Raw genomic sequence first — 140,197 nt, 5'->3', positions numbered from 1 at the left:
TATGAGATTGATCTTAGGATAAGGATGGGTGTTTCATGTCAGGAGAGGCTACCATGATGAGAATGAACCTAGCAGACATCAGGGAAGAAAACAGTGGACCAAGGGGTTGAGGTCATCAGTGCTGTTTCCCCCGCAATCTGACTTGATGCCCAGTTCTCTTATTCTCGCCACTGGGCTGTGAATCAGGAGCTGGAAGGAGGCAATGCAGAGATGAAGGGGAAGGGGGAGCAGGACACAGGCTCTGCCTGGGAGAAGTCCTACTCCAGGTGGGACAGAGTTGGGACTATCACCGGTTTCATTCAGAGTTCTAAATTTCTAATTGTCTCCAGATCATATTTAGAATTAAATTTATTTCAGGAAGACAAAGCACTTTTCATACTAAATCATTTTGTCACAATCAATGAAATACTTGGTTTTGCTAAGAGTTAACAAGGGCTGTTGTATTGACATCTTCATTAACAGGCTGATTGTTGGAAAGATCTGCTTTTCAAGGCAGTAATAATTTCTATACAAGTTTTCTACCTCCAGAGTGCTGGCTCCGCTAGTTGTCATCTTATCTCCACATGCCCTCTATGGCACTATACACACACACACATACACAGACACACACACACACACGGAAAGAGAGAGAGAGAGACTAACTAAAATGTAATAAAATTTTTAAAAAATTAAATAGTAAAGTAAAATAAGGTAGAAAAGACCAATGATTAAGTGCTGATTTATTGATTTATTTAGTGATTTACCTAAAGCACCGTTTGTACCATTTGCCAATAATGACTTCACTTGTTATCACAGCAGAATGATCTGGAGGAACAGCTGAAGCAATGGGTCATTGGCCTTGACAACCTGCTGACTGTCACCTGTGTTTCTGTAAACTCTTGCTTGCTTGTCTGCCCAGTTTGTATTATTTTATAATTACTGTGTAAATGTCTGGTTGCTTTCTACCCCAGAGGGAAAAAAAATGTGTGGATTTGGACAGGAGGGGAGATCGAGAGTATCAAAGGGGAGCTGGGGGATGAAAAACGCTAATAAGAATGCATTGTATAGAAAAAAATTATTTTTAATAAAACACAGTGAAAAACACACTTCACAAATAAGAAGCTGTACATTTCAAGCTACTTGGAGGTTGTTTCATTGTTTAACATTAATTACTTCATAATGCATTTATTTTTTTAAAATATTTATTTATTTACTTATTATGTATACAATATTCTGTCTGTGTGTGTTTGCAAACCAGAAGAGGGCAGCAGACCTCGTTACAGATGGTTGTGAGCCACCATGTGGTTGCCAGGAATTGAACTCATGACCTCCGGAAGAGCAGGCAATGCTCTTAACCACTGAGCCATCTCTCCAGCCCCTTCATAATGCATTTATATGTAAGAAGCTAAACAGGAAAGCAGTGGAGCCAGCTGAGATGTGTGTGGAATCGTGATTCCCTTTTACTACTCTTCCTTCCCCACGCTCCCCCTCCTAGAGCCCCCAAATCAAAGCCTTTCTACACACTTTGCTGTTCCTATTAAATACCTTTTCTGCATGCATGGATCCGCACCTTGATTTTCTCCATAGCACTGAGGCTGAGTGTATTCCACACTGGGCGGATTCATAGCTTATAGCATGGATACAATATATTTACTTGCCTAACTTCCCACTGGTAGACATTTAGCATGCTGCCAAACATGTGTTTTCTTTTTTATAAACAATGTCATTGTGACTATCCTTGTTTCTCTCCCATGCCACTTGTGAAATATTGATAATAACTGTTTTATAAACTTCTTCATACAACTCCTCAGTCAAAAATAAGAGTTAGTGGGATAAGGAAAAAGACTGCAATATGTTTGTCCTATGATAGATTTATATATCAGGGTTTTTTTTTTTTCATATAGAATGGTAGTAGGCCAGTCAAGCAGGGTCTCATGTGTCTGGACTGACCATGAACGGAAATTCAGTGTTAAGATGACTCTGACCTTCTGATTTTCCTACCACCAACTCCCATTGCTGTGGTCAAAGGTGTGCACCTTCCAGCAGGGCTCAAAAAATTCCTTTGTGCCAAAGTTGACCACTAGATCCTGGCCAAACTCTTCTGACCTACTGCTGACTGAGCTGCAGTGGAAGGTAGGCTCAGTGCTGAGGGTGAGGTGCTTCAAGGCCCGTGTGCTCCAGGCCTCAGGGAAGTTCTTTGCAGTTTTCACTGTTCTTCCAGCAGTAGTATCAAACGTCCTCCTCAGGCTAAAAATTCCAAGTACACACACAGCAGCCTCACCCTACAGGAAGCTCAGGTAAAGACTCTGAAGTCTGACATCCACACCCTTCTAACTGCTCTTTTCCAGTCAGACTGTCACAAGACTCTCTGGGCAGGGCAGCCTGCTGGAAGCGATTGGCTTGGATTATTTATTTCCTTGTTGCTGTTCAAATCTTTATCTGAAAGAACTTGGATCTGCAGCAAAATCACAAGGGTCCCTGTAATCATTCAGTTTCCTCTAATGCCAGCATGATACACACCATGGAGCCTTGATCAAAATAAAGAAACTGGTGTGATACTGTTAACTGAGCCTGTTCCTTAGTGCGGGATCCTGGGATTGATTCTTTAAGTTTGCATGCTTCGGTTGGGTGTGTGGTTGCACCTGAGTATAGTTCCAGCACAAGACAGGGGAATTGCTGATATGAGATCAGCCTGATTTAGAATGTAAGACGCTGTCTCCAAATAAACCAACCAACCAACCAAGGGTAGGAACATAGTCAATTATATATACAATGAAAAAGACAAACATGGTGACACATACTTGAATTCTAGCTTCAGAGCGGGAAGATCAAGAATCTAAGAACAGTCTCAGACACAAAGAAACTTGAAGTTCTGGAAGAACTAGAGACCTCATCTCAAAACACATAAGCACAAAATGAACCAAGCAAACATCAAAAAAAAAAAAAAAAAAAAAGAGAGAGAGAGCAGAGTTTAAGTTTAACACAGGGATTCCCCCATTCCCTCTTTCCCATTGAGCATTCCTTACACTACAGCAGAAAGCAGCGCAACTGCTTTGAACTTCTTGACCAGCACTGTGCAGTACTAATACAGCAAGAACTACATAAGCAGATTCAATTTTTCTACTCTCTGTATTTAAAGGAAACAAGTCATAGGGCTTGGGAGATGGCTCGGCAGTTAGACATACTTGCTGCACAAGGATGAAGGCCAGACTGAGCCTCCCAGCATCCACATAAGAAGACCCAACCCCAAGAGCATCCAAAACCCACACTCAAAGTGAGGAGAGAAACACAGAAATTCCTGGGGTTTTTCTGGCTTCCAGTCTGACAGAAGAATCATGAGGCCCCAGTTCACAGAGAGATTCTGCCTCAGAGGAATAGGTAGAGTGATTGAGGAGGAGGACACCGTCTGTCCTCATCTGTCCCGCATCTGCATGTATCCCCACCCACATGCACACACATGTGCATTTATACACACAAATAAACATTTAAAAATAGAAATAAGTGACATTAAGTTTAAGAACTTATTTTCTTTAATTCAATTCATTGTAGGTCTTCCTATCTCAACAATGAATGGATAGAAAGAACAGTGGGCTTTCGGACTCACTCATTTTAAGGCTTATGAAATCAGTTTGCATTTCATGGGTATTACATGTCAACCCACCTGAGTAGGCATTGTGTAGGCTCCTAAGTGACTACTTTTGAGACAAGGATTATTTTGTAATAAGCTATGCAAGATAGGAACTAGACTAGGAATGAACAGCTAGGAATTGGGACTATTGACTACTAATTTCGGCTGGAGACAGAAGGATATGGAGCAGCTTTCTAAACCACCAGAGAGAGGTATGCTATTGAAATAACATGTGGTGGCGAACGCCGGTAGGATTTGCTGAAAGGGGCTAGAGAGAGGGCTCAAAGCTCCAGAGGTCCTGAGTTCAATTCCCAGCAACCACATGGTGGCTCACAACCATCTATACTGAGATTATCCTAAGAAAGGGGCACATTTATGCAATAGGTACCTTGACCAAGAGAACTCAGAATAGCCTAAAAGTGGACAGGAAGCCAGTGTGCCTGAAACAGTGATAGCAAGAACAAAATACATGGATTTAAACACACACACACACACACACACACACACAATATGATCCTGGTTGTGAATGTAGCTCAGTTTTAGAAGATTTTCCAGGCACGCATGAGGCCCTGTATTAAATCCTCAGCACTGTAGAAACCCTAGGAGGCAGTGCACACCTGGAATCCAGCTGCAGTGGAGGAAGGAAGATTAGAAATTCACTATTGTCTTTGACTATAAGGGACTTTCAAGCCATCCTGCATTACATAATTAGACCCGGCCTCAAAACAAAAGTAGAAATACAAACAACACCCAAATCAAAACTGAAATGATCATCCTAACTTCATTTAGAAAAGCCTAATGTTATTAAATTCCTGTGACCCATCTGTCTTCCCCAAAAAGGGTGTGGGGTCAGCATCTTACCCCCCCCACAGATGGTGATGGACCAGAAGTTTTAGCCCCAAACAGATCTGTGATGTTGCCCTCAGTATCTTAAAGATGGTTGATGGTTGGTTGGTTGGTTGTTAGTTTATTTACTTATTCAGTTTGTAGGAGTAGGGACACCCTCAGAATGTACCTTCGCTTCTAGAAACCTGCTTGAACAACATATTACCCTCTAATTCCCAGACAAGAAAGCAGTTACACCAAGGTTCCTGTTTTATACAACTCCCACACTCTGGGAGCCTCTGTGGGAATTTTAGTGACAAATGAAAAGTGCACCTGCGTATGGAGAAGCATGGCTTTGGCTTCTTTAAACAGCTCATCTCACCACACAGGTGGCCTGGAATGCTCTCTGAAACCCTTCTGCCATACAATACCTGCCTCTGCCTCCCCAGTGCAAGGTCAAAGGTGTGTACCACCATACCCTGCATTCCCAAAACTTTTGGAAACAGTGTGAATTAGGCTTATGTCTTTCAGTTCCCCCACCCTAATATGGGCTTCTAGAAAACATTTATTAGAAAGATGTAAGCTGAATGACATCCAGGGGATATTATAAGAGCTAGATGTTCCTTCTGTTCTTGCCCCAGGGACTCTTGTTCCTACAGTTCATTCTTCTTTCTGGAGTGTGGTTTAGTCACTGTAAATTGAGAGGGTTGGTCCAGGTGTTAAAGTCTTTTTTCTCTCCAGGTATGTCAGAGGCAACAGGGTCCCCAGGCCTAGAGTCACACCTCAGGTGAAGATCTTTGCAGCTTTGGAAACCCAGGAGGCACAGTAGCCATGCTCCCACACACTTAAGTTCTCGTATAGTCTATGTCAGAGAGTAGATGCTATCTAGTAGGTGGATTGGAGAACTGGAGAGACTCAATCCTCACACAGAACAGGTGAAAGTGTGTCTGGGAGATAAGGATGGACTTATAAGAGAAGTTACTTTTTATCCGCAAATAGTTCTGGAAGCATCCATCAGCAGCAGAGGACTAGAAGGAGAAACTGTAACATGAAGTTTCCACTCTCTTAAGTACCAGGTAAGCAGGGGCTTCTACAGACTCACATTAGAGAGACACAATCAGAATAGTGCTCTGTGCAGTTTCAGGACCATATGGGATGCTGTGGGATTGTGTGCAGGGCATTAGGACAATGGGGAGTGAATCTCTAGACATTAGGGCAACTTAGCATCCTATAGAGTTCTGGTTTCTTGGAAGGTGTATCTTCATTTAAATGGAATGATAGATTTACATAGGTGAGCTATTGAAGTCTTTTAAAGCAAAGTTAACATGAGAAATAAGACAAAAACTGTAGAAAATAGTTTGGTACTCCTGGTATCTATAAATAATATATCGTATTATGTAACATAGAAATGGGACCAAGGAGGTGAGGGCATAGTTATATTGGCAGTGTCCATCACTGACTTTTTTTTTGTAGATTAGGAGATTTTCGAAGGAAATAGCTGTATGTGGTGTGAAGAAGACCCTCAGCTGGCTACAGACATTTGAGGTTTTGTGTCAGAGGTAAAGTAGCCAAGGGCAGGAGTAACTAAAATTTGCTTCGGCTGGAGTGTTGGAGTTGGGAAGGGAGTGGTCAGTCCAGGAAGATGAGCGGCTTTTAGACTTGGACTTATTCTTCGATGAGTGGGAAGTCACTGAACTCTTTAACTCAGGGGGAAATGTTTAGGGAAAAGCTTTAAGATGAGTTTTAAGATGCTAAAGTCTGTTAAAGGGTTCTTCCACTCCTCCCGAAAGCTGGAGCTTCTGGAGGCTGTGGTCCTTCTTCTTGGGCTATCCGTCTGTTCTGATCAGGAGATTCACACTACCCAGGTGTTGCTGACTGTTCTTTCACTGTTCTGAACCCCTCCCACCACCACACCCCACCCCTACGCGTACAGGGACCTTAAAGCAATAGTCAGATAATATAGCAAATAGACCTCAGTGGATACTGTTAGATCCTCAAAATTGAGAAGTCTTCCTCTGAACTTTCTTTTTAAATTACAAGTGTGTGCGTGTAGTGTATGTGTATGAGTGTGTGAGTGCATGTGTGTATGTGTGTGCATGTATGTAGGTCAAATGACAACTTTCAGGAGTCTATCCTATTCTTTTTCCAATTAGTACTGGGGCGGTGTCTAACTCAGGTTAGGAAGCTTAGCAGGAAGTGACGGTACCCACTAAGCCATCTCTCTGGCTCTTTGTTTCTCCCTTCAGTGTGGACACCATCAACCCACAGTTTCTACAGACATCTTTGGGCCCAATTCATGTCTCAGCTGCCACCGTTTACTGTAGTGCGAGACACCACCCTTTCATCACTCAGAAAAACTCTTCTTCCACTTTGTCAGGAAGGCAACCCAAGAGCTGAGGCAGGAGAGTAGTGAATTCAATACCTAGCTTGGACAGTCTTCAGATGATACAAGCATACACACGGTGTTATGGGATTTCTGTTTATTTCTGAGCTGGAGACTTACTCTGTAGCTGAGACTGGCCTGGATCTCACTGCAGTCTTCTTTTCTTAGCCTACTGATTGCTAATATGATGGGCATAAAATCATTATGTCTCATACTTTTATCTTAAGACACGTATCTAGGGCTGGCCTCCAGTTTGACAGGCACCTAAAGATGGCCTTGAAGTCCTCTAATCCTCTACTTCCTAAGTTCTTGAATTACAGCCACACACCACAATTCCTGGTTTGTCTGATGTGGGTGATTGAACGAGAGGTTCACACCCACTAGGCAGCTCTCCACCAGCTCATATACCCAGCTCCCACACTGGTACTTTTATCATTTAAACAAACAAAGAAAGAAACCTTAGCATGTTGGCAATACTTTCAGTCCCAGCCCTCAGGAGATGGAGGCACAGGGTCAGGAGTTAAAGCCCAGCTTTGAGTTCCAAAGATACTGCACACTAGCAAGACCAAGGCCCAGGAGATCTCCTCCAAGAGGTGGGAGCAGCTCCTCCCTCATCTGCTGCCAGCCCCTCCTGTCATGCAGAACTCAGGCTTGAGTAACAAATTCTATTTAGACTCCCAGCCTACAGGAAGCCCAGTTTGCTTTGCCTTCTGGGCCCACAGATCTGAGTGTCTTGGCTTCATTGATCATTTCATCTTCTGTTGTTTCGTTCACACTGAATTCCTGTCATAGACCCTAAGAGTCCTTGCTTCTCAGCCTAGCAGTCACTGCAGTCCCCAGAGGGCACCACGTCCTGTCACCCCACTCCAGCAATGATTCCATGTGCCCTAGTGAGAAGGAGAGTCCTCAAGAGTTGCCTCCTAGGTGATGGTGCTGGCCTCCCTCCTGCTCTTCTGTATTGCTGTCCCCCACTATCCCAGTTTCCCTGCCCTCTCCCATGCCACAGGCACTCTCCTGTGTCTAAAACTTTGCCTTCCCTCAGTTTCTTCTCCTGTGACTCCTCTTTCTGGTTCACTAAGTCTTCTTCAGTGTCGCTCAGATTTCATCTTCTCTGTGAAATTATTAGAAAGTCCAGTTAGGTCTGGCAAACCAAGCAAAGCCTGTGTCCCTACCCTTCCGGCCCTGTCACCAACGCTCCCTCTGCTTCCTCTACACTTTTCTTGCTGTTTCCCTGCTCTGTTCATATGTTCATTCATGCAGGGTAAGGGTGAATTTTCTGTAGTTCCTGTGGTTTATAAACAAACTGTTATTTTCTAGATAGCTGCAAGCTACATGAAACTAGAGGTCTTTCACTCATTGTTAGAGTCTAGGTTCATAGAATCATACGTGCTCTGTTGAGGACAGCAAACAAATGTATGGAATGAGTAAAACTTTAGTACTATATTAACATTTTCTATAGTAAACTATAAATCTGGTATTTTTTAAATATATGATGTCAAAGTTATTGTAAGCGTATTACCAGTTTTAAGATTGATAGTTATTCTTTTTAATCGTGTGTGTCTGTGTGTGGTGATATGTGTATGAGAACACAGGTGTTCGAGGAACATATGGATCTGCTACATCTCCAGGGGTAGTGGCTGGGAGCACCCCAACGTGGGTTCTGTACCCTTTCTCAGGCTTTCTGTTAGAGCAGAGGGCACTCTTAACCAGGAGCCATTGCAGCAGCTTGATATTAATGTTTTAATATTAACATGAGAGTAATATTCATTCATTTCCCCTCAGCCCAGTCTGGTAGCGGTTACAGTGAAACTAAAGTGAAAAACTCCAAAGCCTTGTCTTTGGCCTGTGTGGGACAATGTGCTTAGACACAACACTTCCATTCTTCTCAGTCCATGCTGCTAATAATGAACTTGATTGAGGCTTAGGGACCAACCTCTCTGGGTGTTAAGCAGAAACAGCCCTGAGTCCACCAGAGGGCAAGTGCATGGCCCTTGGAAGGCTGGTCCTTGCTTAGGGATCTCCCAAAGGCACACAATCTTATGTCCGCCTTCAAGTTTTCTCTGTTTGTCATCTTATTTGTGCCAAAACCAGAAGTGAGACTGATGGTTGTGTGGAGGAAGGATCAGGAAACCGTGGCTGCTTGGGAGGACAGGGGAGCCTAGCAGAGAGGCCTATGTGATTCGTACATTCAGGATGAAAGGCATTCTCAGAGACAGTGTGGTGAGGGACAGCCAATCAGGGTGTCTTCTCCTTGTCCTTAGGTCAATCAGGATGCATCCTCAAGCCCTCATTTCAGGCCTCTTACTCCTTCTCCCAGGTAAGTGAGAGGTGAGCTGGGGATGGCTAGGAGGATGGAGCTTTGGGTGAATCATTCCCTGGGCTCTGTATTACAAATTACGTAGTGAACAAAGAACCGGAATGAAGTCGTAGCTCCAAGAAATTTAAGCTACATAAATTTCAAAATTTATGACTAAAAAATAAGATTCATGAGACTATCAAGTAAGGGATGAATACATGCACATTCATGTTATATTCAAGTAAGGCTAAGCACATGCACACTTATGTCATATTCAAAGCCTGAGGGCTGAAGAAAGAGCATGAGAGGGCACCCAAACCCTTAAAAAAAACCACTCATTTTCCAATTATTTATTAAAAAATTCCAATGGAAAAAAATCTATCATATAGGGGTAAATAGTGAATTGAATATTAATTCTTTTGAAGAAAAATCTAAGGTAGCCTAAAAGGATACACACATGATAGACAACTGAGAGTGACCACAATGCTCCCCAAGAGCTAGGATTATAGGCGTGAGCCCCTGCACCTGCTATATATTGCAAATTTCACAGTCTAACATCTAAGAAGTGGGAATGTGGCTGGGCAGTGGTGGTGCATGCCTTTAATCCCAGCACTTGGAAGGCAGAGGCAGACAGGCGAGTTCGAGGCCAGCCTGGTATACAAGAGGTAGTTCCAGGACAGGCTTCAAAACTACAGAGAAATCGTGTCTCAAAAAGAAGAAGAAGAAGAAGAAGAAGAAGAAGAAGAAGAAGAAGAAGAAGAAGAAGAGGAAGAGGAAGAGGAAGAGGAAGAGGAAGAGGAAGAGGAAGAGGAAGAAAGAAGAAGAAGAAGAAGAAGAAGAAGAAGAAGAAGAAGAAGAAGAAGAAGAAGAAGAAGAAGAAGAAGAAGAAGAAGAAGAAGAAGAAGAAGAAATGGGATATGGGATATTGTGGAAGGCCATTAATTCTTATCAGACATTTTTATACTTTTTATTATGATAATATGTATTATTCTTGCGATCCTAAAAAAGTATTAGGCAAAATGAAGTAATGAGTGTCCCAGTAGAAATACACATATTACACACTCATTTTATAGAACAAGGAACATGCTTTCTCAGACCGTGTCCCAAATGCATGACCTAGGACTGAATATGGGTGACTACTTAATGAATCTCACAGTCCACTGTTATCCTGTGCTGGGATCAAACCCAGGGGCTGGCATGAGTGAGGTGAGCATGGTCCCCTGAGCTGCATCTTCAGCCCTCAGAGCTCCCTGACTTGGAAACAATTGGTAATAGGGATTTTAACCCATGATCTCATTGGATTCATATTAAAATTATTAAGAGTTTAAAAGTTGCATGGTTTAGTTCTTGATTTAATATTCTGATTTTGTGGTCTCACTTTGTAACTGAATGTTGTTCAGTTTCTGGAATGTCACCAACATATAAACAGGAACTCTTGTTCAGTTTTTTTTTTTTTATTTTTTTTATTTTTAAAGGACTGGTCATAAAACCTCAGTCCTCCAGATGGTATTACAAGGCCCATTCTGAGTTTGCCCTGGTGGTGCACATCTTTAATCCCAGCACTGGGGAGGTAGAGGCAGGTAGATCTCCATGACAGCCAGTGCTATTACAAAGTTCTAAATACTGAGACTAGCCAAGGTTACAAAGAGACTGTGTCCCAAAAAAGCAGTGAAAACCATATGAGCAAACAAAAGCCATTCTGAAAACTGATGTTGAAGTTTGTAAAATTCTGCCTTTGAACCAGCGATGCTGTAAACAAAACCTGGGCTTTGATCTTTGTAAAGGAGAGGTGCATAAAGAGTTAGTGATTTCATTTTCAATAGCATTCAGGGAACTTACTGTGGTTTGAGACCGAGTCTCATAAGCCCAGGTTGGTCTTGAATTCACTAGTTTACTGATTTCATCTTTGAAATCTAACTTGTCAGGCATAGCCTCAGGGAGAACAGCTTTAAAAATTTAAGAATTAACGTTTTTGTCAGTAAAACACACGTGTAGTCTCATTTCTCAGGAGTCTGAGACAGGAAAATAGAGACTATGAGGTAGCCTGGGCTGCAGAGCAACACCCTGTCTAAAACCAAGCTAACAGGTCAGGCATGGTGGTGCATGCTTTTAATCCTGGCAGTCAGAAGGCAGAGTTAGCTGGATCTGTATGGGTTTCAGGCTAGCCCAGTCTACATAGAGAGTTCTAGGCCTGTGAGAACTACCTAGTGAGCTATATATCAAAAAGAAAAAAGAATAAAAGATAGAATAAAAGGAAGGAAGGAGAGAAAGAAAGGGAAATAAATAAATAAATACAAAAAATAAAAAGATACAGTGTGAATATAATACAGTGCAGTAAGTTGCTTTTCCCACACACATGCTGAAGAATAAGCTAACAGAGAATTGTTTATAGTGAAAATGTTAAACTATTAAAACTCTACAAGCAAAAATGCAAAGAAAGGCTGGGGCTGGAACACAAAGATAGAGCACTTACCTCCCATGCCCCATGCCCCAGGTTTAGCCACAGTTGAGCCAAAAGGAAAACTGGGAATGAGATGAAGAAGTAGAATCCATTGTAGGAAACTGTTGAGCTCATTCTCCAATTTCACCTTCTCATCACAGTGGCTGTGGATTCTTTCCCAGAAGTCCCTGGAGTGGTGGGTCACCCCGTGACACTGCCATGTTCTTATCCAGTGTCTGATGGGATCTCCTCCATGTGTTGGGGCCGAGGGGAATGTGGGGATACATGTGGACAAACACTCATCTGGACCGATGGACACAGAGTCTACTATCGGACAGACCATCGCTACCAGCTGAAGGGGCAGCTTCTTCAAGGAGATGTGTCCTTGACCATAGAGAACGCCACTGAGAGGGACAGTGGGCTCTACTGCTGTCGAGTGGAGAAGGGATGGAATGGCGCACAGAGACTGACGGCCTCACTGCAAGTTCAGCCGGGTGAGTGTGCCTTGCTGCTTTGCTTATGTCCTATAGGTGAACCTGCCAGGGAACCGAGTCTTCTGTTTACTTGAGATCTGTTCTTTTCCTAGAACAAGGAAATGAAGGTTTTTATACACATGCTTGTGATTAAACACTTGCTTTTTATTATTTTTTGATGACATAATCTCATGTATCTCAGGCTGTTCTTTGATGGCCCTGCCCTCCTGTATTTCCAGCCTATAGCACTTTAGTCCTGATAATTCGGTTGTATACCACCTACTTGTTTATTTATTTGTAAGTGCTAACATCAGCCTAATGTAAGACCATGGCCTAAGTCAGGATCCAGGTCATAACTGTATGTGGCACCATCTTGTCGGTCCAGGAAACCGCATCTGCTCTCCATCCTGAAACTCAGCACGGAACTTTATCTAAGCTGAGTGACCTGAACAAAAGGCTGGCCTCTGTCTCAGAGTCAATGTCTTGTGACATTAAGTCATCTGTCCTCTACACTGTGAAAGCCCAGCTGTGAAAGCTCTAACCTGAAAAGCAGGCCACACAGGGAGTTGCTGCACTGATGAGCTGGCTTCCACAAGGGTCTGCTGACCTTGCTGAGCACGGGCTACATGCAGGAGGACGAGAGTTCCACTCCAGGTATGCCCTGCCTTGGGCTTTAAAAGAGTCCTCACATCTTGTCACAAAACTATCCTTTTGTACAAGGATGTGGTCATGAGGAAAAGTGTTTCTCTTCCAGCGCCTGTTCAGTGGGGACCAGTGGGAAGTTCATGAAAGCCCCAGTTCTTAAATCATCATAGTTTCCTCTGCGATGTGCCATCATTTTCATAGTAAGAGCAGAGCCACGGGGATGCAGCTTCTTCTGCTGATATCCCCTGATCTCCCTTGCTAAGGGCTCACATTGACAATCGACTGCAATTCTAGTAGGTCTCTATTTTTAAAATCCAGCTCATCATTCAGTTTGTCCCTTGCTTCTTATTGATCTGCTTGTTTTTGACACGGAATCTCACTGCATGGTGTTGACAGTCAAAATCTCTCAAGTAGACCAGATTATTCTTGAACTCACAGATCCAACTGCCTCTGTCTTTTGACGGATAGACTCAAAAGCCTGTTTCACAGTGCCCAGCTGCTTGAAATCATTGACAGTATGCTGGTATCGAGTGTAGAAACCATTTCACAGGTCAGTGTTGACAAGTCCTCTGTCTGGCTAGTTAAGGGGTTCAAAAGCGACTCTGTTTCATTCTTAACCACAACTTCTTATGATTTCCTGTGTATTTTAACATACTGAGCTTTTTCTTCAGATGTCTTAGGATCCTCATCAGCTCCTTCAGACTTTCCCATCTACCTGGGAGAAAAAATGCCCCAGAACAAGAAAAGCAAAGCTCCCAAACTGGTGGCTTCTTTCCTGGTTGTTCTCATAGGGGTCTTATGGCTAGAATGTTCCCATGCTTAATTTTCTCTGTGAGAGATTCATTCCGTCTAGGGAAGGTTTGCATTGTGCTTAACCCTCTGCCCACACAGTAGACTCAATCACCAATCTAATAGTTTGAATCGAATAGTGTGAACAGTTTGAATCGGAAAGTGTGAACAGTTTGGTCGAGTAGTGTGAACAGTTTTAATCGAATAGTGTGAACAGTTTGAATAGGGTAGTGTGAACAGATTGAATAGAATAGTGTGAACAGTTTGGATTGAATAGTGCGAACAGTTTGAATCGAATAGTGTGAACAGTTTGAATCAAATAGCATGAATAGTTTGAATCGAATAGTGTGAACAGTTTTGTTCTAACACAATCACACCCACTCCTTGCTATGCTATCAGCAGTGATTTTCAAAGTGATTGACATGAATGCGTGCTCCTGAACACCTATGTTTTGGTTTCTTTGTCCCAATATGAGGTCTGCAGTGCTTCATTATCTGAAACCTCTTGGGCATGGCCTTGGTAATATACCTGGAAAATTCAATGCCATAAAGTATTCATACATAGAATTATCGATAGTTTATAAACCTACCTATAAGCTATGTATATAAAGTGTATGCAATAAAGGCTACATCTATCCATATTTAGACTTGAGCCCCATATGTGAGCTATACATAAATTGTTACAAAATTTTCAGAATTACTCAAATTCTGAAACTCTTGATACCAAAATTTTTTTGATAAGAAATATTCACCCTGTTTCTCTCAGTTTGGAAGAAACCATAGACAACTGTGTCTCTTCCCTATAAAAATATGTCCATAATTTAGTGTTGGGCCTTGCATGGGACCTCTTGTGGGCCAACTAGCCTAGTTAGCCTTGTGATGCAGCACTGTGTGTATGTCCTCTCTAGACTAGAACATGCTCAGAGTGCAGTCAGTGGGTGAAGTCAGTTGCCCTTGAGAGGAACACACTCAGCTCCAGTTCCCAACACCCTCTCAGTGTCACAGAGATGCTGGGAGAAATGTGAGCATCTGACCTATCACTTAGAACATGTTTCAGTAGGGATGTGGGCCCCGTTCTCATCTCCAGGTTGTCAGTGAAGCTGCCTCCTATTGATGAGCTGTCTCTACTGCCCCACCCTGCCACATCCTAGGTGGTCAATGACAAAGAACAGAAGTTCAGGAGAGGAGCCTCTGCCTGGAGACAGCCTCTACCTGATATGCAAGGGACGGGGTGTATCTAAGGCTCTTCTTTCTCTTGCTTGGCTGACCTTTGCTTTTATATTGATTTCTAGATCCAGGAGTTCCAACAAGTTCTTCAAGAAGAGTTACAATTACAAGTAGATTAAAATCTATCAACAGACCCAGAACTACTCCAAGGCAAACCAGAACTACACCCAGGAAACTCATCACTACTCCAAGGAAACCAGCAACAACTAAAAAACCCACAACTATCACAAGGAGACCCTCAACCACTCCAAAACTCACAACAACTCCAAGGAGACCCTCACCTACCACAAAATACACAACTGCTACAAAGAGACCCTCAACTACCACAAAACCCACAACTACTACAAGGAGACCCTCAACTACCACAAAACCCACAACTACTACAAGGAGACCCTCAACTACCACAAAACCCACAACTACTACAAGGAGACCCTCAACTACCACAAAACCCACAACTACTACAAGGAGACCCTCAACTACCACAAAACCCACAACTACTACAAGGAAACCCTCAACTACCACAAAATCCACAACTACTACAAGGAAACCCTCAACTACCACAAAACCCACAACTACTACAAGGAGACCCTCAACTACCACAAAACCTACAACTACTACAAGGAGACCCTCAACTACCACAAAACCCACAACTATTACAAGGAGACTCTCAGCTACGACAAAACCCACAACTGCTACAAGGAGACCCTCAACTACTTCAAAACCCACAACTACTACAAGGAGACCCTCAACTCCCACAAAACCCACAACTTCTACAAGGAGACCCTCAACTACCACAAATCCCATAACTACTACAAGGAGACCCTCGGCTACCACAAATCCCATAACTACTACAAGGAGACCCACAAATGCTTCAAAATCAACCAGAATCTCTACTTCTACTCCTCCACGACCAACAAACATGCAGACTTCAAAACCAGGTAAAAAAAAAAATCACGTGTTTCAGCAATCAGAAGTCTTCTCATGGGGTTCTGTAGGACACACAGACAACAAGGCAGTCATAAGTATGATCTAGGTGAAGGAGTCTTAGCTGGGTTCTAAACAATGACTTCACTATGTCCATGATTCTCCAATCTTTTTATGTGTACCTTCTGTTCTGTAGGAATTTGAACATAGACGACACCCATCTCTCTATATGAGATTTCCTAGGGATTCAATACTAGCCAGATTTAGGTGAATCATTGATCTAGAATAGCTGATGAGGATATTAGGAATCTGGGATAGTGGGGCATGACTTTCTGATGAAAAATTAAAGAATTACTGAGAACTAGTGTCTGGGTAGGCAGACTCGAACCCTTTTCAGATATTCTGAAGTTGGGTCATCCAGCTAAGGCCATAGGGCAGTGAAGCTGACATTCAATGTTTCCTGAGCACCAGGCAGCATGCTACATGCTTCATGATGCAGTGTTTAATTCTCAGACGCTTGTGTCCTATATAGCTGTGATCTGTCCCTCTTTCATAGTGACAGGGATAGACAGTTCATGGTGAAAGTTATGGAGACAGAAAGTGGCTCAGTCTCTCTCCCTGTTCACTTGAGTTGGAAGTTGGTTCTTCTGACTCAGGGGTCATAACTCCAGCTATAGGCTCTGAGATTTATGTTTGGAAGGTCTGTCCTGTATTCAGATGAATTCACTGAAGAAGACTCCATTAGTCTCCCTTTTTAGGGACAGTTGATGCTTTCTAAAGTTTTCCTTCAAGGATCTTTCAATTTATTTGTGAAGTAGGAAAATGCAAAAAGATGTTTTTTATACTAATGATTTACACATTGAATTAAAAGTCCTTAGGGATTTGACATGTTCAAGCTTGGGCTGGAGAGATGGCTTCATAGCTAAAAGCAAACATTGCTGTTGAGGAGATCCTGAGTTGGTTCCAGGCATCTACGTTGAGCAGCTCTCAAATGTCTGTAGTTCCACTTCCAAAGGATCTGTGGCCTCTGGTCTCCATAAGCATTTGCAATTAAATCCAAAAATGTATACACAGATTACATATGCATATATAGCCGGGCAGTGGTGGCACATGCCTTTAATCCCAGCACTCGGGAGACAGAGGCCAGCCTGGTCTACAAGAGCTAGTTCTGGGACAGGCACCAAAGCTACAGAGAAACCCTGTCTCGAAAAAAAATACATATGCATATACAAAGAATTTAGTATAAAATGTTATGTATATGCTTTGTGTGACTCCCTAAAATTTAACTTCAAATATGCACATTATGAATTTAGACTTAATTTTAACAGTTTGTTAGAGAAGGGGAAAACTTCATATCCAAAGACAAGATTAGGTCCAAATCATCTACATCCAGCACTGAGAAGAGAATAGCTCTTTGAGATACTTAAAGCTTTCTACATCTGTCCTCTGGTGTGGGGCTGAATTCTGATGAGCAGCAGAAGGGTCACAGATTTTTGTTTGTTTTGTTTTGCTAGATCATTCTGATGGGAAGTATTGATTTCCTTGCATCCCATGAGCCTGCGGGTACACTTAAATAAGAGGACTCTGAAGTACTGGGCTACAAGCCGAGTTTGCAGAGGGCCCTAGGATTTAGATTGGGATTTTAGAACATAAGGATTTGTGAGAGAACCCATTTTGCTCCAGGCAACTGTGAGGATCTCTCGAGACTGGCAAAACTTTTCAAGACTTAGTTTTTGCCTGCATCAGGGATGGGCTCATGGGCTGAGTTTGGAGAACAAGTATAAGTTCCTGACTTTATGGAAAAAAGAGATTTAGAAAAGCAGTGACAGTTGACATGATCATGTGACCAGCTGGAGGGATATTGGTTGAATTTTATTTTGTTGAGCTAGGATCTCAAGTTGGCTGGCATGGAACTCATGATGTAGACCAAGGTTGCCTTGAAGTCACAGAGGTCTTCCTGCCTCTACTTCTAGTGAGGAAAGGTGTTTGCCACCATGCCTGTCGGTGTTGAATATAATTTATCTTGTTCCATATTTGAGTCACTTTCTCTTATGTTTGGAAGGTTGTGCTTAAGATCCAAGGACACAAACAGATTCTAGACTGTAGATGGTGCCTAAACTTAGTCATTGCCGCACCCAATGAGTAAAAATGGAAGGTGAGAATCAGGAGGCCATGGCCAACCACGTGTACTCATGCTTGGCAGTGCCAGCTTTGGCAGGAACTGGGAGCCCCATAGACCTGTAGCTGTACCACTCACTGTTTGGGCATTGTGTGTGTGTGTGTGTGTGTGTGAGAGAGAGAGAGAGAGAGAGAGAGAGAGAGAGAGAGAGAGAGCAAATATTTCTGTCATTTGCTAAAATTACAAATGTATAAACACCTGGCATGTGCTTTTTCAAGAATAAAACGAAACTGAGTACTCACTGTTAGGATGAAAAGCATTTGCTTATTGGTGTGTTCTGCACATGCAGATTTTAGAAAGTGTAAAAGTTACAGTCTGTCCCCCCCCCAAAAAAAGGTATCTCAGAAACACCCCAAAATCAGATTGAAATTCAGTAACATTTCTGCCACATGAAATTCCAACCCTCATGTCATGTGTGACATGTTGACTTGTGGGTGATATTATAGGTGATTTCTGAAGCAATTCTGATCCAGGCCAAGGCAAACTGACACATTAGATAAGAACACACAAGTTGTTCGGACATCATGGTAGTTCCTCTCATTCTGAGTAAAGTCATCCTGACTTTTCTGTGTGTATACGGCCTTTGTGCACTTACAATCCTCAGCTAATATGGAAGTAGAGAGAAGGTGGGACCTCAGGCTGTTCCAAATCTAAGTACTCTGCTTCATCTAATTTATAGAAAAAACATGAGCATGTACATGTATGAGAGAGAGATAGAGATAGAGAGAGAGAGAGAGAGAGAGAGAGAGAGAGAGGAAGAATATTCATTTTTAAAATTTTATCAATTTTTATTGAGCTCTACATTTTTCTTGGCTTTCCTCCCTGCCTTTCCCCTTCCCTTCAACCCTCCCCCAAGGTCCCCATGCTCCCAATTTACTCAGGAGATCTTGTCTTTTTCTACTTCCCATGTAGATAAGATATAGGTATGTCTCACTTAGGGTCCTCATTGTTGTCTAGGTTCTTTGGGATTGTGATTTGTAGGCTGGTTTTCTTTGCTTTATGTTTTAAAACCACCTATGAGTGAGTACATGTGATAATTGTCTTTCTGGGTCTGGGTTACCTCACTTTAAATGATGTTTTTTAGCTCCATCCATTTGCCTGCAAAAATCAAGATGTTATTTTTTTCTGCTGTGTAGTACTCCGTTGTGTAAATGTACCACATTTTCCTTAACCATTCTTCAGTCGCGGGGCATTTAGGTTGTTTCCAGGTTCTGGATATGACAAACAATGCTGCTATGAACATAGTTGAGCATATATTCTTGTGGCATGATTAGGCATCCTTTGGATATATACCCCAAAGTGGTATTACTGGGTATTGAGGAAGGTTTTTTTCTAATTTTCTGAGAAATCACCACACTAACATTCAGAGGGGCTCTACCAGCTTGCATTCCCACCAGCAATGCAGGGGAGTTCCTGGAGAGAATATTCTACAAAGCCAGAACAGAAAGGTTAAGATATATAACTTCCTAGATAAATTTAACAAAATACTGGTATTTAGCATAATGCTCTGCCTGCCTATAGTTTTTGATAATGTTATTTAACTTTTAATCCACCATAGAAGTTGGTATGAATATGTGTAGTGTCTATAATGAAAGTATAACATTTTTCTAATAATAATTTTCATTCTTTTTGAACAGTTTATACTGAAACTGTGACATCTTCACATCATCCTTGGAATAAACACACTGTAAGCAAATCCCTCCCTGTGTTAATAATGAGATTCTCATCTATCTTCTTGGAATCATGTTGAATTTAAAGAATTTGTAAATCAATTTAGTTCACAGTCTTTTGTCTCAAAAGAAGAAGAAGAAGAAATAGAAGAAGAGAAAAAGAGCCAAGCATAGTTGACTATTTCTTTATCATAGGATTCAGGAAGCTGACACAAGAGGTACCAAGTTTGGGGATAGCCTAGACTACCAGATCGTCTTGAGTTCTATAGTGAGATTGTGTCTTAAAATCCCCACAAACACAAAGATAGTACTAAATGTAGGTTGATAATTCCACTGTGAAGTGATTAATTTGACTTTAAGAGGGTGTTAAATTTATTTTGATGTTCAAGTTTGTTAAAAATGTCCAACAAATGATATTTTACAGGGCAAGGACACACAATTCAAGGACAAGAGATTGAATGATTTCCTATGGGTAAATGCTAGGTAGGAATAAAAAGAATGAGCTAACTAGACAAGAATAAATTAACATATCATATTTGTGTACCCTAGTGCAATATCAGAAGCCATCACACCATGTCAAAAGGATTGCTAATTGCACAGACTTGTGCTATGTTTAGCACAACCTTGCATGGTGTACTTGTACCTGAGCTCAGTTAACTGCAGAATAGTCAACTTTACCAGCAAGAAGGAATACTTTAGAATTAAACTCAAAGCAAGAAATAGCAAATCTGGACTCTGAAGCTGTCAATCTGGCTCAAGGTGCATTGAGAACGGTGCAAAGAGACACACCTTTGTGTGCATGTGTTTAGGTTTTTAGTTGTTTATGAAACAGGGTCTCCTGGAGACCTATGATTATAAATCCCAGGACCTCCTGTCGCTAATTCTAACGTTCTGGGATTACAGGTGTGGTCCCTAATGCTTAACAGCAGTAGCATGCATCCTGAACCTCTAGATCAACTTTCTGAACTCTACCCCACGAAGAGATTGAAAATAACATATTGGAGGATGTATGAGAAAGGATAGCCATTGCTGCCATTCACTATAAGGAAAATGTTATGAAGTAAATGTTCACATGGGCGTGGTGGACCCACTTGTGAACCAAACACTTGAAATATGTAGGCAGGAGGATCAGAAATTCATCATATTGGCTACATAGAGAGCTCCGGGCCAGCCTAGGGCACATGAGACACTGTCTCAAAACCAACAGACATTACTTTATATCCACACAGTGTTTGTCAAGTACCTGAGAATTCCTTGCCTGAGAACCCACTGGATGCTTGAGGACATAGAGACTGCCTGACAGAGCTTAGTTAACTTGTCCTGGTCCATGGTCTCTCTGACTAAGCAGGAGAACCTAGATTTTGACTCCAGAGGCAAGGCTCATATCTGGGCAAAGACCTGGCCTCTTTTCTTACAGTTAAATCATCCATGGGCTCTGTTTAAGGTTAGTAGATTAGTGCTAAGCTTTTAGAGGGGCCTCACCTGCTACTTAGCTGCCTCCTGCTTATTCCAGTGTGTGCTGATCCCTGATCCCTTGCACCAGGGCAGTAGGGAGATTCTGCGTTTCTGTCTGATCACAGTGGTAAACAGTCTGCATCCAGAAGCAGCTTCTTCTGAATGGTTTAAGAAGATGTAGATCTTGCCAGGCTTGTGGGCCCATGTCTTTAATCCCAGCCATCAGGGGGACAGAAGCATAAGCGTCTCTGCGTTAGAGGCCAACCTGGTCGAGAGAGAGAGAGAGAGAGAGAGAGAGAGAGAGTTCCAGGCTGGCTGTGGCTAAAAAGGTGAGAATTGAGAAACAGTCTCAAACAAACAAACAAACAAAAAAACAATAGAATCCAGACTTTTACAAGACTATTAGGATCTATGAGGAAAGACCAGGCTCAGTGGCTGAGCACAGGCTGGAAACGTCAGAACATCAACTGAAAGGAGCCATTGTTTTTCTCAATAGAGGAATAACCTACTGAATATTAATGCAGATATAATCACTCACAAGATATGCAACAATGATGTCACCTCAAACCACAGAGAAAACATTTTCATTCTTCTCCTAGACATTTTGAGTTTGTGCTTTCTAGAGTTGAACAACTTAGTACCAGCTCAGGTTGTTTGGTTTACTTGCGTGTTCTATTCAATTTTATTCAAACGCGTGATCTCTCTATGCGGCCCTGGCTGTTCCAGAACTGCTATGTAGACCAGACTGTCTTGGAACCCTCAGATGATCTTCTGCCTCTGCCTCTCAAGTGCTGGGAATCGAGGTGCACACCCCCACACACTTGCACATTCTAGATTAGCCACAGAAAATGGAAGAAAAGAATCTAGGTTGAGGTCTAGGGTGTGTTTTCTGCTCACCTCATTTGGCATCTCTTCAATGATTGATGTTTCCTTAGGAAGCAGTCTCCACACCACACCCCCTGGTGATCCCCACTAAGGGCCTCTACATCGGAATCTCCGTGTCTGTTGGGCTGTTGCTTCTCACGGGCATCCTGATGATCTTAAGTGAGTAGCTTTATCAAGGTCTCATTGTTAGGGCTGGGAATGGGTCTCCCTGGGAAATGGTCACACAATCCAAGGAATTTTGGCAGAGCAAAATCTTTTATACCTGGAACGTAGTGCAAAACCACTTTAAATCCACTGAGCAAAGTGGGGTCCTGCTGGGCCTTTAACTCTAAAGCAAAGAAGTTCTGTACCTGATTCTGAGTGCTCAGAGCTGGGCCTCACAGTCTAGGAGACTTGTCATATAAAGCAGAGCAGTGACTAGGGAGAATGGTTCTGAGCACAGAATTTGACAGTAGGACAATGCTTTCTCCACAGCTCTTCTTTCAAAGTTGTGTCTTCCCACATTTCTTTCAAGATGGCACTTCCTCTGTCTTCTTTAGCCCTTTGGTAGAAGACAGTGCATTTCCTGTCTATTTCCCGGACCAAGGAACTAGAGCAAGGCTTCTCAGCCTTTCTGACAGCCCTCAATGAACTCCACATGCCAAGGGGTTCACATTTTGCACAATTTCCCTGTGTTCCCCAATTCAGGATATGTCTTGTAGTCCCTTCTGGATCCCAAGGATGTGTTAGGACCTACTGTGCCCTGAGATCCTAACACTTGGGACATGCTCAGTGAACACTGTTACAGTATGTCATCAAGATTCCTATTTCATGTAACTTGTAAAGCTTAAATACTGGTGGCTCCTTTCCTAAGTACCATTGTTTGTTTGATTTGTGTCCTTTGGAGTTTTTGAGACAGGATCTTGTACATCCCAGGCTAGCTTTGAACTTACAGTGTAGCTGAGGCCAGTGTTGACCTTTGTCTCCTCCTGCCACTACCATCCATGTGGCGTGCTTACAAGCATAAGTTTTATGCTTCAATTGTTGGTCACCTCAAGAGAAAAATCAACCTCAGGTTTTCCATAAATAAATTTAATGTGAGACCGGAAAGATGGTTCAGCACTTATGAACATGGACTGCACTTACAGAGGATGTGAACCCCATCCCAGGTCCAGGGCGGGTGACTCACACCTGCCTGTAACCACAGCTCCATTTGATATCTCCAGTTTAGCAGGCTCCTGGACTCTAAGGCACATGCTCACACAGAGACAGACACAGACACACAATCACACAGACACAGACACACAAACACACAGACAAATCCAGAGTCACGCATACACACACAAATCGAGAGAGAGAGAGAGAGAGAGAGAGAGAGAGAGAGAGAGAGAGAGAGAGAGATCTTTAAAGAAAAAGAAATTGAAGACTATGGAACAGTAGTTTTCTGCACAGCGTAAATCTGGATGGATAGCAAGGACCGTTCGTTACAAGACCTATTGCATATTCTCTCCTAGCCTGGGGACCTGGCTTTGTCTCCATATGGATATTTATGAGCATTCTGGAACACATATTTAATAGAAGAAGCACATGAAACATTGGGAAGGAGCACTACATGACTGGTGTGAAAACAGAGTTCCCAGACCTCACGGCCCTTTCCTGCTGAGTCTGTGGGAGTACACGCAGTGTTCCTGTCTGTGTCTACTTCCCGTGTAAGGCCCTCAGCCAGCAACAGTTCCAGACTCCACACTGACCTGTTTCACATGGCTCGGCAGGAAATGGGAAATAAGAATATGGCTGTCAGATTATCAGGATGATTCCCACTAATATTTGGAATGCAGTTATTCATAATAATTATTTAAGCTAATCCTGAGGGTGTATGCCTATAATCTGAGGACTCAAATTTCTGATACAGAAGGGTCACAGGTCATGGCTAGCTTGGCATACAATAGTAAGATAATGTCTAAAAGGGGGGGATTATAAATTGTGCAAAATACTGCACATAGGTTCACTTCTTTAGCCCAAAGTTGTTTATTCTCCCCTGAGGGAAGGTGGCTACTGGGAGTCTAACGGTCTTGGACAGGAAGTGGAGGGTGAGGAATAAGTGGTGCACCCTGTCTGAATTACCTTATAATGGGAGCCAAAGCCAGAATAGTAGTCCTTTAGTGACAGTTTTTAAAGGGTCTCTGATGGAAGAGACCATTAATAGGGCCTTGTGTCTCGGGTTGCCTAGAGATTCCACATTTAGCTTGTTCTCCAGAAGCAAATTTACTAAACTAGACTTCATTTTTTTAGCAAAAGCCCATTTCCCAGTGCCCTTCTAGCACATTAGGAAGGCAGTGTGCGGGAGTGCACCAGTCTGTGATGAAGGGAAGGTACTTCCGGTGGGACAGAAAGGACCCTCCCAATGTTACAAGGGAACAGTTTAATTCAAAATCAGAAATAATAGCCTTGCTTAGAAGAAAAGACCACGAATGTTACTGATGACATGTTCGATTCACCTCTTCCTAACTGCCCCCCTCCATTTCAGAGTGCAGACACATGAGAAAGAAGAGGAAGCCAGAGATGTAAGTTGTCACGCTGTGCCGATTACTTTAGAATTTGCAGTCTTGTAGATTCCTTATGTTTTTAATCTTTGTTTTCCTTTTCTCCTCTTCTTTATCCTTCTCCTCATCTTTTTTGATATTTGCTTTTTTTAAATTAAAGTGTTTTTCATATTACATTATTTTGGCCATGTTCCCTTCCACCCAACAACTCCTCTTGGATCTCATCACTTTCTACCCACCCTACATTATGTTTTCTCTTTCCTCCAACAATAGGAAAAGAAAACATATAAAGCCCATGATACAAAAATGAAGATCAAACCAAAACAAAAAGACTGTTTTCTGTCAGTTGTCAGATTAGCTCATCTGAGCTTTCTGACCCTAAGTTGTTTCCAAACATTTACGTGTGATTCTGACCCAAGCAAATGAGGGCACAGGCGCTCTGATGTGGCTGATAGGTTCTAGATTTCAGCAGTAGAAATGGCCAGTGTTCAAACGTCCAAACTCCACTCTGCCAAAACACCACCCATGAGGTAAAGTTAGTCTGTCTTCTTCTCTGGTTTGCTGCTTCATGAGTTCTAGAAGGCTCACATAGCAGCCCACTGTGACTACCCGAGTAACAGCACATCCCATGTCTGATGGAAAAGGCTGAACCACAAATACCGTCAGGTCTCTCCCTACAGTGCCTGATGATTTTCTACATGTGGTGGACACGAGTGTGCCCCAGACTGTACACTTTGCAACTGTTTCCCAGACCACCAGCCCCTGTGGAAAAGCCCTGCTTCGTTGCTTTACACATTTCCCCTCTGTGTTAGTGTTACAGTGTGCAGATGCTATGTAGATTTCAAAACCATTTTTTTTAAATAAGAACTTATTTAAATTTTGTTGTGGTAGGAGGTTGTGGTGGTGTGTTTGTGTGCACACACGCAGGTCCATGGCACCTATGAAGGCCAGAGAACAACTTTGTGAAGCTGTTTCACTCCTTCTGTCTTTCTGTGGGTCCAGGGATCTAGCACGGGTCACCAGACCCTCCTAACCCTTTCTAAAGGGCCATAGTCCTAAGCTGTAAATACAGCAGTCATCCAGCTCTTAGCCCAGTTCCCACGTACACAGCGATTAGGAAACTTAGTCTGATGTTAGGTATCTGTCTTTTTAGACTTTCTACTTTTGTGTTCTATTATTCTGATGGATGCCAGATTGAATTATTTTGTTTTGATGTTTCTTAATTTGTCTGACGTTTATTAAGCAAACTTTTTTATGAACTAATATCAGGTCCGTGTATGGTGCTATTCATTCCCTGTTACAGTTTTGGGAATGGGTCTGCTTCTGTCCTGAATGCCCTGTCTTGCTGAATCATAAATGGAAACTCTGCACAGACCTAAAACGTGACTTCTTTTCCCAACAATTCTCTCCACAGCTCAGTCTTCTTCCATGCTTATCAGAACGAAACTTTTCAGTCCACAATGCACCCCCAAACTGAAGACAAGTTCTACATTACGGATGACAATTCTCATTCAAGGAGTAAACCCTAGTTGCCTTCTGAGGGGGTCATCATCCCAAGACTGCAGAAGAAAGTAATGGGTTATAACCACACTGCTGTATTCTTTCTGTGGCTGTTCATCTGATGGCCCCACTAGGGGCAATAGTGAAGAGGGTAGGCCTGTAGCTGTTCATATGCATAGTCACTGTTAATACAGTACTCAGTCTTGTCACACACTGGGGAGTGTTCTCTCAGACATGAACACTTCAGAATTTATTGTGTTCTTTAGATGCCATAAATTGGGTCCTTAAGGTCTAAGGTGCTTAGCAGTACTCTGTACCAGGGGAGTACTCAGCACCATGGGCAGTACTCTGTACCTGGGGAGTATTCAGTACCCTGGGCAGTACTATGTACCAGGGGAGTACTCAGAACCCTGGGCAGTACTCTGTACCTGAGGAGTACCCAGAACCCTGGCCAGTACTCTGTACTAGGAGAGTACTCAGCACCCTGGGAAGTACTCTGTACCTGGGGAGTACTCAACACCCTGAGTAGTACTCTGTACCTGGGGAGTACTCTGTATACCTGGGGAGTACTCTGTATACCTGGGGAGTACTCTGTATACCCAGGGAGTACTCAGTTCCCTGGGCAGTACTCTGTACCAGGGGGAGTACTCAGTACCCTGGGGAGTACTATGTACCAGGGGAATACTCAGCACCCTGGGGAGTACCCAGAATCCTAGGCAGTACTCTGTACCTGGGGAGTACTCAGAACCCTGGGCAGCACTCTGTACCCTGGGTCAGAAATCTCTACCCTGGGAAGTACTCTGTATACCTGGGGAGTACTCTGTATACCCAGGGAGTACTCAGTACCCTGGGCAGTACTCTGTACCCTGGGTCAGTACTCAGTACCTTCTGTCTAATGTTGCTGACTAGACCTAAAAAATAACCCTGTAAAACCTACTATTATTAAAATGTAGCAAAGACAAAAATTGTGTCCTTGAGAAACAATCATTGGTAATGCAGACAATGACCTGCATCTGTCTCAGTTACTGAAACCATCAAGAAGAGAGGACTCGGATTTAAAAGTAAAAAATAACTAAAGTGAGGAGTAAGACTTGCTGAGACGTGAGAAGTAGTTCAGGATTGTGTTTCACTGCGAATCAGAACTTCGGTCTCCTCTCTTTCCACAAAGGGAGTGAAGTCGCAGGAGCTGCAGGCTTTAACTTCTCTGGGAGATGAACAGAAAGGAGCCTAGAGCTTCACATGCTTTCTAATGGCTCATGAAATATGGAATATGATGCATTGCTATATAGATGAGCTTAGGATAAAGATGGGTCTGGAGAGTTTTCCACGGTGAGAATGGACCAGGCAGACACCAGGGAAGAAGACAGTGGACCAAGGGGTTGAGGTCATTAGTGCTGTTTCCCCCGCAGTCTGACTCGGTGCCCAGTGCTCCTATTCTCGCCACTGGGCTCTGAATCAGGAGCTGGAAGGAGGCAATGCAGAGATGAAGGGGAAGGGGGAGCAAGCAGGACACAGGCTCTGCCTGGGAGAAGTCCTACTCCAGGTGGGACAGAGTTGGGACTATCACCGGTTTCATTCAGAGTTCTAAATTTCTAATTGTCTCCAGATCATATTTAGAATTAAATTTATTTCAGGAAGACAAAGCACTTTTCATACTAAATCATTTTGTCACAATCAATGAAATACTTGGTTTTGCTAAGAGTTAACAAAGGCTGTTGTATTGACATCTTCATTAACAGGCTGATTGTTGGAAAGATCTGCTTTTCAAGGCAGTAATAATTTCTATATAAGTTTTCTACCTCCAGAGTGCTGGCTCCGCTAGTTGTCATCTTATCTCCACATGCCCTCTATGGCACTATACACACACACACACACACACACACACCCCTACGGGGAGAGAGAGACTAACTAAAATGTAATAAAATTTTAAAAAATTAAATAGTAAAGTAGAATAAGGTAGAAAAGACCAATGATTAAGTGCTGATTTATTGATTTATTTAGTGATTTACCTAAAGCACCGTTTGTACCATTTGCCAATAATGACTTCACTTGTTATCACAACAGAATGATCTGGAGGAACAGCTGAAGCAATGGGTCATTGGCCTTGACAACCTGCTGACTGTCACCTGTGTTTATCTGTAAACTCTTGCTTGCTTGTCTGCCCAGTTTGTACTATTTTATAATTACTGTGTAAATGTCTGGTTGCTTTCTACCCCAGAGGGAAAAAAAATGTGTGGATTTGGATAGGAGGGGAGATCGAGGGTATCAAAGGGGAGCTGGGGGTGAGAAACGCTAATAAGAATAGATTGTATAGAAAAAATTATTTTTAATTAAAAAAATAGAAAAAAATGAGAATACTAACTGGACCCAGCATGGAAACCTTTGGTTCATCAGTGCTATCTCCTGTCTTCCACTTTCATTGGAGCTCAAGTATGTATTCTAAGGAGAGTCCCACAGCAACAAGACACGGAGAGTTGGCTATCTTCTTAAATGAAATGGTACCACATCTTACGTGGTATATCGTGTGGATATCCATAATTAATTTCGAGGCAGGGGACATTGTCCTGAAACAGGAAAGACAGAGGTTTGTGTGATTGTCCTCATATGGAAGAGGAAACAGAGACCCAGAGAAGGGAAAGGCCTTGACCCAGGTCATCAGGTTAGTTTGTAACTAGTACAGAATCTTAACACATAATACCACTTTTAACCCCAATATGATCAAAAAGGAATGGTTGGCCAGGCAATGTGGTACACACCTTCAATTCCAGCCTGGTGCGTGCAAGGTTAGAATTCTACCCCTGCCGGGCGGTGGTAGCACACACCTTTAATCCTAGCACTCGGGAGGCAGAGACAGGTGAATTTCTGTGAGTTCGAGGCTAGCCTGGTCTACAAGAGCTAGTTCCAGGACAGGAACCAAAAGCTATGGAGAAACCCTGTCTCGAAAAATTCCAAAAAAAAAAAAAAAAAAGAATTCTACCCCTGAGCTACAGTGATAGCCCATCTGCTAGAAATCTTAAAACAAGGTAACACGCATATACAAACATCACCACAAACTTGTGCAACCCAGGGGTACAAACATCACCACAAACTTGTGCAACCCAGGGGTTCCCAGTGCTGTCTGCACCTGGGGAGGAGATGTGGAAAATGAGAACTCAGACGGTAACTACAGAGATGATAATGCTCCTGTTTGGAGGCAGGGCCTGAGCATTCTTGCTATGACATTCTCCATGTGACCTAATGATCAGGCAGGGTCTTGAACCTCTCTCTGGTCTAGGCCTTTTGTCCCCTTCTCTAGGCTGCATCCTTGAGTACGAAAGCACATGGCAGGTACATCACTGGCCTTCACAAGTGAGGCCTCTTCATCCTGGGCCTTCCTGTGCCACCCCCAGGACTGTAACTAGAGGTGATAATAATCCATATGTGTATTATGATATCATGACCCACCGGTGATTCTTATGGACAAAGAGAACACGGGAAGGTCTACTCACCTGGTCCGATGTCTAATTTCACGTTTACTTTTTTATCATTCCCTAGACCAGGGAATTGTACGCGGCAGCAGTAGGCCCCACGGTCAGCTAGAGTCACATTCTCTATGGTCAGGGACACATCTCCTTTGAGGAAATTCCCCTTTAGCTGGTATCTTCTGGATTTCTGATGTATCACATTTCTTTCATCAGTGCCAAGCACCCAATTAACACACTGTGACCAAGGACAGGGTCCCTTGTCCCAGCACACAGGCACAGGTGTCCCATGGGCAGGTAGAGGGTAGTCGCATGGCAGATACGCCTTCTTACCGACCTCGACTATAACTACATCTTCCAAAGACCCTATACGGAGAGGAGGGGGGTTAGATGGTGAGGGGTGGGTCCATTTCTGTTGGTAATCCATCATAGAATTAAAGAGGGAACTCTGGCTGCCCTGTTGGGAGGAGGATTGACGGTGCCAATGATTCTCTAACTTGGGAGTCAGCAGAGAGTCCTGACGAAACGCCTATTATGATTACCCATGCCTCTAATCCTGGAGCTTGGCAGCTGGAGACAGAAAGATCCCGAATTAGAGATCAGACTGAACTATATAGAGCAGATTCCAGGTAGCCTAATTGATGAACTTGTTTCTCAAAACAAAATAAAATAACAGGCCAGATATGATGACTTACGCCTGTAATCCCTGTACTGAGGAGTCTGTGGCAGAACTGCAGTGAGTTTGAGGCCAGCGTGGGCAACATATGCTCATCCCTAAAATGTCTGCCTCCATTGGTCTGAGGTGGAGCATGGGAACTTGCATTTCTCTCAGTTCCCATGTGTTGTATGTCCCTGACTCCCCATCCACTCTCAGAATTACAGGCCTCAAAGAGAACTGTAATTCATTGAAGTTAAAAGCCTGGGTTATTGGAGTCAACACTTAGAAAAATAGACATCATTGGCCAGGAAAATGGTCCACGTATGGCCTAGTTGTCTGCTCAATAACAGAGAAAAGATAACCTCATCCTCATTCTCCTTCCTCTCTCTCTCCCTTCCTCCCTCCCTCTCTTCCTCTTTCCCTCTCTTTCCCCCATCTAAGTGAATAAAACCCCTTGAAAAAACAGAACAAGTAGCTTACACACTTGAAACTCCTCATACGTTGTATTTAAGTTTAAAATAAATTCCGCTATAATAACTCATCTACATGATAAAGTGTTCTGACCACATGAAAGATACTTGAAATCCGGGACTCCCTCTACCAACTCTGCTCATTCCCCAGCTCCCTGTCCTAGAGCCCAAACATTTAAAAGTGTCCCCACACTGCTGATCCCTGGCAATGCTTGCCCACATAATTGGGCACCTTGGTTTTCTCTTTGCCATTGTGATTGCCAGCACCTACATCATGTGGTTCAATTGGGCTCCCTACTTATATCATAGATACCTCAAATTTACTTACCCGGTCTCCCACTGTTGGTATTTAGGTTGTTTCCAAACATATGCTATTACAAAGATCATCACTACACCCACTGTGCATCTCTGTGAAATAATCCTTCTTCATCTGAAAAGACTCAGGCCAGTACTCACTAGTAAGCGGAAGCGGCTGCAGCGGGAAAGATGTGAAAATGTGAGTTGGCAGGGAAAAGCAAAGGCCAGCTCTGTGTGGGCACGGCTTTGGCTCTCCAGTTAAAATGGTGCTTCCCCTAGCTTCTGCCTATCCTCGAGCTCAGGAGACCGGTGGAGACAGGAGAATTGAAAAGTTGAAGGCAGAGGAGCTCCGTAAGCAAGTCATAGGTCATTCTGAGCAACGAGACACTGACTCCAAAATCAAACAAATTAGGGATGGTGGGCCACACCTGTACTCCCAGCACTCAGGAGGCTGAAGCAGGAGGACTACCATGAGTTCCAGCCCAAACTGGGCTGCACAGTGAATTAGAGGCTAGCCTGGGATACCAGCTCAGGTGGTCTGAAGATGAGTGTTCCCTTGCTGCCAGTTTCCATATACTGGGGTCCCGCTTCTTCATGCACAGAACCACTGCCATTGGGGAGAACTATGGATCGGTTCTGTGAACACGAAGTGACAGGGCTAATGGAGATTGACAATCAGAAAAATGGCCACTGTTGCCCATGAAAATGTCTCATCTATCTGGGGTCTGAGCTAGCTGCCTCTTCATTAGCCAGGGGAGGGGTGACTGAAACACCACAATACAGTGAACAAAAACCTTGACAAATAAGAAGCTGGTGCATTTCAAACTGCTGGGGTCGCTTTAATGTTCAACACTTGTTCCTTTCAATAGATTTATATCTGCACATCTATGTAGAAAGCAGTCAGCCATATCAAATGGGCATGAAACATGACTCCCTTTCTAAACTCTCCCCAGTCCATACTTTTCACTCTAAACCCAAACATTCTCCACAAAATGCTGCTCCCTGACATTATGTGTACATACAGAAGCCTACTGTGCACACACACACACACACACACACACAGAGAGAAGCCTACTGTGCACACACACACAGAGAAGCCTACTGTGCACACACACACAGAGAAGCCTACTGTGCACACACACGCACACACACACACACACACACACACATACACAGAACCTGCACCTTGATTTTCTCAGTAGCACGTGACTTCTGGCATTCTGTACCCAGATGATAACTCAGGCTTGTGGCTTATATCACAAATGCATCACATTTATTACCTGCTTTCCGACTATAGACATTTAGCATGCAGCCAAACGTGTGCTGTTACAACCATCCTTGCTATGACCATCCCTGCATCTCCCTCCTGCCATCTGTGACATACTGATGTCACCACTGCTCAACTGTGAGCTGAGCTTGCACACAAAACTCTTCAGTAAAAAGTAAAAGGAACTGGACAGCTCTAGGAAGACTGTTTCCTACATGATTGTTCTATAATAGATTTCTACATCAGCACTTCTGCTGGGCTGCAGCAGTATGTTTATGCCAAAGTTAACCACTGGGTCTTAGCCAAACTCTCCTGACCTGCTGTTGGCTGAGCTGTGGTGGAAGACAGGCTCAGTGCAGAGGATGAGGGGTTCAAAGCCTGTCTGCTCCAGGCCTCAGGGAATTCTCTGCAGTTTTCACTGTTCCTTCCAACAATGACATCAACCATCCTCCTCAGGCTAAGAATTCCCGATACACATGCAGCAGCCTCACCATCCTAGAAGCTCAGGTAAAGACTCTGAATCTGACATCCACACCCTTCTAGCTGCTTCTTTCCAGTCAGGCTGTCACAAGACTCTCTGGGCAGGGCAGCCTGCTGGAAGCTAATTGCTTACAGTATTCTGGGAAGATACAGATCTCCTTGGATTGTTCATTTCCTTGTTACTGTTGTTCAACTCTTTATCCTGAAATAATCTGGATCTGCAGCAAAATCACATGTCCCTGTAGCCATCCAGCTCTTTCTAAAGCACGCAGTGTGTACATCATTGTACCTTCATCAAAATAAGGAAGCCGGCATCATCCATAATTCTTACTGGGATTGGTTCCTCAAGTTAGAGTGCTTAAGTTGGGTGTGGTTGCTCATGAATGAAATTCAAAGTGGGCAGTGAAAATCCAGTACTGGGCAGGGAGATTGCTAATGTGCTTTCAGCCTGGTCTACAGAACAAGACCCTGTCAAAAAAAAAAAAAAAACCCACAAAAAAACAAAACCAAATTAGGTGGGCTTATAGGTCAGTAGTATGAATAAATAAATAAACTAAGTAAATAGATAACATGTAAAGATTATGCTCATCTTTCCTGAAATACTAAAAAACAAAAAACATACAGAAGAAAAGACAACCATGGACTCTGGTTGTCTATAACTGGAGAGGATGGAGAGTCTAAGACCAGGCTCGGCTATGTAAGTATGGTGCTATTGACTTATAATGTTTTGCAAAGATGGGTTCCTGGAAACAAGCTATTAGGTGCTGTTTTTCACTTACATTTCTTGAAGTCTCCTCCCCCCTCCACCCCCAAGTTGTCATTTTTTAATAAGTATGCCTTGTGAAGAAGCAGAGAAGAGTGTGGTGACCCATTCCCAAGTAGGGGTGTGCAAAATACACTATATGCTTTGTACAGCTGCTCTTGGCATGGGCCGTTCAGACCCAGGAATAGTTCTTTATCAGATGATCATCCTTCCTGGGGATGTAACTCTCGTTTAGAGTACTCGTCAAGGGTGTAAGAAGCCCTGGGTTGGATCCTCAGCACAGCAGAACCCATGGGTCCTGGCTTACCTGTGATCCCAGCACCATGGAGAGAAGGTCACAAGTTCAATGACTGCTCGGTGACAACAGAGTTTAAGGCCAGCCTGCATTACATAGTGAGACGCTGTCTCAAAATGAAACAAGAAATACAGACAGCAATAGCAACACCTACATCAAAACTTAAATAATTACCTGGATTATATTATATCCCATTCAACTAACATCTTTTTAAAAACTGTTTACTAGTAGCCCGTGCTCAGAATGAAACATGAAAAAATACATCCAGCCCAGCCTTTGCTTCCCAGAGTGTAGGAGAGCAGGAGGTGGTGGTGCACACCTTTGATCCCAGCACCGGGGAGCAGAAACAAGCAGATCTCTGAGCTGTACAGCAGCATGGTCCACACAGAGAGTTCCAGGTCAGCTGAGGCTGCGTGGTGAGATGAGATCTTTGAAACAGGGTATATAATATAATACATAATATAATCCAGGGTATATAATAGAGTCAGGTGTCCCTTCTACTCTTGCTCCAGGGACTCCTGGTCCCTATAGTTCATTCTTCTTTCAAGAGTGTGGTTTATTCACTGTAAATTGAGAAGGTTGGTCCAGGTGATAAGGTCCCAGTCTCCAGCCCTCTCAGAAGCAGCAGGGTCCCCAGGCCTAGAGTCACACCTCAGGTGAAGAAGATCTTTGCAGCTTTGGAAACCCAGGGGCACATTAGCCATGCTCCCACTCCCTTGTGTTCTCCTACAGTCTGTTTATGATGGTGAGTAGATGTTATCTAGTAGGTGGATTGGAGAACTGGACAGACTCGATCCTCACACAGAACAGGTGAAAGTGTGGCCGGGAAATAAGCATGGAATTCTGGGAGAGACCTGTCGTTATCTACCGGCAGCTCTGGAAGAATCCACCGCAGCAGAGGAGTTTCTCCTTCGAGGAAAAACTAACAAGAAGCTGTAGCTCTCCTACCTAACTGGTAAGCACGGTCTTCTGCAGACTCATGCTGGAGAGAAGCCATCAGGATGTTGCAATTTGGATTTATGGGATTACATATGGGATTATCAACAATGATGACTGAGTCTCTAGGCATTAGGGCAACTTAATATCCAATAGAGTTCTTTGGATTCTTGGAGGTAGATCTTCCTTTAAATGGGATAATAAACTTTTGTAGAAGAGTTGTTTATTTACTTATTTATTAATTTATCTATTTTTCTATTTTATTGATTTTGGATCTTTGAGATAGGTTTTTTTTTTTTTTTTTTGCATAGCCTTGGCTGTCCTGAAACTCACTCTGTAGAACAGACTAGCCTCAAACTCACAGAGATCTGCCTCCCTCTGCTTCCTGAGTGTTAGGATTAAAGGAATGGGCTGTCACTGCCTGACTCATAGATGAGCTATTAAAGCCATCTTAAGCCAGATTAACATGAGAAATAAGAAGAAAGCTGTAGAAAACAGTTTGGTAGTCCTGGATTAATCCCTATTTATTTAGGTGGTATCTACAATATGAGTCATGTGTGATGTTATCTAAATAATAGGAAGATGGGAGCAAGGAATGAGGGCACAGCCACAATTGCAGTCCCGTCCATTGGCTTTTGTGATGTGCAGATTAAGAAACACTTGTACAAAATGATTTGTATGAAGCGTAAAGAAGGAACCTAGGACAGCTACAGGATGGCTCAGTGACAGTGAGCTCATGGTAAGAAGGCATCACGGGTAGGCAGGGGTGGTGCGTGCCTTTAATCCTCGCAATCTGGCAGCAGAGGCAGGCAGAACTCTGAGATCGAGGCCAGCCTGGTCTACAGAGTGAGTTCCAGGACAGCCAGGGCTACACAGAAAATCCTGTGTAGCCGAAACAAAAATGAAAGTATCACTGTGTGTGAATGTCTGTATGTGCCCTGTCCTCAGCTGAACTTGAAAGGGACAGAATGGTCAGTGCCATGTGCTACCAAGTTGTTTTAGTTGGCAAAAAGCCATACTCCTGTGAGCTGTATATTTCTAAAATTTGTCGATTGATTAAGTAACAATTTTTAAACTTTCTCATACAAAATAGTCTCAGTGTTTGGCCAGCCATTTGCGGCATTAGCGATCCCTTCCAAGTAGAGATGCTGTGAGTGTGAGCCCTGTGGGGTCCCAGGCCTGAGGATACTGATGCTATCACAGCTGTCCTCGTGACAGCTGTCACAGGTCTCAAGAGACTAGAAATGGGTGTACAACTTCCCTCTGAGGCGAAGTCGTGGGATCTTTGAACAGAGTGGAGTTGATGGAGTACTAGGCAGGCTTACTTCTGTTCTTATGGTTTAGCAACTAAAAGCAAAAGGTGAAAACTAGAAGTTGGAATCTGAACACACACAGCATCCTTCATAAATGGCTTAAAAGCAGTGGCCTTGAAGATTCTGTGAGCGTTTGGTGCCTGAGTAAACAGCCCATTGTCTCCTTCACAGCAGATTCTCCAAAAAGCTGAGCAAACATCAGTGCTATTTTACCTAGAAGGAAATCTAGGCAAGGAGGGGCTCTGTGGGTTGAAAGATTTGGTCTGTACCCGGAGTTTTTCTGGGTGTCTCTAGACATGGCCCGGGAAGATTTAGTCTCAGTTAATGTGGGTGGTAGCATGAGTGATGCTTCACTTTCTTGCTCAATCCATCTTGCTAGTGATGGACTTGGATGAGACTTAGGGACCAACCACTGTGGCCACTGAGCAGAAACAGCTCCATGTCCACTGGAGGGCAAGCTCGCCTTCACCATCCGAAAGCTGGTCCTTGCTTAGGGCTGTACCCAGGAGACACACTCTTGTTTCTGCCTCCAGTTTTTTTTCTGTTTGCTTCCTTTTTTGCCTCAGTTCAGGAGTGAGACTGATGGCTGCGTGTGGGGCTGGACCAGGAAATAAAAGGCTGTTTTGAAGGACAGCTCTCCCTGTCCAAGGCACACAGCCCTCCACCACCAGCAACTTACAGAGCCCTGGGTGAAACCTTTGAATGGGTTTTCGTGGCCCAGTAGAACAGCCCCAAATGACTCACATAGTCAGGGATCAAAGATAAGTTGCCGTCTGAGAATTAAGACACGACCACATACCAGGTACTGAGTGCCACAGCCAATCAGAGCATCTTCTCTTTGCCCTCCAGGTCAATACCATGGCGCATCTTCAAGTCTTCATTCCAGGCCTCATACTACTCCTCCCAGGTAAGTGCGCATGTGAGCTGGGGAGTGTTGTGGAGGGTAGATAGATATGACTTAGGGAGAATGCATTCCTCGCTAGTTGTTAATTGTGATTTGTGCAGAGAGGAGAGAACCAGGGTAAAATTGGAGCTCTGAAGAAATTAGTTACTTGTATCTGTTTCAAAATTGATGAACAACAACAACAAGAAAAACCATAAGACTATGTTAGGAGTGAGTACATGTGCAGGCATGCAGTAAACTAGGAAGGGGTGGGTGCATGTACATGCATGTGATGGTAGTCTAGTAAGGGGTGAGTGTGTATAGGGTTATGGGATAAAGTTATTTCTTATCACATATTTCTATAACTTCATTATAATACCATGTATTATATTTGTGATCCTGAAATGATATTAGTCCAAAATCAAGTAATGTGTGTCCTAGTATGAAATATACACTCACATTTTTATACATCAAGGCCCGTGTTTTTTCAGGTCATGTCCCAAACTCACAGCTTAGGTTTGCATATATGTGATTAGTTAAGTGAATCTTACAATTCAGTGTTTTGTGATTTTGTTTGCTTATTTGTTTGTTTCTGGTTCTGGGATCCAGCACGGGGCTAGCATGGGCTAACCAAGCACTGTATCATTGAACTCCCATCCTCAGCCTTCAGAGTTCCTTCAAAGGCCACCATGGAAGCAAATGACAACAGAAGTTTTTTTCACCATCCAAAAAGACACATATTTCAACTTTTGTTTTAGTTTTAGAAATAGCATGATTTAATTCTGGACTGTATAATCTCCAGTCCTGGTCTCTGCTTGTACAATTGGTTCTCAGTTTCTGGAATGCCACTCTCTTACAACAAGGGATCCCTGCTTGGATTTTTTCTTCTTAAGCACTGATCCTAAAACCTCACTCCTCCTCATAGTATTCTAAAATCCTTTCTGAAAAATTGAAGTCGAGCCGATAATGCTGTAAACAAAAACTTGGCTTTGTTATTTGTAGAGGAGAGGAGGGGAGGGTAAGGAACTGATGATTCCACTTATAGCAGCAGAAAGAGGACACACAGGGGTAGTTTGGGGCAGGGTCTCCTGAACCCGAGTTGGTTTTGAACTCGCTAGCTACCCAAGGCTGGCTTTGAACTTCTGACTTCCTGCTTCCAGCTCCCGAAGAACTGGTTTGCAGGTACCATCAGCACACACAGCGTCTAGGACAACAGGCTTACGTTAAAAGCCTTAAACTTGAAGTGCAGTTTGCATTCCCTGGTCCCAGATAGCTAAAAGTAGCACTAGTCTTGCTTGGAAAGAGCTTACCATTTAGTAATCTGATACCAAATGATCAGTTCTGAACACATATACAGATATACAGTAACATAGAGATGGAGCAGGCTGCATTTATGTATTTCAGGATACACACACATATGTGTGTGTGTATATATATATATATGCGTGTGTGTATACATGTAACAACAATTAATAAAAAAACAGAGGCCATGAATTTGAAAGAGAGCAAAGAGAACTGCATGTTAGGGTTTCAAAGGAGGATAGGAAAGGGAGAAATGAAGTAATCATAATCTGATCTAGAAAAAGTAAAATAAATAACTTTTAGAAATTAAATTAGAGCTGGTCTCAATGGCACATGCATGTAATCCCATCTCTCAGGTATCTGAGGCAGGGGGATGGTAAGTGCAAGCAAGTGTAGGCTACAGAGTGAGACGCTAAATAAAAACAAGCCAATGGATCAGGCATGGTAGGAGCTTTAACCCCATTACTCAGGAGGCAGATGGAGGAGCAGGAAGCTCTGAGGGTTTCAGGCTAGCTAGTTTGTAAGTGGGTTCTACGCTTGCCAGAGCTACATAGCGAGCTCTGATTCAAAAATGAAGATGGAAGAAAATAAACTAGCAACATCCAAAAACAAGAGAGAGAGAGAGGGGGGGGGAGAGAGAAGAAATGATCAAATGCATGTCTTCAAAGCATCATGACCCATGTTTAATCCTCAGTTGACACAAAAAGAAAAAAAATGAAGAAGAAATGCAGGTATAAAAATAAAATTGTAGGAAACCGTTGAGAGCTCATTCTTTTTCCCCTTCTTTACCCCAGCTGCTGTAGAATCTCTCCTGGAAGTGCATGGAGTGGTGGGCCACCCTGTGACACTGCCGTGTACTTATCCAGTATCTCATGGAATCTCACCCATGTGTTGGGGTCGATTGGCACGTTTTTCTGATAAATGTCAAAATGGTGTTATCCTGACCAATGGATACAACATCTCCTATAAGAGGAATAAGCGTTACCACCTAAAGGGGCCACTTCTTCAAGGAAATGTGTCTTTGACCATAGAGGAAGTCACTGAGAGTGACAGTGGCTTCTACTGCTGCCGAGTGGAGATGAAGGAATGGGATGCTATACTGATCATCTCACTGATAGTTCATCCAGGTAAGCTGCCCTTGTTTCCTTGCTTATTTATTGGAAGAAAACCAACTCCTCTGTTTGCTAATAATTTGCTCTCTTCCTAGAACAAGAAAACAAAGACTCAAACATTTTTGTTATTAAACACTTGCTTTAGTTTTGAAATGTAATCTCATGTATCTTGATGTCTACGATCTCCCGATCCCCATGCCTCTTGCTCTCTAGTCCTGAGGATGCAAATAAGTTTCACCAAACAGCGCGTTAATATTCCCTTTTGAGGCACAGAATACCTTTTATGTGCTTGCATGAAGTCCTAATATTAACCTTAATTCAAGACCATAGGCTAAGTCAGGTTCCAGGTCCTAACTGCACTTGGGACCATCTTGTTGGTCCAGAAAACTGCATCTGCTCTCCATCCTGAAACTCAGCAGGGAGATTTATCTAAGCTGAGTGACCTGAACAAAAGGCTGGCCTCTGCCTCAGAGTCAATGTCTTGTGACATTAAGTCACCTGTCCTCTACACTGTAAAAGCCCAGCAGCTCTGACCTGAAAAGCAGGCCACGCAGGGAGCTGCTATACTGATGAGCTGGCTTCCAAAAGGGTCAGCTGACCTTGCTGAGCACGGGCCACACGCATAAGAGGACGAGAGTTCCACTCTACGTCTGCCCTGCCTTGGGCTTTAAAAGAGTCCTCACATCTTGTCACAAAATTATCTTTTTGTACAAGGATGTGGCCACGAGGGGAAGTGTTTCTCTCCCAGTGCCTGTCCAGTGGGGACCAGTGGGAAGTTCATGAAACCCCCAGTTCTTAAATCATTACAATTTCATTTACGATGTGGACATTCTCTATACTTTACTATTTTTTTTATCTCTTTAACTTATTTATTTATTGTTGATACAGGATCCCAGTATTTAGTATGGTTGGTCTGGATGCCCACACATAGATCAGACTGGCCTCAAACATACATATCCAACTGCCCCTGCTTTCTGAGTGATAGGATTGAAAGCCTGTGTCACTATGGCTATTGCATGAAATTATTAATAGTAGGCTTTAATGGGGCTTAGACATTCTTTCACGGGTCACCATTTAAAAGTCCTCTGACTGGCTGGTCAATAGGTCCACAAGTGACACTCTGCCTTATCCTTCACAACCAAGTCTACATTTTCTCATGATTTGAACTCACAGAGATTCCTCTTCAGCTGTCCTAGGACCCTCATCAGCTCCTTCGGACTTTCTCATCTACCTGGGAGAATAACGCCCCAGAGCAAGAACAGCAAAGCTCCCAAGCTGGTGACTTCTTTCCTGGCTGTTCGCACAGTGATCTTCTGACTAGATTGTTCCAGTGCTTATTTTTCTCTCCGCCTCAGAGATTGCTACTTTCTAGGGATGATCTGTATTGTGTTCAGGCCTCTGCCCACACATTAGGCTGGTCAGCAAATTATAGCCAGAGCCAGATAGATCTGGTTATGGGACAGACCCACTCTCTGGCGAAAATAGTTTCACTGAAGCACAGCCACAGGGCCCATTGCTATGCTGTAAGCCGTGACTTTCAAACTGGTTGAGGTGTGTGCTTGCTACTGAACATGTGTTTTTAGGTTCCCAAGCTGAAAACATTTACTGTTTGGTCTTTAACAGGGGTTGGGGGCCAATGATATGGCTCAACATGTAAGGGCACTTGTTGTCAAACCCGGTGATCTGAGTTCAATTCCTGGGACCGACATGGTAGAAGGAGAGAAACAGCTCTCTCAAGCTGTCCTCTGACCTCTACACATAGCCCACAGTGTGCACGCACGCGCGTGCACACACACACACACATTATGTGTGTGTCTACCAGAAAGTTACAGTAATATTTTGTGGTTTGACTAGGAGTGAGGTGGGTTGTTTTCAATACCTAACCATATTGTGTATATGGACGGTGGAACTCAATGGGCAGCAGAGGGCTGTTCAATTCTTTATGCTTAGGACCTATTGCCCAGTACAGTCGGACTCAGTGCCTCATGACCTGAGGCTGTTACCCAACATGCAGTGCTTCAGAATCTGAGAACTTAATGAACCATCTGGAAAGTTTAACACTGTGTCATTTCCATCCACAGAATTATCAAGAGTTTATAACCATACCAGTAGTAACCTAGGTAACTATATGAATGTGTTCTGTCAATTTGTATTTAGACTTGAGCCCCACCCATAAGATATTATCTACATGCAAATAGTACAAAATTTTCAGCAATACCCAAATTCTGAAATGTCTAAAACCAAGCATTTCTGGATAAGGGGTATTCATTCTGTTTCTCTTAGATGGGAAGAAACAATGGAAGACTTTCTCTACCCAAGTAAAAGATCCTCTGTGTTGAGCCTTGCATAGGCTCTCTCATGGGCTAAGCTTCAGCTAAGATCCAGGACTGTGTGGTGTGTACTCTTAGAACTGACTGCATTGAGCATGCTGAGCCTGCAATCTGTAGAAATCAGGCACTTACCACTGAATGGCAGATAATCATCCCACCCACTGACCACACTGTGTTGGGCCGCGGATGATGTTTTCCATACACACACCTCCTCATAGGGTAATAAGGTCTTGGATTTGATTCTGCAGGATTCTTCTAGACTTGTTTTACAGTGAGTTCTAGATGAAGAAATGCTTGCCCAAGTTCTCTCTCTACAAATACAAATAGATTTTCACTCTCTTTGGGCTCCTAGGAGAAGCAACCTTTACTTCAGTACATGTAAGGAACACAGAAGAAACAAAGTTCAGAGTCAGAGAAGAACCCAGATAGGAGGTTGTGAGGAATACATGACTTTGAAAGGGTTAACTCACGTGACTTTGAAAGGGTTAACTTAGGACTGCGTGTGGCAGAGCCCTTGTTAGCATGTGTGAGGACTTGGGTTCTTGGATATGGTCTCTGGCAGGACACCTTCCAGCTAAGACAACAACAACAACAACAAAAAACAAACACCTTAAGGCAGACTGGGCCTGTTCATATTGGGCCAAATGTCCCATCCATGTAATCACCCCAATCAAAAAAGCAAAAAAAAAGAACCACAAGCCACATTTCCATCATTCTGGAATGCGCTTTATTGTCTGAGTTCCACTGTGCAAGACTGTCTCTGATCATTGGGTCTTCCTGCATATGCTAGATTAACCACAGGCCAATAAAAGTTAGGGTCTATGGTAAGGTCTAGGATGTGTTTTCTGTTCATCTCACTTGGTGCCTCTTCTGTTTACTGCTCTTTCTCTAGAAAGCAATCCAGCACAGAACCCACCAACGATCATGACTAGAAGATTCTATATTGGAATCTCCATTACCTTGCTGTTTCTCCTTCTTGCGAGCACAGCAGTTATCACAAGTAAGTAATTTTAAGATGGTTCCCAATGGTAGGACAAATGATACATGGTAAACAATAAATGATTGCAGAAACCAAAGAATTTTTGCAAAGCAAAAAGTTTTACTTCTAAAGAGGGGTGCAAAGCACTTTAGTCAACAGAACAAGCATATCCAGTGGGGGCTCCGCTGGGCTTTTAATTCTAAATCACAGAGTCCTGTGCCTGCCTCTGAGTGCTCAGAGCTCAGCCTCACAGTCTAGGAGACTTGCTGTATAAAGCAGAGCAGTGACTAGGGAGAGTGGTGTCTGAGCACAGAATTTGACAGTAGGACAATGCTTACTCCACAGCTCTTCTTGCCTAATGGTGTCTTCCCACATTTCTTTCAAGATGGCACTTCCTCTGTCTTCTTTACCCCTGTGGTAGAAGACAATGCATTTCGTGTCTATTTCCCAGACCAAGGAACTAGAGCAAGGCTTCTCAGCCATTCTGACTGCCTGCAAGGAACACCACATGCCATGGGGTTCAGATTTCACAGGACTTCTCTGTGTTCCCCAATGCAAGATACACATTGTAGTCCCTTCTGGGTCCCAGGGATGTGTTAGGACCTACCGATCTCTGACAATATTCCTAACATCTGTGAATGTTCTGTGACCTTGGTTTTGCATCACAATGCGGGTGCTAGGGACCCAGTGGGTGTTCTCTGCAAAAGCAGCAAGTGCTCTTAACCACTGAGTCAAGTCTCTAGCTTCAGTCATTTATTTTTTCTATATAGTTTCTTTTAATTTTTGAGATTATAATATAACAACGTCATCTCCCCATCCCTTTTTCTCCCTCCAAACTCTCCCATATGCCGTTCCGTGCTCTCGTTCAAATTCATGACCTCTTTATAGATGAATTATTACATGCATGTATGTATATACGTATGCACTTGTATTCCTAAAGACTGCTTCAGTCTGTCTACTGTTCTTTGCAGGATGTTTCCTTTGTTTTAAGACAATGAACATGAGCTCATTATTGCTCTATTCCACATGACTGGGTCAAAAATGGGGAATCAGACTATGCCTGTCAAACCTCAGGAAGTTTCCCTCTAATTATTTAGCTCTTGTATATCCAAAATGATTATTTAAGCCGGCTTTGATGGTAGGCACCTATAATTCGGGACTTGAGCTGCTGAGGCCGAAGAATCACACCTCATAGGTTAGAATAGCAAGATGATGTATAAAAGAGGGGGCTAGAAATTGCATAAAATACTATAAATGTGCTCCCTTCCTTAGGCCAAAACCTCTTAGGCCAAAGCCTAGGGAGGGTGTTTATTGGGAGAATAAGGTCTTGAACAGGGGTGGGGGAGCAAGTGGTACACACCTCCTAAACTGCGCCGAGGAAGGAGTAAAAGCCAATACAGTGAGTGCTTTTAAAGGGTCCTTGATGGAAGAGATCATCAACAGGACCTGTGTCTCAGGTCACCTTGGAGAGTCTACGTTAAAATTAAAAACCTAAACCTCTTCATTTCTTTCAGTGAAAGACAATTTACCAATGCCATTCTAGCACGTTAGGGATGCTCTGTGGGTGAGTGCACCAAGCCATGAATGCAGAGACAATACTTCCTGTGGGGTACAGGAAGGAACGTCCCTAAGTTATGAGGGAATGATTCAACTAAAAACAGAAACGATATCCTTGATTAGAAGAAAAAAGCACCATGAGTGTTTTTGAGGATATATTCAATTTTCTTTTCATCTTCCCTGCCTCCTCTTACCCAAATTTAGAGTGCATCCTTATGAGAAGGCAGTCGGGATCTCGAAGGTAAGCTGGCACGGCGTGTGTCGATTGCTCTTGAACTTACAGACTTGTAAATTTTTCTTGCTGTTGTTCCTTTCTTTCTTCTCCTCCTCTCCCCTTCCCTCCTCACTTTTCTCCTCTTCTTCTTCTCCCTCTCCCAACTCTCCCCCTCTTCCTCTATCCTTTTCCTCTCCTGTCTTCCTCCTTCTCTTTTGCTTTCTCCCTTATTTTCTAGACTAAGATATTTTTCCTGGCTACCATTGCCCACCTTGATTCTAAAATGAGTTTTCTGAGCCTCTCTCTTGTCCTGATACCTACCAGGGATAAGTCAGCATTCTGATTTCCCTACCTTTGTGTCTTAACTGGTACCCAAGGAGCCTCTCATCACTGACTGCCTGAATGGTAGATTTTGCTCATGGGAGATGAATTGAATGAGTTGCTTTGATTTCCCTTTTCAGCTGACTTAATGCTTCCTTCATTGGGTGCCTATTGTATTATAAGCTTGTGAAAGAGGGAAAGACCTCCCTCAGCCCGCCTCTATCTCTCTCTGCCTTTTCCTATGGAGGCAGGGCCCCTCCCTAACTGATAGCATGCGTATCTCTGGGCTGTCAGCGAGTGAGCCCCACTGATTTTTCTATCTCCATCCTCCCCAGTGCTGGGGTTTCAGGCATGTCAAGATGTTTGACTTGTTACATGAGTGTTGGGCCTGAACTCTGATATTCCTTCTGTGCAACAAAAGCACTTATCTCTAAGTCATGTGTCCAGCACCAAATCTTGGGTTTATTATTATTATTATTATTATTTTAAAAATACTGAATAAAATGTAACATAAAAAGAAAAAAACAAGCTGAGTTTGAGGCCAGAACTAAACCCAGCCCACTATTTGACAAATTCCAGATATTTAGTTATGATATTTTCTGCCAGTTACACAACACTGGTTCATCCGAGTTCTTGATACTAAATTGTTTCTATACATGCCCAGGTGTGACTGGCCCAAGCATAAAAGCTTTGCCCATGTTCTTTGCAGTTCTCGGGGTAGGTGTGTTCTTCCTGTGGCTGCCTGGAGACGTTCGTTTTGGTCCTACATTTCAGTCATAGAGACAGCCACTGTGTACAAATGTCAGAACTCCACTGTGTTGAAATGCTGCCCACGAGTTAAAGTTAATCTGTTTTCTTCTCGGATTTGCTCCTCCATGAGTTCTAGAAGCTCACACATCAGTCCGCTGTGCCCACCATGATTAGCATGGGCGCAGAATGAACTCTCCAAGTGAAGCCTCTCCCATAGTTGCTCTCCCAAAATTAGTTCCTTGATCTCAAACACCTGATATATTTGTGCTCATGTCATACGAATGTCATACATGTAGTCTTTGAAACGGTGTCACAGACCACCAGCTTTTGTGAAAAGGTACTGCACTTTTACATGTGTTCATATTCCATGCTTACTGTTAGGGAGTGTAGACACTATGCAGATTTTAAAACCCTTTCTTCTTTTAAATAAGAAATTATTTATTATTGGTGTGTGTGTGTGTGTGTGTGTGCAGTTTGCATGACACCTGTGGAGGTCAGAGGACATCTTTGTGGAGCTGGCTCTTTTCTTCTACCTTTGTGGACTCCAGGGGTCTCACTGAGATCACCAGACGCTCCTAACCCATTCTAAAGAGTCACAGTGCAAAGTTGTCAAACCAGCGGTCATCCAGGTCCTAGCCCAGTCCCCAAGGGCACATCTCGGTTAGGTAACTCAGCTCGATGTTAGGTATCTTACTCTTGATGTTAGGTATCTTTTCCCACTGTGTGTGCATACCCTGATGGATGTCAATATGAACTGATGTTTTAAAAATAATTCTTAGTCTGTGCCTATTAAACATACTTCCCTATACTTACTACTAGGGCTTTGTGTGGTGCTGTTGACTGTTACTGTTTTTGTGAAAGAGGCTCCTTGAATCCTGAGTATACATCATAGATGAAAGCTCTTCGTGGACCTGAAAGGTGACCTCATGCTGTTTTCTTCAACATCTCTCTCTCTCTCTGCAGCTTGGTAGCACTTCGTGTCTGTAGGACCGGAACTTTACAGAATACAGAGAGCAGGCGACCACGAGCCCAAGAGAACATCTATATTATTGAAGATGGTCCTCCTGTCTGAGATTAAGTTGCAGCAGAAGACAGCAATGAGATATCACCAAGCTGGACACCCCCTTTAAGCTCCAGGACTCTTTCCTGTGTTGTTTCATGGGGAGTTCCTACTTTCCGGCAAGAGTGGAAAAGATGGCCCTTTCGCTGTCTGTCCCTCCTCTCACTGTTAAAATGATGTCCCGTCTCTGCTAACAGCAGAGCCTTTTCTCAAACATGCTCACTCTAACATTTGGGGATTCCTTTAGATCCCATGATTATATATATATATATATGTATTTTTTTCCATTCAAAAATTTCCACTTTCTCCCCTCCTCCCATTTCCCCTCCCGTTCCTCCACTCACCTTCTCCTTCCCTCTCCAGTCAGTTAAGTTAAGGGAGCCACCTAAGGGTTGGCAAGAGACTTGAACTTTGAGTAGCTACCAGGTGCCCAGGGCAATGTCCCCAGTTAGTTCCTTGGGGCACCTGAGGATAGGGAACCTGAAATGACCCTATCCTATAGCCATACTGATGAATATCTTGCATATCACCATAGAACCTTCATCTAGCAATGGATGGAGATAGAGACAGAGACCCACATTGGAGCACTGAACTGAGCTCCCAAGGTCCTAATGAGGAGCAGAAGGAGAGAGGACATGAACAAGGAAGTCAGGACCACGAGGGGTGCACCCACCCACTGAGACAGTGGGGCTGATCTATTGGGAGCTCACCAAGGCTAGCTGGACTGTGACTGAAAAAGCATGGGATAAAACCGGACTCTCTGAACATGGCAGACAATGAGGGCTGACAAGAGGCCAAGGACAATGGCACTGGGTTTTGATCCTACTTCATGTTCTGGCTTTGTGGGAGCCTAGACAGTTTGGATGTTCACCTTCCTAGACCTGGATGGAGCGGGGAGGACCTTGTACTTTCCACAGGGCAGGGAACCCTGACTGCTCTTGGGACTGGAGAGGGAGGAGAAGAAGAGTGGGGGGAGGGGAAGAGGGGCGGGAGGAGGGGGAGGGAAATGGGAGGCGGGGAGGAGGCGGAAATTTTTTTTTTCAATTAAAAAAAAAGAAATCTCACAAAAAAATAAAATGTAATGCATAATTAAAAAATACAGGTTAATAGACATCTATAATAGTCAAGCTTATAGTCATGTTAGGTTTTCTAGATGTACAGAAATATTTCAAATGGTTAATTATTCTTCAAACCTTTAAAAGACTATAGAATATGGCATTTAAAATATTTTAAGAACATAGGACTTTTTGTGACAATAAGACACATCTGCTCCTGGCATCACCAATCTACTTCAAGAGGATGATGGGCATTGAAAAAGATCCTTATGGAGTTTGTTAGCAATTTGGGCAAGAAACTGCTCTTGCCTGGACTGCTTAATGTTATGCTGTATGAACTGGATATGCAGGAGCCACAGTGAAATGACTGCTGAAGTTGCCCAAAAAAGGTGAGATGGTCCTTCAGGCTTCATGAAAGAGTCTGTAAGACATTCTGCAGGACACAGAAGAAAGTGACTGACAAACTGCCAATAAAGGCGGAACTGTCTTTGAAATTTCCTGCTTCATGGAAATGTCTACTAGATACTAAGGGTCCGTAAGCTGAAGATGGATGCTCCAATCAGTGATACAGAAGAACTTTGGGTTACTGTCCAGGCAGCAAGATGTCTCTGTCAATTCTAGAGTTTTGAAAGTTGGTTACAAAGCATTTCCTGTTTACTTAGGTAGTATCATTGAAGAATAGATAGTTATAATTAAAGTTTTCCTTAGTTATGATTAAAGATAAACTTGATATCTAACTTCAATTCTTGCTTGATACCTGTTTTGTTATATGAAATTTTACTATGTTAAATTAAAACCTTCCATCTTATTTGAACAAAAAAAAAATAAATAAAAGTAGATGAACCAAAAAAAAAAAAAAAAAAGAGAGAGAGAGAGAGATGGCGGGGTACCCTGCCCTGGATCCCATGATTCTTTTGTCCATGAAAGAGAAATCATTGGTAACGCAAGAATGGATTCCTATCTTGGTTACTAAAAACAGTCAGCAAAGAGGACTAGATTTAAAGGAAAAAATAAATAAAACACAAGCAAGGCAGGTGATATTTAATTTAGAAACACTTCATAATAATGTCATGTCTATTTATTATAACTCAAAATGTCACTTAGCCTGACCGTCTCCAAGTGGATCTAGTCATGGGAGTGCCTTCATAGATGAACTAAAGAGAGTCTAATATCACCATTAGAGTTGTGTATACTTTCTCATGGATTTTGAAATATGATGTGTTGTTATGTGGTTGATCTTAGGATAAGGATGGGTGTTTCATATCAGGAAAGGTTTCCAAGGTGATAATGGACATCAGGGAAGAAGATAGTGGACCAAAGGGACTGAGGCATCAGTGCTGTTTCCCCCGTAGTCTGACTTGGTGCCCAGTGCCCCTATTCTCGCCACTGGGCAGTGAATCAGGAGCTGGAAGGAGGCAATGCAGAGATGAAGGGGAAGGGGGAGCAGGACACAGGCTCTGCCTGGGAGAAGTCCTACTCCAGGTGGGACAGAGTTGGGACTATCACCGATTTCGTTCAGAGTTCTAAATTTCTAATTGTTGCCAAGTCATATTTATATTTAAATTATTTAAGAAAGAAAAAGCATTTTCATAGTGAATCAGTTCATCACAATTAATGAAATATTGGGTTTTGCTGGAGTTAACCAAGGCTCTTGTGTTGGTATATTCGTTGCCACTTTGGTTGTAGAGAAGAGCAGATTTGCTAGAGGGTATTAATTTCTATTTCAGTTTGAGTAAGCCCTGACTCCAGATAGAGACACTCATCCCATAGGAGAGCAGGGGTGGATCTCAGTCCACATTCCACCTGCTGTTCTACAGAGTTCTAGGAAATGAGTCTGTGTCTCATTGGGGGTTCCCTGGGAAGGTCAGATAAGAAAAGTTGCGTTGATGGTTTTCTGAGTGGGATTTCCTTGTCTGCTCTAAAAAACGATTATTCAAACCACTGTGTTTTCTTTGTTTTAGATTTGAGGCACTTATACATCAAAGCAGGGCTTTTGCTTCCTGCCTGTTTCATGATTCCTCTCTGGTGACTGCAGGGTTCTGCAGTTTGATGCCTGCACTGTTCTTCAGTCTTCCTAAAGATGTGTGACAGACATGAAAGGGACTGGAAATCTGTCTGTCTTGTTCCTCAAACTTGCTTGCAGTCAAACACAGTGCATTCTTTGAAACTGAATATTTGGGAGTCGGTGGAGAACAGGGCACACACACATGAAAGAAAACAAGACCTGGGCTCTAATCCTAACACTGAGTGGCATCAGTTGGGTAACTTGTTCTGAGTTTCTATTTCTCTCCATCAATTTGATGTTAATGCTTCCACACTGACCTTGATGTATCACGATCGTTGCAATGAAATGTCACTCATGAGAGTCTCTGAAGAATTGTGGGGATGGCTCATGGCGAAGAGTGTATACTTCCCTTGCAGAGAACCTGAGCTAGGCTCCCAGTGCTGACAGTAGGAGGTTTTTTTTTTTAATTTTTATTTATTTATTTATTAGAGATTTCTGCCTCCTCCCTGCCACCGCCTCCCATTTCCCTCCCCCTCCCCCGTTCAAGTCCCCCTCCCTAGTCAGCCCGAAGAGCAATCAGGGTTCCCTGCCCTGTGGGAAGTCCAAGGACCACCTACCTCCATCCAGGTCTAGTAAGGTGAGCATCCAAACTGCCTAGGCTCCCACAAAGCCAGTACGTGCAGTAGGATCAAAAACCCATTGCCATTGTTCTTGAGTTCTCAGTAGTCCTCATTGTTCGCTATGTTCAGAGAGTCCAGTTTTATCCCATGCTTTTTCAGACCCAGGCCAGCTGGCCTTGGTGAGTTCCCAATAGAACATCCCCATTGTCTCAGTGTGTGGGTGCACCCCTGGCGGTCCTGAGTTCCTTGCTTGTGCCCTCTCTCCTTCTGCTCCTGATTTGTCTATGTGTCTATGAGCACACTTGCCATCAAGGGCATATGAGATAAAAAGACACCTTGGAGAAGGCAGTTCTTTCTTTCTATCATGTGAGTCCTTGGGAATAAACTCAGGTCTCAAGCAAGTGTCTTTATGCATAGGTCCATTTTGCTGACTGTTACTTAAACCTTAGCTTAAAAATGCTTAATAAGAAATGACTCTATTTTAATTAGATATTAAGTATACTTAGTGTAATGAATTATTGTCTTCATTATTTTCTGATTTACTTCTGGGCTGGCACTTTAGCTTATATCAGAACTAAAGGATTGATAAAGTCAAATCAGGGTCCTTTCTAGTTGAATGCCGACCATCAGCTTCCTCAGATGTCAGCCACATAAGGAGGAGCTCAGTTCTTTCTAGGGCCAGGGTTGGAAGCTGTCCCAGGAGACAAAGGAGACAGAAGAAGCTGACCTCAGAGCACATCGATCAGGGAGGTTAATCTCATCTCATTTCTGGGTAGAGTTCTGTTCTTAAACTCTATGAAGTTCTTTTCATTTTTCTGAAATGGGAGGGGAAAAAATCTTAATCTAAAGTCCCCTCTCATCATGTCATATACCTCACAAGCTACGACTTGTAGGACTTCAATAAGAAAATGAGTTCATAATGGTTAGTCCAGTGTCTGGTCACAGTGTGTTCTCAGGGCACACTAACCCCTGCCTTTGATACTGTCAAATATGCCAGAAGGCAGAATGAGAAATGGTTCAGTACTGCAGCAAGAGTAAACTGGCTCTTAAATCCAGATCTTTCTATAACATACACATACACACTAATTGAAAAAGTAAAAATATTTTTTAATTTATAAATATGTCCATGCTTATAGGGAAGTCCAACAACACAACCTCTCTCGTGGGTTTCTTTTTCTTTTTTTTTAATATTTATTTATTATATATACAACATTCTGTCTGTATGTATGCCTGCAGGCCAGAAGAGGGCACCAGACCCCATTACAGATGGTTGTGAGCCACCATGTGGTTGCTGGGAATTGAACTCAAGACCTTTGGAAGAGCAGACAATGCTCTTAACCTCTGAGCCATCTCTCCAGTCCCTCTGTGTGGGTTTCTACATTGCTTTCTCAGGTGCCTCTTTTTAACACTGAACCATGGCTGGGCTTCTAGAACTGATGTTTCTCCTCACAGTGCTCAGCACACACCGCTATTTGTCTATTTGAACAAATAACTTAGGATCTGAAGGTGTAGCTCAGTGGGTAAAGTGGCTTTTGTAGCACACAAGGAAACCCCAGTGTCTCATACACCCGTAATTGCAGCACTCTCTGGAGGAAGAAGCAGGAGGATCAGAAGTTTGGGGTCATCTTCAGCTACACAGTGAGTTCCAAGCCAGGGTGGGCTGCGGGAAAACCTGTCTCTTGAAAAAAAAAAAAAAAAAGAGCCAGTTTGGTTGTACTTGGAGGCCATCACCACATTGAAGATCTAAATACTCCCAACAGCCTAAGAACTCACACGCTTCCCCGATAGTGAAGCTGAGTATAGTCTCAGTTCTCAGAGGACAAGGGCTCAGGCACTGGAACTGATTGCTTTAGAGCAGCCATTCCCACAAACATAAATGGGGGGAGCACACTGACTAGGAGGTGACCTTTGAGGTCTGTTCTGAAAGAAGAGAATGTGTCACCTCTGTGGAGGCCTAGCAGCAACAAGATAGGAACAGAGAATCCCAATAAAGATCTGTGTGGGTGTCAAAACCAAAACTCTAACTAGAACAAGATGGTGACCGCCAATAAAGTGTAAGAGGTAAGCTGAAGCTGGGTCCTAAGTTCCAGCAGGCTGCCCTGCCCAGAGTGCTCTTGTGACTGGAAAGAAGCAGCTGGAACCATGTGGAATATTAGATTCCATAGTCTTTACCTAAACTTCCAAGATGGTGAGGTTGATGCACTTGTAACAGGAATTTACTGTCTGAGGAAGGTGGTTGTTGTCTGTGTGGGGTGAAATGATGACAACAGCAAAGAACTTCCCTGAGGCCTGGAGCAGACAGGCCTTGACGCCCCTCACCCTCAGCGCTGAGCCTTCCTTCCACCACAGCTCAGCCAACAGCAGGTCAGGAGAGTTTGGCCAGAATATAGTGGTCAGCTGTGGCATAAGAAAACTGGTGAGCACTGAGAAGCCAGAAGGATGGAGATCCTTGTGAGTTTGAAGCTATCGTGGTCTATATAAAGAGAATAAGTTAGCCTAGCCTATATAGAGAGTTTGATATAGCAAGACCCTATCTAGAAAGAGAGAGAGAGATGGAGACAGCGACAGAGAGATAGAGAGTGAAGGAACAAAAAAAGGAATTGTTCCATCCCTAGTAGATAAACAGGATGAAATAAAAAGATTTTTAGATTAAGGGTCTATATTATTTTAAATAATTTTTTATCTTTTTAAAACATATTAATATGAGTAGGGAGGGATGAGTGTATGTACATGCACCATGTATATGGATGAGCCCACAGGCACCGAGAGAGAGACTTGAATCCCGTAGAACTGTAGATAAACGGGATGAGTTGTCCTGTGGGTGCCAAGAACCTAACCAGGATCCTCTACAAGGGCAGGAAATACTCCTAACCATGGGGCCATCTCTCCGGCCTTAAAGTTCTACGTGTACGTATCATTTGAGTATTTGAGAAGACTCACCAATGCATTAATACATGTTAAATGGAGACTCTACTTTCTTGCTCTTTTCATTTCACTGTGAATGTGCAAGTGTGTGTTTGTGCTGGGATGTGACCATGAACACACAGGCCAGAAGAGGGTGTCTGGTGTCCTCTTCTATTTCTCTGCCTCGTCCATTGAGTCGGGATCTCTCCCTGAATCTGGACCTCATGTTTTCCCAGTGAACTGGAAGCCATAAGACTAGAATTCCCCTCTGTTTCCCCTTCGCCCATTTCAGGGCTGGGAGTCAGGTGCTCTTGGAGCAATGTCTCCTCAGGTGGGTGCTGGGATGCTCAGTTTTGCCTCCATGATTACAAAGCAAGTACTTCTAACTGCTGAGCCATCTCTCAAGCCCTATCACCTGTTTCTTTTTAGTATGTGTAGTGGAAAGTTAAAACTGCTTACGTAGCAGACAGTGCTGGTCTAGATGTACAAAGCAATTATGCAGACCTCTCCAGGGGAGTCTAATGCTCAATGAAGGGAGAATGAGGAAAGTCCAGCGTTTAACTTAGACTCTATTTGTGTAAGTGCAGCCTGGCTGGTCTTCTGTTTATTTGTTTTGAGATGAGGTTTCATGTAACCCAGGAATCTCAAGTCTCTGTAGCTGAGCCTGGTCTTAGACTCTCCATCTGCTCTAGTTCTGGGGCACCAGAATCCATGGTTGTCTTTTCTTCTGTATGTCTTATTTTTTAGTATTTCAGAATAGATGAGCATAATCTTTACATGTTATCTATTTACTTAGTTAATTTATTAATTTATACAACTGACCTGTATCCCCACCCTTGTTTTGGGTTTTGGTTCTTTTGGGACAGGGTCTTGTTCTATAGACCAGGCTGACAGCACATTAGCAATCTCCCTGCCCAGTACTGGACTTTCACTCACGTGTTGGCATTTTATACCCAACTAAAGTATTCACACTTGAGGAACCAATCCAAGGACCCCACACTTAGGAACAGGGCTCAGTTAACAGTATTATGCCAGTTTCTTCATTTTGATCGAGGTTCCATGGTGTGAACGGTGCTGGCATTAGAGAAAATTGGATGAGTACAGGGACCCTTGTGATTTTGACTCAGATTCAAATCAGGATAAAAAGTCAAATAACAGTAATAAGGAAATAAATAATCCAAGGAGATCTGTATCTTCCCAGAACACTGTAAGCAATTAGCTTCCAGCAGGCTGCCCTGCCCAGAGTGTCTTGTGACAGCCTGACTGGAAAGAAGCAGCTAGAAGGGTGTGGATATCAGACTTCAGAGACTTTACCTGAGCTTCCAGGATGGTGAGGCTGCTGCGTATATATTGGGAATTCTTAGCCTAAGGAGGATGGTTGATGTCATTGTTGGAAGAACAGTGAAAACTGCAGAGAATTCCCTGAGGCCTGGAGCAGACAGGCCCTGAGGCCCCTCACCCTCTGCACTGAGCCTACCTTCCACCACAGCTCAGCCAACAGCAGGTCAGGAGAGTTTGGCTAGGATCTAATAGTCAACTTTGGCACAAGGGAATTTTCTCCAGCCCAGCCGAGGTGCCGATGCACAAATCTATTATAGAACAATCATGTAGGAAAAAGTCTTCCTAGAACTGCCCAGTTCCTTTTACTTTTTTGCCTGTTTGTTTGTTTTGTTTTTTGAGACAGGGTTTCTCTGTGTAGCTTTTGGAACCTGTCCTGGAACTCGCTCTGTAGACCAGGCTGGCCTCAAAGTCACATAGATCTACCTGATTCTTTTTACTGAAGAGTTTTGTGTGCAAGCTCAGCTCACAGCTGAGCAGTGGTGACATCAGTATGTCACAGATGGCAGGAGGGAGATGCAGGGACAGTCATACCAAGGATGGTTGTAACAGCACACGTTTGGCTGCATGCTAAATGTCTACAGTCAGAAAGCAGGTAATAAATGTGATGCATTCGTGATATAAGCCACGAGCCTGAGTTATCATCTGGGTACAGAATGCCAGAAGTCACATGCTACTGAGAAAATCAAGTGCAGGTTCGTGCACACAGTAGGCTTCTCTTTGTGCACAGTAGGCTTCTGTGTGTGCACACCATGTCAGGGGGCAGCAGTGTGTGGAGAATTTTTTAATGCTTGGGCTCAAAGTGGGCAGCATGAACTGGTAAGAGTATGGAAAGGGAGTCATGGTTTCATGCCCATTTGATATGGCGGACTGCTTTCTTACATAGATGTGCAGATATAAATGTATTGAAAGGAACTACTGTTGAACATTAAAGCGACCCCAGTAGTTTGAAATGCACCAGCTTCTTATTTGTCAAGGTTTTTGTTCACTGTATTGTGGTAATTCGGTCACCTAACCCTTGGCTAATAAACAGATAACTAGCTTAGATCCCTGATCTAAAAATGGCAACAATGGCCTTTTTTTTTTCCTGAGTGTTGACTCCATTGGCTCTGGCTTTTATTTTCAAAGAGTTGTTAACACTTATTCTTTTTGAGAACCAAGATTCTGCAACTGGGGCGTGGGGAGTCAGGGACACACAACACACGGGAATTGAGAGAAATGCAAGTTCCCACGCTCCACCTCAGACCAATGGAGGCAGACACTTTAGGGATGAGCATATGTTGCCCACGCTGGCCTCAAACTCACTGCAGTTCTGCCACAGACTCCTCAGTACAGGGATTACAGGCAGTCATCACTTTCCGGACTGCTCATTTGTTTTTTGAGCGATGGTGTTACCACTCAGGCTAGCCTGGAACTTGCTCTGTAGTTCAGTCTGGTCTCTAGTTGGGGATCTTCCTGTCTCCACCTGCCAAGCTCCAGGATTAGAGGCACGGACAATCATAGTAAGTGTTTGAACAGGACTCGCTGCTTCCTCTGGTGACAATCATTGGCACTGTCAATCCTTCTCCCAAAAGGGCAGTAACAGTTCCCTCTTTAATTCTATGATGCATTACTAACAAAAATGGACCCACGCCCTCACCATCTAACCCCCCTCTCCTCTCTGTGTAGAGTCTTTTGAAGATGCATTTATAGTCAGGTCAGTATGAATGCATACTTCCCCTGCGACTACCCTCTACCTGCCCATGGGACACCTGTGCCTGTGTGCTGGGACAAGGGACCCTGTCCTTGGTCACAGTGTGTCAATTGGGTGCTCGGCACTGATGAAAGAAATGCGACACATCAGAAATCCAGAAGATACCAGCTAAAGGGGAATTTCCTCAAAGGAGATGTGTCCCTGACCATAGAGAATGTGACTCTAGCTGACCGTGGGATCTACTGCTGCCGCGTGCAATTCCCTGGTCTAGGGAATGATAAAAAATTAGACCTGGAATTAGTCATCAGAACAGGTGAGTAGAACCTTCCCATGTCCTCTTTGTCCACAAGAATCACCCATGGGTCATGATACCATAATAAATATATGGATTATTATCACCTCTGACTTCCCTTGCTACAGTCCTGGGGGTGGCATGGGAGGGCCTAGGATGAAAAGGCCTCAGCTCTAAAGGCCAAAGATGTACCTTTCAAGCACTTTCAAACTCAAGGACGTAATCTAGAGAAGGGAACAAAAGACCTAGACCAGAGAGAGATTCAAGACCCTGTCTTATCATTAGGTCACATGAAGAATGTCAAAGCTCAGGCCCTGCCTCCAAACAGGAGCATTATCATCTCTGTAGTTACCGTCTGAGTTCTCACTTTCCACATCTCCTCCCCAGGCACAGACAGCACTGGGAACCCCTGGGTTGTACAAGTTTGTGGTGGGTGTGTATTTCTTTTTCTTTTTTTGTTTTTGTTTTTGTTTTCGAGACAGGGTTTCTCTGTGGTTTTTGGAGCTCTTGTAGACCAGGCTGTTCTCAAACTCACAGAGATCCGCCTGCCTCTGCCTCCCGAGTGCTGGGATTAAAGGCGTGCGCCACCACCGCCCGGCTGTGGGTGTGTATTTCTGCATGCTCTATTATTTAAAGATTTCTAGCACATGGGCTAGCAATGTGATTCAGGGGTAGACTGCTGACCTTGTAGGCAACAGACTAGGATTGAAGGTGTGTACCACTTTGCCTGGCCAACCATTCCTTTTTGATCATATTGGGATGAGGAAAAATACTATGTGTTAGATTCCTTGTAGGCAGACTTTTCTGTCCTGCCAGCCGATCCCCAAATAACCACACAGACAATTATAAATACTCAGCCGATAGCTTAGGCTTGTTTTTAGCTAGTTTGTACAACCTAAGTTAATCAATTTCTATTAATCTATGTACTGTCCCGAGTCTGGTTTATCTCATGTATGTACTTCCCATCCTGCTCACCGTGTCTCATGGCATCTCCTCGGGTTCCTCCCTTCTTTCCAGCATCCTCCTAGTCTCGCTGTCCTGCTCAGTCTCTTCTTGCCCAGCTACAGGCCAGTGATCTGTTTATTAACCAGTGAGAGTCGTACATATTTACAGTGTACAAAGACTGTCCACGCAATTTCTCATTATTCCATTCCCTTCTCTGGATCTCTGTTTCTTCTTCCATCCAAGGGCAATCACCCAAACCTCTGGATTTTCTGTTTCAGAAAAATAGTTCCTGCTTCAAAATTAATTTTGGATATCCTCAGTTTTACCATGTAAGATTTGGACATCATTTCATTTAAGAAGATAGTCAGTTATCCATGTCTTCTTGAGGGGGAATCTCCCTAGAATAAGCACTTGAGCACCAAGAAAGAGAAGGCAGGATACAGCACTGATGAACCAAAGCCTGGTTGGCTCCCAAAAGGCTTCAATGCTGGGTCCAGTTGGAATTTCACTTTATCTACTTTTCTTGTATCGAAAATAGATTTCCATCCAATCTATTCTGATTACTGTCCCCCTCCCCAAACTCTTCCAGATCCTTCCCATTTCCCCTCCAGTCCAAATCCACACCATTTCTTTCTCATTAGAAAATAACCAGACATTTAAAGAACAACAACAAAAAAAAAAATACAAACTGGGTGGACAAGCAAGCAAGAATTTAGAAAAGCTCGTGTGACAGTCAGCAGTCAAGGTCACTGTCAAGGCCAATGACCCATTGCTTCAGCTGTTTCTCCAGACCGGTCTGTTGCAGGTAACGAGTGAAGTCACTCTTGACAAATAGCACAAACGGTGCATTAGGTAAATCACTAAATAAATCCATCGGCATTTAACCATTGGTCTTTGCCACCTTAATCTACTTTATTCTTTAAATTTTTAAAATTTATTACACTTTAGTTATTTAGCGTGCAGATACATACATTGTTGTTGTATGTGTGTGCATGGATGTGCATGTATGCATGGATGTATGTGCAGGTGTGTGTGTGTGTGTACAGTTTCAATGGAGAATATGTGGAGATAAGAGGACAACTAGGTTAAACCAGCACTCAGAAGACAGAAAACTTATATAGAAATTATTACTGCCTTGAAAAGCAGATCTTATCAACAAACTGTTAATGAAGATACCAATACCACAGCTTTCTTAACTCTTATCAAAAGTAAATATTTGATTGATTTGACAAATTGATTCACTATGAAAATTCTTTGTCTTTCTGAAATAAATTAGGTATAATTTATTTATGATCTGGAGATGATTATAAATTTAGAACTCTGAATGAAACCAATAGTAGCCTCATACACGGTTGCACCTAACAGAGGACTTCTCCCAGGCAGAGCCTATGTCCTGCTCTCCCCTTTTCCCTTCATCTCTGCATTGCCTCCTTCCAGCTCCTGATTCAGAGCCCAGCGGGTGAGAGTATAGGGACACTGGGCGTCAGACTGCGGTGGAAACAGCACTGGTGACCTCAATCCCTTGGTCAACTATTTTCTTCCCTGATATCTGCCTGGTCCATACTCAGCGTGATAACCTCTCCTGACATGAAACACCCATCCTTATCCGAAGATCAAACAGATAACAATGGATCATATTTTATATGATGCCATTATAAAGTATACAGACTTTTAGGCTCCTTTCTGTTTATGTAACAGAGAAATTAAAACCTGTAGTTCCCATGACGTAAGTCCTTTTGGAAAAGGTGAGGAAAAGAACTTTTTGAATTACAATAAAATAAATAAAATATAATCACAAAGTACTTCTAAATTAAGTTTTGCCTTCCCTTTAATTTTTTGTTTTTTATTTTTAAATCCTATTCTTCTCTTCTTGATGCTTTTACTAACTAAGATAGGTTATTTCCTGCATTACCAATGATTGCCTTTCATGGACCCAAGACTTAAGGAGTCAAAAAAAAACACAAGAAATTCTCAAGAATTCATGTTTGAGAGTGTGTGTGTGGCAGGACTGGGTACTATATTAACAGTGACTATGCGCATGAACAGCTAGAGGACCACCTTCTGCCACTATTGCTGGCAACTAGGGACACCAGAAGAACTGACACTGAAAATAGTCCTGTAGCTTAATGGGTGTCCCTCGTGGCGATACCCCAACACTTTCATCTGCAGACTTGGAATGTTGTCAACTTAGAGGGCCACTGGGAGTTTATCCTGGCATAGAAATTGTCTTCAATCGTGTAGACTATATCTTCGGTGGGGAGTTGCAGTGTACTTTCGAAAGCTTCATTCATATAAGCATGGAAGACGACTGAGCTGAAAAGAGAGTTGCTGAAAAAGATTAAAAAGATCACTTTTCAGGTCAGAGCAGAGTTTTCGCTTATGATTCAGTAAGACTGGGTATTCAGGAGTACAGGAGCCCCATCCACAAAAACTGTAACAGGAAGTGAATAGCACTACACAGGGACCCGTTAGTAAAATCATAGAAACATTTGCTTGATAAGCATCAGACACAGTAAGAAACATTTAACAAAGTAAGTTGATATTGGCATCCATTGGGATACTCATGTAATAGAACACAAAAGTCAGATATCTAAAAATACAGATATATAACATCATAGGGAGTAACCTAATCAGGCTGTACACGTGGGAACTGGCCTAAGAGCTGGATGACTCCTGTATTTATAGCTTAGGACTGTGGCCCTTTACAAAGGGTTAGGAGGGCCTGGTGATCCATGCTGGATCCATGGACCCACAGAAAGGCAGAAGGAGCGAACCAGCTTCACAAAGTTGCTCTCTGACCTTCATAGGTGCTATTGAACCTGCGTGTGTACACACAAACACACCACCACAACCTTCTACCACAACAAAAGATAAGTAAATTATTTTTAAAAGTGCTTTTAAAATCTACATAGCATCTGCACAGTCTTACGCTGACAGAGGGGAAATGTGTAAAGCAACGAAGCAGGGCTTTTCCACAGGGGCTGGTGGTCTGGGAAACAGTTGCAAGGTGTACAGTCTGGGGCACACTCGTGTCCACCACATGCACAAAAACATCAGGCACTGGAGGGAGAAAAACTAATGTTGGGAGAGAGCTACTAGTGCTTCAAATCTGGCCTTTTCCATTAGATGAGGAGGGTTGCCCTGATAGTCACAGTGGATTGCTATGTGAACTTCTTAGAACTCATGAAGCAGCAAATCAGAAGAAAACAGGCTAACTTTAACTCATGGGTAGTGTTTAGGCAGAGTGGCGTTTTGTTGTCTGAACACTGGCGGTCTCTACAACTGAAATGTAGAACCAATCAGTCACATCTCTACTGTTGAAATGTAGAACCAGTCAAGCACATGAAGAGTACATGTACTGTCATTTACAAAGAAGATGGGACCAAGTTTTGCTTTGTGTAGTTTGGTATCACATGTACAAGTACGGAAACAACTTAGGGTCAGAAAGCTCAGATGAGCCAATGTGACAACTGACAGAAAATGGTCTTGGACTTTTTTGTTTTGATCTTCATTTTTGTATTGTTTTAGATTTTATCTGGCTCTTCCTTCCTTCCTTCCTTCCTTCCTTCCTTCCTTCCTTCCTTCCTTCCTTCCTTTGAAAGAAGAACATAGCATTGGGTGGGTTGGGAAGTGACATGACCTGAGAGGAGTTTGTAGAGGGAAAGGAACATGAGCAAGTATATATGAAAAAATAATTAAAATAAGTAAATAAAAAAGAAGGGGAAAGAATGGGAGAAAGAGGAGGAGAAAAGGAAAAGAAAGAAAGGAACAAGGAGAAATCCACAAGATTGCAAGCTCCAAAGCAATCGGCACAGCGTGACAACTTACACCTCTGGCTTCCTCTTCTTTCTCGTGTGTCTGCACTCTGAAATGGAGGGGAGGGAAGTTAGGTGGAGTTAAATTGAACATGTCATCAATAACATTCATGATCTTTTCTTCTAAGCGAGACTATTGTTTCTGTTTATAATTAAGCCATTCCCTGGTAAAGTGGGAAGGTTATCTGTTCCTCCACCACACAGAAAGTCTCTCCTCTGCCTTTTCGGTTTGATGCACTCACCCAGATACCATTCCTAATGTGCTAGAAGGGCATTGGTAAATTCTTCCACTGAAAGAAATGAAGTCTGGGGTTTGAAACTGGCTGCTGAAACATCGACTCCCCGAGTGACCTGAGACACAGGTCCTGCTAATGGTTTCTTCCATCAAGGACCGTTTTTAAAATGTCACTATAATGGCTTTGGTTCCTTCCATAATGTTCTCCAGAATCATGCACCACTAAAGTATTACTTACTCTCCACTTGCTGTTAAAGACCTTTGACTCCCAGTAGCCGCCCTCAGGGGAGAATAAACAGCTTTGGGCTAAGAAAGTGAACATATTTGTAGTATTTTGCACAATTTATACTCCCCCTTTTAAAACACTATCTTGCCATTTTATTCAAAGCTAGTCATAACCTATGATTCTTCTATATCAGTAGTCTACATCTTGGGATTATAGGTGTACACTCAAGGGCCAGATTAAATAATCATTACAAATAACCAAGTTCTAAATATTGGAGAGAAACTTCCTGATGTTTGACACCTGTATTCTTATTCCCAAATTTCTACACAGTCATGTGAAACAGATCAGTAAGGAGCTCATGTGTGGTATCTTGAAATGACAATGACTGACATTCTTATACAAGGAATGGGCTAGACAGACAGAAACGCCTGTGCATTCCCACAAACCCTGTAGGAAAGGGTCAAGCAGGCCTGAGTGCCACTGTCAAAGAATTCTGTTCAGGGGTTAGTCATGCAGTTTACCCTCCAATGCCCTAATTGCCTCTTCTATTAGAAATGTTCCAGAACATTCAATAGTATCATCACAGTGACAAAAAGAGATCTGCAGGCTAGAAGAGAACACACTATAGATCTCACAATGGTCGCTTGCCTTCCAGATCTCAAGCCTGTTTCTTTAAAAACTTATTATTTCTTTCTTTCTTTCTTTCTTTCTCTCTCTCTCTCTCTCTCTCTCTCTCTCTGTGTATGTATGTGTGATTGTGTGTGTATGATTGTGTGTATGTGCATATGCATGCACGTGTGTATGTGTGTGTGTGTCTGAATATGTACTCTAGAAAGAAAGTTTCTAAATCTAGAGGCATCCCCATGTGGATGTAATAACAGGCAGTTGTGAATCACCCACCCAGGTTCTGGGATAGATCTCACATCCTCTATAGGAGCAGTCAACCACCTAAGTGCTGAACCATCTCTTCAGTCCCGATTTCTTTATAGTAAGTGTAATTTTTTTTCTCTTGAGGTAGGCAACAATTGAAATATAAAGCATATGCTGTAAACCCAAATACAGAGACAGAAGTCTAAGAACTTCAACACTGGCCTCAGCTACACTATAAGTTCAAAGCCAGCCTGGGATATATAAGACAGAAGGTTTCAGAAATTACAAAAGAAATAAACCAAACAAACAATCATACTTAGGAAAGGAGCCACCAGTATTTAAGCTTTACAAGCTACATGAAACAGGAATCTTGATGACATACTGTAACAGTGTTCACTGAGCATGTCCCAAGTGTTAGGATCTCAGGGCACAGTAGGTCCTAACACATCCCTGGGATCCAGAAGGGACTACAAGACATATCCTGAATTGGGGAACACAGAGAATTGTGCGAAATGTGAACCCCTTGGCATGTGGAGTTCATTGAGGGCTGTCAGAAAGGCTGAGAAGCCTTGCTCTAGTTCCTTGGTCTGGGAAATAGACACGAAATGCACTGTCTTCTACCAAAGGGCTAAAGAAGACAGAGGAAGTGTCATCTTGGAAGAAATGTGGAAAGACACAACTTTGAAAGAAGAGCTGTGGAGTAAGCATTGTCCTACCATCAAATTCTGTGCTCAGACACCACTCTCCCTAGTCACTGCTCTGCTTTATACGACAAGTCTCCTAGACTGTGAGGCCCAGCTCTGAGCACTCAGAATCAGGTACAGGACCTCTTTGCTTTAGAGTTAAAGGCCCAGCAGGACCCCACTTTGCTCAGTGGATTTAAAGTGGTTTTGCACTACATTCCAGGTATAAAAGATTTTGCTCTGCCAAAATTCCTTGGATTGTGTGACCATTTCCCAGGGAGACCCATTCCCAGCCCTAACAATGAGGCCTTGATAAAGCTACTCACTTAAGATGATCAGGATGCCCGTGAGAAGCAACAGCCCAACAGACACGGAGATTCCGATGTAGAGGCCCTTAGTGGGGATCGTCAAGGGGTGCGGTGTGGGGACCACTTTCTAAGGAAACATCAATCATTGAAGAGATGCCAAATGAGATGAGCAAGAAACACACCCCAGACTTCAACATAGATTGTTTTCCTTCATTTTCTGTGGCTAATCTAGAATGTGCGAGTATGTGGGGGTGTGCACCTTGATTCCCAGCACTTGAGAGGCAGAGGCAGAAGATCATCTGAAGGTTTCAAGACAGTCTGGTCTACATAGCAGTTCTGGGACAGCCAGGGCCACTTAGAGAGATCACACATTGAAATAAAATGGAATAGAACACGCAAGTAAACCAAACAACCTGAGCTGGTACTAAGTTGTTCAACTCTAGAAAACACAAACTTCAAAGTGTCTAGGAGAAGAATGAAAATGTTTTCTATGTGGTTTGAGGTGACAACATGGTTGCATATCTTGTGAGTGATTATATCTGCATTAATATTTCTCTATTGAGAAAAACAGTGGCTCCTTTCTCAGTCGATGTTCTGATGTTCCCAGCCTGTGCTCAGCTACTGAGCCTGGTCTTTCCACAAAAATCATAATTGTCTTATAAAATTCTGGACTCTATGTTTTTCTTTTTCTTTCTTTTTTTCTTTGTTTTTGTTTTTGGTTTTGTTTTTTGAGACAGGGTTTTACTTCTCACTACATAGTCACAGCTCTGCTGAACTCTCTGTATAGACCAGGCTGCCTCTGAACTCACAAAGATGGGCCAGACTTTACCTATTTATGGCTGGGATTAAAGCCGTGGTCCACCATGCCCAGCAAGATCTACAGCTTTAAAAAAAAATACTCAGAAGAAACTGCTCCAACGCAGCCTAATTACCACCGTGTGATCAGACAGAAATGCAGAATCTCCCTAGTGCCCTGGTGCAGGGGATCAGGGATCAGCACACACTGGAATAAGCAGGAGACAGGTGGGCTGCAGGTGAGACCCCTCTAATAGCTTGACACTAATCTACTAACTGTAAACAGAGCCCATGGATGGTTTAACTGCAAGGAAAAGGAGATCAGAGACCAGGTCTTTTTCCATGTATGAGCCTCGTCTCTGGAGTCACAATCCAGGCTCCTCTGTTTAGTCAGGGAGACCATAGACAAGTTAGCTAAGTTCTGTGAGTGCTGTTCTCAAACAACATGTTCAGTGGATTCCTGGGAAAGGGATTGTCAGGTCCTTCTTGACAAACACTGTAGGTATATAAAGTAATATGTGTTGGTTTTGAGACAGTATCATGTGTATTCTAACTGACCTGATACTTACTGTGTAGCCAATACAATGAACTTCGGGTCCTCCCGCATACATCTCCAGAGTACCTGGATCACAGGTGAGTTCATCATGCCTACTTAAACATTTACTTCATAACATTTTCCTGACTATGAATGGCAGCAATGGCTATTTTTTCTCATACATCTTCAAATATTTTTTTTCAACTTTTTCATGAGCTGAACTCTAGAAAGTTGATCTACAGGTTCCGGATGTGTGCTGCTATTGCTAGGCACACCTGTAATCCCAGAACTTGAGAAGCTGAGACAAGAGGGTCAGGAGTTCTCGATCATTCTCAACTCCATGGAGAATTCAAGGCCAACCTGGTATCCAGGAGACCCTGTCCCCAAAACAAACAAATCAAAAACCTAGACACAGCACACAAGCACACAAGGTGTGTCTCTGTGCACTGTTCTCAATGCACCTAGAGCCAGATTGACAGCTTCAGAATCCAGATCTGCTAGTTCCTGTTTTGAGTTTAATTCTAAAGTATTTCTTCTTGCTGGTAAAGTTGACTATTCTGCAGTTAACTGAGCTCAGGTACAGGTGCACCATGCAAGGTTGTGCTAAACACAGCACAAGTCTGTTCAATTAGCAATCCTTTCGACATGGTGTGATGGCTTCTGATATTGTACTAGTATATGCAAATACAGTATGCTAATTTAGTCTCCTCTAGTTAATTCATTCTTTTTATTTTAATGTAACTTTTAAACATAGAAAATGAATCAATCAATCTCTCTGTGTGTCCTTGCCTCCCTCCATTGCTTGTAAAATATCACTTATTGGGCATCGCTGACAAACTTGCCCATCAAAATAAACTTGACACTCTTTTAGAGTCAAATTCTTCTCTTATTTTCATGGGATTTATCATGTATATAATATTGTCTTGGTCTCTCTTGGATTGTTGAGACAAGTTCTCATGGTGGACTCAAGCTGACCTTGTAGTCCAGGCTATCCTCAAATTTAGTACCTCCTGTGTCAGCTTCCTGGATCCTACGATAAAGGAAGAAACAACTATGCTCGCCTCTTTTTCTCTTCTATTTCTTCTTCTTCTTTTGAGACAAAAGTTGGTAAATTGATTTACAGAGTCTCTAAAGGCAACATGATTCCGGAAAGATAGAAGAGAGTCTCGTTATTAACACAGGGAGGGATTTGCTTACAGTGTGATTATTCCAAGGGCGGTGTGCAGATGTCACAGTTTCAGGATAAACTGTTCAAAAAGAATGAAAATTATCATTAGAAAAATGTTATATGTTCATTATAGATACTACACATATTCATACAAACTTCTATGGAGGATTAAATGTTAAATAACATGGTCAAAAACTATAGCATCAGACTAAATACCAGTATTTTGTTAAATTTATCTAGAAAGTTGTATATCTTAATGTTTCCGTTCCTCTCTCTCTCTCTCTCTCTCTCTCTCTCTCTCTCTCTCTCTCTTTCAATAATACATATACATGCTCAGGTAGTCTATAAGACTGAGTATGGCTGTCCAGTTTGCATGGCATATAGCTGCATATGCAAAGGAAGGAGCAAGTTTTGCATTGGTTATTCAATATCTCATGGAAAGCATTTTGGCTCTTTTTTTTTTTTTTTTTTTTTTTTTGATTTTTCGAGATAGGGTTTCTCCATAGCTTTTTTGGTTCCTGTCCTGGAACTAGCTCTTGTAGACCAGACTGGCCTCGAACTCACAGAGATCCTCCTGCCTCTGCCTCCCGAGTGCTGGGATTAAAGGCGTGCACCACCACCGCCCGGCTTGGCTCATATTTTTTAACATCAAATCGTTTTTGAATGGGCTGTTGATGAGAGTAACTTCTGAATAGTGACAATGTTATCTTTTTAAATAAAACACATACAAAAGAAAAAAATTAGGTGAAGCAGAGTACTTAAATTTGGAACAGCCTAAGGTCCCAACTTCTCTCTACTTCCATATTAGCTGAAGATTCTAAGTGCACAAAGGCCAAACACACACTGAAACATCAGAATGACTGTACTCAGAATGAGAGGAACTACCATGACATTCGAACAGCTTGTGCATTCTTATCTAATGTGTCAGTTTGCCTTGGCCTGATCAGAATTGCTTCAGAAATCACCTGTAGTATCACTCACAAGTGGACGTGCCACACATGACGTGAGGGTTGAGATTTCGTGTGGCAGGAGAATCACTGAACTTCAATCTGATTTGGGGGTGTTTCTGAGATACCTTTTTTGGAATTCTGTATGTAAAGAATTCTCATCCTGCTGAGTCACAGCGATAAACAAATGGTTTACATCCTAACAGTGGGTGCCCAGTTTCATTTTAGTCTTGAAAAAGCACACATCAGATGGTTATACATTTGTAACTTTTGCAAATGTCAGAAATATCTGCTGAAAGTGCGTGCGTACACACAGACGCATACAAACACACACACACACACACACACAACGCTCAAACAGTGAATGATACAGCTACAGGTCTATGGGACTCCCAGTTCCTGCCAAAGCTGGCACTGCCAAGCATGAGTACACGTGGTTGACCATGGCCTCCTGATTCTCACCTTCCATTTTTACTCATTGGGGGCGCACTTTCAAGGAGCCAAAGGCAATGACTAGGTTTAGGCACCATCTATAGTCTAGAATCTGTTTGTGACCTCGGATCTTAAACACAACTTTCCAGGTATAAGAAAAAGTGACTCAAATACTAAATAAATATTAAATTGAATAAATGAAATAAATATTAATTTTAACATTGACAGGCATGGTGGCAAACACCTTTCATCACTTGAAGAAGAGGCAGGAAGACCTCTGTGACTTCAGTCGACATCACGAGATCCATGACAGCCAAGTTGAGATCCTAGCTCAACAAAATAGAATTCAACTAATATCACTCTAGCTGGTCACATTATCATGTCAGCTGTTACTGCTTTTCTAAATCTCTGTTTTCCATAAAGTCAGGAACTTGTTCTCCAAACTCAGCCAATAAGCCAATCCCCTGATGCAAGCAAGAACTAAGTCTTGAAAAGTTTTGCCAATCTCGAGAGATCCTCACAGTTCTCCAGTGTTTACAGCCGCCTGGAGCAAAATGGGTTCTCTCACAAATCCTTATGTTCTAAAATCCCAATCTAAAATCTAGAGCCCTCTGCAAACTCGGCTTGTAGCCCAGTACTTCAGAGTCCTCTTATTTAAGTGAATACAGGACAAACTATCTAGATATAAATCTCAGAGCCTGTGGCTGGAGTTATGACCCCAGAGTCAGAAGAATCAGCTTCCAACTCAAGTGAACAGGAAGAGAGTCTGAGCCACTTTCTGTCTTCATAACTTCCACCATGAACTGTCTGTCCCTGTCACCATGAAAGAGGGACAGATCACAGCTATATAGGACACAAGCGTCTGAGAATTAAACGCTGCATCATGAAGCATGTAGCATGCTGCCTGGTGCTCAGGAAACATTGAATGTCAGTTTTACTGCACTATGGCCTTGGCTGGATGGCCCAATTTCAGAATATCTGAAAAGGGTTCGATTGTGCCTACCCAGATACTAGTTCTCAGTCATTCTTTCTTAAATTTTTCATCAGAAAGTCATGCCCCACTATCCCAGATTCCTAATATCCTCATCAGCTATCCTAGATCAATGATCAACCTAAATCTAGCTAGTTCTGAATCCCTGGAAAATTTCATATAGAGAGATGGGTGTCTTCCAGGTTCAAATTGTTACAGAACAGGTGGTGCACATACAAAGACTAGAGAGCCATGGACAAAGTGAAGTCATTGTTTAGAACCCAGCTAAGACTCCTTCACCTAGATCATACTTATGACTGCCTTGTTGTCTGTGTCCTACAGAACCCTATGAGAAGGCCTCTGATTGATAAAACACACAAATTTTACCTGGTTCGGAAGTCTGCCTGTCTACTGGTAGTGGAGAAGTAGAGGTAGAGATTGTGGTTGATTTTGGAGTATTTGTGGGTATCCTTGTAGTAATTGTGCGTTTTGTGGTAGTTGAGGGTCCCCTTGTAGTAGTTGTGGGGTTGATCATAGTCGAGGTTCTCTGTGGAAGAGTTGTGTGTTTTGTCATAGTTGCTGGTCTCTGTGGAGTAGTTGTACATTTTATAGAAGGGGTGGGTCTTCTTGAAGTAGGTTTGGGTTTTATGGTTGTTAGGGGTCTACTTGGAGTAGATGTAGGTTTTATAGAAGGTATAGGTATTCGTGGAGTAGTCATGGGTTTTATGGTTGTTGATGATCTCCTCGGAGTAGTTGTGACTTTTGTGGTAGTTGAGGGTCTCTTTGTAGTAGTTGCGGGTTTTGGGGTAGACAAGGGTCTCCTTGTAATAGTTGTTGGTTTTCTGGTCATTGAGGGTCTCCATGTAGTAGTTGTAGATTTTGGAGTAGCTGAGAGTATACTTGTAGTAATTGTGGGTTCTGTAGTAGTTGTGGGGTTTGTCATAGTAGAGGGGCTCCTTGTAGTAGTTGTGGGGTTTGTCATAGTAGAGAGACTCCTTGTAGTAGTTGCTAGGTTCTTAGTAGTTGATGGTCTCTTTGTAGTAGTTGTTGGAACTGTGGTAGCTGAGGGACTCCTTGTAGTAATTATGGGTTTTACGGTTGTTGGGGATCTACTTGGAATAGTTGTAGGAATTATGGTAATTGTGGATCTCCTTGGAGTAGTTGTGGGAATTGTGGTAGCTGAGGGTCTCCTGGTAACAATTGTGGGTTCTGTGGTAGTTGATGATCTCCTTGTAGAAGTTGTGGGTTTCTTGGTAGTTGAGGGTTTCCTTGTAGTAATTGTGGGATTTACAGTTGTTAGGAGTCTACTTGGAATAGTTGTGGGGATTTTGGTAATTGTGGGTTCTGCAGTAGTGGTGGGGCTTGTGGTAGTTGACGGTTTCCTTGTAGAAGTTGTTGGGTTTATGGTAGATGATGGTCTTCTTGTAGTAGTTGTGGGTATTGTGGTAGCTGAGGGTTCCCTTGTAGTAATTGTGGGTTCTATGGTAGTTGAGGGTCTCTTTGTAGTAATTGTAGGTTTTGCAGTTGTTCCGGATCTACATGGAATAGTTGTAGGGATTGTAGTAATTGTGGGTTCTATAGTAGTTGTGGGGCTTGTGGTAGTTGAGGGTCTCCTTGTAGTAGTTGTTGGGTTTGTGGTAGATGACGGCCTCTTTGTAGTAGTTGTGGGTTTTGTGGTAGCTGAGGATCTCCATGTAATAGTTTTGGGGTTTGTCATAGTAGGGGGTCTACTTGTAGTAGTTATGGGGTTTGTTGTAGTAGAGAGTCTCCTTGTAGTAGTTGTTGGGTTTGTAGTAGTTGATGGTCTCCTTGTAGTAGTTGTGGGTTTTGTGGTATCTGAGGATTTCCTTGTAGTACTTGTGGGGTTTGTCATAGTAGAGGGTCTACTTGTAGTAGTTCTTGCGTTTGTAGTAGTTGATGATCTCTTTGTAGTATTTGTGGGTTTTGTGGCAGCAGAGGATTCCCATGTAGTAGTTGTGGGGTTTGTCATAGTAGAGGTTCTTCTTGTAGCAGTTATGGGGTTTGTTGTGGTAAAGGGTCTCTTTGTAGTAGTTTTTGGGTTTGTAGTTGTTGATGGTCTCTTTGTAGTAGTTGTGGGTTTTGTGGCAGCAGAGGATTCCCATGTAGTAGTTGTGGGGTTTGTCATAGTAGAGGGTCTCCTTGTAGTAGTTATGGGGTTTGTCATAGTAGAGGATCTATTTGTTGTAGTTTTTACGTTTCTAGTAGTTGATGGTCTCTTTGTAGTACTTGTGGGTTTTGTGGTAGCAGAGGATCCCCATGCAGTAGTTGTGGGGTTTGTCATAGTAGTGGGTCTCCTTGTAGTAGTTATGGGGTTTGTCATAGTTGAGGGTCTCCTTGTAGTAGTTGTTGTATTTGTAGTAGTTGATGGTCTCGTCGTAGTAGTTGTGGGTTTTGTGGTAGCTGAGGATCTCCATGTAGTAGTTGTAGGGTTTGTAATAGTAGGGGATTTCCTTGTAGTAGTTATTGGGTTTGTCATAGTAGAGTGTCTACATGTAGTAGTTGTTGTGTTTGTAGTAGTTGATGATCTCTTTGTAGTAGTTGTGGGTTTTGTGGTAGCTGAAGATCCCCATGTAGTTGTTGTGGGGTTTGTGGTAGTTGAGGGTCTTCTTGTAGTAGTTGTTGGGTTTGTAGTAGTTGATGGTCTCTTTGTAGTAGTTGTAGGTTTTGTGGTAGCTGAGGATCTCCATGTAGTAGTTTTGGGGTTTGTCATAGTAGAGGGTCTCCTTGTAGTAGTTATGGGGTTTGTTGTGGTAGAGGGTCTTCTTGTAGTAGTTGTTGGTTTTGTAGTAGTTGATGGTCTCCTTGTAGTAGTTGTGGATTTTGTTGCAATTGATGGTCTCCTTGTAGTAATTGTGGGTTTTGTGGTAATTGAGAATCTTTTTGTAGTAATTGTGGGTTTTGTGGTAGTTGCTGATCTCTGTGGAGCAGCTGTAGATTTTGTCATAGTTGAGAGTCTCTTTGGAATAGTTGTGTGTTTTGTCATAGTTGCTGGTTGCTGTTGAGTAGTTGTGGATTTTATAGGAGGTATAAATCTTTTTGAAGTAGTTTTGGGATTTATGGTTGTTGGTGGCCTACTTGGATTAGAGGTGGTTTTTATAGGAAGTGTGGGTTTTCTTGGAGTAGTCAGGTGTTCTATGGTTGTTGATGGTCTTCTTGTAGTAGTTGTGGGTTTTGTAGTAGCTGAGGTTCTTCTTGTAGTAATTGTGGGATTTGTGGTAGTTGATGGTTTCCTTGTAGTGGTTGTGGATTTTGTTGCAGTTGATAGTATCCTTGTAGTAATTGTGGGGTTTGTGGTAGTTGATGGTTTTCTTGTAGTAGTTGTGGATTTTGTTGCAATTGAAGGTCTCCTTGTAGTAATTGTGGGTTTTGTGGTAATTGAGAATCTTTTTGTAGTAATTGTGGGTTTTGTGGTAGTTGCTGATCTCTGTGGAACAGCTGTAGATTTTGTCATAGTTGAGAGTCTCTTTGGAATAGTTGTATGTTTTGTCATAGTTGTTGATTGCTGTGGAGTAGTTGTGGATTTTATAGGAGGAATAAGTCTTCTTGAAGTAGGTTTGGGTTTTATAGTTATTGGGGGTCTACTTGGAGTAGATGTGGGTTTTATAGGAGGGGTGGGTCTTCTTGGAGTTGTCGTGTGGTTTATGGTTGTTGATGGTCTCTTCAGACTAGTTGTGGAGCTTGTGGTAATTGTAGGTCTCCTTGGAGTAGTTTTAGGGTTTGTAGTAGTTGATAGTCTCTTTGTAGTAGTTATGGGTTTTGTGGTAGTTGAGGGTCTCCTTGTAGTAGTTTTTGGTTTTGTGGTTGTTGAGGGTCTCCTTGTAGTAATTGTGGGTTTTGTGGTAGTTGATGGCTTCCTTGTAGTAGTTGTAGATTTTGTCGCAGGTGATAATCTCGTTGTAGTAATTGTGGGTTTTGTGGTATTTGATGGTTTTCTTGTAGTAGTTGAGGATTTTGTTGCAGTTGATGGTCTCCTTGTAGTAATTGTGGGTTTTGTGGTAGTTGCTGATCTCTGTGGAGCAGCTGTACATTTTGTCATAGTTGAGAGTCTCTTTGGAATAGTTGTATGTTTTGTCATAGTTGTTGGTCGCTGTGGAGTAGTTGTGGATTTTATAGGAGGTGTAAGTCTTCTTGAAGTAGTTTTGGGATTTATGGTTGTTGGTGGCCTACTTGGATTAGAGGTGGTTTTTATAGGAAGTGTGGGTTTTCTTGGAATAGTCAGGTGTTCTATGGTTGTTGATGGTCTTCTTGTAGTAGTTGTGGGTTTTGTGGTAGCTGAGGTTCTCCTTGTCATAGTTGTTGGTTTGGGGGTAACTGAAGGTCTCCTTGTAGTAGCAGTGTATTTTGTAGTAGTTGAGGGTCTTTTTGGAATAGTTATGGGTTTTGTGGTAGCTGAGGATCTTCTTGTAGTAGTTGTGGGGTTTGTGGTAGTTGAGGGTTTCCTTGTAATAGTTGTGGGTTTTGTGGTAGCTGAGGGTCTGTTTGTAGTAGTTGTGGATTTTCTGATAGTTAAGGGTCTTCTTGTAGGAGTTGTGCATGTTATGGTAATTGAGGGTCTCTTTGGAGTAGTCGTGTATTTTGTGGTAGGTGAGGGTCTCCTTGGAGTCATTGTGAGTTTTGGAGTGGTTGAGGGTCTCCTTCTAGTAGTTATGCGTTTTGGAGTGGTTGAGAGTCTCCTTGTGGTAGCTGTGGGTATTTTAGTTGTTCCTGGTTTCCTTGGAGTAGTGATGAGTTTCCTGGGTGTAGTTCTGGCTTGCCTTGGAGTAGTTCTGGGTCTGTTGATAGATTTTAATCTACTTGTAATTGTAACTCTTCTTGAAGAACTTGTTGCAACTCCTGGATCTAGAAATCAATATAAAACCAAAGGTCAGCCAAGCAAGAGAAAGAAGAGCCTTAGATACACCCTGTCCCTCGCATATCAGGTAGAGGCTGTCTCCAGGCAGAGGCTCCTCTCCTGAACTTCTGTTCTTTGTCATTGACCACCTAGGATGTGGCAGGGCAAGGCAGTAGAGACAGCTCATCAATAGGAGGCAGCTTCGCTGACAACCTGGAGATGAGAACGGAGCCCACATCCCTATTGAAACATGTTCTAAGTGATAAGTCAGATGCTCACATCTCCCCCAGAATCTCTGTGACACCGAGAGGGTGTTGGGAACTGGAGCTGAGTGTCTTACTCTCAAAGGTGACTGACTTCACCCACTGACTGCACTCTGAGCATGTTCTAGTCTAGAGAGGACATACACACAGTGCTGCATCACAAGGCTAACTAGGCTAGTTGGCCCACAAGAGGTCCCATGCAAGGCCCAACACTAAATTATGGGCATATTTGTATAGGGAATAGACACAATCAACTCTAGATTCTTCCAGGCTAAGAGAAACAGGGTTAATATTCTTTATCAAAAAAAAATTTGGTGTCAACAGTTTTAGAATTTTAGCAATTCTGAAAATTTTGTAACAGTTTATGTATAGCTCACATATGGGGCTCAAGTCTAAATATGGATAGATGTAGCATTCATCGCATACACTTTATATACATAGCTTATAGGAATGTTTATAAACTACTGATAATTCTATGTATGAATACTTCATGGCATTGAATTTTTCAGTTATATTACCAAGTTATATTACCAAGTTATACTACCAAGCCCATGCTCAAGCACTGCAGACCTCATATTGGGACAAAGCAGCTTTAACCTGCAATTCACAAATCAGGAAAAGAATCAGAAGTGCTGCAGGAATCCAAGCAGCTCACTGATGCTCAGGGAGTGCACAGAACGCCAAGGCTAGAGTTGAGGGGAAATGGTTCCTGGAGGAAAGAGCCCATGACTAAGTCCAGAAGGAGCACACAGTGCTTATGTCAGCTGATGGCTTCCACACAAGCAGCTCTTAGTGATGCTAACCCTGCTGACTACAAAGTAAACCCTGTGAACTTGGAACAACTCCTCTGAACAGTCTTCTCTGCAGTAGATGTGATGGCATTTGAATCGAGCCAGGTTTTACCTCCAAAGAAGGAAAAGAAATGAGTTCACCTTTTATAGGCAGGAAGCTAGAAGAAGTAGAGTCTAGCCCACTGTTAAAATTTAAAAATTGTATTTCTTCATTTATTTCTGTTGCTCTCTGTCTCTCTGTCTCTGTCTCTCTGTCTCTTTCTCACTCTGGTGTGTGTGTGTGTGTGCAATTTTTCATGGCCAACATGTTAAGGTCAGACAACAGCTTGAGAAAGTTGGTTCTCACCTTCTCCCAAATAGGCTGCAATAACTGAATTCCGGTAATCAAGCTTGGCCATTGGCACTTTAACCCACTCTTGTGGTTTGAAAGAAAATGTCCCCAAAAGGAGTGGCACTATTAGGAGGTGTTTCTTTGTTGGTGTAGGTATGGTCTTGCTGGAGGAAGTATGTTAATATGGAGGCAGGCTTTCAGGTCTCCTGTGATCAAACTATACCCGGTGAGACTGTTCACTTCCTGTTGCCTGTGGGTCAAGATGTAGGACTCTCAGCTCCTTCTCCAGCACCATACCTGCCTGCATGCCACCATGTCGCACTGTGAGGATAATGGACTGAACCTCTGAAACTGTAGCCAACCCAACTAAAAGTTTTTCCTTTGTAAGAGTTGCCATGATCATGGTGTCTCAGCAATAGAAACCATAACTAAGACACCCACTGAGCCATTTCATTGATCCTCAAGCCCCTTTCCTACAGAGGGCCAGATAGTTATGTATCCTGGACTCAGGAACCAAAACATAGGTGTTCAGGAGCATGCATTCATGTCAATCACTTTGAAAATCACTGCTGATAACATAGCAAGGAGTGGGGGTGGCTGTGTTAGAACAAAACTGTTCACACTATTCGATTCAAACTGTTCACAGTATTCGATTCAAATGGTTCACACTATTTGATTCCAGCTGTTCACACTATTCGATTCAAACTAATTAGATTGGTGATTGAGTCTACTGCGTGGGCAGAGGCTTAAGCACAATGCAAACCTTCCCTAGACGAAATGAATCTCTCACAGAGAAATGTAAGCATGGGAACAATCTAGTCATAAGACTCCTATGAGAACAACCAGGAAAGAAGCCACCAGTTTGGGAGCTTTGCTTTTCTTGTTCTGGGACAATTTTCCTTCCAGGTAGATGGGATCATCCAAAGGAGCTAATGAGGGTCCTAAGGCATGGGAAGAGGAAGCTTGGTGTGTTAAAAATACACAAGAAATCATAAAAAGTCATGGTTAAGGATGAAACGGAGTCGCTTTTGAACCCCTTAACTAGTCAGACAGAGGACTTGTCAACACAGACCTGTGAAATGGTTTCTACCCTCGATACCAGCACACTGTCACTGATTTCAAGCAGCTGGGCACTGTGAAATAGGCTTTTGAGCCCATCCGTCAAAAGACAGAGGCGGTTGAATCTGTGAATTCAAGGATAGTCTGGTCTACTTGAAAGATCCAGACTGTCCACACCATGCAGTGAGGTTCCGTTTCAAAACCAAACAGATCAATAAGAAGCAAGAAACAAACTGCCAAGGCTGAACAATGATGAACGATGTGGATGTGCTGGATTTTAAAAGAAGAGACAAGCTAGAATTGCTGTCGATTACTGTCACTAAGACAAAAAGGCAACCCACTGACTGGGAGAAGATCTTCACCAACTCCGCAACAGACAAAGGTCTGATCTCCAAAATATATAAAGAACTCAAGAAACTAGACTTTAAAATGCTAATTAACCCAATTAAAAAATGGGGCACTGAACTGAACAGAGAATTCTCAACAGAAGAAATTCAAATGGCCAAAAGACACTTAAGGTCATGCTCAACCTCCTTAGCGATCAGGGAAATGCAAATTAAAACAACTTTGAGATATCATCTTACACCTGTCAGAATGGCTAAAATCAAAAACACCAATGATAGCCTTTGCTGGAGAGGTTGTGGAGGAAGGGGTACCCTCATCCATTGCTGGTTGGAATGCAAACTTGTCCAACCACTTTGGAAAACAGTGTGGCGGTTTCTCAGGAAAATCGGAATCAACCTACCCCAGGACCCAGCAATACCACTCTTGGGAATATACCCAAGAGATGCCCTATCATATTACAAAAGCATTTGTTCAACTATGTTCATAGCAGCATTATTTATAATAGCCAGAACCTGGAAACAACCTAAATGTCCTTCAATGGAAGAATGGATGAAGAAAGTGTGGAATATATACACATTCGAGTACTACTCAGCGGTAAAAAAACAATGACTTCTTAAATTTTGCATACAAATGCATGGAAATAGAAAACACTATCCTGAGTGAGGTGTCCCAGACCCAAAAAGATGAACATGGGATGTACTCACTCATAATTGGTTTCTAGCCATAAATAAAGGGCATTGAGTCTATAATTTGTGATCCTAAAGAAGCTCAATAAGAAGGTGAACCCAAAGAAAAACATATAGTTATCCTCCTGGATATGGGAAGTAGACAAGATTGCTGGGCAAAAAATTGGGATCTTGGGGGTGGGGTGGGATAGGGGTAAGGGGAGATGGGGAGAGAAAAGTGAGAGGGGGGTGGGGAAACTTGGGGAATTGGGATGGTAGGGATAAAGGAAGGATGGATATGGGAGCAGGGAAGCATATATCCTAATTAAGGGAGCCATCTTAGGGTTGGCAAGAGACTTGAACCTAGAGGGGCTCCCAGGTGCCCAGGGGGATGTCCCTAGTTAGTTCCTCGGGCAGCTGATGATAGGGAACCTGAAATGGCCCTATCCTATGGCCATACTGATGAATATCTTGCATATCACCATAGAACCTTCATCTAGCGATGGATGGAGATAGAGACAGAGACCCACATTGGAGCACTGGACTGAGCTCCCAAGGTCCAAATGAGGAGCAGAAGGAGGGAGAACATGAGCAAGGAAGTCAGGACCGCGAGGGGTGCACCCACCCACTGAGACAGAGGGACTGATCTATTGGGAGCTCACCAAGGCCAGCTGGACTGGAACTGAAAAAGCATAGGATAAAACCGGACTCTCTGAACATGGCGGACAATGAGGGCTGATGAGAAGCCAAGGACAATGGCACTGGGTTTTGATCCTACTTCATGTTCTGGCTTTGTGGGAGCCTAGCCTGTTTGGATGCTCACCTTCCTAGACCTAGATGGAGGGGGGAGGACCTTGGACTTTCCACAGTGCAGGGAACCCTGACTGCTCTTTGGACTGGAGAGGGAGGGGGAAAGGAGTGGGGGGAGGGGGAGAGGAGTGGGAGGAGGGGGAGGGAAATGGGAGGCTGGGAGGAGGCGGAAATTTTTTTTCAATAATAAACAAAAAGAATTGCTGTCGATTGTCAATGTGAGCCCTTAGCAAGGGAGAGTAGGGGATATCAGCAGAAGAAGCTGCATCCTCGTGGCTCTGCTCTTACTATGAAAATGATGGCGCATCGCAGAGGAAACTGTGATGATTTAAGAACTGGGGCTTTCATGAATTTCCCACTGGGCACCCCTGGACAGGCGCTGGGAGAAAAACATTTTCCCTTGTGGCCATGTTCTTGTACAAAAGGACAATTTCGTGACAAGATGTGAGGACTCTTTTAAAGCCCAAGGCAGGGCAAACCTGGAGTGGAACTCTCATCCTCCTGCATGTGGCCCGTGCTCAGCAAGGTCAGCTGACCCTTGTGGAAGCCAGCTGATCAGTGCAGCAACTCCCTGTGTGGCCCGCTTTTCAGGTCAGAGCTGCTGGGCTTTCACAGTGTAGAGGACAGGTGACTTAATGTCACAAGACATTGACTCTGAGACCTTTTGTTCAGGTCACTCAGTTTAGGTAAAGCTTCCCGCTGAGTTTCAGGATGGAGAGCAGATGCGGTTTCCTGGACCGACAAGATGGTCCCAAGTGCAGTTAGGACCTGGATCCTGACTTAACCCATGGTCTTGCTTTAGGCTGATGTTATCACTTAGAAATAAATAAACAAGTAGGTGGTATACAACCGAATTATCAGGACTAAAGTGCTATAGGCTGGAAATACAGGAGGGCAGGGCCATCAAAGAACAGCCTGAGATACATGAGATTATGTCATCAAAAAATAATAAAAAGCAAGTGTTTAATTACAAGCATGTGTATAAAAAACTTCATTTCCTTGTTCTAGGAAAAGAACAGATCTCAAGTAAGCAGAAGACTTGGTTCCCTGGCAAGTTCACCTATAGGACATAAGTAAAGCAGCAAGGCACACTCACCCGGCTGAACTTGCAGTGAGGCCGTCAGTCTCTGTACGCCATTCCATCCCTTCTCCACTCGACAGCAGTAGAGCCCACTGTCCCTCTCAGTGGCGTTCTCTATGGTCAAGGACACATCTCCTTGAAGAAGCTGCCCCTTCAGCTGGTAGCGATGGTCTATCCGATAGTAGACTCTGTGTCCATCGGTCCAGATGAGTGTTTGTCCACATGTATCCCCACATTCCCCTCGGCCCCAACACATGGAGGAGATCCCATCAGACACTGGATAAGAACATGGCAGTGTCACAGGGTGGCCCACCACTCCAGGGACTTCTGGGAAAGAATCCACAGCCACTGTGATGAGAAGGTGAAATTGGAGAATGAGCTCAACAGTTTCCTACAATGGATTCTACTTCTTCATCTCGTTCCCAGTTTTTCTTTTGGCTCAACTGTGGCTAAACCTGGGGCATGGGGCATGTGAGGTAAGTGTTCTATTTCCAGCCCCAGCCTTTCTTTGCATGTTTGTCTGTAGCATTTTCATAGCTTAACATTTTCACTAGAAACAATTCTCTGTTAGCTTATTCTTCAGCATGTGTGTGGGAAAAGCAACTTACTGCACTGTATTATATTCACACTGTATCTTTTTAATTTTTTGTATTTATTCATTTATTTTTCTTTTCTTTCTCTCCTTCCTTCCTTTCATTCTATCTTTTATGCATTTTTCTTTTTGAGACAGAGCTCACTAGGTAGTTCTCACAGGCCTAGAACTCTCTATGTAGACTGGGCTAGGCTGAAACCCATACAGATCCAGCTAACTCTACCTTCTGACTGCCAAGATTAAAGGCATGCACCACCATGCCTGACCGCTTGGTTTGTTTTTAGACAGGGTATTGCTGTGTAGCCCAGGATGGCTCATACTCACTATCCTCTTGCCTCAGACTCCTGAGAACTGGGACTACACGCGTGTACCACTGACATTAGCTCTAATTTCTAAACTTTTAAAATTGTTCTTCCAGACGTTGTACATGATGAAGTATGTGTTCCTGCCAAACCGGAATTTGAAGGTTAAGTCAGAAAACTAGTGAGTTCAAGACTAACCTGGGCTTATGAGACTCGGTCTCAAACCATCTCTAACCCCCCTCAGTGCTACTGAAAATGAAACCACTAACTTTACCCACTCCTCCTATACAGAGTGGAGTCCAGTTTTGTTTACAGCATCACCGATTTAAAGGCAGAATTTTACCAACTTCAACATCAGTTTTCAGAATGGCTTTTGCTTGCTCATATGGTTTTCACTGCTTTTTTAGGACACAGTCTCTTTGTAACCTTGGCTAGCCTCAGTATTTAGAACTCCGTAATAGAGCTGGCTGTCTGAATTCATGGAGATCTGCCTGTCTCTACCTCCCCAGTGCTGGGATTAAGGATGTGCACCACCAGGACAAACTCAGAATGGGCCTTGTAATACCATCTGGAGGACTGAGGCTTTAGGATTAGTTCCCCCGGGGAAATAAATAAATAAATAAATAAATAAATAAATAAATAAAAAACGGAGCAAGGGTCCCTGCTTATATGTTGGTACCATTCCAGGAACTGAATAACACTCAATTATAAAGTGAGACCACAAACTCAGAATATTAACTCAAAACTAAACCGTGCAACTTTTAAACCTAAAGTAATCATTTTAATATGAATCCATTGAGATCATGGGTTGAAATCCCTATTACCAATTGTTTCCAAGTCAGGGAGCTCTGAGGGCTGAAGATGCAGCTCAGGGGCCCATGTTCACCTCACTCATGCCAGCCCCTGGGTTGGGTCCCAGCACAGGATAACAACGGACTGTGAGATTCACTAAATAGTCACCTATATTCAGGCTCAGGTCATGAGTTTGGAACATGGTCTGAGAAAGCACACTTCTTATTCTATAAAACAAGTGTGTAACGAGAGTGCATTTTTCATTGGGACACTCATTCACTCATTTTGCCTTATAATTTTTAGGATCACAAACATAATACATATTATAATAAAATTTTAGAAATTATGAAAAGAATTAGTGACCTTCCACAATCCCACTTCCCAGAGGTTAGATTGTAAAGTTAGAACGTGTACCAGATGTAGGGGCTCACACCTATAATCTCAGTCGTTGGGAGGTAAGGACAGGAGGATCAGAGGTTTGAGGTCATTCTCTGCTGTCTGTTATGTCTGGGGCAGCCAAGGCTATCATGGATCCTGTCCCAAATAATGTAATATGCAATTCACTGTTTTCCCCAATATCACAGAATGTGTTCCGTTACTATTTGTAATTAAATACTTGAGAACGACGGGCTTTTTGACAGCATATAGTCCAAATGAAGGTTAGGTTGCCTATTCATATCCTTTCTTCAGCTCTCATGCATTGACTACAACATGCATGTACGTGTCCTCACCCTTACTTGAATGCAGACTGCATGAACATATATTCACCACTTACCCGATAGTCTTGCAGATATTATTTTTTAATTCAGATAGGTTAAGAAATCTCTATGGAGCTGTAATTTCATCCTGGTTCTTTGCTGTAATACAGATCCCAGGGACCTGTTTTTTTTCCTCTGAACCCCTATCCTCCTAGCCATCCCCCATCTCACCTCTCACTTACCTGGGAGAAGGATTAAGAGGCCTGAAACGAGGACTTGTGGATACATCATGATGTCGACAATGACAAGACACTCTGGTGGCCGTGACCCTCACCTCATGGAATATGGGCAGGTCTTAATTCTCAGAAGGCAGTTTATCATCACATCTTGGTGGGGTGATTTATGTGTATCTACTCTGCCGACAATGAGAGGAACCCACAATCAAAGGCTTCAGCTAGGGCTCTGTGCCTTCCCATAGACAAGGAAAACTAAACTGTCCTCCCAATCAGCCTCTTCTTCCCGGTCCTTCCCCACATACAGACATCAATCTAACTCCTGGTCTTAGCACAAATAAGAAGGCAAACAGAAATTTGAAGGCAGAAATTAGTGTATCCCCTTGGTAGAACCCTAAGCAAGGACCAGCCCTCTGGTGGACTCAGGGCTGTTCCCACTTAACCCTGAGAGGTTGGTCCCTAAGCCTTTCTAAACACATTGTCCCACACAGGCCAAAGACAAAGGTTTTGGAGTTTTTCCTTTTAGTTTCTCTGTAACCACTACCAGACTGGGCTGAGGGGGAATGAATGAATATTACTCTCATGTTAATATTAAAATGTTAATATTAGGCTGCCACAGGGCCGGGCGGTGGTGGCGCACGCCTTTAATCCCAGCACTTGGGAGGCAGAGGCAGGCGGATCTCTGTGAGTTCGAGACCAGCCTGGTCTACAGAGCTAGTTCCAGGACAGGCTCCAAAACCACAGAGAAACCCTGTCTCGAAAAACAAACAAACAAAAAAAATTAGGCTGCCACAATGGCTCCTGGTTAAGAGTGCTCACTGCTCTAACAGAAAACCTAAGAGAGATTCCAGAACCCATGGTTGGGATGCTCACAGCCACTATCCCTGGAGATGTAGAAGACCCAAACGTTCTTTAGATACTGTTGCCCTAATACAACATCACCACACATAGACACACACAGATGTACAAACTTAAAACAGTAAATATACATCTTAAAAATGGTAATATGCTTATAACAACTTTAAAATCATATATTAATAAAACTAGAAGGTATCTGATTTACTACAGTAAATACAAAAATAATACTAAGATTTTACTTATTTCATATATCTGTTTACTGTCACCAACAAAATACATGATTCTATGAACCTACAATCAGTGAATCAAAAGACCTTTGATTCTCTGAATCAAAAAAAACATAGAGCAAGCTAAGGGAGCTTTTGTGGCAGGTTTGGACGGAGTATGGTATGACGTTACCCTGAGCTGTCCAGCTTAAATGGACTTTCTAAAAGCTGCTCATCTTCCTGGACTGACCACCCCCTTCCCATCTCCAACATTCCAACTAAAGCAAACTTTAGTTACTCCTGCTCTTGTCTTCTTCACCTTGTATCACAAAACCTCAAGAGTCTACAGCCGACTGAGGGTCTTCACACTGCATACAGCTAATTCTTACAAAATTTCCTAACTCACAACAAAAAAAGTTCAGTGAACATTGCAGCAAATATATGCATGCCCTTTTCTCCCTGGTCTCATTTGCCTATTATTATGCAATATTACATGTTACTTATAGACACTGGCCTCAATAATTAGGGCTCAATCCAAGAGTAGCAAACTCTTTTCTACAGCTTCTTTTTCTCATTTATCATGTTAACACTGCTTAGGAAGGCTTTAATAGCTCCTCTATGGAAGTCCTTTAAATGACGCTTTATCTTCCAAGTCCATTTAAATGAGGCTTTATCTTCGAAGATGCCAAAGAATTCTATTGGATGCTAAGTTTCCCTAATGTTTAGAGGCTCACTCCCCACTGTCCTAATGTACCACACACAATCCACAACAGCATCCCATATGTAATTCCAGATGGTCCAGAAACTGCACAGAGCACTATGCTGATTGTGTCTCTCTAATGTGAGTCTGTAGAAGCCCCTGCTTACCTGGTACTTAAGAGAGTGGAAATTTCATGTTACAGCTTCTCCTTCTCATCCTCTGCTGCTGATGGATGCTTCCAGAACTATTTGCAGATAAAGAGGAACCTCTCTTATAAGTCCCTCCTTATCTCCCAGCCACCCTTTCACCTGTTCTGTCTGAAAACTGAGTCTCCTCAGTTCTCCAATCCACCTCCTAGATAGCATCTACTCACCGACATGGACAGGCTGTAGGAGAATACAAGTGAGCAGGAGCTTCGCCAATGTGCCCCTGGGCTTGTTCCCAAGCTGCAGCAAAGATCTTCACCTGAGGTGTGACCATGCTGCTTTTGAGAAGACTGGAGAATGAAGGGACTTTAGCACCTGGACCAACCCTCTTGATTTACAGCGAATAAACCACACTCTGGGGAGAAGACTGAACTGTAGGAGCAGGAGTCCCTGGAGCAAGAGCACAAGGAACACCTGGATGCCATTCAATTAACAGCTCTGTAAAGAGTGTTTACCAGTAGCTTAAGTTAGAATGGAACAAATGAAAGAATACATTTGTGTACGACTACCTCCCCATTCAGCAACTAGAGGATAATATGTTGTTAAAGCAAGCATTTCTAACAACAATTATGAGTTTTGAGGGTGTCCTCACTCCTAAAAACCAAATAAGTAATAAACTAGCAACCAACCGTGAATGGTGTTCTTAAGACACTGAGGACAAGGTCACAGATCTTTTTGGAGCTAAAACTTCTGGCCCATCACCATCTGCATGGGTGTAAGATGCTGCCCCTACAGCCATTTGGGGGAGACAGATGGGTCTCAGGGACTCAATAACATCAGGCTTTACTAAACGAAGTCAGGACAATCATTTAGGTTTTAAGTTGGTTTCTTGGTTTTTGTTTTTTGGTTTGTTTGTTTTTGTTTTTATTTTTGAACAGGGTCTCACTATGTAAGACAGGCTGGCCTGAGATTCCCTTGTAGTGATAGATGATGTGAACTGATCCCTCTTCCTCCACTGCCGCTGGATCACAGGTGTGTGCTGCCTCCCCTGGGTTCTGCTGAGTTGAGGATCCAACGGAGGGTTTCATGCATGCCTGCAAAGTTCTCTAAAACTGAGTTACAGCAGGGGTAGGTTATAAGAAGTTACCCAAGAAATAAACTAGACTAGGGATGAGCGGATCATTGCTATAGACAATGATTTTAAAATGAAAAGTGAAAGATAAGAGTCTTCAAACCATCACAGAGAAGTGTCCTAGGAAAAGGAACAGGCATGGAATAGGAGGAGGGACAAGGAGAACTCAGGGTATCCTAGAAGCAGACAGGAAGCCAGTGTGGTTGAAGCAGAGAGGATGAGGAGGGGCTGGTGAAGGCAGGAGAAAGGCAGTCCCCTCCTCCCCCGCCAGGAAATGGCTGAAAGGTCCTCAACAACAGAGCAGGTGAATCCGATTGATAATCTTAAAGAGAAAGCTGGAATACTTAGGCGACCATGTGACAAGTATGGACTATTAGAAGACCAAGAGAGGAGTAGAGGCCTTCGGTTAGGACACTGATTCCTAGAAAAGGGAGGAGAGAAGTAAGGGATGAGATGAATGAGTGTAAAAATCACCAGGATTCCAATAGAAATCTGGTGAGAATTGCTTGGCCTGGATGGTTTGTTTAATGTGATTCTGCTTTGAAAGACTGTTGGTTTTGCTTGTTTGTTAGGTCTCCAGCTCTGTTCCTCGTGCACCTGCCTCCTGACTGCTAGGTTGCAGGTGCATAGCCTCACATCCCAGGTGCTGTCTCACACCCAGTTTCACTGGATTCTCCAGCCAAATTTGAGAAGCAAAAGCAAAATTGAAAGGACCATGCTGAGATAAAAAATTTAGATTTCTAGGGCCTGGAATGTAACTCACTAGTGTCCAGCATGGACCAAGCTCTGCTTCAACAGCCAGCTTGACAGAGCATGCCTGCAATCCTCAGCACTTGGGGTGGAGGCAGAAGGATCTGAAGTTCAAGGTCATCAGTGAATACAAAAGAACTTCAGGGGCAGCAGGAGGAACGAGAGGTGCTGTCTCACAGTTTTTGTTTATTTGTTTTCTAACACGATCACCTTGTTATAAATATATGCATCTAGGTATCCACTTACTGCTATATTTGTATAAATAAGCTATTGTTTCATAGTTATAGTGTTTTAAAAAGTACCATACTCTAACAAGACAAGTTCACCTCTAGAGTTCTAAACCTCAATAGCATTTAAATGCACGTGGCTCCATATATAGCATATACCTTTCAACCATATTTGAAATGGAAAAAAGCAAAATATCTATAAGTAATTGATTTAAAAGACCACAATACATTTATTTCACGTCATACCACATATCCATCTAAATAGTGTTACCCAAGAAGAAAATGGGAAGTCACACTATGAAACTAATTGTGGGTAGACGTATAAGCAAAGACTTAAGGGAGATGTGCTGTGGGTCACAGGAATTAGATCCTCACCCCATGTGTTTGCTGAGGACTCCTGAAGCAGCCAGTCAGGGTTGAGATACGTTACAAATGTAAAGCACACACTGAGTTCCCAATGCTTCTTCCTAGTGGATTTTCTGTCTATTCCATGTTGAGAGGATAAGACTTGAAAAGCACTCTGGATTAAAGAAGGTTTGTTTTTAAAAGTAACATCACTTGTTTCTATTTTTAGACATTTATTCATTTGTGTGTGGATTAAAGTGAGAGTGGATGCACATGTGTGCATGTGGGTGTGGGTTCGTGCAGATGCAGGACAGACGAGGGTATCTAGTGCCCTCTTCTGTCACTCTGCCTATTCCTTTGAGGCAGGATCTCTCCCTCAACCAGGGTCTCCTGAATTGGTCAGACTTGAGGGCAGTAAAATCCAGCAATCTATCTTCCTCTCCCCACTTTAAAATTGAAATTCGGATGCTCTCGGGATTGAGTCTTCTTATGTGGGTGCTGGGATGCTCAGACTAGCCTTCATTGTGTGCGGCAAGTAACTCTAACTACTGAGCTATTTCTCACGCACTATCGGTTGCTGCTTCTAAAGTGGACAGTAGAACATTAAAAATGCTTACATAGAGTCCTCATTGTATTAGGACTGGCCATGGTTTAGAAGTGCAGAACAATTCCACGGATCTCGCTTGGGAAGTGTAGGAATGTCAAATGGGAAAGACAGAAAGGGGGATCCCAATGTTAAAGTTAAACACTACTTTTTGGAAGTTTGCTTGACTGGTTTTTTGTTGTTTATTTATTTTGAGAAGAGGTCTCTTGTAGCCCAGGAACCTCAGTCTCTGTAGCTGAGGCTGATCTTAGACTCTTGGTCTTCCTGTTCTGAAGCCCAGATTTCAAGGATACACCACCATGTTTCTCTTTTTCACTTTTTAAATATTTCACATAGATTATCATAATCTTTGCATGTTTTTATTTACTTACTTTCACTTATGTACTATACGGAGGCATATTCCCACTCTTGGTCTTTAGTTGGAGACAGGGCCTTGCTTTGTAAACCAGGCTGACATCATACCAGCAATCCCCCTGCCTAGTGCTGGAATTTCACTCCTGTGTTGGAACTACACTTGTGTGCAACCACACCCAGATAAAGCATTCACGCTTGAGGAACCAATCTCAGGATTCCCAGTCAGGAACAGGGCTCAGTTAGCAGTACCATGCTGGTTTCTTCGTTTTGATCAAGGCTCCATGGTGTGCACGGGGCTGGCATTAGAGGAACTGGATGGCTACGGGGACACTGCAGTTCTGCTGCAGATCCAGATTATTTCAGGAAAAGAGTTGAACAACAGCAACAAGGAAATAAATAATCCTAGGAGATCTGTATCTTCCCAGAACACTGTAAGCAATTAGCTTCCAGCAGGCTGCCCTGCCCAGAGTGTCCCTGTGACAGCCTGACTGGAAAGGAGAAGCTAGAATGGATGTCAGACTTCAGAGTCTTTACCTGAGCTTCCGGGATGGTGAGGCTGCTGCATGTGTATTGGGAATTCTTAGCTTGAGGAGGACGGTTGATGTCATTGTTGAAAGGAACAGTGAAAATTTTAGAGAATTCCCTGAGGCCTGGAGCAGACAGGCCTTGAAGCCCCTCACCCTCAGCGCTGAGCCTTCCTTCCACCACAGTTCAGCCAACAGCAGGTCAGGAGAGTTTGGCCAGGATCTAGCCAGTTTTTGTACGGTGGGAAGGGGGGGATTGTTATAACCCATCCTGACAACGCACAACTGGGACCACCACAATGGAGGTGGAGATAGGAAGAGCAAGGGTTCAAGGTCATCTTCCACCACACTCTGAGTTCAAGGTCAGCCTAGCCACGAAATAGCCAGGTACAACTTAGCTGTACTTGCAGTGTTGGTATTTGGTTGCCTCACAGCTGACCCAAAGGAAGTAAGCAAAAGTCTGAGTGTAAATTCAAAAATCACCTACGTGGCCCCCCATTGTGCTTCTACTGGACAGTGCTGGTCTAGAAGTACAAAGCAATGTTAAGGGTCATCTCCTGGGGGACCAGGGGACTTCAGCGGGAAAGGCCGAGCCTGGGAGGGGTGTGCATGATTTGAAATGAACGGGGTGTAGTGTGGTGTGGCATGCTTCTGATCCCAGCACTCAGGAGGCAGAGGAAGAAGGATTACAGTAGCTGAGGTCCAACTGGACTACAAAGCAAACTGCAGTCCAGCCCAGTCTACACAGCAAGAGCTTGTATCAAAAAAAAAAAAAAAAAGCCAAAAAAAGAAGAAGGTCAAAGTTCAAACAATAGGTAGAAATTAGAAATGACAACTTGTCAACTTATAAATTATAAGACTAACATAGAAAGCCATAATAAAATAATTTAAAGGTGACACACCTACCATTATCATGTTAAAATAATGAGCAACTTTAACCTGATGCCTCATTATTGAACAGTTAAAAACCCATTTTTTTAAAAAACCCTAAAAATCATATAAGCAGAAGCAGTTAGGATGCAAATGTACAAAAGACATTGACCACAGAAGACATAAGTGACCTGAAATAACTTTTATTTTTTATTACAATTTACACTTATTTATTTATATACTTTGTGTGTGCCATAGGGCACATGAGGAGGTCAGAGCACAGGATAGGGCAATCAGCCTTCTCCTTCCACCAAATGGACCCCTGGGCCCAAACTCAAGTCACCCGGCTTAGCAGCCTGTGCTTTTATCCACTGAGTCATTTGCTAGCCAACGTGACCTTTGTTTTGCTCTAGGCAGGGCTAACACAGGACACAGGATCTGGAAGCCCGAAAGGAACACTTCTGGCTCACACTTCCTCTTTGCACAGGTCTTCCGCTGAAAAACAACTGACACCTAGGCCTTCCTCAGCCTTGAGAGTCCTAAGATAAAATGGTCACCTCCCTCCTGCTCTCCCCACTTCTCAGTTGAAACCCAGAAACATGGTGGATCTTAGAACGACTACTTTAGGGCCCCTCTGTTCATCTCTAGAAGGATCCAGACCATTTGCCTACAAATCTGGGGATCTAACTGGGTTCTGCTTGCTCGCTGGAAGTCAATAGATGACCTTTGGGAGTAGGCATGAGGGTCATTTGAGCTTCACCAAATCCTATTGCTGTTTGATAGTGATGTTGGATGTTGTTGGAAGTGGTATCATATAATGGCTGACTACATTTCTCGAACTCAAGCCATAAGCTTAGAAATGGATACATCCTGTTATGAATTGTATAGAAACAAGCTATTTCTACAAGCTCATGCTATATTTATTTTAAAGGGGGGAAATGATTCATATAAACTGTCTTGCTGTTATCAGGAGAACCATTGAACAGCTTACAACGTCTGTCTTGGGAATTTCAAATCTATAAATCATGGGCAGGGAAAACTCCCTTCTCAGAACCTGTCTGGTCTAATAGGAAACTCCTAAGGACTTGTAAGAGCAAGTTACACATTCTCTCTCTCTCTCTCTCTCTCTCTCTCTCTCTCTCTCTCTCTCTCTCTCTCTCGGAAGTGCTTCACCATACCCCGTGTATGCAGCGTTGGCAATCAACACAGGGTTTGTGCACAGTAGGCAGCTATGTTTGTCTATTTACTGGTGTGTGTGTGTGTGCACATATATGGTGATTGTGTCTGTGCACATGAGTGAAGGCTAGAAGACATCACTGGCTGACCTCCTTTATCCCCCTCTGTTTGTTCTCTTTGAGGCAGGGCCTTTCCAAGAACTTAGGTCTCAAATTTGCTCTGTTCTGCTATGCTGGAAACTAGCAAGCCCAGGTGATCCCCCTCAAGACACATACATACACACCCATCAGAGATGAGGTTATAGACTATGTGCAAGACACTCAGTTTGTTGCATGGATGCTGGGTTCTGAATTTCAGCTTTTAAAATTATAGAACAAATGTGTTTAACTGCTGAGGCATCGAGCCAGCCTTTGATTTCTTATTTTTGGGAGGTTTTATTCTTGTTCTTGTTTTGAGATAAAGTATCATGCAGCCCAGACAGGCTTGAACTTGTTAGAAGCTTTGAATTTTTTCATCTTTATTTAACTTATTTTATGGTGTGTATATGATGAGCATGTGTGAGCATAGGCTCATGAATGCCACAGTAGGAATGTAGAGATGGGAGGACAGCTTCAGGAGGCCATTCGCTCCTTTCACCATGGTTCCAGGGATCAAACTCAACTTGATCATTAGACCTGCGCTGAGTCATTCTCCAGCCCTTTTTCCTTGTTAGTTTTGGTTTTTTGTTTTTATTCATTTTTAATTTGGCCGCCCTGTCTTTTCCTCTCTCTTGAGTTTATTTCCATATCTGTATATTAGCTTATTTTCATTTTTCATATTACTGTGAATTGGATTTTGTGTTACTTTTTTTTTTTTTTTTTTTTTTTTTGGTTTTTCGAGACAGGGTTTCTCTGTGGCTTTGGAGCCTGTCCTGGAACTAGCTCTTGTAGACCAGGCTGGTCTCGAACTCACAGAGATTCACCTGCCTCTGCCTTCAAAGTGCTGGGATTAAAGGCATGCGCCACCACCGCCCGGCTTTGTGCTACATTTTTAAAGATTTATTTGAGGTTGTGGTGTGTGTGTGTGCACATACATGCACATGTGTGTGCAGTACATGTGCTAAGCACATGTGCAAAGACTAGAAGAGCGAATCTTGTGTCCTCCTCTATTACTGTTTCCATGAAGCAGGGGCTGCCCTGATACCAGCACGTGGAATGGTCTCACCCACATCTAGGGTAGGTGTTCCCACCTCAGTTCCCCCAAACTAGAAAACACCTCACAGACATGGCCAGAGCTTCGTGTCCAAGGTGACTTAGACCTGTCAAGTTAGAAATCAATAAAAACAATCACATCATATAATCAGCCATTCTCCTACTTCTCTGCTAGGCTGGAAGCCAGGATGCTCCAGCCGTCCTCTTATCTCTGCCCCTCTCCACTAGGGCTCCAGGCCTGCAGCAGACCCCGTCTCATTGCACAGAAGCCGAGTTCCAAACTCTGGTCCTCGTGCTCACAAAGCAGCAATTCTTAACCACTGAGCCATCTCTCCACCCTCTCCCTTTAAAGACTTTAAACTGCATCTTTGCCATTTCCAGGGCCTCTTATACCATCTCCTTTGGCTCCCTCATTTTTTTTCCTCTGCCGCTCACCAATTCCATCCCAAATACGTGACAGTAAGTGGCTACAGGTCTAAAACCAAGGGTTCTAAATCCAGCTTGCTGCCACCTTCTGGTGCCCTTGACCTTGACCTATTTCTCTTTGATGAGAAAAGAAACAGGAGAACATTGTTATAATGCTTAATTCAACTTTTATAAACAAAGAAAAACAAAAATATTCCAGTTTTTCATAAAGTATGTAAAAGGAAAAACTGAAATATCCTATGGTATTATTATTGATTTGGGTATTTCTTCCATATGCTAAGCAGAGAAATATACAATTTAGGACCTTCTTTCTTGTCTTAAAAATGTAGCATTATCTCCTGGCAACAGTACAAAGTCTGTGGTAGAGATTATGGTTGTGTTTCCTGCTGTCCCTAGAGACTAAACAGTGTCCAGCAGGAAGTAATCACTAATAAAGATCTCCTGAATGAATAGATATGATCCTTCCTCCTGTTGGATCAATTAGACTTTCACAAGGCCAGAAATGTGATTCATTCTATTGTCCCAGTACCAAAGTACCTGCACAATGCAACCACTTAAACGCGTTTGCCGCTGGGTAAGGTAGATGTAGCACTCAGGAGGAAAAGGCAGAAAAGATAAGAAGTCCAAGGCCATCCTGGTGAATTCAAGAGCAGCCTGGGATATATGAGACCTTATCTCAAATCAAAAGCCAAAAGGAAAGAAAAAAAGAAAGAAAGAAAGGAAGGAAGGAAGGAAGGAAGGAAGGAAGGAAGAAAGAAAGAAAGAAAGAAAGAAAGAAAGAAAGAAAGAAAGAAAGAAAGAAAGAAAGAAAGAAAGGAAGAGCATGAGCTCTAAGCAAAGCTACCTGGTTCTTTTTAAAACCATATCCATACCATGTGTATTAGTTAGCTTTCCAGTTGCTGTGACGAAATACCTGACCAAAGCCTCTTTAAAAGGGAAGAGTTCATTTTGACTTGTCAGTCAAGAGGACATGGTCCATCACGGTGGGGAGCCATGCTAGGAGGAACAAGAGTGCACTGGTGACATGGCATAAGCAGGAAGCAGAAAGAGATGGATGCTGGTGCTAAGCTTGCTTTCTCTTTTCATGCAGTTCAAGACACCAGCCGGTGGAATGACTCCACCCACCTCAACTACCTTAAATGCCTCACAGACTTGGCCAGAGAGTCATCTCCAAGGTGATGTTTAGATCCTGTCAAGTTAGCAAAAGATATAAACTGTCACACCATGTAATCAACCATTCCCCTATTGATGTCAAAAGTCCCCTGCAGACACCAGCACAGAATCATCTTTGTATCCATGCCCTTGCTTAAAGACTTTGCCCAATAAGAACGCTGATGGAGGAAACCACTGGGTTGGTTTAAATGTGCTCAAAACCCTCCCCAGTGCAGTTTATAACTTGAAAACATCTGCTGCACTTTCCTGGCCTGCATAAGAGCCGCTACCTCTAACTGAATTTTGTCAGCAGGCCCCCCTTCCATACACTCGTAAGAAAGCCAGTACCTCCCGTAACTAGCTAGATGCAGCCTAAACAACAAAATCCATACAAGAAAAACTTGTACAACAAACAGCCAGATACCTGTGTCCCCATTGACAAGTGTCTTCTGATCTCCACAGTAGCTCCCCAGTGCAAAAGTCTTTTGACAAAGCTATCTTTCTGCTCATTTAATTTTTTAACTCTGGACTGTTTCATTAGGTTCTGTTACATATGGGAACCAACACAAACCAAGGCATTGAACAGTCGTAAGCCAGACAAAATTGATCTCCTCCAGCTTAGAAATTTGGTTTTGTGACCACTGTCCTTGTAGTGGAAGATCTGAGGCTGACGACACAGACGGCTGCCAGGACTCTGCCTTCTTTCAATCAGGAAACAGCATGAACATCCCAGTCACCGGTTCTTCTTCTGTGAGAGACACAGTTCCGGCTTCCTCCGGGAATGGAGAAGTTGTCAGAGGCGCTTCCCTCTGAGCCCACAACAGGCAAGGTCGGACTTCAGAAAGGAGAGTTTCTTTTTATAGTCAGCAGGCCCCTGAGGAACCTCTTCTTTTTGTGAAGGGGCGGTCTGGCTCCGTAGCTCACAAACTCTCCATGCTCCTGCCTTCTAAGGGCTGGAATTAATGACAGGTCTGCACCACCATGCTCCCACTCAGAAGCTGTTAGGACTGAGAAGGGGCCGGTCATGTAGAGATACACATTGCATCCAGGTAGAAGGTCCAGAGAGAACCTTCACTACTGTCTCATCCTGTCCTCATCCTTCCTTTCTTTATTTATCTCATGCGTGACCGCATATGTGTGTGGAGACCAGAGGGCAACCTCCATTGTCTTTCCTCAGGAACATTGTCCACCTTATTTTGAGACAGGGACTCTCAGTGACTTGGAACTCTCCAACTAGGTTAAGCTGCCTGGCGACCAAGCCACAGGGACCTGCTCTGTCGCCACTTCCCCATCTCTGAGTTTACATGCATGCATTAGCACGCCTAGCTTTTCTGTGTGGGTTCTGGGATCAGACTCCGGCTCCTCATGCTTGCACAACAAGCGCTTCACTGTCTGAACCATCTTTCCAGCCTCCCTGTGTGCTTGCTTGATTGCTTTTTTTTCTCTTTTGTTTTTAAAGCAAAGTCTCATCATCATAGCCCAGGGTGGCCTTGAACTCACGATCCTCCTTCATCAGCCTCGTAAGTTACGTAATTATAGGCATGTGCCACCTGACTCTTTCTTAATTATTCAAGGTCCAAAATCTCTAGAAAAATCAGTGGCCACTTTAGATTTCCTGCATCCACACACACCTGCACCTATCTCCCTTAGCCTAATATTCCCCGTACCTGTTGAAAAGCTTTGTGGACACACCACAATCCTGAATGTCCAGGTACTCCAGAGATATCAGACTAAGCATTCCTAATGTGTGAAGGCACATGTAAGCTTCAACATCCATGATTAGCGCTCTCTGGGTTGGGGGGAAGATCCTATCCCGGGAAGTCAGAGGTAACGATGCATTTCAGTATAGCATAGGTTACAGTTGAATCCCCTTATGAGCTAATTATTCCTAGAAAACAGGAACACTTTTCTTGATGGACAAAACCTCCCAAACTTTTCAGGTGATATAGCTCATAGTGTTCAAAAAAGGAAAACCGCAAAGTCAAAAATGAAGGGGAGCCTTAAAAGGCAAGAGCCCAGGGTGGTCAAGATGGCTGCCCGTTGGTGACGTAGCAATAGTACTCATTGGCGTTCTCTATTTCGTAGATGTTCTCCTCGATGGTATAGACGTTTTCCTCTGACCGGTTTCTGCCTGCTCCTGCATTCGTTAGCCCCACTGGAGGGAGGTTGGCCAGTGTGATGAGGCTGTGAAGATAAAAGGCTGCCGTTGACAGAATTCCCAGAGAACAGAGAAGAGAGTGAAAAGAGCCGTCTCCACTGCTGACAGCAGCCAACTTACACTCAGGACTCTGCACTGGGTGCGCACTGAGAGAAACCCAGGCAGTAATTTGGGGAACAATTAAGGACATGTAATTACTCTTAATTTTCTTAGGTATGTAAACCCTAGTCCCTGTTCTTAGGAGTTGTAGGCTGAAGGGTTTGGGGTGTGTCAAGATGCCTGCAACATCCTTATGAGTGGTTGAGAGAAAGCCCTGTGCTTACTGAGCACTAACAACACAGGTGTTCCAAGTATTTTTAGGAGTTGAAGGTAACGTGCTTTAACGTCCCTTGCACTGTTGTTTCAACTCTCTGTGAACTCCAACAGTTTGAAAAGGAATAGGAACCAATCAGGCTTGAGTTGGAATTCTGTGTTTCTTCCCAACACCCAACATCATGACTTGGGTGAACGCGTTTGTGTGTGTGTGGGGGGGGGGTGCTCATTTGGCTGAGGTTTTAAATGTTTTTAGTGCTTTTGTACAAAATTAGGGTTTCATGACAACCTTTTCATAGCCATATATTCTGTGCTCTGCCCATATTCACACACCTCATCAATATCTCCTGTGCCCCCTCCTCTTCCCAAATAGTCTTCTATCTATTCTCACGTCATCCATGTGTCTTCAAGGCAGTTACGCACTGTCCTGTGCATCTGTAGACTCCAACAGTGAACAAAGTACATATATCCATAGATATCTAACTTAGTAAACCCTGTGCCTGAGTTCTCTCAACTCTAGAAAGGGGAACTGAGAGCCGTGCAGCAGGGCTGCCGTGGGGAGCACTGGATCATTCGTTCCTTAGAGCTGATCACTGGTATTTGTTAGAGACTGTGCTGGAGTTGCAGCAGTCAAACACAGCGTTCTAGTTCCTAGTTCACAATAGGTTTCAGTCCCAGGTCGAGCTAAGTATTGTGCACATCATTTCACGGATAGCAAATTGATGCCTGTCAGCGCTACCTATGAATATCATGTTTCCAGTTTCACTTCTGATGAAGAATAATGGTACTGGGGCTGGAGAGATGGCTCAGAGGTTAAGAGCACTGCCTGCTCTTCCAAAGGTCCTGAGTTCAATTCCCAGCAACCACATGGTGGCTCACAACCATCTGTAATGAGATCTGATGCCCTCTTCTGGCTGCAGACACACAGACAGAATATTGTATACATAATAAATAAATAAATATTTAAAAAAAAAAGAATAATGGTACTGATAATTAAACACTACATTTGGATTTATATGACTTTTCACTTTATATTACCTTGTCTTTGGAACATTCTGAATTTTGTTGATTTCTGAAATAAGAGGTGGTTTCTATATTCAGCAGATAATTGTATTTTCCATTGAAATACATTGCAATTTTTCATGTATTGAATCTTACTAAAACCGTAAAATCTCTCTCTCTCTCTCTCAGTGTGTGTGTGTGTGTGTGTGTGTGTAACTAAACAGTCAGGAGTGGAATAATGATGAGGATCACCTGAAGAGTTTTGAGAACAATACAATGCCATCTCGGGCTCCATCCCCCAATATCCTGATTAGTTCCTTTAGGTGTGTCCTGTATCTGCAGGATTAGTGCCCAGGACATCCTAACACACTGCCATAGCCAGACATGCCTAGACAGGGCTATAAAACCCTGGTCATAGCAGCTTGATTTTTGTTGTTGTTGTTGTTGTTATTTGTTTGTTTGTTTTTCTCTTTCATTCTGGTAACACCATGAAAATAGTAAGCACTCATCTAAAGATGCAGTTCACTGAAAACTAGAGACAATTTTTTTTTTTTTCGAGACAGGGTTTCTCTGTGGTTTTGGAGTCTGTCCTGGAACTAGCTCTTGTAGACCAGGCTGGTCTCGAACTCACAGAGATCCGCCTGCCTCTGCCTCCCGAGTGCTGGGATTAAAGGCGTGCGCCACCACCGCCCGGCCTAGAGACAAATATTTTTTAGTAATAAGGCCAACTATACACCTCAGCTTTGGAACTGAGGAAGCTAAATGTACAGGAGGACAAATATTGAATTTACATTTCATAAATAGAGGAAGTCTAACCTAAGATTTCAAGGCTCCCAATAGGAACTTCTCGGAGGAAAAATAAAATCATAAGATGGTAGGAATCCCCAATACCCTTTTCCCTCTTCTGTGTTCTTACCTTGAATTCTGTAGCTTCTTTTTCTTATAAGAATACCCTGGGTAAAGGTGAAAGAAAAACCAATGAATACTTTTCTAACATAACTTGAAAAAAGAAGCAAAATGGACTAGTTGGAGAGGAAGGTGGCTTGGTGACATTTGACCTTGCCTTAGAACAAACTAAATCAGCCTGTTAGCAATATCTTAGGACAATATTAAAAATAATAATGTGAAGCTCTTACTTAACAAACAGTATGAGGACTATTCTGTGTGTGTTGCAGTTTGGTAGGCACCAGAGACACACAGGACGAGTTGTGAGCACTGCCTCCATGAAGCATGCATCTGAGTGAGGAAAAAAGGAAGGAGGGAAGGAAGAGTGGAAGGAAGGAAGGAGGGAAGGAAGGAAGGAAGGAAGGAAGGAAGGAAGGAAGGAAGGAAGGAAGGAAGGAAGGAAGGAAGGAAGGGAGAAGAGGAAGGACAGAAACAAATAATTTCAAATTGCACTGCATTATAAAATGAAACCAGCACCATACTAAACCAGAACCAGAGAAGGTTAGGCAAGCACGGTAAGACGTGACTTTTGAGGTCTGTTCCGAAAGAACAGAATGAGTCACCCATGTCAAGAGCGAGGGCAAACACTCCAGGAACAGAGAACTTTCGGCAGAGATCTGGGTGGGTGTCAAAACCAAAACGATAATGACAGCAAAGGAGTGGCCCCCAACAATCTAAGAGGTAAAGCTGAAGCTTGGTCCCAAAGGCCTTTTCAGTTATCATCTTGTTATCCCAGCCTATGGGATGTGGAGGTAGGAGGATCAAGGGTTCGAGTCAAGCAAGCAATCCATGAGATCCATCACAACCAAACAAACCAACGAATCAACAAAAAAAGAGAATTTGGACAGTGTGAGACAACAAGATCGGTAGGGTACCATTGAATGACGGTATGATCTGGTTACTATGTAGAGAACTGATTAAAGGAGAAATTAAAAAAAAAAAACAAATAACCAAGCAAGATGCAGAACAATGAAGCGGTCTTAGATCTATTTTGCACAGAGGCTGCAATTGAAGCTGATTACGTATTGAGATGTTAAAAAAAAGAGGATTCTGGGATGACTTCTGCATTTCTGGCATAAGAAACCAGAGAGAAAGAGAGAGAGAGAGAGAGAGAGAGAGAGAGAGAGAGAGAGAGAGAGAGAGAGAGAGAGAGAGAAATAATGAAGATTCCAGGGACTGACAGCTGGGTCCTGGTGGGTGGAATTTGGAAGCAGGAGCCTTGTGTCTGACATGACTGTATGAACCTTCAAAGTGGAACTATTATCTGGACAGAGAGACAGGATGCATCAACATTGTAAGAGTTGAAAAGATTAAAGCGAATATTTAAGTCCATGGAATTATGCTATAAAGTAGAGGTTTTTTTTACAAAGAGAAAAAGGCCAAATCCTGAGGAACTCAGCTTTTAAACACCAGGCAGAAGACGAAATATCTGTATATTGGGACGGACCGACCAATCAAATACAACAAACGGTATTTCCAAAGCCAAAAGAAAACATTTTAGAACAAAGTATGGATTCTACTTGGAATATTATTGCAGAAAGACAAAGTTATCTGTGACCATTAGTAAAAGGAAAGCAATTTGGGATTGACTAAAATTGTGTCTGTGGCACTTTAAGGATAGAAGTGAGATGGACAGTTCAGAAGGAAAATATAAAGGGATAGAGACTTGGCACAGGGAGACCTTGGCTGTTTCCTTGGCTGGGAGAGGGTTGAAGGAGGCTAAGCAGTATTGAAGCGTGGGTGATCATCTCAGTCAGTGCACAGTGCACTCGAGAGCCAGAGGACTGATGGACATTTCCGGGTCAGCTTGTGGCTATAATGTCATGACTTAAGAGCAGGCCACCTCATCTGTCAGATTGCTACCCACAAAATCTAGGGAAAAAATTATAAACTGAACAGAACATTCTGATCTATCTCTTAAAACAACCCTCTGCGTTTACCCTTATCCATCTAAATCCACTGTGGTTGGTCAAGAAACGCCTACAAACACCAAAGTGTGTTCAAGTGCCTTATATAAAACACCACTAATACCTGTCACATCCTATCACACACTTTAAATGACCTCAAGACAGCATGTAACATCCAGCATGATATAAACATTATACTTAAATAGTTGCTGCCTTCTTTGGGAGATTAAAAAGTCTATATATGGTGGGCAGTGGTGGCGCACGCCTTTAATCCCAGTACTCGGGAGGCAGAGGCAGGCGGATCTCTGTGAGTTCGAGGCCAGCCTGGTCTACAAGAGCTAGTTCCAGGACAGGAACCAAAAAGCTACGGAGAAACCTTGTCTCAAAAATAAAATAAAATAAAATAAAATAAATAAAAAGTCTATATATGTTAAGGATAAATAATTTTCAATAATTTTTTACTTTATGATTGAGTCCAGAGATGTAGAACCTGTGTGCACTGAAAGTTAGCAGTTATATGTGCATTAGATTTCACATGCCTCTTTTAAAGACAAGAATGAGTATAGACTTACTAAGCAAAAGAGAGAAATAACTCTCAACATGGGGAGGGACACCAAGGGAGGACTACCCACCTAACTTCTTACCTTTTACATAAATTACAAAAGTTCCTAATTTCTAGGTCTCAGAAGAACTCAAAACGTAGTACAAGTTATCATTTCTCCTGTATTCATTTAGTAGCCTCCAGATCTCATGTTCGACTGATCAGTCCCCACTGTTTCCTGCAGCCTCTGGGCGAGCTCGTGAGAGTGTATATGGGGTTGTTTCTTCTTGGGAAAACCCATTTACCAAGAAGTAGTAGAAAACAATCAGGAGAAGTAAGGTTGATTTCAACCCCTATTTTCATCAATTAACTGTATGGATTTGGACATATTACTTAACACATCAGCATGCTATCATGGTATCAATTGTACCTAGTCTATTTTATATTGTATATCATAGTTAAAGGACCTAACCTCCTTAAAGTCCTCGGCAACTTCAGTTCCCAGTCAGGGTGACCAACGCATCCTGGTTTTTCTCAAACGGGCCCAGCTTTATCAATGGAAGTTCCACATTTTAGGAACTTCCTTCAGCCTTGTGAAAATCTGAGATGGCTAATGACCCGACATAGATAGTCCCTGTTGTGTGTTCAGGAGAAAGGCTTGATGTGGGATTCCCTTCTGTATGCTGTGAATATGTTTTATTACCACTAATTAATAAAAAAGCTACTTTGGCCAGTGACTTAGCAGAGTAAAGCCAGGCAGGAAATCCAGAGATAGAGAGAGAGAGAGTAGGTGGAGTCAAGCAGACTCCGGCCAGACGCCAAGGGAACAAGATATGTAGAAAATGAGGAAACGCCACAGTCACATGGCAATACATAAACTAAAAAAAAAAAAAAAATGGATTAATTTAAGACATAAAAAGAATCCTGAGTTAATAGGCCAAACAGTATTGTAATTAATACAGTTTCTGTGTGATTATTTGGGTCTGGGCAGCCGGGAAACAAAGTGCAGTCTCCGTTTACAAAGGGTGTTGTAAATGCATTACACTCTGGAGAAATGCCTTCTCTGTTCGCAGAAAAAAGAGACTATATCACAATTATGAAAGGGTGGAAGGCGTTGGACTTATGGGAACATTTGGATCTTTAGTGTAACAATGGCATCCAAGTACAATAACCAAACTGGAAAAAAAAAAATTTTCTCCCTGAGACAGGGTCTCCTGCAGCGCCCCTGGCCTGGAACTCAGTGTGTAGCTGACAATGGCCTTATACTTCTGATCTCCCTGCTTCTACCTCCAGAGAGTTCTGTGGTTACAGAACTTACAGTACACCCCCGTACCTCCTTTTATGGGGCTCTTGTGTTTCCTGCATGCTACAAAAATACTGTGACAACTATATTACATGCCCAGACCCCGAGCCATCTATTTGAATAAAGACAAGTAGTTGTGTGTGCTGAGCACTGTGAGGAGAAACCCCAGTCTGGAAGCCCAGGCATGGTTCAGTGTTAAAGAGAGGCACCTGAGAAAGCAACATAGAAACCCACACAGAGAGAGGTTGTATTGTTGGGCTTCCTAATAAGCATGGGTATATTTATATTTTAAATAAAGTACCTCTTTCAGTGAGTTAGAAACAGAGAGAAGAGAGGATGGGGAATGGGAAGAGATGAGATGAAGGGAGGGAGGGGGAAGAAGGGGAGGGAAAAGTAGAAAAGGAGAGGTACCCAAATGTTACAACTCACATGAGGCCAGAGGACAGTCTGAGAAAAAAATTCATTATCTTCTTCCACCATGTGGGTCTCTCAGATCAAACTTAGAGCATCAGGCTTGTGACAGGCACCTTAACCCACTAAGCCATCGCATCAGCCCCAAGATTAGCTTTTGTGTCTAAAGATAGCCATTCTGGTTGTCTGCCGCACTTGAAGGTCTAGACTTGGACCTTGCTCACACTGAAACTTGGAGAACTCAGCTGCTCTCAGCAACCTTTACTTCCCTCTGCCCTAGACTGGGAAGGAATAGTACTGCCTACTTTATAACTGTTGATGACTAAGATGTCTGTAAAACATTTAGCACAGTGTCTACCTGCCACATAGGTAGAAGTTTGAAAGACCATGAATATCAGCGATGTTACTGGCCAGTTATGGGCAATGTGTGGAAGGACAAGTGAGTGTCCTTCAGGTTTGCTTAAAAAATTGTATTTCTATCTAGGTTTGCACTGCTCCTATGGTAACCATTCTTTATCAGAAAGTAAAAGAAGCACTATGCAGCAACTTACATTTAAGGAATAAAACACCAAGGATGAGTGCCAGGGCCAGCCCAGCAGAGACTCCTACTCCAATATAGACAGCCGTTCTGATGGTTTCTCCAGAGTCCTTCACTTCATCGGTCCATGTTGAAATTTGCTGGGGGACAGAGAACAGGAGTCAAGTTTGAGAAGCCCAGAAACTGGTCATATGCTCAGCAAGTCTTGTGATTCAAGAGGACCACTCTTCTTCATAGTCTCTCAGGATTGCAAGAATGATGAAGCCTCCCTTGATCTGTCCTCTTGTAGACTAGACCCAGTCAGCAGAGGAATAAAATGGGCTAGCTCAGTGTTTGCAGTTAACAAGGAGATAAAGCACCCCCCTTCAGTGCTGTGGGTGTAGAAGCCACTCTGTGGCCCACCTGTCCGCATCCCTTCAGAGGCTGGATAGTGGATCCTACTGCCTCAAAATTGTGTGTTCAGAGGGATGGAGTTCCGGAAGTCTTTCAGGGAAACCACCATTCACACAAAAATGTCACACAGCAGTGTTACCAGAGCCAGGACTTTGCAACCACACAGTCCTCAGCTCAAATCCCACATCCCCAAAAGCTCAGTGACCCTGTGGAGTGATTGAGACAATTAGCATGAAACCTGTTTCTTCGTGAACACTCGGTCAGTGGTAAATGCTACTGTTATTTCTCTCATTTCTGATACCAAGGAGTCACAGAGAACATCCTTCTATTTCTAAACTGTTAGTCCACATCCCACCTTCAAAGGCAGTAATAGTAAAGACAGTTTAGAAGAAAATAAGAGACTCAGCCATAGCAGTGAACATTCATAATCCCAGCACGCGGGAGGCAAGGGCTAGAAAGTACCAAATTGAGGCCAGCCTGTGCTACAGATCAAGACCCCATTTCAAAAAGACCGGCAAAGCATTCGTGTGTATATATGGGAACTAATTAGATACAGTAGGTAATGAACAAGAAGACAGGAACGTGGGAGGAGTCAGGAGAGGAATCTAGGAGGAGTTGGAGGGGGGAATGAAGTGAATCTTATCGAAATACACTGTATTCCTATACAAAATAATCTAAGGCTAAATAAAAACTACATTTAAAAACAATAAAATGATAAATAATGAAAGCAGTAAATCTCAGAGGTTAAATCCTCCATTTAATCAATACACGTGACTTCTGCAAAAGCAGGATGCCTATGTACAAGTACTATGTGTTAAGCACCTGGGACAACAGAAGTCCTTAAAGGTGCTCTCTATCTCAAAGAGGGGAGAGAGAGACAAGCACACAAGATGCCAGGCACTAACCATGAGTGCTCGAATAAGGGACTGAATTAGATGAATGCAGGCCTCTAGATGTGGCCTTAAAGAGTTGGTTTTATTACTCTTATCTATTTATTATTGGTTTGTGTGTGCACACGCATACATATGCATCCATGCCGTGGTACATGGTGATTAGAGGACCACTCTCAGGAGTCAGGTCTTCGCCTCCACCATGAGTTCTCAGAATCACACTCGCGTAGTCAGGCTGTGCAGCAAGTGCCTTTACCCACTGAGAAACTCATTGTCCAGTCATTGAAGTTGCTACTGCTAGCTGGCTTTTTAGTGTTTATTTTTCCCTGTCTACTTCAAGACATAATAGTTCAGGACATAAATTCTTGCCTCTGGGTGTTCCTGAGTTGTGTCTTGTTACATAAAAATGAATTTTAAAAAATGCAAAATACAAGCTGGACACCCCAGCCCTGTGGAGGAGGAGGTAGGAAGATGGGGAGTTCGTTATCATTCTTAGCTACATAGTAAGTTTAGGACCAGACTGGGCTACGTGACACCTTGTCTCAAAGCCACAACAAGCTCAAAGTGGAAAACCTGAAAAGAAAGGCAAGGGACCTTTCACAGTGTAGCAGTGGCATTTGCAAAGACAGATGAAAAGCTTCTTTCTTTTGGGGGGTTTTCCACACTTAGTACGTGCCAGAAATCTCACACTCACACCCAACTTCTATCAGTAACAGACCTATATGGTCAGACCTGTCAGCACATAAAAGCCACAGAGTGTGAAGCCAAGAAAGGTACAAGCTTTCCCACACAAGGGGTGCCCTGGAGGAAGTCTACACTGATCATAATGTTAACACACACACCAAAGTTACTTACTGTTTGGCTTTTATCCTGGAGGGTCCCCAGAGTCTGTGTCTCTGTCACACACATATACAAAGGGAAGTAGACAATAGTTAAGAATGGTTTTTAACTCCAGATCAAAGAAAAAAATTAAACATACTAGTAATCCTGTTTAATACTAATTCGTCTCCCTATGCTCCACAAAAATTAGAAGACCAACAAATGACACTGAATGCATACAAACCAATCTCAGGGTGGTGTCCTTCTACACAAATAATCACCTCCTCTGTCTGTTAGGTCTTAAATCCAGGACAAATGGCTGAGGTGCCGATTTAACATACCAAAGCAGACCTGGCTGGCAGGTTCTTCCAGCATTCCTCAGTCCCTACAGGTTACAAGGTATGACAGGCGTAACCTACTCCCTACCCTGAACTCTCTAGCCTAGGAGCTGGGCTGCCTTCCCTATGTAATCCAACCCTTTAGGCTAGGCCATTTCTTTTTTATCCATTATTCTCCTGGCCTCTTAGTTTCCTGGTCTCCTGGCTTTTCCCTCTCCTCACATGGCCCTACTCAGGGTCACGTCCACTCCGGACTCTCCCAGATGCCTTTGCTTCTGGCTATGCTCTCCCTCCTATCTACAATAAGCCTTCTCTCCCACCACAAACAGGAACAATCATGCCAGCCTTTAGCCATCCAGTAATATTGATATCGTTCGGTCAAAGTCTAATTAGACTTTCAAAGACACAAAACTCTGGAAAAAGTTTAACATTTATTCATTGCCACGGTATTTAGTTAGCTGTTTTCAAATGGAAACAATCGCTATGGTTTACCAGGGGCCAGGCATTTTGCCAAACACTTTTAAGGAACTATCTCATTCAGTATGAAAAGAACTGTCCTAAAAACATAGACTCAGAGAAAATGAGTGACTGAGTGTGACTTCCTCAGGTCTGAGTGATGAATGTGTCATCAAAGAAACGGGGAGGGAAATTCACAAATTCCTCGAATTGAATGAAAATGAAATACAGCGTAGCCTGCAGATATAGTGAATGCACTGTAAGTGGGAAGCTTTAGCTACGTAAAGGCCTGCGTTTAAAACATCGGAGAAACCTTGAGGTATTAGAAAAGCAAGAACAACTAAACCTAGACATTGACGCCAGGACCAAGAATCAATGGAAAGATGGACCAAATCAGTAATCTCTTGGACAAACTAACCAAAAGAGAAAAAAAGACCCAAATCCATAAAATTAGAGATAAAAAGGGGGACATTACAACTGCTAAAAAACGGCATTTAGAAAATCATTATGACTTACTTAAACAGATAACCCACTAAACTGAGCATCTAAAATAATGAATTGCTTTCTAGACACATATGACCTACCAAAACTAAACCAAGAGAATCTGAACAACTTCAGATTTATAACAAACAATGAAATTGAAGCAATAATTTTTTTTATTCCAACTAAATAGAGCTCAGGCGTTTACACTGCTAAACTCCACCAGATCTTTAAAAAATAGCTAACACCATGTTCCTTGCATTATTTCATGAACTTTAGATGGAAGAAGGGCCCTCAAGATCATTGTAGAGAGCTAAGTTTGGCTAGCCTGATACCAAAACTAGAAAAGAACATAACAACAACAGAAGGCCAATCTTCCTGATGAAATTAGTCAGAAAATAATCATCAATAAAATATCTGCAAGCCTTCCAGGCCAGTGAGCCATGGCAACACAGTGAAACTTTGTCTTAAAAACAACAGTAACAACAAACAACTAGAAAACCAAATTCAATAATTAAAAAATAATCTTGAATGTAATCAAAATGGCTTCATCAACAGAAGCAGGGATGGTTCCACATATGCAAATCAATAATAGTAATAAGTCACATAAATGGCTTTTCTGGAATTTTGACCAAGATTGAGTACAGTACATTGAAAGCAGTGGAGGAAGCCCTGAGTGAATGTGTGCTGTTAACATGGGTCCTGCCATGTCAAGGGCTCCTCCAGTGCTTCAGCCCCATGGAAGTAACAAAGCCTTCCTTGGAAGAGGCTCGGGACTGCCAAAGCCTTCCTCAGGGATTCAAGTATGATTGTTGATAGTGTGTCCACCTTAGCCTCCTCCCAGCCTGACGTTCACAGCCTGAAGCTCTCCTCCAGCTCTAGCTCCTACCCAGATTAGCTAAACCTGCCTCCTTGTTCAGCCATATGTAATAGCCCCACCTCACTGTTCAACTCTATATAAGAAACGTGCTGAGCTTCCCAGGTGCTGAGGCTCCCCCATCCAAGAACCCAATGCACCCAATCCCAGCTTTTCTGCGTGTCTATGTGTTTGTCATTTCTTCATTCCCCCTCCACTTCAGTAAGTAGCCAAGTCCCTGGAACTGGGCAAAGATGTGGCAGTACATAAAGAGATTTAAGGACAAAAATCAGATGATCATTTTTAGTAGACTCAGGAAGGGCCGGTGACAAAGTTTAGCATGCCTTTATGCTAAAAGAAGCTGAGAAGAAACTAGGACTAGAAGGGACATGGCTCGGCACAGGGGCTGTGGAAGGAGCTGCTCAGTTGATAAAGAGTACATGCCTAGCACTTACAGAAACCCCGTGTCTGGTCACAAACACTGCATAAATATTAAGTGTGGTGGCCCGTGCCTGTGATCCCAAAACTCAGGAGACAGGAGTTCAAGGTCATCACTGACTACATAGCAAGCTTGAGAACAGCCTGGGCTACATGGGACTCTGTTTCAGAGAAAAATAAAGAACTCTTTGAGAAGGAACATACCTCAGTATAAAGTTTATATGCAACAGACCCTGCAGCCAACACTGTAATAAATGGGGGAAACTCAAAAAATATTCAACTAAAATCAGAAATCGAACAAGGGTGTCTACTTTCTCCATTGCTATTCAATATAATTTTTGAAGTCCTAGCTAGAACAATAAGAAAAGAGAAAGAAACAAAAGGGAAATGAATTGAAAATGGAGTCAACATATTCCTATTTGTAGATGAACAATAGTGTATGTAAGAAATACTGAAGCCTAGACCAGAACATTCTTAGAGCTGAAGCTCTCAGCAAGCCATAGATACATAATCCATATACAAAACGCATGGCTTTCTGACATGCCAACAACAAACTGGATGAGAAAGAAATCAGGAAACCAATCCATTAACAATAGCTTCAAAAAATAAAATATACTGTCTGGGTGTAGTGGCTCATACCTTTAATCTCAGCATTTGGAAGGCAGAGGTAGGTCAATCTCTGTAGTGGAATTTCATTTGTATTTTAATAAATAAAGCTTGCCTTGAGATCAGAAGCCCCTCAAAAATAAATAATGGAGAAAGAAAACCCTAAAATCAAAGGAGTGGGGGGAGGGAAAGAAAAGTGGGGGGAGGGGGAGGGAAATGGGAGGCGGGGAGGGAAATGGGAGGCGGGGAGGGAAATGGGAGGCGGGGAGGAGGCAGAAATTTTTTCAATAAATAAGGAAAGAAAGAAAGAAAGAAAGAAAGAAAGAAAGAAAGAAAGAAAGAAAGAAAGAAGAAAACCCTAAAATCTAAAAATAGAACTACCACATGATGCAAGGGTTCAAGGATTCTAAGCCAACACACCACAGAGATAACTTACACATCCATGTTTATTGCTGCGCTAGTCACAAGAGCCAAGTTACAGAGTTAGCCTAGGTGCCCATCAACATGTGAAGGGATAGAGAAAATATTACATGGGCATGCATACACACACACACACACATACACACACACACAATGGAATATTAGTCCACCACAAAGAAGAATGAAATTATGGTATTTATAGGAAACTGGCAATTTTTTGATCTCCATAGGAAACTGGCGATCATAAAATTAGCCCCATTCACATTCAGAAAAATGAACACTGTGTTTTTTTTTCTTTTTAGGGAACACTAGATTATATATAAATGTTGTTGTGGTTTGGACGAGAAATTCCACCACCCCCATGCTTGGTCCACAGTCAGTGGTGTCATTTGGGGGAAATTATTGGAACCTTTAGGAAGTGTAGCCTTGCTAGAGGAAGTACGTCACTGTGAGGTGGGTTCTGAGAGCATATAGTCTCACCCCATTTCTTCTCTTTCTGTCTCTGTCTTCCTCTGTCTCTCTCTCTGTCTCTCCCTCTCCCTCTCCAGTGTACAGACAAAGTAGTCTTTCTATTTCCTGACCCTACTATCATGCATTATCTAAGCATTATGAGCTCTATCCCTGGGGAACTTGAAGCTGAAATGAACTCCTTCTTCCTCAAAGGGTTTTTAGTCAGAGTGTTTTTGTCCTGAGAGCAGAAAAGTAAACTAGAATGGATGAAAAAAAATCATTCATCCATATGGAATTAAACAGAGGTGAGGTTATACTGGGAAAGAAGTGAAGTAACACGGGTGGGGAGAAGAGGGAGGGAAGGATGAATATTGTCAGACTAGATAACCCTCCTTGAATAAAAATGTCTCTAGGACACCTGTTCTACAGACAATGAATAGACACCAATCCAAACTTAAAAATAAAATTTAAAAAAAGATAAATGTTCTAAAGAGCAGAGGCTGTTAGTCATTTTGGACAAGGGAAGGAACTGAGAATGAGTTATACCCTACTTCATGAATACGAATGTCTTCCCGTGTAGGTTCACAAGGCTTTAAAGCCACTTTCGTAACTTCAAGGCCCTCAACAACTTCGCCCAGCAACGTCACCAACATGAAGAGAGTCACATAGCTCATCTGCCAGCTTCCATCTCTCCTTCAAGTGCATTTACTTCTTCATCTGCTCATCTGGACAATGGCTGTACTAATTTATACCAGGTAGAAGGAACAGGGCCGCCAGCAAGACAGGAGGAGAGCCTACAGTCACTGTGAAAGCATAGCTACCAGCCTCTAGAAAACCAAGGGAACCCATTCATCTGGATGCCTGAGTCAGAGTGTGAAAAGTCCGTCGCATTCCTGACCCTCTAAATCTAAATTCTTAAGGATGCACCAAGGCTTTCAGCAAGTCTGAACCTAACTAACTGACTGTGGTTTAAAGATTACAAAGACGGTCTCAGCCTAACATCATTTAGGGGGAAAGCGCTCCAGCTTTGTTTTCATTACCTGAAAGCAACTTAAAGCAGAAAAACCACAGGGTGGAACCTCAGAGTAAACAGGAATCTTCACCACATGCAATATTTGAAATGGAAATGTCACTTCTGCTTCCCCATCATGGCGATTCTTGGTCTAAGTGACAAGACTGACTTGTACTCTCTCTCCCTCTGTGTATGTGTCTGTCTCTGTGTATATGTCTCTGTGTCTCTCGCTCCCTCGCTCTTTCTCTCTGTCTCTCTCTCTCCCTGTCTCTTTCTCTCTGTCTCTCTCTTTCTTTGTGAGACTGTGTCTCAAGTAGTCCAAGTTGCCTTCAAAGGCCAGGTGATTTTGAACTCCTGATCCTCTTACCTTCCCCCTGAAGAATAGCAGGCCTGTGCCTTCATACTTGATTTCTGTCCTGCTGGGGATAAAACTCAGGGCTTCCATGGCTAGACAAAGACTCTGCCAATTCAGCAATACCTCCAGCCCTGACCTCTTTACTTTTCTCCTCCATTTCGTTTAGCTATAAACAAGAACAAGAGATGCCTGTAATATTGTTTTCTGTTTTACTTGGAGAACTGAAGATTGCCCTACAAACAGGTGGCAGGGAGGAGGAATAAAGTGGTCATGAACGTATATAGATGCCACGGTTACTGTCTACTCGGCACTAAGGTACCAGCCATGGTTCTTAGCGCTGTTAATCTTTTTTATAGTTATTCAGTTGGATTTCTTTCTTTCTTTCTTCCTTTCTTTCTTTTTCTTTTATTATTTATTTATTTTTTTTTTTTTTTGAGACAGGGTCTCTCTAAGTAACCTTGACTGTCCTGGATCAAGTTGGCATGGAAATTTACAAAGATCCTTCTGCCTCTGCCTCCCAAGTGCTAAAATTAAAGGCATGTGCCATCATGCCTGACCCTAATCTTATATGTGTGTGTGTGTTATAAGTAAACTATATAAATATAAATAAAATAATTATATATAAATATATTTATATGATGTACGTATGTATGTACCACTATTTTGCCATTTTCAAATAAAGAAAGAGAGTTTTACTTTATCTTAATGTTCATGTATGCATGTGTGCCTACAAGTAAGTGTGTGTGTGCTCATGGGACACGCTATGGTGTATATATGGAGGTCAGAGAAAGATCTTCGGGAGATCCTTCTCCAACATTTGGGGACCTAGGATCTAACTCAGGTTGACAGCCTTGGTGGCAAGGGGCTTTACCTGCTGCACTAACACACCAACCCAGAAACAGGATGTTAGAGAACTCTGCTCATGACACACAAAACCTAAACTTCAGAGAATTGTTGCAGCACTAACTACTGAGATCAGAACTGGCCAGGGGAACTGAGTTTAGAATCCAGTTTACTCTCACTGCAGTACCGAACCATTTTCTCATTCTGCCTTCTGGCATATTTGACAGTATCAAAGGCAGGGGTTAGTGTGCCCTGAGAACACACTGTGACCAGACACTGGACTAACCATTATGAACTCATTTTCTTATTGAAGTCCTACAAGTCGTAGCTTGTGAGGTATATGACATGATGAGAGGGGACTTAATCTATTTTCCCCTCCCATTTCAGAAAAATGAAAAGAACTTCATAGAGTTTAAGAGCAGAACTCTACCCAGAAATGAGATGAGATTAACCTCCCTGATCGATGTGCCCTGAGATCAGCTTCTTCTGTCTCCTTTGTCTCCTGGGACAGCTTCCAACCTTGGCCATAGGAGGAACTGAGCTCCTTCTTATGAGGCTGATACCTGAGGAAGCTGATGGTCGATGTTCAACTAGAAAGGACCCTGATTTCACCAAATCAATCCCTTATCCTTGATATAAACAACAGTAACAGCCCAGAGTAAATCAGAAAATAACAAAGACAATAATCCTTTACAGTAAGTTTACTTAATATCTAACCAAAATAGAATCATTCCTTATTAAAAGTTTTTTAAATTAGATTTTAAATAAATGCCTGCAAAATGACCCCACATATATATAATGACACTTCCCTGAGACCTGAGTCCAGTCCCCTCATCTCATTCAGGGCAAGGAGACAGCAGGTGCCTCTAAGTTTCTCTCTTATCTCCACATGCCATCCATGGCACATGAGTACAGAGACAGACAGACAGACAGACAGACAGACAGACAGACGGGGTGAGATTAATTTATTAAAATGTAATAAAATTAAAACTTTAAGTAAGAGGGGGCCCTTGTTGGCAGTGAACCTTACCCTCTAATAGTTGAGCCATCTCTACAGCCCCAAATGACTCTCTTTCTAAATGACATGATGGCAATGGTAGATGGTTCTCTTTGTTTGTGTAGCAAAACCTGTGGACATCCAAATTAAGTTCTCCATGGGGGCAATGTTATTTTTCCTGAGACAGGAAAACCAGAGGTCTCTAGGCCACGCCCCTTGGACAACAAGAGGAACTAGAGCCCCAGGGAACCGAAAGGCCTTGGCCCAGGTCACTTGGCTAGTTTGTGACTTCTACAGAATCCTAACCCAGGGACCAACATGTGTGGCCACCACCTCACTCACCTCAAACAATATCTCAAGTGCGAAAAGTGATTTTTTTATCATATTCTAAACTCTGTAAACTGAGATCCGAACTAAGCACATACACCTGTGCTCATGTCTCACCTGAGCCATCTCCCTTGGTGGTTAGGGTTCTTGGAGAAGTTGGAGTAGGGTATCCACGAGCAGGGACAACCGGGGTGATCTTGGCTTGAGTCAGAAAAAAAATATTAAGGATGAGAATTTTCAGTTAATTCTCTCAGTGTGTGGGTTACAAAGACAAAACTCAGGGGATCAGGCTTGGCAGTAAGTGAGCTTACCCACCGAGCCCTTTTGCCTGCTCAGGAGTGAGGATTTACGTCAGGGAATCCACAGGGCAGCAGAGAATACGTGAAAGACGAGAAACAAAAGACACATGCCCTCACCTTCCAACCGTCATGGTCACATTCAGAGAGAGATAGCACCTACTTCAGATGTGCAACCGCAGCAGGACGTGGTTGCCATTGCCACCGTCTAGTCATTGATGGAACTACCAGTGTGAGAGTCACACTAAAGTTCTGCATAAACATCACCTTGTAGAATCCTTTCAGGGATAGTTGACTACATTGTACAGCTGAAGAGGTCACACATGAAATAATGCTCCAATGTTACACAATTAGTAAGGACAGTTGATTTGAACTCTGTTCCAGATGACCACAAAGGGTTTTTTGCTGAGCTGTATACCTAACCTTATCTATGATAAACTTTAAAACATAAGAATATGCACATATACACCTCCTTAAGACACACATACAACCCAAGGCCTATATTCCTGACTTTCCTGAAGAACATATTTGCAAAAAAGAAAGAAAGAGAGAAAGAAAGAAAGAAAGAAAGGAAGGAAGGAAGGAAGGAAGGAAGGAAGGAAGGAAGGAAGAAAGAAAGAAAGAAAGAAAGAAAGAAAGAAAGAAAGGAAATTCAGAATTCATCCCAGATACAGCCATGTCTCTGCTCTGCAGGTGGGGCCCAGGCACTGGAAGGAGGTGGAAAGATCATAAGACTCAGAGGTAGGAGATGGACTCAAGGAAACAGTCTTCCAGACAACACAGGACCGCTGCACACATGAACTCACAGAGACAACGACAGCACTCACAGACATGCAAAGCCTCAAGCCACACAAATCCCCTCACTGAGATGGGGAAGTGGACATGGATCCCCACTCCTAACTAAGAAGTTATTTGCATTGACACCAGCTGGGACAGGGACAGTCCAGTGTCCAGCCACACCCAAGAGCAGGCCCCCTGGCAATGCAGACTCCATTTGACTTTCGGCACCTTTTTGGTTTGATATTTTTCATAGTTTGTTTTACTCCTCTGTTTTGACTTTTGGCAGGGTGTTTGGTTTTGCTTTGTGTGTTTGTGGAGGTCTGTGTCTAAGAAATAGAAAGAATATGAAGTTGTGTGGGTAGGAAGGTGGGAAGAATCTGGTGAGAGTTGGAGGAGGGGAAAGAGTATGATCAAGAGTATAGTATGAAAAAATTTAAAAAAAATAATTTAAAGAAAGGAAGTTTCCAGTGACCTAATGATCAGGCAGGGTCTTGAACCTCTCTCTGGTCTAGGCCTTTCGTCCCCTTCTCTAGGCTGCATCCTTGAGTACGAAAGCACATGGCAGGTACATCATTGGCCTTCACAGATGAGGCTTCTTCATCCTAGGTCTTCCCATCCCACCCCCAGGACTATAACGAGAGGTGATAATAATCCATATGTGTATTATGATATCATGACCCATGAGTGATTCTTATAGACAAAGAGGACATGGGAAGGGTCTACTTACCTGGACTGATGTCTAATTTCAGGTCTAATTTTTTATCATTCCCTAGACCAGGGAATTGCACGCGGCAGCAGTAGGTCCCACGGTCAGCTAGAGTCACATTCTCTATGGTCAGGGACACATCTCCTTTGAGGAAATTCCCCTTTAGCTGGTATCTTCTGGATTTCTGATGTATCACATTTCTTTCATCAGTGCTAAGCACCCAGTTGTCACACTGTGACCAAGGACATGGTCCCTTGCCCCAGCACACAGGCACAGGTGTCCCATGGGCAGGTAGAGTGTAGTCGCAGGGCAGATACGCATTCTTACCGACCTCGACTATAAATGCATTTTCCAAAGACCCTACACAGAGAGGGGAGGAGGGCGAGACAGTGAGGGAGTGGGTTCATTTCTGTTGGTAATGCATCATAGAATTAAAGAGGGAACTCTGGCTGCTCTGTTGGGAGGAGGATTGACGGTGCCAATGATTCTCTGTCACCAGAGGAAGCAGCGAGTTCTGTTCCAACACTTACTATGATTGCCCATGCCTCTAAACCTGGAGCTTGGCAGGTGGAGACAGGAAGATCCCAAACTAGCCTGCATGATGAAATCATCTCTCAAAAAAATAAATTAACAGTCCAGAAAGTGATGACTGTCTTTATCCCTGTACTGAGGAGTCTGTGGCAGAAATGCAATGAGTTTGAGGCCAGCGTGAGCAACCTCTGCTCATTCCCTAAAATGCCTGCCTCCATTGGCCTGAGAAGGAACATGAGAACCTGCATGTCTCTCAGTTCCCATGTGCTGTGGGCCCTTGATCCCCACCCCTGGCCTGTTACAAACACATACTTTTCAGCCCTCAAAGAGAACTGTGAACAGTTTTTTGAAGATTAAAAAACCTGTGCTAATGGAATCAACATTCAGAAAAATGAGAATTGTTGGCCAGGAAAATGGCCCACCTGTCTGGGCTAGCTGTCTGTTCATTAGCAAAGAAAAGGTAACCTAATTCTCAATCTCTCTCTCCTCTCCTCTCCTCTCCTCTCCTCTCCTCTCCTCTCCTCTCCTCTCCTCTCCTCTCCTCTTCTCTCTCTCTCTCTCTCTCAGAGGTAAAAGTTCTGACAAAAAAAAAAACTAGTACCTTGCATATTTGAAACTCTTCAAATGTTGTGCTTAAGTTTAAATTCCTTTATAACACACATTTCTATATGATAAAGTATTCAAACCACATAAAAGATACATGAAAGCAGGACCACCTCTCCTTATTCTTCCCATCCCCCAGCTCCCCCTCCTGGAGCTCAACCATTCAAAAACATCCACACACTGTTGCCTCCTGGCAAGGCTTACACACATAACTGGGCACCTTGGTTCTCTCTGTAGCATTGTGATTCCCAGCATCTGTATCAGGTTGTTGAATTAGGCTCCCTGCTTCTCTCATGGATATGTCTAATTTACTTACCCGGTCTCCACTGTTGACATTTAGGTTACTTCCCAACATATGCTATTAGAAATAGCATCACTACGCCCATCCTCTATCTGTGTCTTGCCCTCTGTGTGATAATCTTTCTCCATCTGAAAAGTACCGGCCCAGACTTACTTGCAAGTAGCAGTCGCGACAGCAGCAGAACACCATTGAAAATAAGATGTGAAAACATTGGTACTCGGCAGGGAAAAGCAAAGGCCAGCTCAGTGTAAGCACAGCTTTAGGTCTCCAGTTAAAGTGGTGCTTCCTCTAACTTCTGTCTACCCCAGAATCATGAGGGCTGACCACACCCACTGAGGGTCAACCTACTTCCCAGGGTGTCTGACCACACGAAGTTCCCGTGTTAGTACAGCTAGTCACATCTGAGAACGTTCCTGTTCTGCGTCATGCCACAGTAGACAGAGCCTGCTGGCACTCTGACGTTTATCACATGAAATCAACAAGAAGGAAGCAGTATTTCAGAGAAAGAAAAAGTATTAGTCACGGCAAGAGTCTTCTAATATCTCAGATAAATAGCCTGTATAAACCATCTATAAACCTAGCTGGTTACTAAGGAACAAAAAATATAAACATGTCACTCATGTATTCATGCTGTCAGGTCCCTCTCCATCAATCAAGCCTGTGACTGCTGTCCTTGAAGCACCTGGAGTGGGAGCTGAAGCAATGAACCCGGACACGTTGTGCACACCTTTAATCCCAGTTGCTGGGAGGCAGAGAGAGGCCGACTTTAAGGCCAGCCTGGTCTACAGAGCTGGAGTTCCAGGAGTGCCTACACAGAGAAACCCTGTCTGGCTAAGTAAATAAATAAATACGCAGTGAATGTCATATTTCTTATCTTTACATGTATAAATACTTCCATGCCAATCGAGAGCCCAGTTATAATCCTTGGTCTAATACGTTTTAGAATGTAATCTATAAGCTTATTGTGTCTGACTTTCCTTGTTTATAATGGTATTATGAGACAAGGAAACAATCAAGACACCATTAGAAGTGGTGCATGTTTTTATAATTCCAGTCTCAGGAGGCTGAGTTAGGAGGATCACTGAGTAGGAGGCCAACCTGGGTACACAGAGTGCCCTCTGTTAATGATGCTGAAAAAGTTGTGTCAGCATTGTATACAAAGCCACCAAATCATTCCGATTTGGACCTTCAGAGTTTCAAAACCTTTCGTTTAGGAAACACATACTTCTTCAGCAATGTTCCTTGCCCACTATTTGGATAGAGCTGTGTGGCCCTTACTATTCTATCCCATCTCTGTTCCCCTGGAGGAGAGGGGGACTTTGAACAGAAATTGTCAGGATGTGTGAAGTTCCAGCCATGCCATTTATGATCAAGTTACCATGTCAGACACCAGCACTCTCGGCCGTTGAAGATTGACATTTATCTAGACACCTTCAATACAAATGCTTTGCCACAGAGGGAAGTCAGCTTACAGACTGTGTGATTTCCGAAAACCCGCTGGGTTTTTGCTGAGTCAGCCCTTCCTGGCTTCCCCGACACTCACTTTCCTTAGAGGCATTTAATCTAAATATCTAACTTGTTCAGTGTGAGAAATTCCACAGTGCCATGGAACGAGGGCTACTCAAGAGATGCTGTTTACTCCCTCATGTTATAGATGAGAGAGAGTCAAGGAGAATGACTGGTCCCAAGGTACCTGTTTAGCAGCAGTGTAGAGTAAGGTCGGCCCCCTGAGTCCTAGACTTGCACTATAAACTATGCTGCATGAATTTAATGTCTTTACCTGGACCACTACTAGCAACTTGTGGGAAGTATTCCTGTATAATGGAGAGAGGGTTAAACCTGAGGCTGAGGGCCATATTGACTCTGCAAACGTCTTGGGGCAAGAGTCCCAAAGCGCCAGCTTGTAGTTCTGTGTTGTCCATTAGGCGGCAGTCCGGAGAACCAAGAAAAACTTTTACTGCCTTGCTTTTTCTTTCTTGGCTTTGTTTTGTTTGACATGAGGTCTGACGTAATCTAGGCTGACCTACAACTCTCTGTGTAGCCCAGGACAGGTTGGCCTCAAACTTCTCATCCTCCATAACTCTTCTGCCTAAGAACTAGCATTGTACATACGATCCCTCATGCCCATTTCTGTGAGCAGTTCTGTAAAACACCAATTATATATATTATTATATATATATATAATTTATTAAAGGCAGCCATGAAAAAGTCTGCAATAGTCCACCTATCCACCTACCCCTTTTTCTATTTCTGAATAAAAGACTCATTTCTGATTTTTTTCATGTTAATTTTTTAACCTCTTAGTGGGTTTTTTGTTATGTTAAAACACAAGATCAGATTCATAAATGACTACATTTAGCAATAAACAACACGAGAGGGGGAAACAACCAGAAATACAATAACTGAGGAGATACGTTATAGTTTCCACAGAACAGAAACTGAAATAATCTGTTAAACAACTAATCAGAATTACAGTCTTGAGGGCATATTTGCCTACACATATGAGTATTGCCTAAAACAGTCAATACTTTATTGAGTTATTTATTTTTAAAAAAAAACAAGTAATATTTAATTCATTTTCTTTTGGTTGTTGTTTTCATTTTGATTCACTTATTCTTTTGATACAGAGTGCTAACATGAAGGTTCCAGAACAACCTGTTGGAGCCAGTTCTCTCCTTCCTCCCCGTGGGTCCCAGGTATCAAACTCGGACCTTTCGGCTTGGTGGTACCTTTACCCCCTAAGCCATCTCCCAGGCCCTAGTCCATTTTCTATTGTAATGATACTCAGATGAAGTAATGTAAGAAAAGAGTTTTCTCTAGGACAGTTTTGGAGGCTCAAAGTCACAGCATGAATATTGGCTCAGCTCTGGGATGACCTCGCAGAGACAGGCAGGCGTGCCAGAGGGAGAGATCACGTGGTGAAGTGGCAAGTCAGGTGAGGAGGCTGGCTTGCTCGCTGGGCCACAGCCATCTCTCAGGAACTAACTCCCATCTGTAACAACTACTTTCCGTCCCTCTAAGAATGGTGTCCTCCCTGAGACCCATTCAATTTCCCGTTGGCTTCATCTCTTGAAGGCCTCAGCATCTTTCAAATATGTAAACAACTGAAGGACAAAGAGCATCCAGGCCAGCTACATGTTCAAATGGGTAAAAAGTTACAGGAATATGAAAATATTCTTGTCCCTTCTCATTAAGTGTAAGAGGGGTGGGGAGGGAGGGAGGGAGAGAGAGAGAGAGAGAGAGAGAGAGAGAGAGAGAGAGAGAGAGAGAGAGAGAGAGAGAGAGAGAATGAAGAGATAGCAGGGAAGAGAGAGATGAGAGATACAGGGGAACAGAAACAGAAGAGAAGGGGAGGGAGTGTCAGACCGAGGTGGAGGAGGGGGCCTAAGGAGCTCGTCTGTGTGCAGAGGTCAGAGGACACTTCCAGGAGTTGGTTCTCTCCTCCACTGTAGGCTCCAGGGATTCGACTTGGACTGTCAGAGTCACACAGAAGTCACTGTGAACCACTGAGCTGACTTTCCTTGTTGTGACAAAATGGAGTATCAAAACACTTTTTATTCCTTGTACCTTTTGTCTTTTATTTGCTAAAGTAATTTTTAAAAGATCATAGATGGGTTTCACCACCATCTCAGACTGCAATGTAGATCTACTTCCAAAAAGAGGAAATCCTTCTGTGTAGCCAGGATACCACTGCCACTCAAAACAAAGAAAACTGCCAATGATTTTCTATTCCTCATCTTAGACCATAACCAAATTCTCCTGTCTTTAAAATATTATTTAATTGATTTGTTTTGATCCAGGCTCAGACAAAGAGTCCACATGCAGCTGGGTATTGCAGCGACCTCTCTCTTCATTGGTGACAATCTGCCCTGCATTTCCCAGTCCCTTGCTGGTTCTAGGAGCCAGTTCTCTGTGCAATGGCAGCATTCTGGGCTTGCCTGCTTCCTTGTGGTGTCATAGACTCCATTTCCTGTTTCTGTTAGAGTGCCTGCAAGGGAAGTTTAGTTCTAGAGGTTTGGTGTGCTTCAGGCTGATTTTTTTTTCTTTTTTAATACTTCACAGCTTGTTCTGTATTTGATATCGCAACACAGCTACCTGATTGTTGCCCACCTCTGCCTGATTGCTGCGTATCTCTGCCTGATTGCTGCATGGCTAGAGATACCAAATTGGTCAGCCCACAGCTTTCAGCTTTAGCACAAGGTTCTGAAAACTGTTATCTCCTGTACAGTCATCTCATTTTTTGCTACAGACACAAGGATTCCACTGGATGAAAATAAACTGGTCATGGTGGTTCACGCCGCTAATCTCAGGACTGAGGAAGCTGAAGCAGAAAGATTACCATGAGTTCAAGACAGCCTTGGGCTACATCGTGCATTCTAAACCATCATGGAGTACTGTATGAGATCCTGTCTCCATGAGGGAAGAAGACAGAGTAGGGTGCTTTCCTACGTGATCCTCACCATTTCATGAGCCACAAATGGTGGCCAACAGCTGTAAAACTAATCCGAGCCGGGCATGGTGGGTGGCGTACGCCTTTAATCCCAGTACGTGGGAGCAGAGCCTGGAAGATCGCTGTGAGTTTGAGGCCAGCCTGGTCTACAGAGCTAGCTCCAAAACAGACAGGGTTACAAAGAGAAAACCTGAGTCAGAAAAACAAACAAAAACCTACTAATCCCAGTGTTTAGAAGGCAGAGACGGGGAGGGTCAAAAGTTCAAGGTCATTCTCTGTCACCTAGCAATTTCAAGCCCAGCTTAATTTCTGCCAAACCGGTCTCAAAAAGTTGATCCTTTGAAATTCATACTTCACGCTGTCTTCATTTGCAAAGGCGATCATAAAAGACCCACCCATAAATAATGATTCTGTAACCAAACACTCTGGGAGTCTGCAGTTTGGAAAACAGTCTTTGAATGGGTTTTGGATACTGAAGCCTTTTATAGTTTCTCATATTCTAAATTGTGTCCTAAACTGGACAAGGTAGCTTGTGAACTCACAGCCATGCTGAGCTGTGTAGCAAAGCCCTGTCTCAAACAGCTGAAAAACAAGGAAGGTTGGGCCATAGCTGTTCCCAGCCAGCTGGGACGTGCTGGCTATGAGCATGTGAAGGAGGGGGGTTCTGCTGCAGATGAAGGCTGAGTCTCTGCTTATTCCTTAATTACTAGGAAAAGTGGCGGAAAACCTCAGACTTCTGAAAGATAGCCTCTAGCCTCCAAGTTTCAAATGAAAATACAACAGTCATTTCCAGTTTGAATTACACAATAATAAATGACTAAGGGCCACTTGACAGAATTCATAGGGTGGAAGTTACAGATTTTACCCAGGTCAGGAGACAGGGGAGTGTGGTATAGTCCCAACAGGGCTGCCTGGCAAGCTCATCCTGGTCAGAGCCTAGTGTGCATGACTGCAGAGTTCACACAATGACCAACCACTAAAGGTGGGGCTCCTGCGCTATGTACTTAGATCAACGAGTTATTTGTGTTTAAATCAGATCAGGAGATTGCATGGACAATGAATCTCACAGCTATGGAGGTTGATATTAAGGATAAAATTGTAAACTAAGCAACCTTGAGACTGAAATGAATTTGCTGCAAGTTCCTTTGCAGCTTGCTGCGGAAAGCAGACAGTCTCAAGCAGGTTGCGAGTCCCCAGCACCTTGCTGCGGAGAGCAGCCAGACCCAAGTAGGGATGGCGCACGAGACCATGCAGCAGATCTCCAGGTCTCCACGTGACGACAGGCAGGCAAAAGAGACAGATACATTGGTAGGCATGCCATGCAGAGTGAGGTTGGATATTTATTCAGAGGGTTATGGAGGGGGAAGGGAGAAGGGGAGAAGAGCAGAGAGAGAGAAGGGAGAGAGAAGAGAGAGACAGAAGCAGAAGAAGGGGAGAAGTGGGGAGAGAGGCAGAAGCTGCCTCTCCAAGAAAAAGACAGAAAAGGGAGAGCTCAGGCTGGAAGATGAAGATTAGCCTACTTAAGCAGATGGGGGAAACAGTGGGCGTGGCTTGTCTCTTAAAGAGACTGAACAATCATTACATTCCCATCTTTTTTATAATAAAAAGGCGGAAGGTTAGGCACCACAGGTTAAAGGAATTGGGGCAGCAGATTCTTAAGACTTCTTTCTGCTTATTTGTGGGTATCACCTTTGGGGGAACCTGAGAAGGTTGGGTGCTGGCCACATCCTGGCTTAGCTGGTCTCTTTGCTCCTGTCCGGTGTTTGTGGCATGGAAATGTCTGATGTCTCTTACACCTGTTTAAGATGGATCCTTCAATTCGGCTCCTTGGAACTCACAAGAATTCTTTGGGTTTGTGAAAACAGAAGTTTTAGACATATACATTGTATAAACAGTAGCATATTTATGTCAGAATGACTGTGACAGATATTTTTGCACAATGAAAAGTATTTTTAAGACTATGGAAGGCAGTATGAGAGAGAAATTTGACAACTTGTATTTGTTCTCACACCTTTATAACTTGCAGGTCTTGTATTTGTATTTTACTGAAGTTTGTTTGGTGAGGTTGTCCTTTTAAACTGACAAAACCTCTCAGCTGTCAAACTGCATCAGAGATCTTTGAGAAGAATAAAATTTTTACTTGAATTACTGATTAAAAAATGACATAGGGCAGGGCGATGGTGGCGCACGCCTTTAGTCCCAGCACTCGGGAGGCAGAGGCAGGCGGATCTCTGTGAGTTCGAGACCAGCTTGGTCTACAGAGCTAGTTCCAGGACAGGCTCCAAAGCCACAGAGAAACCCTGTCTCGAAAAACCAAAAAAAAAAAAAAAAAAATGACATAGAATTTACTTGGTTGGCACCTAGAGCCCCTCCTCAGGGTCCTCCATGGTAGCTGAAGGTCATATTTGCCTTATGCTATTTAGCACAGGGCCTGACAGGCTCCAGAAGATCCTGTGGGCTAACAAATCTGTAGGAAGACAGGCTTACCTTGACCTGAGCAGCTAGGCTGTCGATTCTAGCCATTCTGTCCACATCTGGAGATCTTTAGTTTAGATGAAAGGCAGTTTTCCCAATGGTCAGTGCTTGGCAGGTGAAGGGAATTGCAGATGGACGTTGTTGTGTGCCCATTTGTCTTCTTTCTTCTTTGGAGGAAATAAGAGTGCTGCTGCTAGGAGCCAACCTGCCTCTTTTTGTTATGAAAAGTTTTTAATAATTAAATATTTAAATGCCATATTTCCTGGATCTCTGAGCAGTTGAGGGCTGTTTATCAGGTAAAACTACAGTATAGACTCTGCCTGAAGAACTGGGTCTGAACTTGACTGTACTGGCTCTTAACAGGTAAGATTTACACTCATAAAATAACAGAAAGAAGAAAAAATTGCTTGCAATATAAGGTTAATGGCAGAACTGACAATAGTAGAGAACAGCTTAATATATTTTAAATGAGGGTTGGATTAAATATAAAGCATTTTTGTAAAAGACTTAAAAGTACATACCAGTTTAAAACATGAGATTTATTGTTTTTGTAGTTTGAAATGACATGCAATGAACAATTATAACATTAAGCATAGGTACATTTAAGTTACATGTATGATCACACATAGAAAGAGTGAACAGGAATTGGGCAAAGTGGATGCTCTTAGTGGGCCCTACCAAAGGCATGCCACTGCCCAAAACACATGCAACAGAGTCAACAAGAGGAATTTAGTGAAAAAAACATAAGTAAACTAGGGCATGCTTTAGTAAAGATGGAAGAACTTGGTCACTTGACCTGGCTCTCAGCCAAGATGGCAGTGAAGTCACTTGAACCCAGTCAAAATGGCAGCAGCCACATGTTGTATGGAAAAGCCACTCAGTTAAGATGGCAGTGAAGTCACCTGACTTCAGTTAAGATGGTGGTGAGGTCACATGACTTCAGTCAAAATGGCAGCAGTCACATGCTGCATGAAAAAAGCCACAATGTTTGAGCTGTAGGGGTTTTAAGCTCAATAGAGATGGAAATGCCACAATTTTTGAGCTGCAGGGATTTTGAGCTTAATAATAAGAGAGACCTAGAGGCTTGATCTGCCACAAGCCGCCAATGCCACAAGCTGTGGTGGGGAGCAAAGGGCTGGAATTGAAAAAAAGCCACCTCGTGGATCTGACCAATCTTGTTGGCAGCAGTAACCATGGCAGGGCCCATTTGCCTGTGCGCTGAGAGTCGTCAGAAAGCTCCCATAAAAGTGGAGCTGGCGGGACACCGGCGGAGTGAAGGTAGGAGCTGAAGAAGTAGGGCATTAAGGCCTAGGGTTTGGGGGCCTCTAAAAGCCTTCCACCTCAAGGGGGACGGACATGGATGGCTTGCTACCCACAGCTGAAATTGTGAAGTGTGTGAAAACGGCAACACCACAAGGCCTATAACGGGGATGTCTCTATAGGCGGGGTGCAAATCGGCACGAACACCACAGGACCCATGGACCGGGTGTCCCCTGACCCTGAGTGGGGTGCTATGGCCTGGCTGGATCCGGTTGGGGTGACTCAGAAGAGGCCAGAGGCCACTCCGAGTGGCCTTTCACAGTGAGGGAGAAAAAAGAGAGAAAGAAGGATCTAAGGGACTCTGGGCCCTCAGTCACGGGTGGATTGGCCTCAGGCCATTCCAAACACAATTTAAGCTGAGCGTAGCAACCATAGCAGAATGGGGGAAACTCACCAATCGAAGCCAGTGTTATGAGTAGAAATCACATTGTAGAAACCTCGCTCAGGCATATGGAACACGTGGTTGAGGAAAAAAATACCTGGTTCAGTATCCCAACCCTGGGAGAGAGGTTTGGGGCAGAAGAGCCTATCTGAGTCACAGAACCAAATGTAATGGAAAAAATTTAAAATGCTGGACCATTCTGAGTGCCTCTAAGCACTGTCCCCACCTGTCCCCAAGTGGTGGCTGGTCCTAGGCAGGGAGACATGTGGTGAGCGGGCAAGAGACAGAGACATGGAAAGGCATGCCATACAGAGTGAGGTTGGATATTTATTCAGGGGGTTATGGAGGGGGAAGGGAGAAGGGGAAAAGAGCAGAGAGAGAGGGAAAGAGAAGAGAGAGGGAAAGAGAAGAGAGAGACAGAAGGGGGAAGGGGAGAAGGGGGAGAGAGGCAGAAGCTGCCTCTCCAAGAGGAAGATGGAAAAGAGAGCAAGCTCAGGCCGGAAGCTGAAGATCAGCCTGCCTCAGTGGATGGGGGAGGGAGTTGGCATGACTTGTCCCTTAAAGAGACAGAACAATCATTACAGAGACGGATCTTCTGATTTCCAGAAGGCAACAAGCCATGTGATTCCCTTTAAACGTGCTTGATATCACCTACGTAGCTTAAAACTCATTTTTAAAAAAATTCCATTAATGTGTGTGTATTCGTGTCCATGTGTCGATAGATGCACGTGTGTGTCCAAGCGCATTTGCACATATGGGATGTGTTTCTTGAGTGTGGAACCAGATGAAGAGCCTCAGGCATCACCTTTAGAAAGAGCGTCTTTTGTGGTAGGGTCCCTCATTGGCCTGGTGCTCACCAAGAGTGGCTGCCCACTCACTGAGGTTCCTTTATCTTTGGTTCCGATTACAAGCTTGTACCACTATGCCTCGCTTTTTCCATGGGTGCCGGAAAAGGTGTTTTTGACACATTACAAAAACAACTCCCACCTTGCCAGCAGCCACCTCCCCAAGTATGGTTTCAGCATACTTCAACCTTGATTTGTCAACATTGCCTTCCCAACACTCAGCATTTTTTTAATGCTGCAAACGACAGAAAACCCAACTAAAACTGGTTCCAAGGAAACACAAATTTACTGACAAAACCGAACCAATCACTTGGTTGCTTCCATGAAAACATGGTGATCTGCACTTCTTTAAAGGTCCAACCTGACCACACATTCATTTCTCCACAATCACAGTCTCTGAAGAATCAAAACAAACAATAACAAAGAGTGCTCATTGGCTGGTGCCGGAGCCACCTGCCCAAACCTAAGGTCCTGAAAACAGTACAAGAGTGACATTCTCAAATGAAAGCTGCAGTGTGAGAACAATGCAGGGGGCGATGGTTAAAGAAGATCTTCCAGCCCTGTCTACCCACAGACATGCTGACTGGGAGAGCTATTCATGCCCTCGGCACCTACAAACGAGTTAAGAAAGCTGTGTAAGAGACCAAATGTGATAAAGGTAACTGAAGAAACAGAGCAATTACTAGAACTATACAGCTGAACTAGGAAGAAATTGAAAAGATGAGAGGATTAATAACAAGTAACAAGACTAACTTGGTAATAAGAAGCCACTTATTGCGCTAACAAGATAGTGCAGCAGTTAGGAGTGTGTACAGTCGCCTTTAATCCCAGCACTCAGGAGGCAGAGGCAGGCGGATCTCTGTGAGTTCGAGGACAGCCTCTAGAAGAGCTAGTTCCAGGACAGGAACCAAAAGCTACGGAGAAACCCTGTCTCGAAAATTCAAAAAAAAATAAGTAAATAAAAATAAAAAAAAGAAAAGAAAAGAAGTCTTGGGTCTGGGGATATGGCTCAGTGTTTGTCTTGAAAGTTTGAAGCTCTGGGTTTGATACTCAGTGCCACCAAAAAATTACACACCTGTAATCCCAGAACTTGGGAGATAGAGGCAAGAGGATCAAATGTTCAAGTTATCCTTGACCTCATATGAAGTCTGAGGACAACCTGTCTCAAATAAAAAATAATTTAAAGAAAGAAATCTCATTTATAGCTACAAAACAGATAAGTGAATAAGTATCTCAGAATAAATTTAACCACAGCGGTGAAATATCTCTATAATAAAAATTATGAAACACTGATAAGTTGGATTGGAAGAATCAATACTGTTGTTATATGTTCATACTAATTCAGGTTAATGGAACCCTATCAAAATGGCAATGGAATTCTTGACAGGACTAGAAAAAAACAAATCTAAGATTTACATAGAAATACACAGAGAGAGAGAGAGAGGGAGAGAAGGAGGGAGGGAGGGAGGGAGGAAGCCTTAGAACAAAAGCTTTAGGATATTTGAAATAATAATGGAAAAAAATTTAGTTAAGACCCTAAAGTCATAGAAAACAAAAGCAAAAATAGACAAATGGGAGTGTATCTAAACCTAAAAGTTGTCTATACAACAAAGGGCAAAATCAACAGAGTGAAGAAACAACCTACAGAATGATCTATAATATTTGTAAACTCTACACCTAGTAAGAGACTGATTCCAGAATATACTGTGAACTCTAAAAGCCCAACAGCAACCTTTTCTCCCAAATAATCCAAATTGAAGATTGGCAACAGATCTAAAAAGACACATCTCAAGAGAAAACACAAAAAAAAAAAAATGAAAAAAAAAGTCCAATACATTGATGAGAGAAATGCCAGTCAAAATCACAAAGAGATAGCATCTCACTATAGCTATTTAAAAACTACTAAGCGATGCTCATGGGGGGTGGGGGGGAGGACCTTTGCACACTGTTGGCGGGAAAGTGAATGAGTACAACCTTACAGAAGAAAGCACGGAGGTTCCTTAAAAGCTGAAAGAGAGCTACTCTATGATCCAGTTATTCCACTACTGGGTATACACTCAAGGGAAATGCAATGGATAATTCATAGAGACATATGCACACCCTTATTATTCCAAAACTCTTCACAAGAACTAAGAAGTGGAAACAGCCTAAATATCTATCAGTTGATGGATGAAAAAAGTGTGATATGTATACACCATGGAATGCTAAAACCCTGCCAATTGCAGTGCTGTGCATGGGGTTGGAGATCATTGTGCTAAGTGAAATAAGCCGGGCATAGAATGGTAAATGCTGCATCTCTCTTTCATAGGTAGACCCTTACAATATTGACAGTGGAAACTGAGAATAAAGTGGAAGTTATCAGAAGCTACAGAGAGACAGAGAGAAAAGGGAGAGACTGGCCTGTAGGTCCTGTGTTATGGTTGGGCAGGAGTAAGAAGCTTCCGTGTCTTGCTGCATGTGGGCTAGCTGGAGATAATGGTGATATGCCACATATCTCAAAAAAAAAAGTATTGGATTGTAGCCTCAAACTGAGCAAAAATAAACTCTCTCCTTCAAGTTGTTTTTCGTTGGGTAATTTATTGCACCAACAAGGACAGATACTAATATGACCGTCTTTCCAAATAAGTGTGGATCTTGGACTAGAGACATAGCTAGGTTGGTAAACTGCTTCCCTGGCATAGATGAAGTCCTGGGTTTTATCCCAATAACCAAGCTTGGAATTCCAGAACTTATGAAGTAGAGAAAGGAGTATCAAGAATGCAAGGCCAGTCTAGTACACAAGAGACCATGACTCAAAAACAATAAAAACAAAACAAAACAAATTATGTATTCTTGTTCTTTATAAAAGAGAATGAAGTGTGTGCTTCATAAGGACTTGAACTTAACAAAATTAAGGAGATGATGTAGAGTTTTTATATCTGATAATTATGAACGGATGATAGAGAGTTTAAGCTTTCGGTCACATTCAAGCATATACAAGAGTACTTAGCACCCTCTCCGGCGTTCTTTATGCACAAGCACAGAAAACAGTGGCCCAGTGAGGACCAGTCGTCTTCTCAGCTGCCACATTCACTGGTCTACGAGAAGTCAGATCCTCTCTGAAACGGCCAATGTCCTCATCACGGAGAGGAGAACGCCGTGAAGAGAACGCCCCTCACCAGCTCCCGCAGGCTCCAGCCATGCAGCTGCAAAGGATGAAAAGCGTCCACCAGCGAGAATGTTCTGCTGAGCTGTGACTCACTGTGGAAAATCCTGTCTAGTCTCATCTTGAAAATGGAGATCCCGCTACTGCCCACAGAAGCCGTGCAGATGGGAAGTGGTATGGCTTGCCCTTTATACTGCTCTCCGATACGGCTCTCTTCTTTCTGCCAGCTCACTGACAGTTTCCCAGGGTCAGACAGCTAAGCTCTGCTCTTGAGTTCACAGACACACTCACCACCAGTCAGTCCTGGTGAGGTACCTTTTAGGCTTTCATCTCATCTTACTACTTCCTGTCTTCATCCCTGCTCCATGCGCACATTCTTCTCTGATCAAAGACATCCTCTTTACAAGACCACGCTTAGCTGCTTTCCAAAGTGCCTAATCCCCCTTACGTGTTCATTGGCAGCAAGAATCCTTCTAATACTCCATGTCTTTGTCAAAATCTTCTTGTCAGACAATAGCTTTCCAATAAAAGGGCTGGGAGATGGTTTCACAATATGGCTTTAAGGTTTAAAATTTGTTTAATGGAAACTATAATAGAATGCTGCATAAACACAAATGTATGGACTATGCAATACTTATAAAGCAATATTCAAGCAAATCTGGATTAAAAAATACAGCCACTCTGCTAAAGCCCATTTGAAGCCTAACTCCAACTCATCTGTTCTTTCCTGACCGCAACATTTTGCTTCTCTAAGTAGGTATTATGCTTGGTATTGCAATGCAATTTTGTCGTGATAAAGTTTTTTTTTTTTTTTTGCTTGTTTTGCAGTTTTATGTATCCCAGGCTGGCCTCTAACACTCTATGTATCCTAAAATGACTTTGAACTTCTCTTTTCTCCACTTCTGCAGGGCTTAGATTACAAATATGCACCACTAAACCCAACACTGGGGATCAAACCCAGGGCTTTTAGCATGCTACACTATCACTCCACAGACTGTACACACTACCTGTCCCCTCTCCATCTTTTTAAAAACTTCACTGCTTATGTATGATTCTCAAATTTATGCATATAGCTCTTTGTGGTTTTCAACAATTTATGAATGAAACCATGTGAACTGTGGTGTTTTGCCACCTATTTAACTGGACAGCTTATCTGTAAGATTCTCCCTGACTATTTGTGTCCTTGTAGTTGTTATTGAAAAGTTTTTCTGGGAATGGATATAGCTCAAATTGTCCATTTCCTTGTTTTCCTTCATTTTTGAGAATTTCATACAAGTATACAAGAAATAATATTATATCTGTTCCCCTTTTTCCCCTTCCATCTTCCTCATATCTTCAACAAGCCTCCTTCCCAACTTCAGGGAGCTTCTGTTTTGTTTGATAAGCCATTAAGCCAAGTTAGTGCTGTTTTTATCTGCATGGGTGTGAGGTCATCCACCGGAACATGGAAAACTTACCAGTGATCACATCTTCTGCAAAGCTGATAGTTCCTCTCTCAGTTACCAACTGCCAAAGACTACTCTGTGATGAGTGGGAACTGAGACTGTCTACCTCATCTCTGCGGCGATTGTGGTTGGCTTGATCTTGTGTAGGTCTTTTAACACGTACCCACTGATGCTGAGAATTCACGATTACACTGCTATCTCAGGTCCAGAAGACAGCACCCTGCACACAACACTCCTCCCGTCTTCCCACTGTCTCTGATCCTGGGGTGGGAGGGTGAAGTTGTTAATATAAATGTCCTGTTTCCAGCTGAGACTCAGTCTCACGCTCAGCATCCTGATCATTCTACATCATCCATTTGACCACTGCCCACTGTAAAAGATGCTTCTCTAATCAAGGTTGAAAGCAGCTGGGGTCTGTCGGCACAGGACCTAGGCTAGGCAGATGGGGGCATTCTATTTGTTTTTTTTTTCTTAAGTACAGTTGGGTGTTTAGCAAAAGGGTTTAATAGGTTTTAAGTGCTAGGGTTAAGATATGAAATGTGTTCAGGATGAAACTAAGGCACACTCCTGAACACGGGTGTGGGCTTCTCAAAAGAGTTGTTGTCCCTTCTGCTTTCCATGTTTTGTTTTCATTTCAGTGACACACACTGCCACGCGGGACATTCTCACTTAATAATGTGAGAATAGAATAATGCTGATATTCACAAGTTTTTGGAACGCCTTTGTAAAAGTAGAGTTAATAGATCAGAGGGCACAAAGCCCTGGAATCTTGTTAGATAGCGTTCAGTTAGCTTCCCAGATTCTCACCAACAGCATATGGAATATATTTTGCTGGGTGGCATAGTGCACACCTGTAATCCAAACAGGGAGATTGAAGAAGGAACACAATTTGAGGACAGGCTGGGTTACAAAGCAAGTACCCTGTCTCAAGAAGAAAAAGAAAAAAAAAAAAAAATACAGATCTTTTTGAGCTGTGGTATTCCCAGAATTGGCTTTTTTGTTTGTGGTTTTGATTTCTATGGTTTTTCAAAAACTGGTAAGAATGTGGGAACATGTCATATGACTTTATCTTATATGTCCCTAGTGACTAACCGGCACCTCTTGTTTATACAGAGTTTGAATTTAATTTTAGAGAAATACTTGTTCAAGTCCTTTACCCAGTCTGTTGGGTTTCTGTCTCATATTAATACAAATAATCTATAACTTTTCAATGTCATTCCTCTACTGATTTCATCTGTTGCAAATATTTTTCCCCATGCTGTAGCATTTCAGCGTATCATTTGGGATCTCTCTCTCTCTCTCTCTCTCTCTCTCTCTCTCTCGATCTCCCTCCCTCTTTCAGATTTGTGTATGTGTGATTTGCCTGCACATATGCATGCGCACTTTGTACATGCCTAGTACCTGCAGAGGTCAGAAGGTATTAGATCCCCTGGAACTGGAGTTACAGATGTTTGTCAGCCCATGTTGGTGCTGGGAACCGAACCAGGATCCTCTAGTCCAACACGTGCTTTTAACTGCTGAGACATATCTCCATCTCCTGAACATAATTTAATTTTGTTGTAATGGAACAGACCAATCTTTTCTCTTGTGAATCGTACGTTTTTGTATTTTATTGTAGTATTTCTTCTCTTATTCAGAGGTTTAAAAAATATTTGCCTATATTAGTTCAAAAACTTGACTAATATGAAAGGGAGCAAAGACGGGGGCCTGAAGCATCTTAAAGCCAGCTGGCTTCTTGGTCCAGTTGGGCTCACCCGACACATTAAAGTCTGAGGACAACTTTTAGGAGGTAGCTCTCTTTTTACACCATATGGGGCCTAGGTATTGAATTCAGGTAGTCAGGTTTAGGGGAGAGCACCTTTGCTTGCTGAGTCATCTCTCCCAAATGTGATTCCATTTTTAATTAAGGCATAAATAACTTTTGCTTCAAAAAAAAATTAGTATGTTTTGTAGGTAAATCTTTAATTCTCCTGGAGCTGAGTTTTGCATGTTCTATTCCAACCCCTTCTACTGAAATTCCAGCCTTTTCCCTCACCTCGTCCCGTCCTCTCCCCGGTGCTTCATCGTGATATACTGACATGGGTTTCTGTCCCCATTGTCCTATTTCTCTTTCTGTCAACGCAACATTTTCCTTTCATGGCCTTAGCACGGTGATAGACGCTGGTATCAGGGGAAATCCTTTTCTTTATTCTCCATGAAGGGCCAAGTATGGCTCTCTGGATCCTTTCAATAAAGCCTAGAATCAGTTTATTAAATGTTAGAGTATGGTAGAAAATTATTAACTTGTAGTAAAGCTACAAATGAAATCAGGACAAATTTGGCCTCTTTACAAGCTCGGTGGTCCAATCCACAAACATGTTTTGGCTTGATTTATACTATTATAAATCAATCGACTAGGTTGATTTTTTTAAATTATCTTAATAAGATGTATTCTCTATAAGAATTTGTTTCTAGATGTTTTTTCTAGGTGTTCCATATTATTGAAGCTATTTTACATAGCATCATTTAATTTTTATTTTGGTTGATCAAATACCGAAGTAAAATGTATTTTTTGATTTCTGCAACCTTTTAAAACATTTCTGCAACAATTAAATGTTTGCAAATCCATTATCTTTTGATTATATAAAATTGTTTATGCTGAGGATTATTTTCTGTTATGTAGTGAAAGCTTAGTTCTTTCCTTTTCAATACTTTTTGTCCTTTGCTGGTTAGGGAATTTAGTACGGACTTAAAGCTTTGATAGCAGGCATTCTTATTTTAGTTCTGTTCTCAAAGAAAAGGTCTCAAGATATCACCTTGGGTATAAAACATGCTATAGGTTTTCATTTTGTTTTCTGTTTTTAAGAGCTACTGTTTATTATATTAAGGAAATTTCCTTCTATTCTTGATATGCAAGCTGTTTTTCTTTTTTATGAACGGATACTAAATTTCAAAGATGCCTTTCACACCTATTGTGAAAAGTGATTTTTCTTCCTAAATCCATTATTTGGCAGTCTCCATTAATTCCCTATTCTGCATTCTTCAGTTAAGTATAAATTGGTCATAAACATTCTTTTTGAAAAAAAAAAACATATTGCAGGTCTCAGTATAATATTTTGCTTATACTCGCTTTATAAAAATTGGGAAACGTTTTGCTTTCCTATCCTCTTCACAGTCTGCAAAAAATTAAAGCTGTCTTATTCTTTCTGTATACACACAAGTACACGTGGTGGTGGTCTGTTTATACTGGCAATGTTTACCAGGCTTGTTTGCAACAGAAGCTATCTGAACTTGAAACATTCTCTGTAAGATCTTCACATTTGGTTCATTTTTCTTCATCCTTAGAGAATTATTGGGGTTTTCTATCAATACTGATAATTTCCTAATAATCTGCCCACTTTCCCTAAATTTTTAATGCATTAACGTTATCCATCTTTTGTTACTTACTACCTATGTCTATAATAATGTCCCTTTTTTGCTTCTATTATTTGTGCTTTCCTTTTATTTTTTGTTCCCCACCCCCCAACAGCCCCAGGCTCAAGCACCACCTAGCCTCTGGGGTATCCAACAGGCCCTTTCAGATCAAATGCTCTGCACACATGCCTAGTTTGCCCGAGTATTATTTCTTGGGGTCAAATCGGTTTCAAAAGAAATTAGGGTGAGTGTTGTCTTTCACAGTCAGCATTATACTCTGGGATAACTACTGTGACTACCAAAGTCAATGAAAATGGGTTTCCAGACACTAGTAAGTCAAATCAATGATACGCAGTTGGTAGAGCCCAAATTCTAAAACTCAAAGGTTGTTTTTGTTTGTTGGGGGGTGGCTTTTGTGTGTGTTGTACTTTGCTTTTTGAGATAAAGTCTTGCAAGGTAGGCCTTGCAAGGTAGTCTGGAAATCCACCCTCTTACCCGCTTCACCCTCCAGACTGAGATCCCAGGTGTTAGCCAATACTCCCAGCTGCATTATGAGTGTTTCAACAGCCATCTCTGATTCAACAGATATCAATGAGATGTAAAGGCCTAATACACTTCTGAATGAGAGTTAAGTGAGCAGTTCACACACAGTGCCTCTAGGTTTCATTTTGGTCCTCGCTGTAAGACTGCCACTTATTGGTAGCATCGTCACATTACAGCATGAAGCCTGATCTTAAACCTTCAATGAAAAAAAAAAATTAAACCTTCAATGGTCAATGTTAATAGTTTGCGGAAGACAAACAGCAGAGAGAGCACGCTTGTGTGGAAGTATACTCTCCTCTGTAAATATATGCAAGTATTTCCAAATGAAAAACATAAACAGAAGTTGAGTGTGGTGACACCTGCCTGTAACACAAACACTCAGGAGGCTGAAGCAGCGAGAGCCCTGAAAAGTCTGAGGCCAGCCTGGTCTACATAGTGTGTTCCAGGTCAGCCAGGGCTACCTAGGAAGACCCTGTCTCAAATTATGAAAAATAAACAAAGTAAAACTTTTAAAAAGAGAGTAGTGGGGAGGATAGTAGCTCATGTCCACAGCTTTTTAAGTACTACTGCGTAATACACTGTAGCTATAAAGATTACTTTATCTTTTTTGTTTGTTGTTGGTTTCTCTGTGTAGCGTTGGCTGTCCTGGAACTCATTCTGAGACCAAGTTGGCCTTGAACTCTGCTATCTGCCTGACTGACTCCCCAGAGTGCTGGGATTAAAGGTGTCTACACCACTCTATGGTTTGTTTTTCCTTTTGGACATTATTTCTGTAGTCTATTTATTACTACTATCAGTATATGTGACGTATGTAGAAGTTAGAGTCCCAGAGTCCATTCTCTCCCTCAACAAATTCTGAGCAAGCACCTTTACCAACTGAGTCATCCGACTGGCCCTACATTACTATCTCTGTGATGATACTTTGAGATATAAAATAAATCCCACCAGCCAAATTGAACCTACTGTCTGATGTTAAACCCACATAGAGTAGAATTTTACATTTAAGTGGTCCAAAAACTCAAAACACTTCAGAAAACGCTTAAGTAAATGAAATTCAAATTTCAGTGTCCTTATTTTATTCCTACTGTTCATATATAAAAGTTGGATTAGAACAGAGTGCTTTCATTTACCTGCTGTCTATGACTGCTGTCACGCCATAGCACTCAAGTATATGAAACAAGCTGGATGGTCCTCAACGCCTATTAACTGGGCTTACAGTAAGTTTACCACCAATGAGGACAAGGAAGCAAGAAAGAAAGAAAATGAAAAATGGAAAAAAAAAAAAAACAACAAAAAAACCACTTTTGCCAGCGTCTTACCCAACATGGTCTCCAGCCCAAAGAAACCATAAACTTTAAGCGTCAACTTTCTTGCGTCTGAAGAACATCTCAGGATACAGATGTCTTAACCAATACATGCCTTAGGATGTTCAAAGTAAGCCTCTCTGAATCTACAAATGTTTCCTCCGTAGTCTGAGGTATTTAAAAGCATGGATTTCAGGAGTATAAAACTGGAATAGCCTCTTTACATATGACTTAACAGTAGACTGGAGGACAGACCCAAGTCCAGTGCTGTGGCTATGAAACAAAATACCTACTTTATTTTTCAAGGCAGGGTTTCTCTGTATAATAGCCCTGGCAGTCCTGGTACTTGCTTTGTAGATGAGGCTGGCTTCGAACTCACAAAGATCCACCTGCCTCTGCCTCCTGAGTGCTGGGATCAAAGGCATGCATGTGGTAATTTGAACATAACTGGCCCCCATAATCTCATAGGGAGTGGCATTAGGAGGTATAGCCTTGATAGAGGAAATGTGTCACTGTGGGGGGCAGGCTTTGAGGCTTCCTATGCTCAAGATACTACCCAGTGTCTCAGACCACTTCCTGTTGCTTGCAAGATGTAGGACTCTCAGCTACTTCTCCAGAACCATGTCTGCCTGCATGCTCCCATGTCTGGCCATGATAACAGACTGAACCTCTTAACTGTAAGCCACTCCAACTAAATGTTTTATTTATAAAAGTTGTCTGGACATGGTGCCTCTAAATAAGAGAAGACAGTGTGCCACTACTGCCCAGCACAGAATACCTATTTTTTAACCCAATTCTGTCATTTATTTTTGTGATCTTGGTTAAGTCAAGTTCTCTGAGCCTCTACTTCCTTATCTATGAATGAAAATGGGTTGGCTGTGGATAACTTGTATGTGATCAGAACAGTGCTACCAACATACTATACATATTTGCAAAAGGAGACAATGTGGGCAAGGTGTTGTGTAGGCTATGACTCTTCTGAGGGTGCTATAACGGCCAAGTGACTAAGATACGATCTTACCAAACACATACCAGAAAATAAAACAACAAAAAAACAGCCGAGACTGAGAACAGCTGCTTAATAGCGGTATCTACTTGAGGAAAGCCTATATCCATCTATGAAGGCCAAGAATATAGAGTTCTCATAGAACTGGACCATAACCATTTTAAACTGAGCTTTGCCAGCTCCAGGACTAATACGACCTTGACAGAAAAAATCCTTTTGCTCAAAGCTGAGGCTGAGAGAGAAATTCTAAGTGGTTACCTGGGAAACCAAATGTATTACATCTATGGGTGGGCTTTCATTTTGAGGTTACATCAGAATCACACGAAAGGCTAGTTCATGACATTTCAAGGGATTCTGGTTCAGGTGTGGCATGAAAGACTTTGCATTTCTAATAGGACCCCAAGAGAAGTTATGTTACAGGTCCAGTTACATTCTGAAAATCACTAGCCCACATTAAGAGAGCAACAGGCAGGCAGCCTTTGATAACAAGGCTACCCTCTTAAGACTTTGGTTGAAGAGTCAGAAGAAAGTGCATAAATAAATAAATGAAAATCCTCCAAAGATTTCTCTTGTTCACATAAAATCAAATTAGTTAAGAAATACAGCTGATGAAAAGACCTTTGTCATTCAAAGCAAGGACTCAAACTTAACTTTTGTCATCTTAAGTAGACTAGAATAGTCACATGGCCTCACACAGATTAACAGCCCTGTGTGGGAAAACGTGGTACGTGGCCAGTCAGCTACATCTCAGCAATGTAACTCAAATGAAAACAAGAACATTTGGTAAACATTTAGCAGTTTGTGTTTTTTTTTCCAGACTTAAGACCTGAGATCAGCTTTAAAGGGCTAATGTAGGGGCTGGAGAGACGGTTCAGTGGCCCAAGTATGTACTGCTCCTGAACAATATCAGTTTGGTTCTCAGCATCCACAGAAATGGCTTACAACCACCTTCACTCCAGCTCCCAAAGTCAACTCCCTTTTAGCCTCTGTGGGCACTGCACTCACACTTACATGGACAGAGATATGGGGGGAGGGAACGGGGAGGCAAGGAAATGTATAGTTAGCACACAGCTATCTTAATGACTAAAGTGAACAAATGAACTTAGTGACTAGACTGATTACCTGACTGGGGGAAGGGAGAGCCCCTAACAAATATTCTATGGAACACGAGGAGGAAAAAAAGCTGCGATGCAGAGTTTGAATAGTCAACAGGAAAATAAAGCTTCTGTATTGTTTTGGAAGAAGTCTAAACATTTTATAATTTCTTATGTACCGTTTGATGCCCTTTATTAGTCTTAAAGCGAATAACTTTTTTCCCCAAGAATTACAGTTCGTTATTACTTCAAATTTTTATTCCAACTCCAAAAATAGGACTATCCCACACAATAGCAAACATTCTGCTTTTTTATGGTCATTACTCAAATATACTTGCTTGCCTATGCTTACTGTCAAATTACCACCTACAGCATTTCAACTGAGAAAAAAGTCCCTTTATATTTTTAGTTATACCTCTTAAGACAGCCCAAGAGAAAATAAACTAATATATGATGTTACTCACTAAAAGAAAAAAATACTCTTCATGGTCTTTCATTCATTTCATCAACTAGGAGACATAAGGCAGCATCTTTTTCTATAATCTGGTCCCTTTTGTGACCTGAATTCTCTCTTTGTTGTTCATTCTGTCCAGTACAATTGCTGCTATCATCAGTATCCATGGGCTCAGTTTTAACTCTCATCCCTGCTTCTGAATGGGGCAAATCATCAGGCAAAGAAGCAAGGCAATTCTGAATCATTTCGATTACTCGTTCCAGGTGTTTCTGAAACCTCTCTGCTGTTTCCAGACGTTGACGTTTCTGGACCTCCATCATGACTCTCAAGGTCTCTCTCGCTTGGTGGGGTCGATACTCATTTATAAGATGGTGCACGTGGACAAAAAGCAGCTTAAGATCTTCTAGCTTCTCTTCTCGTTTTATACTCCCAGGGCTCCTTATTAAGATATCTAAAAGGTCCAAGAAATTAATCAGTATAGACATATTGAGTTTTCTCAGTTCTTTCTTGTGATCAAACTGCATAGGATGAAGCCGTTCGATGCCCTGACTTTCCAAAGGGCGAATGATGAGATCATCACATTGGAACTGGTTGCCAAACATCATGTAACTGTCTTTAATCGGAGGGGGAGGCTTGGGAGCTAAGCCTTCCTGAATATTTTCATCTGTGTATTCCTTGATGTACTGCATTGGTGGTGGTGGAAGCGCACTCACTTGCTGTGGCTCACCCATCGTAGACAATCAAGAACCTAAAGAAACAAAACACAGATTCAGAACAGAACTATAAAACACCATCCCAATCCCCATAAGTGACTTCCAAGTATGTTCTTACCTCTGACAGGACAGAGTCCAAGACAAGATGATCTTGGATTTTAAAATTAACATTAAAAAAGGGACTGGCTATCAATTATTTCCTAATTAAAGATCATGTTAACAGCCTTATATTTTCCTTTATGTCCTTGATGCTTTCAACGGCAGTTAAACAAACAAAAGTTACACTTTCTCATCTATAAAGACAATCTGAGGGAACTGGAAGCTGTGGCAGCCCCACATCAGCTGGGTGTCTGCTGAGGCAAAAGAAAGATAACAGCCTACAGATGGATATGCAGGGTGTTGTTTCTGCTTTGTGCCTAGGATCTCCTGTTGCCACCACCTGTGCAGCAGAGACATCCAGAGACCACACCATTCCAGCAGAAGGCAGACACCCACAATTACAGTAATGACATCGAGAGAAAAAGAGAAAGAACTTCCAAGGCACAAAAGACCCCTAGCACCTGTCAATTTCTCAAAGACAGACCTGGGTGAAGTATACTGAAAATAAAGGGGTGCTGGGGGAGGGGGCTCTTGTGACATATGTCACTTTATCATGAAGCTTCACTGATGAGGAAAAAAAGTTACCAACCTACGACCAGGCAGCCTGGTCAACACAACTTCGATGTTCAGAAGTTCACTGTGAATTCAGACCACACTATCTTCAAGCTTCCTGATGGTAAGTATGCCTTGAAAATTGAGATCTTGTTAGGCAGTCAAGACAAGAGGTGTGCTAATTAATTTCGCCCTAGAGGACAGGTGATCCTGGCAAAGGAGGAAGAAAAAATAAAGCAAAGCTGTGGTTTCATGGATGAACTGACAAGAACTAGTTAGGTTTATGGACTAGGGCAGAAAACTACATTCCAAAGACTTCTGTTGGCTTTGGAGCCTATCCTGGAAATAGCTCTTGTAAACTAGGCTGGCCTGGAACTCACAGAGATCCGCCTGCCTCTGCCACCTGAGTGCTGGGATTAAAGGCGTGTGCCACCACCACCCGGCTCCAAAGACTTGTCAAGTATGAAGGCAGGTTCTGTAACTGATAGTGGACACTGGCAAGTTCATTTTCACCGCAGAATCACCTTACATGGAAATGTGTTGCTTTTTCCCATGTAAACCTACTTAGTCACTGACTGTCCCGGTCCTACATCCTCTTCACAGTACCTGCTCTGATCCCACGGCCTGCTCCATCCTAGAGACTGACTGACCATTCACCCAGAAGCCTGCAGGCTTGCATCAGATAGCTTGTTGCTTATCTGAATCAGACCTAAATTCTGCAGTCATCACAGCCACTGCAATGCGAGCAGTGAAACAATCTCTAGCAACCAAAAATATACCCAGAGCTGTGCAAACTTGGACTATGAAGGAAATTCTGAGAACACAAAGCAGTGTCATTTGGAAACCTTACAATTATTTCAATCTCTTCAAGTCTCTATCACCTGTTAAAGGGCATGCTTGTTGTCCAGACTAAGTAAAGATACCATACACTTAAGATGGGACTTTCTCCAGAAATCTTGGATAGCAGAAGTTTGAAATTTAACAATGCTGTCAAAATGTTTTAAGTGTTTGGTTTTGAAAACAGTGTATAATAGAAAGCAAAAGTGATCTTTAAAAACTAGTGAATATTTTAAAAGTACATGAAGTTGGGAATGAGACACGGTGATGGTCTGCAGGGTATCAGTGGGGAAGGAGTGGGTAGGCAATGTGTGTCATAAAATTCTCAAAAAACAAAATATATATTCGAAAAACTAAGAGAAGAGGGTCTTTATTTGGGGAGCTTTTGTATGGCACATGATATACTAATTTTCAACTTTGATTTTTTTTTTTTGGTAGATGCATGTGGGAACCTACTCTGGGAAAAAAACACACGCAAATGTCATATGTCTTATTTATTACTCTTTCCCACAGTGAAACTACATATGGTGTTTACCAATCTCCGATCACAATCACCTTTGCTTCCTATTGCACACTAGTTTCCAAAACCAAACACTTAAAACTCTAACATTTTGACAAAAAAACAAACAAACCCAAAGCACTGTTAAATTTCAAACTTCTATTATTATCCAAGGTTTCTGGAGGAAGCCCCATCTTAAGAGTATAGTACAGTTTTATCAACACATTAGCATTCTATAACCTTTCTAAATACATAAACCCCAACACTGCAACATATATGGTCAAAATAACCTCTGCTTATTCCAATCTGAGTTTAAGTGTATTATCCAAGGAGGAGATTCCCGAGTGCTTTTTCGCACTGATCTGAGTTCAGCATACACCACCTTCCAACATCAACCGGGGCCAGTAACACACGGGTTGTTCACACCTAGAATACGTTAAATCTGAGGGTAGCCTCTTCAAACTCTTCAGGTTTCCGACTGTTTGGTCACACTCACACACATACACCCACCCCATTCACTTCTTTTCTTTCACTCCTCTTCCCCTAAGTACTTCAGTATAGTCCTAAAACACGAATATTCTCTGGCCACCATAGCAAGCCGACACTGAGCCTCATTATAGAAACAAGAAAGGCAATCCCCAACGTGCAAAACTGGGTACATCAGATCAAAAGCGTGGCAAATGGTGCAACGGGAATTCTTACTCCCGGGTTTGCTAGTTTTTTTGCGCCAAAGTACAAATGCCCGAGCTTCACTAAGTCGCGAAGCCTCCAGAGCACAGCCTGCCACGGGACGGGATCCGCCCATCACCGGTTTAAACTGAACTTTTCAAAGCCGCTGGAGGTCGTAATTGACAAGCACTAGCAAAACCCACACTTTCTAGTGTTTGCTTTGGAGGGGGGAAAGCGTCGCAAGTTTCACTTTGTCCCCTGTACCTGGGACCCCTCTGCAAGTCTGCTAAATGGGGAATCGGGATCTGCTCGGAGTTCTCGCGCCCCTCCCGCCAGCCCCCGCCGTCCCAAGTGGCCCTTCTCATTTTACCGATGGCGACGGGGCTCAGTCCTGGCTACGGCCACGGCGGTTCAAAAGCCGTCGGCGTGGGGACGAGAACTCGGGCCTCCCGAGTCCGGCTCTTCCCGCACGCGGCTCACCTTCGGCCTCGGGGAGGCTCCGCGGAGCGACGCGGGGGGCGGGGGGGTGGCACGCGAGCCCGGGATTCCCAGGATGCCCCGCGCCGAGCCTCGGCGCTACACGCTCAGGGAGACGCAGCCACGGGGGCGGAGAGAGAAGCTTAGGCTGCGGTCGCCAAGCGCGGCGGCCCGCTCACCTCAGCGCTTGCTTTTCCGGTAGCGACTTTCCTCAGCGCAGCGGAAGCACAAGTTCCGGTTGCCTTCTCAGGAAGAAGCCTCTGACGCTGGCCTTTAATTGGCTACCGAGGCTGTCCTATGACAGGTCTTACTCCCGCCCTAAAGATCCTGCGCCTGCGCACTGCCGCATCTCCCGTTTTTTTCCCCGTGGTTTTCTCAGGGATTCTGCCCTACCCAACACCCAAAACCCTAGGTCAGGTCAGGATAGTACATCTGCGTACATTTTTGTCAGTAAAAGAAAGTACTACCTATTAATTCCATTCCTCACCCGTCACTTTCAAATGAGACTCTTAAAGAGGAATCCACTTGCCTTATGTAAAAAGTCAGGAAATACCGATAAGCAATATGTTAAAATATTCTATCAATGCTAACCTCACCATCAAAAATGTTTTAATAAGATTATACTCGGTGATAAACATACGTACGTATATAACTATTTGCAAATATATGGACATATTTGTGAACATGATTAAGAATAAAATCCTAAACCTGTATTTCCCCCCCCACACACACACACTCCGTTCACTTTTATTTTCTCTCAGGAATTCAAAGATGTCTATTACAATTCTTCCACAAATTGAATGAAAAAAACTTAATCTGATATAATTTTTTAAATGAAGGGAGGGGGCGATTTCACTGCATAGCCCGGGCTGGCCTGAAACATCCCCTCCCAGCCTCAAGAGAG

At 42.8% G+C, this 140,197-nt stretch overlaps 3 protein-coding genes across 7 annotated transcripts; all 3 read right to left on the bottom strand.

Moving 5' to 3' along the window:
* Positions 1 to 59,278: 59,278 nt before the first annotated feature.
* LOC130878688 (hepatitis A virus cellular receptor 1 homolog) lies at positions 59,279 to 80,975 on the bottom strand. Its single transcript, XM_057776761.1, has 6 exons — positions 80,927 to 80,975; positions 78,316 to 78,648; positions 65,784 to 65,833; positions 63,275 to 63,383; positions 60,948 to 60,984; positions 59,279 to 59,447 (listed from the first exon to the last, which is right to left on the bottom strand). The coding sequence occupies exons 1-6, from the start codon at positions 80,973 to 80,975 to the stop codon at positions 59,279 to 59,281; spliced, it is 747 nt and encodes a 248-aa protein (XP_057632744.1).
* A 10,178-nt stretch (positions 80,976 to 91,153) lies between these two features.
* On the bottom strand, positions 91,154 to 113,849 carry Havcr2 (hepatitis A virus cellular receptor 2). The gene is made up of 7 exons (XM_057776762.1): positions 113,745 to 113,849; positions 112,178 to 112,516; positions 110,492 to 110,575; positions 102,833 to 102,873; positions 100,708 to 100,834; positions 95,966 to 96,002; positions 91,154 to 93,761 (listed from the first exon to the last, which is right to left on the bottom strand). Exons 1-7 carry the CDS (start codon positions 113,800 to 113,802, stop codon positions 93,602 to 93,604), a joined length of 846 nt encoding a protein of 281 aa, XP_057632745.1. The 5' UTR covers positions 113,803 to 113,849; the 3' UTR covers positions 91,154 to 93,601.
* A 21,071-nt stretch (positions 113,850 to 134,920) lies between these two features.
* On the bottom strand, positions 134,921 to 139,502 carry Med7 (mediator complex subunit 7). Of its 5 annotated transcripts, XM_057775005.1 has the most exons (3): positions 139,187 to 139,498; positions 136,849 to 137,021; positions 134,922 to 136,195 (listed from the first exon to the last, which is right to left on the bottom strand). In XM_057775005.1, the coding sequence occupies exon 3, from the start codon at positions 136,176 to 136,178 to the stop codon at positions 135,477 to 135,479; it is 702 nt and encodes a 233-aa protein (XP_057630988.1). In that variant the 5' UTR covers positions 136,179 to 136,195; positions 136,849 to 137,021; positions 139,187 to 139,498; the 3' UTR covers positions 134,922 to 135,476. The 5 variants fall into 5 exon arrangements, with proteins under 5 accessions (XP_057630993.1, XP_057630990.1, XP_057630992.1 ...); XM_057775010.1 differs by lacking the exon at positions 136,849 to 137,021 and having other exon boundaries at positions 134,921 to 136,195; positions 139,473 to 139,502; XM_057775007.1 differs by lacking the exon at positions 136,849 to 137,021 and having other exon boundaries at positions 134,921 to 136,195; positions 139,297 to 139,498.
* Positions 139,503 to 140,197: the final 695 nt, after the last annotated feature.

The sequence above is a fragment of the Chionomys nivalis genome, chromosome 7 (genome assembly GCF_950005125.1).
Source record: "Chionomys nivalis chromosome 7, mChiNiv1.1, whole genome shotgun sequence".
Classification (NCBI taxonomy): domain Eukaryota; kingdom Metazoa; phylum Chordata; class Mammalia; order Rodentia; family Cricetidae; genus Chionomys; species Chionomys nivalis.
The sequence above is the reverse complement of the archived record's forward strand: the minus strand, read 5'-3'. Positions and strand labels throughout refer to the sequence as shown.

Coding starts and splice junctions, on each gene's coding strand:
- Havcr2 (XM_057776762.1), bottom strand. CDS start 113,802: ATGTTTTCACATCTTATTTTCAATGGTGTTCTGCTGCTGTCGCGACTG. Junction 102,874..110,491: donor CACCAAGGGAGATGGCTCAG/GTGAGACATGAG, acceptor TGTGTGTGACAG/AGACACAGACTCTGGGGACC. Junction 96,003..100,707: donor TGGTGTTTTATTCCTTAAAT/GTAAGTTGCTGC, acceptor ACCTTTACCCAG/GGTATTCTTATAAGAAAAAG.
- LOC130878688 (XM_057776761.1), bottom strand. CDS start 80,975: ATGATGTATCCACAAGTCCTCGTTTCAGGCCTCTTAATCCTTCTCCCA. Junction 60,985..63,274: donor GGGCATCCTGATCATCTTAA/GTGAGTAGCTTT, acceptor CCTCCATTTCAG/AGTGCAGACACACGAGAAAG. Junction 59,448..60,947: donor AAGAAGAGGAAGCCAGAGGT/GTAAGTTGTCAC, acceptor AATCTTTTTCAG/CAACTCTCTTTTCAGCTCAG.
- Med7 (XM_057775010.1), bottom strand. CDS start 136,178: ATGGGTGAGCCACAGCAAGTGAGTGCGCTTCCACCACCACCAATGCAG.